General features: G+C 52.8%; 1 protein-coding gene across 3 annotated transcripts; it reads left to right on the forward strand.

Moving 5' to 3' along the window:
* Positions 1-27008: 27008 nt before the first annotated feature.
* On the forward strand, positions 27009-90745 carry ZBTB40 (zinc finger and BTB domain containing 40). Of its 3 annotated transcripts, XM_045858481.1 has the most exons (19): positions 27009-27159; positions 42870-42955; positions 54358-55114; positions 55498-55628; positions 63483-63675; positions 64284-64441; positions 68292-68484; positions 70270-70406; positions 70826-71027; positions 71397-71530; positions 73333-73501; positions 73816-74283; positions 75054-75260; positions 78441-78605; positions 81546-81760; positions 82899-83061; positions 83769-83855; positions 84867-85093; positions 86877-90745. In XM_045858481.1, the coding sequence occupies exons 3-19, from the start codon at positions 54430-54432 to the stop codon at positions 87072-87074; spliced, it is 3732 nt and encodes a 1243-aa protein (XP_045714437.1). In that variant the 5' UTR covers positions 27009-27159; positions 42870-42955; positions 54358-54429; the 3' UTR covers positions 87075-90745. The 3 variants fall into 3 exon arrangements, with proteins under 3 accessions (XP_045714437.1, XP_045714434.1, XP_045714436.1); XM_045858478.1 differs by having other exon boundaries at positions 84867-87019; XM_045858480.1 differs by lacking the exon at positions 42870-42955 and having other exon boundaries at positions 84867-87019.
* Positions 90746-112531: the final 21786 nt, after the last annotated feature.

Consider the following 112531-nt stretch of genomic DNA (forward strand, 5'->3'; position numbering starts at 1 on the left):
AGCTCTGGACTCAGACAGACCTGGGTTAAGTGTTGGCTTTGGCTCTTGTTATCTGGGGGGCTGGAGCAAGTCACCTCACCTTTCTGAGCCTCGGTTCTCTGATCTGTAAAATGGGCCAATGGAAGTGTCTGTCTCCTCGGGCTCATGGTCAGAATGAATGGTTGCAAGCAACGGAACCTGGTTCTGTCTCTCATGCATGCGGAGGGGATTTTCTTTGAAGGATGTTGGGAACCGATCATGTCGGCAGTAAGCGGGAAGACCAGGCCTGCAGAGTGGGCGGAAAACAAGGAAGGGTGGGGGGCAGGGCAGCAGAGAGAGACCAGAGCCGGTGGGAGCAGCGGACACCCCTGCTTCTGCCCCCGCGGTGACCGACCCAGACTCCACTGGTGCCCGGGCCTTCGGAGCAGTCGCTCCCTGTTCACGGCCCAGCCTACCTTATAGGCCTGTCCTCTGCCCATTTCTTCGGTTTCCATAGTGGGGACGGGGTGACCTCCCACCAGTCCACACTCGCTGGGGAGCCCCCAGGAGCAAGCAGGGTGCCCCTGACGAAGGGGTGTGGCGCGAACAAGGTGGGTCTGTGAGAGGGGTCTTGGAGAAGGCGGTAAGGTGACAGGCATCGGTCCCCTGTGCCTGTCACTGGGTAAGGCTCCTGAGCTGCAGCCGCTGGCTGTCTCGGCGGCCTCTCCCGGCACTGTCCCTTCCTGCAGAGACCCCTGAACTGAGAGGGGACCGGGCTATGCTGGGCGACCAGCCTGCAAAGCACCATCTGCTCACCAGGCAGCCGCGCCGGGCGTGGAGGAAGGAGCCCTGGACCAGGGGCCCAGCTCCGCTTCTAGCCCCCTCCCTCCGCAACCTGCTACCCGTGCGGGGCTGAGCTCCTGGGCGCTCGCTCGGCTGAGACACGGCCTCGGTGCCACCCGCCCGCCCACCCAGGTCGCCGGGAGGAGGCTGTGTGACCACACCTGGGGACATGGTTTTAAAGTTTGAATGTTCCCGAACAACTTTTAAATCTTTTAAAAGAACTCACATTCCACAAAATTCACCCCGTTGAAGTAGACGATCCAATGGTTTTCATTATAGTCACAAGGTTGTGCAACCGTCGCCACTTTCTAATTCCAGAACATTCCATCAGCCCCCGAAGAATTCCTGTCCTCCTCAGCAGTCATCCCTCCGTCCTCCTCTCCCTCAGCCCCTGGCAACTGCCGGTACACGTTCCGTCCCCACGGACCCGTCTTCCCGGACACTCCACAGAAGCGGAATCACACACGATGTGGTCTTTTGTGTGCGGATTCCTCTTTGTGGCACGGTGTTCTCAAGGGTCATCCATGTGGGAGCATGTGCCACACTTCAGTCCTTGTCACGGCTGAGTAACATCCCACTGGGTGGACACGCCACATTCTGTTCGCCCAGTCACACGGGATCACCGTCAGTTCCCGCAGGCCCCCGCTGGGGGGGCCGCAGGTGTTCTCAGAGGCGGAGGCCAGAGCAGAGCCGGGAGGGGCGGCGCGTCTGGACGGGGAGGTGCGTGCAGCCAGAGTGGATCCATCCCCTGCCCTGCGCACCCTAAGGCCGCCCGAAGGCATCCCAGAAATTCCCTGGACCCCGAGAACAGAGAGTTACTGCCGCCCACACTCCAGGTTTTCCGTCCCCTCTGCCTCAGACCCTGGGCTGGTGTGGGCACTGGCGGGGACGTCCTGGAGGGGGAGAGGTGGCAGCTGGCCCAGGCACACAGTGCTGGACAAGTACTCAGATGGATGGTAGATGGAGACAGAGAGCTGGATGGTTGGGTGGACGGATGCGAAGGAAGGGGGACGGAGGAGGGACGGACGGCTGGGAGGCTGGACGGCCGAGTGGGCTGGTGAGCGGAGCTGGCTCTGCATTCTCACCAGGACCTGCTTTATGCAGGAGACAGAGAAGCTTTTTCCCGTGAGAGAAATCCCAGCCCAAGGCATCCTGGGACCAAAGGACCCATCGTTTATCTGCTCCCTCCTGCTCAGAAGGAGCGAGGGCGGAATCTCAGATCTCTGGGATTTCGAACCACGTCGATCCGGGTGTGCCTGGCGTAGAGCTGGGGACGTGATCCGTCGTCAGAGACTGGGCGAGTGGCTGAAACAGCCGCGCAGACCTGTTCCCCGCCCACTTTACAAACTGGGGAAGTGGCCCTCGTTCAGAAAGGGGGAAGCGCCTCCCAGGTCACCCGGCAGACCTGGCGCGGAGGGAGTGTGGCGTGGAGTCCAAGCCAACCGGAGTCCCACGTTCTTTCGCCCGCACTGGGCGATTTCCTGGCCCCTGATCTCGCAGGGGACACCTCACGTAAACCAGACAAGCCATCTGTAAGTCTCGAACTGTGTGTTCCCCTACCTACGGCAAGGGGGTCACTGAACCGACTGCATGTCTGTTCAGTGTTTGGGGGGTATGCATGCGCATGCTCAAGAACGGGAAGGCAACTGTGTCTTGTCAGCAGCTCCCCGGTCCCCGTGTCCAGCTGCAGCGTATCAGGTGCATGGGGCACTGAAGATAAGCTGGTTTTGACACATTGCAGATGCCTGCCTACCTCCCAGGGAGGTTGTGACAGCCCCATGTGACAGGGACAATGACGTCCAACATCTGGGTAGCATGCACACGAGGCAATGACTCTGGCTGTCACATGGTAAATGCTCAATGAATGGTGGCCACATTCAATTCATTAAATAGTGACAGTCCCCATGCCCAGGCATTCTTAGCAGGCTTCGTGCTTTCCAGTGCCGTGGGGCTGGGTATCAGGAGGTCAGGTTCAGGTCCCAGCTCGGCCAGTTGCTCCCTGTGTGGCCCTGGACGTCTGGCTTCCTTGGGCCTCGGTCTTCTCATCTGCAGAATGGAGAGAACCACACCCTCGTCCCGGGGCTGCTGGGGAACCGGTAAGAGAGACGGGCTCTGCCGGTACTCTGCGTGCTGCGGACTGAGCAGAGGGCAGCTGACTACCACGGGCCAAATCTGTCCCGACACCTGTTTTTGTAAATAGCGTTTGATTGGAACACGGACACCCTCATTCAAGTGAGTGTCGTCTGTGGCTCCTCTCACACTGGAATAGCAGAGCTCAGCAGTGACAGAAGCCCTAAGGCCGACCAAGTCGGGAACGTTGACCGTCTATCCGGGTACAGGGAAAGCTGGCCAGCTCCCCCACTGAGCCGCGACTCCCAGGTCTCAGCGGCAAAGGCACCCACCCCTACCCTGGGAGCCTGTTAAATGTACTGCCCCAGTCACACCCCAAGGTTCCAATCCAGCAGGTCTGGGGAGAAGCCTGAGTATCTCCTTTTGATAGATGTTCCTAGTGTTTCCGCTAAGGTGAGGTTCCTAGTCCAGATTTTGAAACCCCCTAGGATAGACAGACCTAGGATCAAATCCGTGCTCCACCACTTCCTGTCTGTGTGACCTCGGGCAAGTCACGTAACCTCTCTGAGCCTCCGCGTCCTCATGTATGAAATGGGGACGCCACTGCCCGTCCCCGGGGCCGCTGGGAAGATTCCGTGAGAATCTCCATAAAGCGCTCCGTCAGGCTGGTGCTCAGTGACTGGCTGCGTTCTTTCCTCCCCACGTCCCTGGACATCCTCTTCTTTCCATCCCGGGCAAGCTGCCTCTCAGTTCTCGCAGCTTCTCGGGGGACCCACCCCCCATCTTTGCAGGCAGGTCCTGCTTCGCCAGCATTTGGCAGGAGGCAGCGCCAGAGGGCATGTCCGGCAGAGCCTGTTTCTGACACTGAAACTGCCACTAGCCCCGTGTTTGCACACTCACTCTCTCACAACATTTGCTCTCCGCGGCCACTGTTTGCCCAGGGGCTGACGTCAGGTGGAGGCAGTCAGCGTCCCGCTCTTGCTAGAGCTCTCAAAGAGCCAGGTCGGCCCCACCCCGCCTCCCCTGTCCCGGCCTTCTCCGCTTGTCTGAGCTCCCTGAACTAACCCCGCTCCAGGTGCCGCGTGACTTGGCAAAGCGTGTTGGTGTGAGACCAGGAGAACAGGTAGGTTCTGGCCCCGCCCTGTCACTGACCTTGGGCTGCCTTGGGCACGTCTGCTCCTCTCCAGGGGCCTCAGCTGCCTCATCTCTGCGCTGAGAGGCCTGCCCGGCCTGGTCTGCTGGGCTCCTCCGGACACCACGCTTCCACGGCTCAGGGACTCCTAGATCCCCCTCCCTGGGTGCGAGATTCCAGAATGTACCTGCTGTTCCCTCCAGCCTTCTCAGGCTGAGAAGGAGAACAGGAATTGTGGAAACTGCACCATGTTTCTATGTATCTGCAGCCAAGCAAAGAGGATCTTTCTCTCATCAAGACAGGAAACGAAACCAGAAAAACGGTCAGCCCTTCTGTTAGGCCATCTCCTGGAGGCGAGTTCCCCCACTGCAGGGGACGCCCCGCATCCCAGACGCCTTGGGGAGCCCGGGGATGGGCTGTGACTCGAGCTTCTCCCGCCTGTCTGCCTTACTACACTGACTTACCCTGAGAGCTCGGTCAAGTTTCAGGGAAAGCCACCTGCACCCAGGGCCAGCTCTGCCTCTCACGGGGGAGGGAGAATCATGCTCAAGTTCAAGGGAAGAGGAAACTGCAAAGCGCCCGACCCCACTGACATGTGCTTCCACACCAAGGACACGCAGGGCGGGGCAAGGGCAGGCTTACAGCGGTGAGCACACAAAACACGGTTGGTTCTTGTATTATTATTTATTAACTGTTGCATTGTTTTCTGTACAAACAACGGTAAGCCTGCTTGTGCCCCACCCTGTACTGGTTCATGGGAAAGCCTTTGGGAGGGGAGCCCATACCTGCAAAAGACTATACAAAGGGCACTCACCTGAGGTTGTAGCCGGAAAGACTTCAGGAAGGCATGTGGGGCCCCTCCCACCTCAGAAGGAGGCCGTGGGGGTGGGGTGTGGTCGGAGGCAAATCTGTGGAGTCAGATAGACCCAGGTTTGGGGTCATGAAGGCCGCCGACGGCCGGGTGACCCTGGGCCAGCCGTGTCACCTCTCTGGGCCTGGGCTCTGCCAGTGTGAAACGGAGGTGATGATAATCCGTGCCCTGTGGGCCCCCGTGGGAATGTGAAGGGCTGTGTGTGGGAAGTGCCTGACCAGCTGTAAGCTCTCCGTGGGCCCCCCCCACCCCGCCAGAGGCTACTCCCGTTCCTGGAAGTGCCACTGGACAGGTCTTTGAGGGCTCGAACCACAGACACACATCCACGTTCTTGGAAGCACTCACACGGGCGCTCGCTCCCCTTTGGAGCCTTTCTCACGACAGGCCCCGAGAGGCTGACGTCCTTGTCCCCGCTCTACAGCTGCAGAAACGCCCTGCTGGTCCCACGTGGCTGGAGTGGGCCCGGCTGTGTCCGGAGGCCTCCCGGGTGCTGGCCCCTGGCCTTGCAAGTGCTCTTCAGCCTCCAGTGGCCGTTCTGGGCTGTGTCCCGGGGAGGCTCAGTAGGAACTGTGAGGACACAGCGCCCCCCAGTGGCTTCTGTGCAGCAATGAAGGAGCCGAAGTCGGGGAACCAATTTCACAAGGGTGGCTGCAGCCCAGAGGAGGGGGTGCACAGTCCGGCTGCTTCCCTCCACAGCCCAGTTGAGGGCCAGGGTCACTGGCTCCTTGACACCCCAATATTCCCTCTGTCCCCTGGCTCTTATAATCACATCATTTTAGTCTGGGAAGAAACTTAAACACCACCTAAACTAACTCTCTGCAAAGAGGAAGCTACCAAACCCAGGGTAGAAAGGGCACAGCCACGGTCATGTGTGATGTGTCAGTGACCCTGCCACTCACAGGCCCCAGTCGCCTCTCTGTCCCTTCAGCCCCAACAGGAAGTTCGGGGAGGCTGTACCCACCAACCCTGCATCTGCCCCACCCCCACACACCCTCATTGCCCTTCCCACGCCTTCCCCTGTGCAGCCTGCTCAACCTCTCTGTGCCCGTTTCCTGCTCTGTGAGATGAAAATAGGGAGTACCTGTGTCCCAGGGCTGGTGTGAGGACCAATGAGGTGCGAGGGAGGGAAGGCTGGGGCACAACGCAGCCGGGGGGGTCGGAACCAGCCCCCAACATGGCGGCACTGGCTGCAGCTTCTGTTCTTACTGGCTTGGTGCTGCTCGTTCGCTGGTTCACTTCTGAGGGGCGCAGGCCTCCCCCCGCCCCTTCTCTCGCTCCATGTCTTTTCCCCAGACCCAACGTGAAGAGGCACTCCATCCGCGGCACCCACGTCTCACCCCATCCCATGCAAGACACTGCATGGGGGAGGCGACCTTGTCAAGAAGCCAAGGGCACTGCCCCCCTGCAGGCCAGCAGGCTGTTCTGGCCCAGGGCGAGCTTGGTCAAGGCTGAGTCTCAAAGAGGGGCTAAAACCCCAGAGAGTGCCTCTGGGGGCAAGAGAACAGGCTAAAGGGCATGGTCAATGTCTTCCTGGACTTCTGGAACGTGGCTGAGGGTCTTTCCAGCTCTAACGATTGGACACCACCAGGCTGGAAGCCAGAAAGATGTGGGTTCAAATCTCCACCCTGCTGCTCACAAGCTGTGCAATCCTGGGAAGGCACTTGTTGTCTCTGAACCTCAGTTTCTTCATCTGCAAAGTGGGGATGATGATATGTTGGGAACCACCTGCCTGGTTTCAGAAGCTGTAACCCCAAGGCTAAGGCTGAGGGAGTGGCCTTGGACCATAAGCCAGCAAGGAGACAAAAGCTTATGTCCCTGGCAGGGGCGCTGCTTCTGCTGCTTCATTCAGAACTGGCCCCCAATGCTTGGTCGGTTAGCCAATGATGGGTAAGGTTCCCCAAGGGGGGAACGATCTAAGACAGGCACGATCACGTGGGAGGCCCCCAAGGAAGGATTTTGGGGCTACAGCAAAAGGGGGTGATGGACCCTCACCCCTCGGCTTTGACAAAGCCTGAGTCCTCATTGTCTGCGAGAAATCTCCTAATCTCTTGGTTGCCTTGGTTCCCTTGCTCCACCTAAGCCTGAAACAATAACAGAGGGTGGTGCAGCCCTGTGCTGGAAAGGGCAGGTTCCCCAGGTGATCAGGCCTAAGAAAGAATATGTAAAATCCTCTGAAACCTGCTTTGTTTAGAATGCCCTCAATGAAATGATAAGGGTCCAAGCAAGGAGTAAGTTTGTTCCTCAGAGTTTTACAGCTCTTTAGCTATCTGACCCTGACTGAAAATAGGCCCTCAGAGTTCTTTGTTATCTGTTGTTTGATCCTCACTGCCTGATACTGATTAATGAGCTTTACCTGTATTCCTGTGCAAATGAACCCAATGAAAGCCCACTGAGGAAAAGGCTCCTGGCCCTTCTCCTTTGAGAGATCGGGCACCTTTCCTCCCCTAGCAGCTCGTGTCTTGGTAGACTTATTCTCATCCATGGTGGCCGGGGGATGGGGGGCCCTGCGGGTGGAGCCCCCCACAATGATAGGCTTGTGCAGAGCTGAGGGACTCAGAATGCGGTACACAGCGCCAGACCTCACTTGCTTGTTCAACAGCGACAAGTTCCAAATAAACTCACCAGCTCCCCACTCCCTGCTAAATTCTGCCTTTCCTCTGAATCCCTGTCCTGGTAGGTGGCAGCATCCACCCAGCCACCAAGGGAGGGGTGGCCCGTGTCCTCCCACCTGTGTCAACTCGGTGGGCAGGGAGGTCAATCCTGACACACTGTCCTTGCTCAGTTAACACTCTCCACCCTCTTGGGCCACTCGTCTTGTTCCAGGACGGGTGTTGGCTAATTCCTCCCAGCTGGTTTCTGCCTGCCCCCTCCACCCTGCTGCCATGCGGCCACCTCATCTCCTCTCCATTCCCACATCTCCCCTGGAGCCCGCACTGCCCCCACAGCCTGGGGTCCTCAGCAGAGCCGGGACACCCGAGGCCCCCGTGACCCGAGCCCCTCCTGCACCCACCACCCCAGCATCATCTATCCGCCCCTCTCCCAGCTCTAACCATCCCGAAGTGCTCGGGTCCCCTGAAGACCCCCTGTCACTTTGGGCCTCCGAGCCTCTGCCCACTGCCCCAACTCCCCAGAGCCTCACTCCCTAAACCCTCCTCTGCAAGCCCTTCCGCTGCCCCATCTCCCCGACATTCCCCCATGGAGTCAAGCACATACTCCCTGGGCCCCACTGGCCTCTTTGGACCTCGTGATGGCCTCTCTCACCTGCCCTTGGCATCCTTACCTGGCCAGCCAATTCCGGAAGACAGGGGAGGGCACTGGTTGAGACCAAGGCCTCTGGGGTCACGTCATAGGGCTTGGGCTTAAGTGCTGGGTCTTCACGAGGGTCACCGAGGGGACGTGTGGGGAGCACCGATACAGTGTGCGCAGCAGCTGTAGCAGCTGCTCAGTGAATGGACGTGATTCCTCTTGTTATTATTCTGGCACAGAACTGCATATCCCTGGAGGGCAAGACTCATGTCTCATGTATCTTTATATCCCTGGCAACTGGCGTGAGATCAGGCCCATAGAGGCAGTTTAACACAATAGATGTTTTTAAATAGACAGGTGAATGGATGTGGCTGAAAGAGGAGAAAGAAGTACGTAACAGCTGCCGTTCATCTGGTACCTGGGCCGTGACGGACACACACAGAGCACTTTCCCGAGTGGTGAGCGGTGTCAGGCGCTCCTCGCCCCAGCACGGAGAGAGGTTCTGAGCCCCTCCCTGGTTCCCGGGGGAGAAGCCCGGCTCAGGGAGGCACAGGCCCCTGTCAGAGTCCCGTGGCGATGGTGCTGGAGACAGGGCCGACATTCAAAGTCGCTTCCCTCTGGCTACGAATCCCACGCAGCGTCTGCTTCCTGCACTGCCTGCTCGCAGGCAGAGCAACAGCCAACCCAGGACGGGATCCGCACCCATGTTCACTGAGTTTGCTGAAGTTGTCAGGTGCCCCCCATGTATCACCTCATAGAATCCTCACCAGAAGGGACGCTGCTCCCTGTCGTCCCCGTCGTACAGGCAAGGAGACGGAGGCAGGTGCAGGCTCTTCACTGTCCCGGGAGCCGCTCTGCCGCCCAGATGCTGGCGGTCCCCAGTGCAGCACAGAAGGGCGAGCCTGGGGGGGCACGCCCTGCATCTTAAAGTCAGAGGCAAGGAGCTAAGGATGTCTCCCAGCAGCCGGGCTGGGGCATTAGGGTGCCCAGGAAATGTCGCTGTGTCACTGCTAGTAGTAACAGAGTCTCTTATCCTAGATGCGCTGTGATAACAGACCGTAAAATTTCTCACATCGTCCTGGCACTTCACAGTTTCCGGAACACGTCTGCACACGCAACCAGGTTTTCCTCACCAGAGTCTTCCCACATGGGCAAGGCAGAGATGATGGTCACGACCTCACAAAGAGCTGGCTTCAGAGGGGCTTGCTCGAATCCCCTCGAGGTCCTACAGTTAGTAAGTGGTGTTTCCCAGAGTCGCAACCCATGTTCCTGTGACTCCCAATCTGGGCGGTTTCTCACGCACCTGCAGCCTCTCTGGTGCAGTGCGATCAGTACAGGTGTCGCTCAGTAGGTTGGTGTGAGGGGCGATGGAGAGGCAGAGAGAGATGGCGGAGAGGAAAAAGAGCAAGCAGGATGACTGGGGGAACTGGGACAAGGGGCTCTGCAGGGAACAGTCGAGACAATCTAGGGCCAGGGGTGTCGGACTCATTTTCACCGGGGGCCACATCAGCCTCGCGGCTGCCTTCAAAGGGACGAATGTAATGTTAGGACCCTGTGAATGTAACTACTCCTTAACTAGGGGCAGGGAGCTCGGGTCTACAGCCGGGTAGAAACAGGGTGCCTGGCAGGACAAAACAAGGTGGAGGGCCAGAATTGACCCGAGGGCCTTGTGTTTGCCACCTGGGAAGGCCTTTCTGGGCCCCACCCGTTTTCCCGGTTTCTACTCATCCACACGCCAGGCTGCCGACCCAGATGCTGACACAAGAGGGCGCCCTTGGATAGGGAACCGATGGCAGTGAACCTGGCCAGGCTGCGGAGGGCCTGTTGGGACTGCTGATAAGGGACCTGCAGTTTCTGTCCTGCTTCTGGTGAAGAGGGTGTCTCTTCACATCAGCCTGCATTTCAGAAAGTCCCCACCAAGCCTCCTCAACTAAAATCCCAGGTCAGATCTCTCCAACCCAGACAATGGAGGCACGGGGTTCATCAGGAGTGCCCAGTCACCAGCCGGGTGCGTCCGAATACGGGCGAATGCGGGTTTGCAGCGCAGCCCAGGCCTCCTGAGTGGGTCCCCAGGAAACGCAGGCTGGTGGGCTTCAGCGGAGATGTGTCTAAAGCTTCCTGAGCCCTTCCAACGGGACACGCGTACAAGGTCAGAGAAGACACAGGACACCCAGTTACTTAAATTCCAGATAAACAAGGAATAGTCTATTAGCTATGTCCCACATGCCGCACAGGATTCACTTCTACTAGAAAATTATTCCTTGCTTGTGTGGAACTCAGACTGAACTGAGCAGCCTGTAGTTCTGTTCACTCAGCCTGGCGGCCCCATCTGTGTCATTCCATCCTCTCAGCCACCGAGGAGGGAGGCTCTGGAAGCGTCTGCATCTTCACAGACATCGCAACCGAGGTTCCCAGCGGCGAAGGAGTTGCCCAGTTGAGCAGTGGGGCCGTGGTTCCAGCTCGGTCTGCGCCCTCACATTTCCTCTCTATCAGCACGAGGGGCAGAAAAGAAAGGCCGAGAATTTCTGTTCTCTTGGGGAAGCGGCCAGTTAAAAGTGGGCTCTGAGGGCACCAGGGGTAAATATCCTCCCGGGGAGAACAGGTCCAGCTGTGACCCAGGAAAGGGGCTTGTTATGGATCCTCCAGCTGAGAGGCAGGTCCGCCGTGGGGTGAACAGGTGGGCTCCGGAAACGGATCGCTGGGGAGAAGCCCAGCCCTGTCTGTTACCAGCTGTGAGACTTCGAGCAAGGTGTTGAACCTTTCCGTGCCTCGGTTTCCCCCTTGAGAAGATAGGAGAGTGCCACCCATGCTGAAGGGCTGTGGTCAGGGTTCAGTGAGATAATACACATACGGCACTTGGGAGAGGGCCCGGCACTTGCACGCACCCCGGATTACACATACCAGCTCTGTGCATGCAGCCCGGCTGCTGCACCCCGTGAGGGAGCTGCCCTGCCCAGGGCCACCCAGCAGGTGCGCGGCTGAGCGGAGTCTCACCTCAGGTCTCCAGACTGAAGTCTGTGAGGCCAGAGTTGAAAGAAGAAGAGAGAGAAATTGGCCTCATACGGCAGGTAAGAGCCCACTTCCTGACCCTCCATCCTGATTCCCACTCTCCCACCCCACCCCCCGCCCCCATGGCTGGTAGAGAGGAATCCTACTGCTTCTGAGGTCACTGATGGAATTTAATTCTTTGGGCTCTTGTTGGGCAAAATACAATATTGTAAATGTATTTCATTCCTTCCACAAACACTTATTGGGGGCCACAGGCCAGATACTGGGTAGGCACCCAGGACAGAAAAGCAGGTAGGTACCAAGAGACCCCTGTGTGATCAGCGCCAGCCGTGGGGAGGCCAGGGCCCGGGGGGCGGCGCCAGAGCAGGGGTACCTGGCGAGCAGGTGGGACTGAGCATGAAGCACTGACAGAGGAAGTGACCACTGACCTGAGCCCTTCAGGACAAAGGCGGTTGGCCAGGTGCAGAAGGGACAGGAAAGGCCTTTCACGCCGAAGGAAGAGAAGACGCCAGAGCCTAGAGCCAGACAAAAACCGTGCTGTCCTCCCCGGGGTTCACGACATGGGGCGGAATCATGTCTGGGTGTACCAAGGGCTCCCCACAGTCACAGCCAGTTGTCCAAGTCAAAAGTATGGAGACCACGTCTGGTTCCCCCCTGTCCCTCGGCCCCCGCTCATCAGGTCCTGGAGCTGTCACCCTCCCGAGCCCCTGTCTGTCCATTCTCTTACCACCTCTCACTACCATCCTGGTCAAAGCCACCATCCTCTCAGGCTTGGGTACCACATTGGCCTCCCAGCAGCCTGCACAACAGCCTGCAAACTTACCCCGTCATGATCTATTTGCAATTCCACAACTAGAGTGATCGTTCTAAAATCAGAACATCATCTCCCTGCTTAAAACCCTCCCAGCCACTCATTCATTCATTCATTCATTCACCTAGTCTGTCAGTCACTTCTTCAACAAACAATGCTCGCCTACCACGTGCCACAGATGATTTGTTCTAGCAGTAGGAACACTCCAGACAGGCACAGTCCCTGCCCTCAGACAGCAGACACTGTGTTTAGCGCCAAGCCCCACGCACAGCTGGACCACATTCCCTCCCTTTTTCACACCCACGCCTCTCTACCGGCTGCCACGGAGCAGAGAAGTCAGGCCCTGGGATTCCATAAAGGGAGCCTTCCGACCTCTATGTGTTCAAGTTGGTGAAACCCGCACAGAGACACCCCCAGAGACCCCAACTAGATCAGAGGTGATCTGTAGCTTCCCAGGTGACCCCAAGGCGAGGTCCTCAGCTTTTGCAAAACGCTGTCCGAGGCCCAGAGAAGGCCTGACCACTCCGGCAGAGGTCAAGCAGGGTAGCCTGGAGGGAATCGGAGTGTATAAGGTGTGTCCTGGGCGAGGCCTGGTGCAGAACACAATACCTGGAATGCAGACCGTCATTGTTAACGTAAGACAATGTCCCACAGGAGACAATGTAACATTTTCTGAGTATATGAAGCTTAACCCAAGACAGCGGGCTGCTTGTCCTTATAAAAAGCTAGGAGGTGTTTAGAGAAGCACGTATTGGCTGTGCAACCTTCTGCGACAGGCTTGCCCACTCTGTTTTTTCATCCATAAAATGGAGATCCTGTCCTTACTCCCTGCTCGTCTGGTTGCTGGAAGGATGAAAGGAGCTGATGCACAGAAAGTGCTTAGCGTGGCTCCTGGCGCAGGTCAGCTCTGATTGGTGTCGTCATCGTCATCATCATCGCTCTGTAATGGGGACCACGGACCGCCTCAAGACGGATGGGAAGTGTGTACCAGCACGCACACACAACCCAGCACCCAGCTCTGGAGGTTCACGGAGTCCCCGAGGCTCATCCAGGAGGCCCCCAGTGATGCCGGTGGGGAGGGGGCCATGCGGGCAGAACTCAGAACCCCCAACTCCAGGTTCGAGAGAGAAGCTCCATGTTCACCTGCTTTGCCCCTCTGTGCTCTGTCTCTCCAGTGTCATGTCATTCTGGATGTCCCATCTTTTAAAATATGGAAGATGCTCATCCTTCCCCTCTCATTTTGCAGATGAGGAAACTGAGGCTAAGAGAAGACACTTGGCCCAAGGTCACACGGTAACTTCCGGGCAGAATCAGGACTGGAATCCGGACCTCCTACCTCGCCGGTCAGTGGCCCTGCCCTTGGGGAGAAGCGTGGAAGGCAGATGGGCAGAGGCCTCCGTGGGTGAGAGGGGTCCCGCTGGAGTGGGCACAGCTCAGTGGAGGCTCAGGTGGGCTTGGGAGGCAGACCCAGGTGTGAACCCTGAATCGGCCACTTACCTTGAGTAGGTTTCTTAGCTTCTCTGACCGTCAACTTCATCGTCTCTAAAATGAACTAGAAAATACCAAGGCGTCTCAAAGTCCTTTCCCGTGAAGGGGCAGTGCTGGCTGTGGGATGGCAAAGGTGGTCATGTGTCAACATGCTTGGCATCATGTTCAAACACGTGTGTGACCGTGTTCGTCTGCCTTTCTTTCAGATGAAAGTCATGAGGGGTAAGACGGTCACTAAACAAATCTGTGACATTGAGGCAAAGGTGCGCTTAGTCGGGAAAGGGCTTCGAGAGCCCCTGGGGGGCAGTGGCGGAGTCGGGGGGGGGCGTGTCTTTGCCGGGCTCTGCCCCTGTTCCGTGCAGCTGTGCCCTGTGTATGGCTCTCGGGAACCCTCTGTGAGGCTTCGACGGGTTCATTCTGTTGTTTTATCTATTTATCGCCCATAAACTTCGTGCTTGCGGGAGTGACATTTTGAGACACTCTAATAAGATGAACTTCATGGGGTCGCTGTGAGGTTCGAAAAGGGTAGTGGGTGTAACGAGATTCACTCGGTGCTCGGCACGAAGTCACCTTCTTCTGAATCATTGTTTGTTGTTATTCTGTTACAGTGGTCCCAAGTTTTCCCGCTTTGCCCTCCTCCGCTCACCCCACCCCCCGCTCCCACAGTCACCTCCCACACCACTGTCCATGTCTGTGGGTCGTTCATTCATGTTCTTTGTCTAGTCCCTCCCCTTCCTTCCACCGTTATCCCCCTCCCCTCTGCTCACTGTCGACCTGCTCCACGTTTCCATGCCTGTGGTTCTAGTTCGTTCGTTAGTTTATTTTGTTCACTGGGTTCCTCGTACAGGTGAGATCATATGGTATTTGTCTTTCACCGCCTGGCTTATTTCACTCAGCATAATGCTCTCCAGTTCCATCCACGCTGTTGCAAAGGGTAGGAGCTCCTTCTTTCTTTCTGCTGCATAGAATTCCGTTGTGTGAATGTACCACAGTTTTTTGATCCACTCATTTCCTGATGGGCACTTAGGCTGTTTCCAGCACTTGGCTATTGTAAATAGTGCTGCTATGAACATAGGGGAGCATAGGTTCTTTTGAACTGGCGAAGTCAACTTTTAACAAGTGTGTGCTGATTTTAGGAATGTGAGATCATTGTCATTGTTGAAAGCAAAACCAAAAAATTATGAGGCATGCCCTTTTTCATTCACCACAGAATCCCCTAGCACCTAGCGCAGTGCCTGGCACGTAATAGGAGTTCGATAAATACTGGGTGAAGAGTACTGTATAGACAGGGTGGAAAGATTGACAGCAAAAGGGATAAATGCTTATTGGGTTCACTGTAAGAAATGTACTGTACTGAACAGGAATGCAATGGAGGGACTTTCACAAAATCCAGCAGGAAAGTCCTCATTCGCACTGTTAATGCATGCTCAGTGAGCGCTTTCTCTGTTCTGGGAGCTTTGCCCAGCATGGGGGTAGGGCCGTGAGCAGAGGAGACCAGGTCTCTGTTCTCACTGAGTTCACATGCTAGTGTGGGGAGACAGATGAACACACAAACAGCGAATGGGATACAGTACTAAGTGCTGCAAAGAAAAAGCAAGTGGAATAAAGGAGGGAGGGAACAATGGAGATGCTGCTATAAGTAGGGAAACCTGCCCTGGCTGGCGTAGCTCAGTGGATAGAGCACGGGCTGCGAACCAAAGCATCACAGGTTCTATTCCCAGTCAGGGCACATGCCTGGGTTGCAGGCCATGACCCCCAGCAACCACACATTGATGTTTCTCTCTCTCTCTCTCCCTCCATTCCCTCTCTAAAAATAAATAAATAAAATCTTAAAAAAAAAATAAGTAGGGAAACCTCTCTCCAAAACGACCTTGGAACAGACACCTGAGCGAAGCCGTGTGGATTATCCGAAGGAAGAGGTTTCCACCCTTGGAAACAGCTGCAAAGAGGGGAAATTACATTTCATCCAGTCCCTCGGCCTCACTGTCAATCGACTAAAACAAAACAAAGCCTTTTTGCAGGCACATCATGTGAAAGGTGAACAGAAATACACTCAGCATGGAAAGCAAACCTTTAGTTAATCGGCCTCTGTTCTCATTGAAAACTTAAGTGCCTTCTTGATCACAGCTGGCTCAAACCTGCAGGGAGAGGGGCGCGTTAGAAACTCGGTGCCGGCTGAGAAACAAACAACCCACCCCCTGCGATGACGAGAGCCTCAGGAGAAATGACTTGAGATTGCGAGGCACCGCTTGACGGGATGAGACAGTGGCAGGCACGTGGTGCTGGCCCCGGAGAGGAAAATATTCCCGTGAGTCGTCCCACAGGCCCCCGGTTTCAGCACATCAGACTCGGCGCCTTTCTGTTCAGGGAATCGTCCGCAGGGCAGTCCAGTAACAGGGCGGGGCGCCCGATTATTTGTAAAACCAGGTGTTTTGTGGCTTGAAAGATGAATCAAGCCCAGGCCTACACTTTAAAGGAGCTTCCGTCTTGCCCTAGGTCGGCATACATTTATTATTTATTTTTATTTTCCGAATTTTTTTTTTCTGTTCATCTTCCACTGCTAGTCTCATTCCACTTTCCCCTTAGGTTCTCTGGCCATTTTATTTATACTTGTAACTTACATGCTTACACTTTAAATACATACGTACGCATTCATATGAACAGCATATGGTATTATATATATTTAATATTCCTAGGTGACAATTGCCATGGCTTGACTTGTTTTTTTCTGAGTAGTGTGTGAGAGGAGGCCACTTCACTTTCTCTGCACTGTGAGCCGATTCCCCCCCCGCCCCCCCGACTTGAATAATCTGTTCTTTCCTCGCTGAGTTGGACTGTCGTCTCTACCGTACGCTAGGTTCCCGGTGCTACACTGAACAGCAGTGGTGTTGGAAAGTGTACTTGTCTGGTTTCCATACTAATGGGAAATTTACATTTAAAAATTAAATATGATGTCTGTTGCAGGGTTTTACTAATTTTATCAGGTGAAGAAAATTACTTTAATCACAAATATATGGTTTTCCTGTACCTATTGAAATATTGTTTAAAAGATTTTATTTACTTTTTAGAGAGGGGGAAGGGAGGGAAAAAGAAGGGAGAGAAACATTAATGTGCGAGAGATACATTGATTGGTTGCCTCTCACATGCCCCCAGCTGGGGACCCTGGACCACAACCCAGCTATGTGCCCTGACCGGGAATCGAACCTGCAACCTTTTGGTTTGCAGGATGGCACTCAATCCACTGAGCCATACCAGCCAGGGCTCTATTGAAATATTATCGTTTTTAGATTTACTTTTTAACCCTTTAATAGATTTATCTAATGCTAAGGCATCTGTATATCCCTAAACTAAATGCTACTGGGGGTTTTTTGAATTAGGAATTTTTCATCTATAATTATAAGTAAAACTGGACTATAATGATCTTTTCTCACACTCTCCATAGCTGGTTACACTATCCAGGTTTAACTGGAATCATACATCCATTGGCCAGGCAGCTTTCCCTCCCCTCTTCTCTGGGGAAACCTGACTAGTATAGAACGAACTGTTCTTTAAACATTCCTTGGAATTTGCTCACCAAGCTGCCCTGGCCTGGTGACTTTTTCACTGGAAGACGGGGTGGGGGAGGGGCGACGGGGGTGGTGCTCATTGACCGTGTTTTCTCAGTGGTGCCTGGGCACTTCATTATTTCCTGAACGACTGGATGGATGACTGTTTTAAATATTTTTATTCTTATGCCAGTTTGGGCATTTCAGATTTTTGCAAGAACGTAGACATTTTTCTTTGGTTTTCAGTTGTTTTCCTACAAAGTTGTTCGTGACCACGGCAGACACTGTTGACTGCCTCCCTACCCATCATCTCCCCATTTCCCTCCCCTCGGCCGGGCACTGCACAAGGGTGCAGCCCGCCCCAGGCTTTGCGAGTGAGTTGCAGAGTGACCGGGCTTGGCCTAAGACAAGCACAGAGGTCTCCTTTTCCCTGTCGGCGATGGGCTTACATGGGAATGTATGGTGTGGAGAGGCAGGTGAGTGTATAGTAGGGAATGAGGGACTCTGGGGAGAGGTTTTTTTTTTCCTGACAAAATGGGAAACACAGAAAGAAACATGTTGCCTATGAAGGTAGTTGTGACAGTGGGAAGCCCGAGGCGCCTACAGCTTAGCTGCTCGGTGTCCAGGGGGGCAGATGGGCTGTGGATGAGGGTGACACACCGAGGGTGGGAAGGTAGGAAGATGCAAAGAAACTTGACTTTGGTGACTCACTGGCGGTGCAGTTAGGTGTTCCCACACTATCCTACTTTGGGGCTCCTCGTTTAAAAGATAATAAATTTCTCATTTTTTTTTCAAACTACATTTCTTTTTTTTTAATGATTTTTAAAAGATTTTATTTATTTATTTTTAGAGAGGGAAGGAAGGGAGAGAGAGAGAGAGAGAGAGAGAGAGAGAGAGAGAGAGAGAGAGAAACATTAATGTGTGGTCGCTGGGGGCTGTGGCCTGCCACCCAGGCATGTGCCCTGACTGGGAATCGAACCTGCCATGCTTTGGTTCACAGCCCATGCTCAATCCTCTGAGCTATGCCAGCCAGGGCAAATTTCTCATTCTTACAATTGGTTTCAACAGATTTATTTTTTATTATTTGCAGCCTAAAGCAAAACTCTTTTATAGGATTTTCTGTAGTTTTTTTTAGTTTTATTCTGATAGCTTGAAAATTAAATGAAGATTTCTATTTCTGCTATAGCTACAAAATACAACATATGACATGATTTTAACTTATAAAATTCTAGAACAGACAGAAGTCACCTATACTGAGACAAAGTGGATCTGTGGTTGATGGGTAGCTGGGTATGGAGGCAGGTGAACAGGGAAGGGACTTGGGAAAACTTTTTCAGGTGATGAAAATGTTCTGGGATAAGACTTCTGGTTTCTGGTCCTGCACATAAGATTAGAAGTCACTGCTCCATACTGACAAGTCAAAAGCTAAACAAACAAAAATCAACACCTCTTCTTAGATCTAACCGCGAAGTGAGACCACACTGCAAACTGCTGCCCCCCAAACTGAAGAGGCTCAGTGTGGACAAGTGTGAGGGGTAAAAACTCCGGAGGGACCCATCATCGGTGCTGCTGGGGGCACGCCTCTGTGAGTTTCAGCTCTTGGAGGTCCATATCCGAGTGCTTCTGGCAGAGGGAGGGGGGAGGAACCATTTCGAAATATACCAGCACATTCTGTCCTTAAGAATAAGGTCTGCCCTCAGGAGAAGCTAAGGAACAAGTCTGACCTGCTCCAGTCGGTTTTATCTTATCGCAGCAGCATGACTGACCTGGGGGGGAGAGAAGCGCCCAACCCCAGCCCCGTCTACCGGCCCTGTTTCACCTAAGGGCGTTGAGGGAATGAGAAGCATTTGTGAAGGTCACAGTTCGGAGACACAGCTCACTAAAAAGCTGAAACGTAATCATAGGACTATAAAAGCTTTCCTTCCCTCTGCACCTTACTGCCCATCACTAAAGGCATACTTTGCAGCAGTCCCTTTTATCCAGAACATCCTGTCCACCCTTCAACGAAAAATTGCAGGGCCTACTAAAAGGCAAAAAGCACAGCTTGAAGAGACAAGCAGGCATCCGACGCAGGTGTGGCAGGGATGTCGGAGTTGTCAGACCAGGAATCTCAAGCAACGATGACTGGCATGTGGGTTATGCGGCAGACGGCCTGCAGCAACAGGTGGGCAATGTACACGGGGGTGGAAACCATAAGCAAGAAATGCCGGAGATCAAAAACCCCGTGATGGGAATGAAGAATGCCGGTGAGGGCAGATCAGTAGACTGGAAGAGATTTGGGGAAAGGATTTCTGAACTGGAGGGTATCTCAACAGAAAGCTCTAAAACCGAAAAGCAAAGAGGAAAAAAAAGGCAACAACGAGACCCCAGGAACGTACCTAGGCATATCATATTTAAACACCAGAAATCAAAGGTAAAGAAAAAAATTTGAAGGGAATAAGGGGAGAGGGGACTACCTTCCTTGTAGAGGAGCAAAGATAAGAATTATATCTGACTTCTCAGAAACCATGCAAGCAAGAAAAGAGTGCGGTGAAATATTTAGAGTGTTAACAGAAAAAATAAATCAAGCTAGAATTATGTAGCCTGTAAAATTATCCTCTGAAAGTGAAGGAAAAATAGACTTTCTCAGACAAGTAAAAATGTAAGGAATTGGTTACCACTAGAACTGCCTTGCCAGAAACGTTAAAAGAAGTTTTTTAGAAAAAACAAAAATTATATAGGTCAGAAAATCGGGTCTACATAAAGAAAGGAAGAGCATTGGAGAAGGAATAAGTGAAGGTAAAAGAAAAACTTTGATTTTTCATCTTAATTGATTCAACAGATCATAGTTCATTCACAATACTAACAGCAACAAGGTATTGGTTATGTATATGCATATATATATTCTTACGCATAATTACGGATGAGGAAGCACGTGATAGCAGTGATGCAGGGACAATAGGGAGGACAGTTTGTTATTATAAGGGGCTCGCACTACCTGGGAAGTTGTAGAGTTTTATTTGAAAGTGGACTTGGATTTGCTGTCAATGTATATTGCAAAACCTAAGGCAACTGCTAAAAACGTGAGAAGTATGACTGGTATGCTAAGAACAGAGAGCGAATGCAGTCGTATCGCATGCTCACTGAAAACCACAGGGGGATGGAGAAGTGTGGCAGGTGAGGTCAGGAGCAAAGGGCGGCACACAGGAGACGGTGGTACACATAAAAGGTAGTCATCCAAGGGTATCAGTGATCACCTTGACTCTGTGTCTAAATGCACCGGTTGGGGGGAAAGAGAGGACACAGGGCATTCCTGCTGGAGATGAAGGCGGGGGCGTCACTGGATCCCCAGGACCACGGAGCACTCTGAACAACTTTACGCCCGCAAATCCAGTAACTTCGATGGAATGGACCAACCCCTTGAAAGTCCATCTGCCAAAATCCACACAAGGTTAGACTATCTGAATTGGCCCTGTATCTATGAAAGAAATTAATTCAATAATTAATGGCTTAAAATAGAAAGCACGAGGTCCAGATGATTTTGCTGATGAATTCTCCCAAATATTCAGGGAGGAAATTTGTATCAGGTATCTCCAATCTCTTCCAGACCGTAAAAGCAGAGGAACTGCTTCCTAACTTGTTCTTTGAGGCCAGCGTTACGCTGATACCAAAAACACCAAAGAAATTCCGAGAGAAGAAAACCACAAACCGATATCTCTCATGAACGTAGATACAAAAGCCTCTAAACGAAACATGAGCAAGTCAAATCCAACGATGCGTGAAAAGAATTGTGCACCGAGACATGTACAGGACCGGCTAATTTTCAAAAATCCGTACATGTAATCTGCCACTGAACTGAATCACCAAACTGAAGAAGAAAAACCACGTGATGATAACGAGAGATGCAGGAAATGCGTGTGCCACAGTCCAACACCCATCCACGATAAAAGCTCTCAGCAGCAAACTGGGAACAGAGGGAAAGTCCTCAAACGGATGAGGAACACCTGCAAAATGCAGCTGACGCTGTACTTCCCGACGAGAAACGTGAAACTCGCCCACTAGGATCAGGTTCGGGGCAAGGGTGTCACCTCTCCCCAGTGCTTGGCACCAGCAGAGTGGAATTCCTAGGTGAGGCAATAAGATAAGAAGAGGAAATAAAAGGTACACTGATTGGGAAGAAAAAATATTAAACTCTGTTTATTTTTTACAGGTGACGTGATTGTCCACTGAGAAATTCTGACTCAACAAAAAACTTCCTAATAAGGGATTACAGCAAGGTTGCGGGATCCAAGGTTAATATACAAAAGTCAAGCACTTGCCCACATATCACCAAAGACAAGTTTCGAAATTCAAAACACAATGTCATTTCCATCAGCAACGCCCCCAAACAAATACTTGAGTGAAACCTAACTGACTGTGTGCCAGATCCACGTGAGGAGAACTGTAAGCTCCGATGGAAGAAATGATCGAACTAAGTGACTGCAGGGACATTCCGGGTTCGTGGACAGGAAGGCGCCATATTGCCAAGATGTTGCTTCTTCCCAACTTGCCGCAGATTCAGTGCAATCCCAATGCAAATCCTAGCAAGTTAGTTCATGGGTTTTGACAAACTGATTTTAAAGTGTATTGGTAGAAGCAGAAGACCCAGGATAGGCAACACAATATTGAAGAACAGCTGGTGGGCGGATACCACTCAACTCTGAGATTTACCCCGAGGCCACTGCAGTCTGGACTGTGGTGCTGGCAAAAGAGCAGATCGTTCAAATGGAATATGGAGCCCGGAAACAGACCCACGCCAGTAAAGTCAACTGGTTTTTGACAAAAGGAGGAAAGGCCATACAATGGAGCAAAGGCAGCTTTTCAACAAATGGTTCTGGAGCAACTGGACATCCACACACAGAAAAAAAAAAATGAATATAGACACAGACCTTCCATCCTTCACAAAATTGACTCAAAATGAGCCACAGATCTAAATGTAAAGCACGAAGCTATACAACGCCTAGAAACTAATATAGAAGAAAATCTTGGTGATTTTGGGGTGTGGCAATGACTTTCTAGACACGACACCAAGGGCACATTCTGTGAAACACAGAATTGATAAGCTGGACTCATTAAAAGTAAAGTTTTCTTCCCTGCGAAAGACACTGTCCAGAGCACTGTGAGAAGACAAGCTACATGCCAGGAGAAAATATTTGCAGACACATATCTGATGAAGAACTATGATCCAAACTACACAAAGAACTCTTAAAATGCAACAACAGGAAAGCAAACAACCTGACTGAAAAATGAGCCAAAGACTTTAACAAACACCTTACCAAAGACACACAGATGGCGAGGAAGCGTATGAAAAGTTGTTCCACGTAATCTGCCATCAGGGAAATGCAAATTAAAATGACAATGAGATGCACCACAACATGCCTATTAGAACAGCCAAGATCCAAAACGCCGACAACATCAGCTACAGATGAAAATGTGCAGCAACAGGAGTCCCTATTTATTGCTGGTGAGAGAGCAGAGTAGCAGGGCACTTTGGAAGATAGTAACAGTTTCTTATAAAATAAACACACCCTTACCATACGATCCAGCAGTGGTGCTCCTTGGTTTTCGCCCAAGTGGACTGCAAACTCATGGCCATACAAAAACCTGCGTCCAGATGTTTATAGCAGCTCTCGGTATAATTGCCAAAATTTAAAAGCAACCAAAATATGCTTCAGGAGGTGAATAGATAAACTGCAGAATATTTTTTCAGCACTGAAAAGAAATGAGCCATAAAGCTATGAAAAGACATGGAGGAAACTTACATGCATATTCCTGCGTGAAACAGGCCAATCTGAAAAGGCTGCGTACTGTGTGATTGCAACTATGTGACACCAGAAAAAAGCAAAAACGATGGAGACAGTCAGAAGATCAATGGTTGCCTATGGCCGGGGGGAGGGAGGGATGAATAGGCAGAACACAGAGGATTTTAGAGCAGTGAAACATTCCGTATGGTGCTATGGGCGCGGATACATGCCATTACATGTGTGTCCAAACCCATAAACTGTACAACACCTAGAGTGCACCCGAATGTAAACAACGGATGTCGAATGATAATGATCTGTGAGTGGAGGTGCAGCAAGAGTAACAAATGTATCATTCTGATGGGCGAAGTTGATGGTAGGGGAGGCTATGCATGGGTAAGGCCTGGGGGCTATGAGAAATCTTTGTGCCTAACTCAGGTTCGCTGTGAAATTAATACTGCTCTAAAAAATAAAATGTTCTATATCTCCATATGCTATTCGTTACACAGGTATATAGAGTGGCCAAAACTCCACTTTTTAAATGAGTACATTTCCTCGTACGTGACGTTGTTACGCCTTCACAAAGTTGATTCTAAGAGAAATGAAAGACTGTGCTGGCGTGCGGTCTGCAGAACAAAGGAAAGGACAGCGAAAGAGGCGGCGCGAGGAGAACATCACAGGCGGTGGAAGGTAAAGGTCATGTGGACTTTGCCTGCGGAAATGGAAAGAGTATATTTAGAGGTAAAGTCCACAAGCCTTGGTGACTGGCTGAGCAACAGGAATGTCAGGGGCAACTTCCACATGTCTGACCTGGGCCACGAGGTAGAGAAAGGTGGGTGGGCCGCACTGACCTGGGGCCTGGAGAGGAGAGGCAGGCTTGGTGGAGTCTCCATCTCCGTGGAGATGTTGATTCCATCACTCTGAACGCAAGAGCGCCTTTGGTCTTGGGGGAAACTGAGGCAAGGGATTTATTCGCAATATATGATACGGGTAGAGGCAGACCCACAGGAGTGCTGCAGACTCCCACTGGCAGGCAGCCCTGTTGGACTGAGGAGGGCGATCTCCCTCCTGCTCTGTCTTTTTTCATCCCAGATGGATGAGCAAGCAGCTGACTTTTCTGACTCATTTGGCAAATTTCAACAGCATCCTCATCTGAGACGCTCTAGTCTCCACTGGGCAAGATCTGAAGACCACGCTTCAATTGGATTGGAGAAAAGGGCAGTGAAATTCTAACACTTAGAAAGCCAGGAAAAGGAATGCAAGGCCCAGATACCTACTGTAAGAAATAAAAAGCATGTGTCAAGCCTCTAGCAAAATTTACTTCTACAAATAACGCCGCAGCCCTGGGGAACAGCAGAGACATTTGACCAGGCAGCAGCTGCGCAGAGGATGCTATTTAAAGACTCTGCTTCTGCAGCCCAAGAACTCTGGGCTTCAGATTTGATTGGAAGGCAGAGAGAAGACAGCAAAGACTGAGAAAAGAGTCAGATTTGGGGAGAAAAACATCACCAGGTGGTTGGCTGCTGATGTGAACCCTGAACATATTAAATGAGCTCACTTTAATAAAATTGTGTCTGTTTAATTAAATGTGTTAGTTCATGGAAAGCACTCAGAAGTGTCCAGCACACAGCGCTTACTAGCGGGAAACTGGCATCGTTATCCTTAGTGTTTGTCCCTGTACCCACCTATATATATCTGCCCAGAGACGGAGAAATGTACATCTATAATGGCATGTTACTGCTAAGTGGTGATTCTGTTTTTAACTTTCTTATTTGCAGGGGTTTTTTTGTAATCTGTGAATTATATACAGTGAACATAGTTTGTAAAAACCACAAGGCATTCTGGGGGAACAAACTAAGGCTCTGGAGTCAGGCTTCCTAGGTTTAAACCCCTCTGCTGGAGTAGCTGTGTTACCTAGAGCAACTCATTTACTTTCTCTGAGTCTGTTTTCTCTTGCATGAAAGGGGGTAATGATGTTACCTACTTCGCTGGGTGGTTATGAGAATTAGATGAGATCATCGAGGTTCAGAGCTCGGCGTGGGACCTGGCAGAGAGTGCAAGCGAGATCAGTGGTGACTGGTGTTAGCAGCTGTAGGCGTGGCAGCAGCTGTTATTTCCTGCTAGGGGAGGGGCCATGTTCTCTTCACCCCAGTGTTCTTAGCGTGCAATAGTCACTCCAGAAAGGATGGTTTAGCTGGACCCACGTCAACCATTGTCCTGGGAACATTTTCTGTCAAGGTAGAAAAAGTGAAAAGTCTGCAAGTACCTTCCCCCTCAAGGTCAAGGATTGGGTCCTTCAGGTGATTGGGAAGCAATAGTTCTTTCTCTAAAAGCCTTGAAGATCTCCCAAGACATGAGGCTCTTAAAGGGTCCAGCCTCTGTTTCCTTATTCTCCCATACGCTGGCCAGCCTGAAGCCAGGGCCATTGCTGTCCAGGGCCCTATGCTGTTCTTCATGAACTGTAGGCAAGGCATTCCCATGGGAATTTGTAATAATGCAAAAACAATTACGGAGAAATTGTAGCCGTTGCCCCACTGACTGTGTGAGAGTGGGTGGGGGTGCACTGGGCGATAGCATTCTTTTCTACGTCTAAAACAATGCTTCAGAAGGAGGGAGTCCTTCCTGTGTTTTCTAAATGTTTTACAACACACATGGTTTTGTTTTAAAACATGAGATGCAATAAGAAATAAAAACTTTAAAAAAACCTATTCTGTGTGACCATGGTGCCAGGGACTCAGTGTAGGCACAGCGGCTGCCTCTCTTAGTCCTGACAGGATGCAGAGCCTGGGTACGTTAGAAGAGGGAGGGCAGACTGTGCCTCGAAGTCATTCATGTCGTTTGAGACTGATAAGCCTCAAACCATCCACAGCCATCTACAGTACATTAGAGTAATACTGTTTTTTCAATCTATTAATTTGACAAATATTTCTTGAGCACTTACTATGCGCCAAGAAACCTTGTAGATGTTGGGTTGTTTGCTAAATCTGGCGACCCTACATTGAGGGCTCTCACTAGAGGAGAATGCAGTGATAGTGGAAATAAATGACTAGGAGACACAACAGCTGTGTGTGACTCCAGTGACTACAAAAGTGACTGAATGTCAGCCACAGTAAATCTGCCCCTGAATGTGACAGTGATGTGTGAGCATAATAGTGAAAGTGACTAATTGGGCAGTAACAAGGACAGCTGCGTAACCCAGTGGGGCCCTGCTAACTATTGGTGGCAGTGAAAGTAGGTGAGTGGCAATGATGGTGAAGACAACCGAGAGGGTGACAGCTGGACACACAGTCCAAGTGCTATGTTGTACAGAACTGTTTGAAGTTTGTGGTCTTTGAAAGTGTTAGCGTTTCGGACAGTGACAGTAGAAATGATGGACCATTGGCAGCAACAATGAAGCAGTTCCTCTGGTGAATTGAATTTGTGACTAACAATGGTGATGGAGTGGGACTCAGGCTGACAGTGACAGCTCTCAGAACGACTGAATATTGACACTGTGGAGGTAATAGCTGTAACCACAGAGGGAACTCGGCATTGTACTGAGACAACTGGAACTGAGCGGCATGACTGGCAGTGACAGCAAAATTGGCTGCACGTCAGTGACAGAGTGACAGAGTGAAGTTCAGTGGGTCAGCGCGCTGATATGATTTAATTAGTCTGACACTGTCTGGGTCTCACTTCATCTGTTTACGTGAGGATGGCAAGAGGAGCTTCAACGTGGAACGCATAGTGTGCGACAAGGTAAGAAATTGACTAAACGAACAGGCTGTGAATACTTTCCCTTTGAAACCCCAAATACTAAAACTGGGAGGAGGGGGGGTGGGACCAAAATGCCTTCAAGACACCATGATTGGTCGATACGGGTCTGTCAGCGTATCACGTCTGAGCTGTGTCAAGCCTCTCTACCAATGAGAATACGTCTGGGTACGAGCCTCGGGTCACATCTCCGCATTGCATGTGAACGTGATGTTTTGGAAAAATGAAGAGAAATTTTTTGTGTCTACTTGCCTGCCATTCTTTGAAATAAGATCCTTACTCCAGAGCTACCTTAGAGAGAAACAGTGTAACTCGATTAGAACTTTCCTAAGGGAGCGTGGGGTGAGAAAAGGAGTGGAAACTAAGGGTCAGGTGTCAGAGGCGAGGCCAGCAGCCAGCTTGCCCCAGCGTCCTGGCATTGGCGGAGAGCTCGTGCGTGACGCAGGTCCCTCCCCCTAGAGGCCCGCCCCTAGCACGTGACTACGGTGCGCTGGGCAAGCCGGGCCTCTGTCTTACCACTTCTGTCCCTTCCGCGCTGGCCTCAAGATGGCCGCCTCGTGGCGTCTCTGGTGCTGTTGAATGGAGAAATCTTTATTGTTCCCTTCGGGCAGGAGTGTTCGTGTTCTCTATGGCGCTGTCAATAAAGAACGGCAGTTTGAATCGGTGCTGAACAGGTAACCATAGAAACGGGGCTGGGACTCCACGTGGAGACCCTTTTTATAGCTGAGGCCCTGGAGGCGCCCCAAATGAGGGGATCACAGAGACCCTTCCGCGTGGCGAACACCGCAGGGCTCTGCCCAGTTCCAGCCGTCCCTCGCCCTGGGACGCGGACTCCCAGGGGCGGCCTTCACTCGGAGCGCAGGCTAGGCGTTAGACCCCCTAGGAGAAAGGCTGCGGCTGGGATACTGCCCCCTGTGGGGCCTTCTCTTCGCCCGGGGCCTGCCCTAGCCCCGCACCTCCTGCTACTCAGCGTGGTGGGATCGTTGGCCTCTTGGCCTCTCGGCCTCTCGCTGCGGTTACTCGCAGTCTCATCCCCCTCTCCCGCCAAGTCCCTGCACTAGACAAGGCAGTCTGGCCTTGGGCCAAATCCATCCCCTCACCTCCCCCTCCCAATTTCGTCTGCGGGGAACTAAGAATGGTTTTTACATTTTTGAATTGCGATGGTTATATGCAGTCGAATTCCGGAGCCCATAAGTGGAGTTTTATTGGAACACAGCCGTGCTCATTGTTGATGTAGTCTGTGGCTGCTTCCCTGCTACTAGGACAGAGTAGGGTAGTTGAGTGTGTTGCTCGGCAATGATTGCTGGGCCCGGGAAGCTGAAAATAACGCCCTTCACAGAAAGAGTGCCGACTCCTCCCCTAGGCACAAGGAGACTGGGTCAGTGCGGTCCGGCGATTCCTCTGGTGCCTTCCCATGTAATGGGAAACTCCAGTCGCAACTGTCCTGTGCACCTGGGCTTTTTGACAAAACACTCTTGACTTCCATTACCTCCTGTGGTCTTAATGATTTGTTCAAAGTGGGAATTGTTTCCCCTACTTTAAATAACAATAATACCATCCATCCGGCTTCTACAAGAAGTCAGGTGGTTAATTTATTCATACGCAGCATTTTTGGGCTAACAACACTTTATGAGCAGGTGGCCATGTTTCTATTTAAGAGGAGGAATTCTTGATTCTGAGTGGTTAAACTGTTTCAGGGTGTGGCCCAGATCATTAGTCTGGCAAGTTGAGCTAGTCCCTGGAAGCCCCCTTCCTGGTGACCCTTGGCATACTTCTCACTGTCATCTTTCAGGTCTGTCAACCTGGGGCTGTTGGTTCTTCCTCAGAGTTGTATCCAATCTTTGTGTGGTTTATGGAGGTTTAATTATAACCCCAAAGTGAAATCGATCTCTACTTGGCGAAATCATCACACTTCTGCCACACTCCACTTTCTAATTTAGATGCCTTTCATGTCTGGCAGTAGTTCCCAAACCTAGCTATTCATCCCAAGTTTAACAAATGCTTTCAGAACCCTATGCTTGCATGCATGCATTCTTGAATCCTTCAGTATTTGTTGAGCACCTACTGTATACTAGGAATGATTCAAATCTCTGGAAGTGCAATGGTGAGAAAGGTCAATGTGATCTTTGTTCTTCCACGGAATTTTAATTCTATAGAGGCTGGACAGATGGTATACAAATAAACAAGGATAATTTCAAATACAGCTGTCACAGCATCATAATAATAAGTTAGTAGTTAATATTTATTGAGTGATTCCTGTGTGCCAAGAGAGCTCTTTGAGCCTGATTGACACTATGTGCTTGATTTGTATGGATCATCATGTAATCTTCACACCACCACTATGACATAGGTAGCACTGGTACTCTAATTTTAGAGATGAAGACTTTGAGACTCAGCGATGAGAGATGTCCAGGGTTACATAGCAAATGCATAAGAGAGCTGGATCTGAACCTAAACTGATCACACTCACCACCCTGTATCGTAACGTTTATTTATCTTTTCTACCAACTTGGGGCCTCAAGGGCAAGAGCCACACTTTGCCTGTTCTTGTATCACTGCTAGCCAGTACTCACAACCAGTCACCTGGTAAATACTAAATAAACAAATCCAGGCTGTTCTTGAGCAAATATTTGAGTGCCTGCTGTGAACCAGGCACCATTGTGCTTAGACCCTGTGCTTACCAAGTGAGCAAGGCGGACCTACAACATGGTGTCTGAGCCAGTAAAGAAATAGCAAAGTTTATTCCAAATTGTGGCAACTGCTGTTAAGGGGAGAAGACCATGCTAACCTGAGAGGACATCTTTTTATGAAGATGTCCTTGGAAGGCAAGAGAGGTGGTTTAAGCTGAAACTTGTTGAGTGACAAGAATCCAGTCCTGCAAGAAGGGGAAAGGGGGAGAATTGGGGAGGCAGAACTTTTCAGCAGGTTCGGAGCCTGGGAGGGGGCAAGAAGCTGGAGCGCTGGAAGAAGTGGGTGACTGTGCTGTGGTTCAGTCCTGTGTGCTGAGTCCCGGGCCCTGAACCAGGCTCAAGGGCCAGTTACAGATCAGTGGTCCAACCTGACAGATGTGGACAGTGGTACCTTTCAAAGAGCTATATTGTGTGGATTAGATTCTAGAAAATGTAACACATTAGGAGTTTTCTTGTTACATATGTTGCTGAATTCCAGTCAGAGGAAATTAACCAAGTTGGGTCCCAAATGGAAACTTATTTAAAATGCTTCATAATAACAAAAATCCAGAAGTGTGTTACAGACAAAATTGAAGGTAACCGTGTGTATTTCTGTCTTTGGGAAGCGGGAAGGGGAACAGATCTTATTTTTTCTTCATGTCTTTAAGAGTTGAACTTTTCTAGTGAGGATGTAATTTTTTTCCAACCAAATTGTACAACTTTCTATTCAGAGCATTAAAAAAATAATTTTAGTGTTTTAAGCTCAAAACTATTTGTGTTCCTCCATTACATGTATTTGCATTTTGTTAAGGCATTCTATGGAAATAATAGGCTTCAGATTCTAGTTTGTGGTCATTTCAAAATCTGTTTGCAAATGATTTGGGGTTTCCTCTAAAAGTTTCAAAATATCGTTGCATTATTTTTAATGTCCTGCCTAGTCAAAGCAGGACATTGAATGCTTTAAAGCAAGTAGCAGACTCTTTAAATAGGTGAAAATAATATGATGTTTGGGCTCATGAACGTGAAAAATTACAGAGGCAGTAATAAATCGAGCAAACTGTAAGATCAGCAATGTCAGGTTTTGCTTTAAAGTGTGTCCAGTAACCAGATGGCACATGTCGTCGGAAGATGTAATCCAGCCCAGCAAATGGCGCGCAGAACTGGACAGGGAGTGGCACGTCCATGCAATGTTAAACAACAAGCCCCGAACCAAACTGCTATTTTAGGTGTGGGTGGGCCCGGGCGTTTAAAGTATTGCAGTTTTGCTCTGTGATTTGTGTCTGTTGGGCTGCAGTAAAGAGTAGGTGGTAACACTAGCTTTGAAGGATAATGTAAAACTGCAGGCAGAGCGAGGGCATACTGATTTGTTTTTCGGTCTGTTTTATTTCAGCTCAAAGCATCACGGCAGACAGGCAGCACAGGGAAAAAGAGCCACACTTTGGCAATATTCAGCTACTTGTGGAGGTTGGGGGAAGACTAAGTATAGCCAAAGTGTGGCTTGTTTTCTTGGCCTATCTGTTGGCAACGGTGCTTTGAACGGAAATAAAATAGATTGAAAAACAAATTGGAATGCCCTGTTGCCTCATACTGAGTATTTACATTACCCTCCTGGAGCCCTGCCTGTACCGGCACCCCCGGGGCAGGCAGTGACCCCTCAGCCTCTTTCAGCTCTTCAAGAGAGTGAGCTCTTTGATTTCTACAGGGACATTGAATGGGTACATATGGTTTCTGGGTCTCCAATAGCTTGCCTTCTAAAGTCATCATCTTGATCATGTGGAGAAAGCAAGCTGTAACGACGTCAGGGAAAAGTAAATATTAAGGACATTTAAATTCAGAGAAGAGATTGTTACTTTTTAAGAAGCTGTGCGGAGGGTGCAGCATTTCATTTGCAGAGAGCACACAGTTCTGAGGCTCCTGCAGCCGTCGTGGGAGGGAAGGGTAAGGAAAGAAAGCTAGCGCACTACACTTCCCCAGTGTCGTTAGCCTCCAGATCGTGTTGTCAGGCCCTCAAAATCATGACACCAGGTGCTCCATTTCCTTAGATGAAGTCAGTGTGTCATAGCGGGTCCTAAAGCAGGGATCTAATCTGGGATCCATGAACCCTTGAACTTCCCCTGGAAATTTTGTGAATGTTATTTTTCTGGGGGGAGAGAGCCCATTGCGTTAATCAGATTTCGGTCCTTGACCCCTCAAAGGCTGCAGAGCCAACAATGAAACGTCACATCACCAAATCACAGTAATAGTGAGACTCCGCCTGAAAACAGTTTTCTACTGTTGCGTGGCCTTGATCTCAGAGTTTTGAAACTATCTTTCCAGGCCTCGTTTCCTGCCCAAAGCGGTTAAGCGTAGCTGAATGGTCGTCTGTAATAGAGACATTTGCCCAATGAGGTGCTTCAGAAATCCCTTCGAGGCCCTCGAGTGCCCCTGTTCTGCATGAGACTGGTGAAATGGGGGCGATCATTTTGGCAACCTTGTTAGGAGACACCGTATTTGTGTCTTCCGACAGGTGGAGGGAAGCGTCGTAGAAGCCTGATTCTTGGCTCTAGGCATCAGCTCCTGACAGATGGATTCAGTTCCTCGGAGTCTGGGGAGGGCCGTTAAGTGGGAAAGAGGAGGAGAGGGAGGGACGGACTCCAGGCGGCTGAGACAGAGGCGGGGGGGGGGGGGGGGGCTGCTCCACGTCTGTCCGGGGCCCCTCCAGGCGCCGGAGAGCAGAGGGCTTTCCTCTGAAAGCAAGCTTATCCCAGAACCTCCCTTCTACTGGGACCTCTCCGAAAGTCAATTCATAGATGTGATTTTTTTATTTTATTAGTACTTGCAGGGAAATAAAAGGCAGGAAATACCTTTTAAATTTTTCTTAGGCTATTTTGTAAAAATGGCACCTCAGGAGAAAACTCCTGTGGGGCAGAGTTTGTTGGCCCACACAATACTTAACAGTTAGTTGCGTACGTTTAAACATCGGAGGTTTGACGTCTGCCCGACGTCTGTGGGTGTTTGGATGCTTGGCCACTGCCAAAGGCCCAGAGTCTGGTTCTGGGACAAATAATAGAGATCCTGTGCTGACTCCGAGAGAGCACTGCAGGAGCAGTCGGAGCCCGCAGTTCCTTCTGTCTCTCCACTCTCTGGGCGAGCCGCCTGCCGGTCGGAGCCTCCTTCTGGACTCCTTCGGCTCCTTGGCCCCACTAACTCCGCAGGATGCCGCCGGGGGCTCTGGCAGCCCTGGACTCGCCATTCGTCCCCGTCTGGTACTTCTCCTCAGCCCCTGGTCTCCGTGAACGGCTCCGCAGAGTTGCCAAAGGCAGAAACCTGGGGGTCTTCCCATGTTCTTGCCCTTCTCTGGGCCCACCACCCTCCTTCCACCCCCCACCCACAGACAGCACACATTTCTGTAGGCTGTAAGCCTGCTGGGTGTCCCCTTTCTCTTTGGGTTCAAGCCACTGTAATCTCTTGTCCTGGGTCACTGCAGCAACCCCCTCGTTGGCCAGCTGGCTTCCAGCTTCGTTCCTCTCTGGTACGTCTCGTCCCTGCTGTCAGGGAGCTTCATGAAGCACCGGTCTGAGCGTGTTGGGCCCGCGCTGCAGGTCCAGGAAGGCTGCCCGCCCTCAGGGTAGCGCCGTCCCCGCTGGGCGTGCACTGCCCTCGAGCTCCTGGCTGTGCTGTTCTCCCGGCCCTGCTCGCCCTTCCGCTAGGGCTGTGGTCAGCACTCAGTGGGTCGCCCTTGTGGGACAAGTGGGCCACACTCTGGGGCTTTGAGGCTGCTGGTTCCCCGGCCATGTTACTGACCAGGCCAGTAGCGATGCCATTATCTGCACTGACCATTAGCTTTCTGAATGTTGCTTTAGTTCTGTGTGGTTCCTTTGCACTGAGACTGTGTGCTACTTGAGATGTACAGCCAGATACTGTCCTAAACTCACTCGTAACTATTTTCTCTGTGTGGCCATGCTGCCAACTTGATAAATGTGATAAACAGGTTCATTTGTTTTAAACTTTAAAAACTTGCTTTTAAAAATCTAATTTTGGTTTCTAATTATGTTAACCATTTACATGGTTCCCAAATCGAAGCAGTACAACAAGGTACATTCATGGAAGGATTTATTTCATGCCTCCCCCCCCCCCTTTTTCTCTCCTCTTGAGTCTTGCTGTCAGAGTTGCAGGCTTTTGCAACTCTGACAATCCGTTAGGTAAGAAGTAACGTGTCAACATAGTCTAAATGGATTTTCTCCTTTTTTGAGATACAGGATATCTGCCCAATGTCTGAAACATAAGTTGCAAAAATATTTTTCCAGTTTGTCATCTGCCTAACGTTGCATGTTTCATTGCTGTACAGAGGTTTCACACCTTTACATAGTTACGTCTATCAGTCTCACAGTGTAATCATTACTTCAGATTTTGAGTAAGAAAGATGGCCTCACTCTCAATTTATGAGGAATTCATTAATGTTTTCTTCTAGTACATATACAGTTTCACTTTTATATTTTATTTTGTTTTTTATTTTTACTTTTTAATCTTCAGCAGAGGACATTTTTTCATTGCTTTTAGAGGGAGAGGGAGAGGTGGGGGGAGAGAGAGAGAAACAGAAAAATAAACATCGACATGAGAGAGAAACATTGATTTGGCCACCTTATTGTACGTGCCCTAACTGAGGATTGAACTTGCAACCTGGGTATGTGCCCTGACCAGGAATCAAACTCGTGACCTTTCGGTCTACACGATGCTCAGGTGGCTCAGTTGGTGCTCCAACCAACTGAGCCACACTGGCCAGGGTGAGACTTCTATCTCAGTGACAGTCTAGAACAGTGAGTATAAGTGTAGTCTGACCCCTACGAATGACCCAGGCCACCTAACCTAGAACTGCCCACCCTGCTGCAGCGCCCACGTCGGTCTTGGGGGTCCGGTCGTGGGGGGCCGCGTGTGCTTGGGGGCAGGCCAGCACTGAGGCCCCATGTGAGCTGTCTCGGGCTGAGGGAGGAAGAGGGGAGCGGGCCCAGCTTGGCTGGTTTATTTTCCGGTGCTGTGAGCTTGGCCGTTGTTTTGAGTTCCCACCTTCTAAGGTGGTCTGAGGAACACAGCAGGACCTTACGGGTTTGAGTAACAGTGAGATTTGTTCTCTTCTGCGTTTAGCCCCTAGACCGCTGTGGCAGCGCTCTGGCTTCTGGGTGTTGCTCCAAAGCCCCGGCCGTTGTTAAGTTTGGCCGCCCAGATGCCAGCTGCCCCTGTAGCTGGCATGCTGCTCTCGGCTGCCCTCAGTTCCAGTCGGATTCAAACAGGGGCAGACCTTCTAAGGTCAAAGTCCAACATAGCAGACTAATTGGCTTCTAGAGCTCTGGATGTTTTTTCCCAGGCAGCAAATTGTCGAGGATGAAATTTTCCATGTCTTCCTTTGAACATTTTGTGAGCAAATACTATAGAATCCCATAGGCTCTTTCCCAAATTTAAAGACTTTGTTTTCAGTTTCTTGAGTTAACCCTCTTGTCACACTCCCTGGTGATGGATAACAGAAGGATAGAGATGAAGCCAAGTCCCGTGTCTTCAAAGACAAAAGACGCTTACGGCACTGGGAGGAGAGGAGACTGGAGTTCATCTGTGAAGTGTGCACAGAGGTGTCCTGGGGCTGGGTGAGCTGAGCGTGTAAAAGGGCAGTAATGCAGGGAGCTGGGGGTTCCCAGTCTCGTCAGTGTTCCCGCTCCCTGACTACAAAGGTACAGGAGAGGAAGGGTTTTAAGCTGAAAGTGGTCTCTTCTTTCTAGCTGTGGTATAAACTCCCCGAGAGCAGGGATCATGCGGAACTTCTGCTCTGTGCAGTGTCGAACCTCAGTGAAGGGCACTTGGCTGAGCTCGGCAGAGCTCTGCCGGACACACTGTCCACTGACGAGGCTGGGAGGTTGGGCCCGGGAGTCGTGCTGGGGCTGCGTGCCCTTCACACCCCCAGCGGCACTGTTCCCAGCTGTGTGGCCTTGGACAAGCCAAGGGCTTGAGAAGTGCCGCCTCCTGTAGCCCAGAAAATGTCATCTGCTCTTCCTTAAAAATCACTTCACTTACTGTGTGTCTGTGCAGTGCCTCTGAACAAAGAAGTTACTAAAAAAGGAGGAGAAAGACTCTAGGATCAAGAGCTTAACTGCTTTTTAAATTCTCAGGCCTGGGCAATGATAGTGGTAGAGGTTCCAGCTCCAGGGTAGACAGCGTGGGCTCATTTACTGACGCTGCTACTCACTGGCTTTGGGATTTGGGGCGCATCATTTAATCTCTCCAGGCCTCCACTTTGTCAGTTGAAAGTGGAGTTAATAATAGTAACTGCCTTACAGGTTTTATAAAAATTATATAAGACCACCCATGCAAAGTTCTTGACACGGTGTCTGGGATACAATAAATCTTAGTGAATGCTAGCTACACACTGTTCGGTTGCTACCGTAACCCTCCACATTGTCTGTCTTCCCCCCTTCCAGATGTCTTCCTCATTGCTTTCCACTTAGAATATGTAGCTCAGACGTGGGTAACAGGGGGAGTCTCATTTCTGTCATTAGCTAACAGGAAAGTCTTAAAAACACTTGACTTTTCAACACTTCAGTTTCTCCTCTACAAAATTTGGGAATCAGACCAGGTGATTTCAGAAGTTCTTTGTATCGCCTGCTAGTTTGCAGTGAGTTTAAGGCTTTGAATGAAATCGCTGATTATAGCCCAGAGACCTGCGTTACGTACGAGAGGCTCAGCCCTCTGTGCTCGCCCTCGCTTTCCCAGCCGGCTCCGTCCGGTCTGCTGCGGATGGGTGTTCGGAGCACAGGCAGCTCGGCGCGTGGGCGGGAGCGGCAGGAGGCTGCTCTTTGCATTCCCAGAGAAAGACTGAAAAATCAGCACTTAGTCACTGCCATTAGGTGCCTGCACAAGGTTACCCCAAGGACAAAGCTGAGTCCAACTGTACGGAGAGACGGGAGCCACAGAGGAGTCCAGCAGTTCGGTGATGGAGGTGACAAGACGGAGTGGCAGCTGGCGTTGCCTGTACAGGGTGCTGACCCCTCGGACTGCGTCTGCCGAGTCTGGGGGCCGGGCACTTATTTCCAGGGCCAGGACAGATGCACCAAGCTTCCAGCAAATGTAGCATACAGCCTCCTCTGTGGTTCTTTTTATAAAAATATTTTATTTATCTTTTTAGACAGAGGGGAAGGGAGGGGGAAGGAGAGGGAGAGAAACATCTGTGTGTGAGAGAATCATCCATCGGTTGCCTCTTGCACGTGCCGCATTAAGGACCTGGCCCACAACCCAGGCATGTGCCCTGACAGGGAATCAAACTGGCACCCAGTCCCCTGAGCCACACCAGCCAGGGCGCTTCTGTGATTCTTAAAAAGCTTCTTGATGATACTTGACCTCGCTGCTTGCTTGCTCACTTGATTATTTATTTATGTGTTTATTTATACAGATAACTGCAAGGAGTAGGCATATGCCACTAGTAAGTGAACTAATAAATTGACTTTCTGATTTCTACAATAGTTCTTATGAATTTAGACAGTATTGTCTAATCTCCCAAGTCCAGTTAACTGTGAGACTTCTGCAGGATAGGGTTTTTGTGTCTGCGAGGTCGACCACCAAACCAGACCCTAAACCCAGCCAGGAGGGAAGTCTCTCGGCGTCCAGCCGGTCTGCCGGCCTGTCCCACGAGCGCCCTTTCCCAGACACGCCTCTCCAGCCGCCTTCCAGGCGAGGCCAGCAGAAGAGACCAGGTGCCTCGGACACAGGTGCTCCCATCAGGCCGTCCAGTGGCATGTCTCTGTCTGGGAGTGGCGATGAGGAGTGGCGGCAGTGAGCCCGGGCATCCTGTCAAGGCTAAGGTGGTAATTAAGAGCCAGGCGGATCTGCAGCTGAGCTCTGCCCAATTCATTAGCAGTGAGTCTTGGGCAAGTTGCACAGCCTTGTTAGAAACTAGTTTCCGCACCTGCAAATTGGGAATGATAATCATATCTGCCTCATAGGGAGGGTGGGGGAATTGGATGGAAAGTGCAGGACTGAGATCAACACAGTGCTGGACATCATTGCCGTCACAGAGCGGTTGCCGACCGTACCAATGCAGTCAGGAGATTCCAGGGCACAAAAAAGCAGAGATCAGTAGACTGGGCAGAAAATGAGTTAAGGACCTCCTTTTCACCCCGTTGGTAAGGGAAGCATTCTCACCCCAGGTTATGGCTGAACACACAACACAGGACCGTGGACGGATGAGACTGACAGCTGTTTATTAGGCACACACACACCCGGCCCCAGAGGAGGGCAGCCCGCCGTGCCAGGCCGCGTGTGACTGCACTCAGGAGCCGCGGGCCAGGGGCTGTGGGAGGCAGGCTTTGCAGTACTAAGAGGATTGAGTGCCCTCTGGTTCCTGCCAGAGCATGTGACCATTTATTTATATTTCTTTATTATTTTTCTCTTATGGATTCCAGAGAGAGGGGAAGGGAGGGAGAACAAGAGGGAGAGAAACATCAATCAGCCAGCTCTCGCATGTGTCCCAACTGGGGACTAAACCCACAGCCCAGGCTTGTGCTCTGACCTCCAGGAATCAAACCTGCGACCTCTCGGCTTACAGAATGACGCCCAACCAACTGAGCCACACCAGCCAGGGCGGATGTGATTGGTTTATTTGAAAAATTGGGGGCCTGTGAGGGTACTAAATCCCAGTGCTCCAGGAAAAGCAGGAACTACGCTGGTCCCTTCGATAAGAGAGATTGTTTGGCCACAGGACCTCCTCCGTGGGAGCGGAGCAGGTGGTGGAGTTTGTGACGAAGCGCTCTGAGGCCTTCCTGATTTTACAGAATGTCAAGGCAACACATACTACAGATCCTTAATTTTAGACTTTGAACTAAGAATACAGGCCTTGAAGTGCTATTTAATACCGTTTGCAGGGGATCTGGGTAGGAGGCTGTGGAAGACGAGTGGAGACGTCTGGTTCTGTGGGGGAGGCTGGTGGCACAGTAGCTGAAAGAGGCTGTCACAGTGGGTCACATGCAGTGGCGTGAGCCAGGCTCTCTTCACTGTATCCGTTTCATACATTTACTGTTTGGCTGTACCACCCGGTGCCCTGCCAAGGCTTAGCCGGGCTCAGGGGACCACTTGACCCTGGATCAGGAGCATTTTGACCTCTGGTCTCATTGGCAGCAGCCAGGGAACCGAGGCTGGTCCCGGAAGACTGGGTTGCTGAAACTCATTTTACAGGAGTTTGGGTTGGTGCCAGGCCGTGGGGCCTGGTTGTTGGAACCCTCCATATTTTGTAGGTTTTATTCCCAAAGTTATTTCAGAGTTGGTTTTTCAGGCTAGAGCCAAGGGCAGGTGGAAAAGGAAAGATGTGAGGATGACTCATTACTTTTCAGAGGTGAACGGTTGCTTAACACATGATGTCATAATTAGATGAGAAAAACTGAGATTTGAGAACAGATAATGTCATAGTCCTTTGTGACTCAGAGACGGTTCCTTGAACCAACAGCGTTCACATCACCTGGAGTTTATTAGAAATGCAGAATTCAAGCCCCATCCCAGAACTCCTGGATCAGAGTCTTTTCCTTGGCAAGATCCCCAAGTGACTCTTAGAGTGCACATTACAGTTCGAGAAGGCGTTCCGGTGGATGGAGGGCATGCGCCTAAGGACCAGCCGGCGGGATCAGAATCTCAGTCCCCCCCTCGACGGGTTCGCTGTGTGGCCTTGTGCCTGTTCCTTAACCTCCTCACTGTCAGGACTTGGTTTAAATTGGGCTTGACTGTCTTGCCAGGTTGTTAGTGTTAAAGGAGGTGACATGTGAAAAGTTCTTAGAGACATAACAAGGCACTTAATTATTAGTAGCTTTTATTAGCGGTTATTTAGTATCCTAGTACGATTTGGTAGAAAATGAAGAGAGAGCAGAATGTCGTTAGGACTCACCCTGTGGTGAGACATGAATTAGTAATTGAGCAAATACGGTCTCCTGCGCCGGCAGGGCGCAGAATGTGGTCGGCTCTCTGACCAGTCCCCTCAGGGTGAGGCTGGAAGCACGCTTGTTAAGTGACCCAGAGTTGACAGCTCTATTCCTTAATGGCTGCTGAGCTCTTGGAAGGGAGAATTCTCTGCGGAAGTGGCAGCTAAGTCTTGGCCTCCACTGAGGCCTCGGCATTACAAAGGAAAGAACCATGGCTTGAGGGTTGAGACCTGGGCTTTTTTTTCTACTTCTTATTAACTCTGTGGCCCATAAGGCATTGGGCATCTCTGAGCCTTAGTCTTCTTCTGTAAAGTGAGAATAACTGGGATGGTGAACGCAAATCCCAGTGTGTAAGCGAGGCATTATCATCGTAGCATCGTCCCTCCTTGGCTTCTGCTCTAGCCACCCCCCTCCACAATCCCCAGAGGTGCATTTTATGCCTGACTCGGCCACTTGAGACTCTGCAGTAATGGAGTTCTTGAGCGCTGTCCTGGCTCCCTGGAGGTCCTAATGACCGGGATGTGCCTCAGGGGGGAGCACAGAGGTCATTCGGGTGCCGCCGCAGCTCCCAGGGGCTGGGACAGTGGCAGACCCGCATTTGGGACGGAATGGTAGTGGTAGCGATGATAGCATTAGAAATAACAATGACTGTACATATGTAAACCCAGGAGTATCTGACACAAAAATCTCCATCCCTTACACTATAAATTGCTGCCTTTCATGCCCTCAGTGTAAGAGAAGAGACCAGATGACAGCTGCTTTTGAACTTGAGAAATCTGGGCCTGCTAAAAGCTACAGTCACCCTTTTCTAACCTCGCCAATCTTCCTTGCGTTCTCAGAAATAATTGCTACTGGTTCTCTTTTAACTTAGCTGATTCCTTACATACCTTACATTTTAAATCATCTTTTTGTGTGTAGCAAATGCCTCATTTCTTGTCTCTGAATGTGTGATCTTTGGTCTAATTATGTTGCGAGTGCCTGTTATTTTACCTGACTCTGGTTGTTTGTGAGACGCTGAACAGCCACGGGGTTAAAGCTGACTCGGATCAAAGAGCCCGCTGCCTCTCAGGACCTCAGTTTCCTCCCTCACAAAGGGAGGGCGTGGGCTAAGGTCACTCGGTCATCAGAGGAGTACGTGATAGATAAAGTAATGAACTTGTGTTTGCTGAAAGCGATGAACAGGGCTCGGCCAGGTCCCTCCCAGCTTTCTGTTTCCAGCAGAGCCCAGGCATCAAGATGGATGTAAAAAATTTATTCAGCTGACAGGGACAGTACACAAACAAACAAACAACCTTTAAGCAGATGGGGCAGCATAAAGAGATGTCTTAGACCCTGAGGTAGACATTCCACAGGGAGAGTCAGGAATTGTTAAGGGGACCGGAAGAGAGGACCCTTGACCAAGTATTAGAATGGCTTTTATCTCCTGAATACTGGCATACAGAAATGCAGGCAGAGGTGGGGCCGGCCTCTGCTCCATGGGGCTCCAGTTCCTCTGCTCCATGGGGCTCCAGTTGTTCGGTGGTAGACAGTGCATGTAAGATGCCTGTTCTTCCTTCTCATTGCTGGTCACCTTCCCTCATTCGTCCACCCCGCCTGTCCCTGGTAGAGCTCTGCTTTAACTGTGCTGTTTCAGTTCCAGAAGCTCCTTCCTCTGCTCACTATCCGGCCTCCCTAACCTAGGCAGCCTTGTGCTCCACACTTCCTCGTTCCAAGAGAGTCTTTGGAGACCCACCCTAGCCAGCCCAGTGTCTGTAATGACAACAAGGCGAGCACTTCTCGGATGCCTTTCCAAGGCCGGGTGCAGCGCGGGTTCTGTGCACGTACACTGCTTTCAGCACGCCCGCCCGCCGAGTGTCCTCCTGTGGAACCCGGTTCTTGTTCTCCCTCTGCCTGTAGTTCTTCCCCTTTCCACCCTTGCCTGTTGAAATGGTCCCCAACTTCCACTGACCTGCTCCAGCCCTTTCTTTTCCTTGCCACTCCCGGGGATCGACTTGTCCCCACCCCCACTTTTCCTCTTCTTGTCTTTCATGGATGGAGTCTTTTAAGAGTTCTGTTTTTTGATCATTCCAGTGTAGGGTCAACTTGACTACAGCCTCTCTGTGGACAAGAGTCTTGTTTTATATGTCACTTGGCTTCCACCCGGCACCTAGCAACGTGCTGAGTAAATACCAGGCGGTCCACCCATGAGTAATTATTGGCTGACGTGTGTGTCGCTGACTTATGGGAAAGTAAGGACCCTGACTGGAGAATCGCAGACCCAGTTCCCGAGGCGCAGAAAAGGGCCTCTTCCTCTCCAGGAGTGGTGGCGGAGGCCGCTGCTAAGGACGTCGCCAGCAGTTGTGGATTTCAGAACATCTGTTTTATTTAGTTAAGCAGTCAATATCGAAACTGCAAGTTTTTATATTTCTTTTTGTTCATTAAAGGGATTCCGTATTTTCTACCAACTGTGACTTTTCTTACTTTTGCATTTTCTGGCTTTTCTTCTGTATGTGATTGTTGTTTCTTTATGACTTACAGAATCTTCAAACTTTGAGTCTGTTTTTGGAAGTAGACAGAATAAGATTATAGATAGATAGATAAGATAAGATAGACATTCTTCCTGCTCCTTTTAGAAAGCCGGCCTAGATTTCCTTTGTGTTGACGCCCCATTTGCGTTCGGGTCGCTATGCAGCACTTGGTTCAACCATTAAGTTCTTTCTCGTGAGTATCTTGATTCTACATCTGTGTAGTCTTTTCTTGAGGCTTTAATATTGTTCCTTTGAGGAACGTTCATCATTCTAGTGCTCTTTTGTTGCTTAAATGTTCTTCCCCTGGGAACTTTGACAATTTTCCCAAGCCTAGCAATTTCACTAAGTGCTTAATAACATGATTTAGGTTGCCTCTGTGTGAGAGTCTACAGGGTTCCCTTGGAGATTTCCAACACTCGGTGTTTACACTATAGTTTCTTAACTTCGAGAAGCACACTTTTGTGCCATTATATCTAGTGCTGTATTCTCTCTCCTCCATTTAACTTCCTTGCTAAGGAAGTGAGGGGTAAACTAAGTAAAATCCATGTTAGAGGCTTTTACATTTTAGTCGCGAGATCAGCAAAGTATAGTTTAGCCTCTATGGTATATTTCAGCAACCCATAAATCACTAGTGTATCCCTTATGATTGTATATTAGATTTATTTAATAACAGTAGTCTGTACCTGAAAGTGGTCTACAAAGATGATATAGTTTGTTTACAGATAGGTACTCAGCTGTCATATCAGATGGCTAGTTTCAACACTATTTAATGAGGATGATTCACAGCTTCTCTTGGTAGTAATAATAACAGCTAACACATGCAGCGTTTAAGACATATTAGGCACTGCTTTAAGTGTAAACACACCCACACACTAATTCTCTTATAAGCAACATAAAGCTGGATTTTCCCCCCTCATTTTCTAAAAAAATCCAGTCAGAGAATCTCTCTGCCTTTAACAAGAAAGTTGAATCTGCTTTTATAAAAATCTGTAATTACTAATACATTCAGACTTATTTCTACCCTCTTGTTTTCTATTTACCACACCTTTTTTTGCCTTCTTTTTTCCCTTTTCCTGCCTGCTATTGCTCGATCACATTTTCTTTATTCCCTTTTCTATCTCTTATTTGCAAATATTTATTTAGCTTCTATTCCCTTTTACCCTTACCTGTTAACATACATCACTTAACAGAGGTTAATGTTAATCGTTATTATCCCTTGACCCTGGATTACCCTAAGTCTAGTCTCCCTCCTTTTGTCTTCCATGTTGTTGATTTTTCATTTCAGGGAGGCAGTGGAGTCTTCAACACCTCAGAACCAGATTGCCTGAGTTTGGACCCTAACTCTGCCACACACAGGTTTTGTAACCCTGGGTAAGTGTAACCTCTCCGTGCCCCAGTTTTCTTACCTATAAAATGGGGGTAATAGGAGCTCCTGCTTCACAAAGCTGTTAAAATGAGCCCTGGCTGGTGTGGCTCAGTGGATTGAGTGCCAGACTGCAAAGCAAAGGGTCACTAGTTCGATTCCCAGTCAGGGCATATGCCTGGGTTGCAGGCCAGGTCCCTGGTGGGGGGCACGCAAGAGACAACAACACATTGATGTTTCTCTCCCTCTCTTTCTCCTTCCCTTCCCCTTTCTCTAAAAATAAATAAATAACATCTTTTTTTAAAAAAGGGGGTTAAATGAGTTAGTACAAGCGAAGCATTTAGAGCAGTGCACGCACGTGGCAGGCATTCAGCAAGTGGCAGGTGCTTGGGTCGTCGTTATTCTACACTGTTTCTAACCTCCGCTCCTCATACCCTTGTTTAAACAGTCAGTGCGTTTTAGGTGCTGACACGTTTCTTCATTTCCTTTTATTGAGATATAATTAACATGCTGTACATTGAGCTTAAGTTTTCTGTTTTAAGTTTTTGACAAATAATTGACTCTTTAATGACCACCCAAGGCAAGATGTAGAACAGTTTCCTTTCCCCAGAAAGGTCCTTTGCGTGTCTGTTCAGGTCCCTTCCCCGCATGACCCCAGCACCCTCCACAGCCACTGTCCAATTTTTTTCACCGCAGGTGAGTTTTGCCTGTGTTTCTATCACCGTAGTATGTGCTCTTTTGTGCCTGGCATTGCCTTAACATTGTACTTTTAAGATTTATCCATGTTGTTGCCTCTATCAGTAGTTCATTCTTTACTATAGGAAACCTTGTGTACTCCTACCGGCACTTGTGAGAGCTCTAGTCTCGCCCCTCCTCACCTACGTTCGGTGTCATCGGTCTTCCTGATTCTAACTGTTTCAGTGGGCGTGGCCAGCAGTTTCTTTGCTTGCTACTTGCTTTTATTTCTTTTACATTCTATTCCTTCTTTCTGATTTAGTTTCCTCCTTACAGTAACCCTTTCATTGGCAGTCTGTGGGTCTCTTATCTTTGTCTACAGATGATTTTATTTCAAACTGGATATAGATACTTGATTGATTGTTATTTTCTTTAATATTTGAAAACTTATTCCACCTTCTTCTGACATTTGTTTTTTTAATGAGAAGTTAGTCTAATTGTCATTCTCTGGTAAGTAAAGTATTGTTTCTTGGAGTTCTTACAATTTTTTCCCCTGTGTTGTTAATATTTTGAAGTGTTCATTTTAAAGACTCATGTCTGTCTTTAATTCTAGAAAATTCTCAGAAATTATATCTTTGAATTGCTTTTCCCACATGTTCTCCAGTGTCTCTGTCTGGAATGCCCATTAGATGCATGTGTAACCTTCTTGTTCTGTCTTCGATGTTGCCTAACCTCTCTTTAATATTTCTGCTTTTTCAACTCTGCTACCTTCCAAATAATTTTCTCAGGCTTCTCTTCCTAGCCACTAATTTTCTCTTTAGCTCCGTCTAACCTATTTATAGTTCATCAATGGATGGATTTTAGTGACATAACTTTTTATTCCTGAAAGTTTCTTTCACATCTATCTATTCTTTTTTCACATTATTTTGTTTTTCATGTGGCCTTCCTTTATTCTTCCTGTTTATTAAATTGAAGCAATTTTAGCACTTTTCACAGTATTTTGTAATTTTTATGATTTTCAGTTCTTGGGAATGCTCTTTTCTTCCTCGGTGATTCATTTCCTCATGTGACTTTTTATCTTTTGACATTTGGGGGCGGTGCAGGGAGCCTCCTTTATCTATCTGGGCAGGGTCCCTCCTGTTTGATTTTAATTTTTCTCCCTACCCCCGACCCCTACTCCTGTTTCTCCCCGCTATAGGCACCCAGTCCTATGTGTTTGATAAAGTGTCTTTGGCCACATATGTCACTTTATGCGCTAAGTGGCATTGTTTTGCATGTGTATTTTTGACTCACGTATGTAAATGATGTTATGCTCTAGGTCTCCTTCTCGTTCTCATGTTTTCGCGCAGCTCTGGGTGTCTTTTAAGATCTATCCATGTTTTGGTCTGAATAGCTACTCGTTGCTTCTTTGCAGTGCACTATATTCCATGACACACATCCTGCTCACCTCCTTACTTTCTTTTAGTGACGGGCGTCTCAGTCGCCTCTCATCTCCCTGCTACCACAGACAACGCCCCAGTGGTACTTCTGGCCATATTTCCTTATGCGAGAATTTTTCTAGGCTATATATCTAGGAGTGTGAGTCCTGGGTCTTAAAGCACATATGTGTGTGCACAGAAAATTTAACTAAATATTACCAGAATGCTTTTACAGTCCCGCTCTACCAAGTCGTACCCCCACCAGTGGTGCCCTGGATGCAAATCTGTGTCCACCAGATGTGACTGTGAGACCTTGGAGAAATCACTCAACCTCTCTAGGCCTTTGTCTCCCCACCAGTAAACAGGGGTAGTAACGGCCTCTGCCTGTCAGGTTCGTAAGAGGATAAAATGAGCTCCTGTATGTAAAGTGTATAGTGTACTTCCCGAATAGGACAAACATCACAATACGTGTTAGATGCCATCACAGCCACTACTGTTACCGTCGTCGTTACCAGTTAGGTGAGCTTCTCCTCCGAATCGCCCAGTTATGTCATTGCCCGATTCCCACCCCCAGCTTGGATTTCAGTTTTGTTCTTAACACTTGCAGGAACTCCTTCAGTATTCTAGATAACTGATTCCTTGTCGCCTTTGAACTTTGCAAATATGTTCTGCTAGTTGTACCATTTGCCCATTTGTCTGTTAATTATGTCTACAGAGTTCTTTTCACAGTAACCATTAGTAATCAATATAGTCAAATTTAGCCTTTTCCCTTTCTCTCTCTCTCTCTCTCTCTCTCACACAACTTCTGGTGTAAGAAGTTTCTCTGCCCCCGTTTCAAAGATCCACTCTGACATTTCCTACTGTCAGTTTTTGTGGATTTACTTTCACACTCACATTTCCTCATACGGTTGTAATACCAAGTTCTTCTCTATGTTTTTCTTTCTCTCTGTGTGAGTCCGTGCCTAGGGTTATGAAAGTAATCCTGATTTTTTTCTGTGGCATGCCAGAGACCAGTTTTTATATTAAATTTTCAGCTCAAGATTCCTGGATGATAGAGGGAGTAAATTTGGATTTTACACCTCTATGGCATAGGCCTTCACTTTAGATTTCTTTCAGGTGCCTTTTCCCCTACTCAAGGCCTGGATAATTTGCAATCTTTATTGCTGTTTGCTGAATCAGTGAGCAGAGAGTGTTCAGACTGAATTTCAAGGAGGGGTAGGCGATTGAGGCTCTTTGTGCGAGCATCTGGGTTCCAACTCCCCCACCTCCATCTGCTTGAAGCTGTGTTCCCAGTCTTCTTGAGGGCATCAGTGCTTTCTCCTCCAAGCCCAGGGCCTGGGTGGGGCTGGAAACCCCCAGGGACCAGCATGGTCTCAGCTTCCTTTTACTGTTTTGGCTTTGATTTTGATATCTCTTTCATTTCAGGTGCCTCCAGAGTTCTTTTTTTTTTTCTCTTTCTTTCTTTCTTTCTTTCTTTTTTTTTTTTAGCTTGACTGTGTATTTTTAAAGCATTTTTTTTGTTTTATTTTATCCACCATCTCTGTGGGAGAAAAGGTCCACTTAACATCAACTTGCTGTGCCATTTTGCCAAAAGTCTGTTCCTTAATTGGTATTCCTGTTAATCTCAGTACAATTTCAACTTTCAGCATTACCAACATACATTTTTAAGACGCTCTTGATCACCCTTGAATGTTCTCTGCCATAACTAACCCACTGTCCTTTTATTGATCAAATTTATAACCATGTTTTTAGTATCTATTAATTGGCAAACCACATAATTCTGTTCAGTTTTTTTTAACCTGGCTCAGTTGCTTATTCTGCTAAAATTATTCTATTTTCTCATCTAATTTAGTTGACAAAATATGAAATAGCTCTGACCACAAGGTCCTGTAGTTAATGTTCAAAATACCTCCCTTTGGATCATTGATGCATCTTATTGTTTAATCTGATGGAAGATGTGGACACTCCAGAAAACATGACCAAAATATGACTTTTGAAGTTTTAGTTTGTCCTGAAAATGTAATTCCAATCACTTCTTATTCATAAGAATGTTTAAAGGGATCTAATGTATGATAATTTAATTTTGAATTTTCAGAAGTATCTGCTTTTTTCTAAAGATAACCCTTCCTTTTGCCTGTGGTAAATATTACAAGATTTTTTTTTTTTTTTCTGTTTTCCACAAGTACCAGGAGATACAGATTCCAGTCTCGCTTCTGCTGCTGCTACTGTTGCAGCAAGTCACTCAGCTCCTTGGCCAGCTCCTTCATCTGTTTAAAAAAAAGTGTGCATTTTTATAGTGCGAATATTAAGACAAACTGTACTCAAAGAGTAGGGCTGGGTGTTCTTAGAGATGCTCGTTGAGCATACTAAAGTTTTTATGAATTTCATGAATACCCTACAATATTAGATACCATGGTATGTTAGATAGGGTTTGGGGTGATTAGAAGTGAAAAATTTACGTTCATTCTAGGAATTTCTGTGGAGAAGTGACCTTTATATTTTAGAGCAGTTCTAGGTGCCCAGCAAAGCTGAAAGCACCGAGTTCCCACACAACCCGGTCCCCACACGTGCTCAGCCCTCCCTGAGGTCTCGCAGCACAGCGACGCCTTTGTTGTCGTCACGAACCCACTCTGCATGCCAGCACCACCCGAGTCCAAAGTTTCCGCTGGGGGACAGTTTTGGTGTTGTGTGTCTTCTGGGTTTTGACAAGTCTGTAACACACGAATTTAGCATTGTAATATCACACAGAGCAGTTTCACTGCCCTGAAACCCTCTGAGCTCTGCCTCTTCACCCCTTCCTCCCCCCGGCCCCTGGCGACCGATCTTCTGTCCATCTCCACGGTTTGCCTTTCCCAGAGTGTCACGTGGGGGGTTCACATAGTATACAGCCTTCAGACTGGTTTCTTGTACAGTACTTTTCCTCCGTGTCTTTCCATGGCTAGATAGCTTTTTTTCTTTTCTTTTTTTTTTTTAGCTTTGAGTAATATGCCATTATGTGAATGTACCACAGTTCATTTATCCACTCCCCTGCTGAAGGATACCTTGGTTACTTCCAAGTCTTGGCAGCTATGTCTAGAGTTGACGTGTCTTGCACAAAAACATCTATATGCGGGTTTTTGTGTGGACATGGTTTTCAGTTCATCTGGGTAAATACCAAGGAGCACTATTGCTGGGTTATATTGTAAGGGTATGTTTGGTTTTGTAAGAAACTAATCTGTTTCCCAAAGAGGCTGTACCATTTCACCAGCCATGAATAGGAGTCCTTGTTGCCCCACACCCTCACCTGCACTTGGTGGTGTCGATGTTTTGGGTTTTGGCCATTCTGACAGGTGTATAGTGGTAATCACATTGTTGCTTTAATTTGCAATTCCCTTATGAAGTATGATTTTGAGCATTTTTTCATATGCTTACTTGTGGTCTGTGTATCTTCTTTGGTGAGATATCTATCAAGATCTTTGGTCAGTTTTTAATCAGGCTCTTTGTTTTCTTATTGTTGAGTATTAAGAATTCCTTGTGTATTTTGGATAATAGCTCTTTGTCAGGTGTGTCTTTTGCAAATACTTTCTCCCAGTCTGTGGCCTCTCTTCTAACAGTGTTTTTAACAGATCAGAAGTTTTTACGTTTTAGTTAAGTCCAGCTAATCAGTTACTTCTTCCAGGGATCCTGCCTTTGGTGTTGTACTTAAAAAGTCATTGCCATACCCAAGTTCATCTAGGTTTTTTCCTGTTATTTTCTCAGAATTTTAGCATTTTATGTTTTAGACTTAGGCCTGTGATTCATTCTGAGTTAAATTTGTGAGGGCTCTGAGCTCTGTGACAAAATTTTTTTTTACAAGTGGGTGTTTAGTTGTTCCATCCCATGTATTGCAAACACTGTCTTTGCGTCATTGTATTGTCATGGCTCCTTTGTCAGAGAATAGCTGACTGTATGCTTGTGGTTCTGTTTATCTGGTTTTCACGGCACCTCACCGTCTTGGTCACTGCAGAGTGGTGGCCAGTCCTGAAGCCGAGTGGTGCCCGCCCTGCTCTCCTGGGACGCCGCGCCGGCCACCCTGGGCCTTCAGCTCTCCACGTAGACTGTAGGGTGTGTCACCGTCCACACAGTGACTTTCTGGGGTTTGGGTTAGGATTGTGCTGAGTCCACAGATCAAGTTAGGAAATACTGAAATCTTGGCAGTACCGAGCCTTCCGGTCCATGAATATAAAACGTATCTCCATTTTTAGTGCTTCTCTGATATCTTTCATCAGTTTCGTAGTTTTTCTCACTTACATCTTGTACATATTTTGTTAACTTGTTCCTAAGCATTTCATTTTTTAATTTCTTTCTTGGGCACTACTAAACTGGTTATGTCTTAATTTCAAAGTCCACTTGTTCATTGCTGATGTATAAGAAAGCTATTAACTTTCGTATATTTACCTTGCTATCCTAGTTTATTGGTTTTTTTATTGATTCTTGCAGGTTTTCTACATAGACAAGCACATTGTCTGTGAACAAAGACTGTTTTACTCACACATTTGCTTTGCTCTCTTTGTCTGCCGGCGTTAGCAGGAGTTCCAGTTCGACGTCGGGAGGCGCCGGTGAGAGGGCGTGCCGAGCCCTCTTTCCAGTCCTAGCAGGCACCTTTGGGTGTCTCTCCCCACAGGGTAACATCAGCTGTGGGGTTTTAATAGAGTGTTCTTTATCAAGTTGAGGGAGTTCCCCTTTATGCCCAGGTTGCTGAGAGTTTGCATCATGAATGGATGTTGGATTTGTTCAGATGCTTTTTCTGCATCTATTGCTTTAATCATCAGTCTGTCATTGTTACAGTTTCTTTAGCCTGTTGACGTGGGATTACATTCATTGATTTTCGAATGTTGGACCAGCTTTGGATACCTGGGATAAACCCCACCCACTCATGGTGCATCGTTCCTTTTCTGTGTCGTTGGATCTGATTTGCTGATGTTTTGCTGTTCCTTTCTCTCTCTCTCCTCCTCTATATGTTCGCATTGCATGTATGCTTGGCCGTTTGGAGTTCTCTCCCAATTCTTGGATATTCTGCTCTGGGTGGTTTTTTAAATGCTTTTTTCACTTTGCTTTTTAATTTTGTCAGGACCTGTTACCGCGTTCTCCAGCTCTGAGATGCTGCCCTCGGCTGCACCCTGCCCGCTGATGAACACATCAAAGGCGTGCCTCCTTGCGTCAGGGTTTTTGATCGCTGGCGCTTCTGTTTCATTCTTTCTGAGACTTTCCATCTCTGTGTACAGTGTCCATCTGTTCTGGCGTGTGGTCTGCCTTTTCCCTCAGCACATTAATCACGGCTTTAAAAAAGCCCTGGTCTGATCATTCCTGACATATCTGACTGAGGCTCTGGTGCTTGCTCAGTCTCTCCAAACTGTTTTGTTTTTAAATTTTTTTTTGCCTTTAGTGCGCCTTATAATTCTGTATGGAAGGTAGACATCGATGTACTGGGTGAAAAGAACTGTGGTCAGTAGGCCTCCAGTGGCGTGTGGTGAGCTTGTGGGGGTGTGTCGGGGGGTGCTCTACAGACCTGGGGTCAGGCCTCTGTCTTCGGGGAGCACGGACTTCTCGACCGTGAACCTCACCAGTGCTTCCCAGTCACCCCCACTCCTGGGTGGTGCCGGCGTCCAGAACGGGCGGAAGTCGGGTGTTTCTCTGCTCCCCGTGAGGTTAGGCTCTGGTAATGCAGAGTCTCTGGGGGAGGCCTTGTTAAGAACAGAGTACTCTGGTATGTTTTTAAAAAAATGATTGCCTTTCCCCTTCCCCTCCCAGAAGAGGAGAGAATTTTTCTCCAATATTTGCTATGAGAACCCGGTAGAGCCCCTGAGGGTAAAACTCATAAAACTAGGACTCGGTGTCTCCGGAATGTTTACCGCCCAGGCTTGTCCTCGCTGAGCCCGCGGCGGTTGATCCGCGGGTCTCAGTGTCGGTCTCCTCGAGGCGCTGGTGCCCGTGGTGGCGTCCGTCGGGGGCGCCTGCCCTGAGAGGCAGTGATCCTCTGCCTCTGCCTCCCCGTCTCTCCAGTTTGGGGGGCAGCAGTTTTGCCCTGGGACCTCGCTCCTCTGACTGACCTAAGAAGAGTCGTTGACTTTTCACTTTGTTTAGGTTTTCACTTGTTGTCAGGACGAAATAGAGACTTCTGAACTCCTTACAAGACAGACTGGAAACTGGGACTTGGCAGTGCTTTATTTCTATTTTTACCTGTCGGTTCCGAACGTAGAAAATAAAGAAATGACGGTGGAGCAGACAGGGCAGTTCCCGTAATCCTGCTGAGAAGGCAGCCTGTGTCGTATTGACATATGTCTTTCTGCCAGGTTTTTTACTGTATTGGTGCTTTATTTTTAGTGAGATTATACAATTTTGTTGTCACCATAAGATCCTCAAACCCAAAACTTAACTAGAGGTCACCTTCCCTAAACTATCATTTTCTCGTATTATCTGGGTTGTTAGGGTGGTCGGTGAGGCGGGCTGTGAAAGAATTCGCAAAGAGAAGAAAGTGCAGCGAGTACAGGTTTTATTTTTACTTTCCCTGGGGAGGGGCAGGGCTGGGTGCAGAGATGGGCACCAGCCCCAGCCCTCAGGGGTCGGGGCTGCGAGTTTCACCGGGTGGCAGGCGGTGGTGGAGCAGGAGTTTTCAGCTGGGCCTCCGCTTGTTCCCCTGTTATCTTTGGGTGTGGGGGGCTGGTGGTCAGTTGTGGTCTGGTCCGTCCTGTTTGGCAAGTTCCTGGGCCTCTGGGCCTTCAGGGCGCTTCCAGGAATTTCCTAGTCCTGAGGACAAAGGCCCGTGAGACAATCAGGGTCCAGCCAGCTGGGAAAGAGAGCCTGAGAAAGGGGCTTCTGTCCCGCTGCGGATCACCTCACCACCCATCCCCACTCACCCCGGGAACCTGGGAGTCACATCCACTCAGACCCTAAATGACAACAGTTGTACTTTCTAAATACTTTTGGCTGTCTCTTTCTGTCTCTTCTGTTACCACTTTTCCTGGTCAAAACCCTCATTGATTTCCCCCATGAAGTCCTGCAATAACGGAGCCTGTCTTTAGCCCCATCCCCCTCAAACTCTGTACGGATCTTTGTTAGATGACGTGTTTAAAACGCATGTTCGGCCATGCGACTTTCCTGCGCAAAGCCCTCCAAGCCCTTCAGTGGCTGCTCATTGCCTTTAGGACCCAGTCAAGCTCCTGTGCACGGTGCGTGCTGCAGCTCTGGGTGGCCGGCGCCCCGCCTGCCTCTCCAGGTGCATCTTCTTCGTTCCCTGCCCCCTGCCTTTCCTCTCTCACCAGCTCCTCCCAGTCCCTCCCTGTGACCCTCCGCCCCCACTCCGCCTGGTTTCTTCCCTGTCTGTGTGCCTCATTCATGGCGGCTTCCCTGCTGGGAATGCCTTCTTCTCTTGCCCTTTCCACCGCCTCGGTACCCGTCTTTTACTGTCAGGTCAGCTGGAGCCCCTACTCAGAACTCCACTCCTGAACGTTCCCGTTCCCTAAACCGGGTTTCTAGGTACAGATCTGTGTCAGTGTGTTTTCTTCCATTCACTTACGCATTCTACAACTAACCAACAATATATGTGTTAGGCAGAATTTTAAGTACTGGGACATAGAAAATGAGAAAAAATTAAAAAGAGGTCCTTTCATAATGGAGCTTACCTAATGAACAGTAAAATGTGTCAGTGGGTGATAAATATTACCGTGAAAAAGTGAGTAAGGAGGGGGTGTCCTGAGGTTGGAGAGGAGGCCACTACTTCCAGGACACGGTCAGAGGAGGCCTCACTGACAACGTGGCCCGTGAGCAGAGCCCTAGAGGAGACGAGAGAGAGAGAGAGAGAGAGAGAGAGAGAGAGAGAGAGAGAGAGCGAGCGCAAGCGAGAGTGAGAGAGAGCGCCAGCCCGGTGCACGCATGAGGAAACCCGGAGGGGGAGCTTGCCCGGTGTGTTCCCAGACCAGCAAGGAAGCAGTGCGCTTAGAGCAGAGCTGGTGATGGCAACCAGACTTTGAGGGGATCTAGGCTTGGACTGTGAGACCTGAAACTACGGAGGCTTTTTGTAAAGAAATGAGAAGATATGGCTTTGGGCTAAAAAGATCACTCTGACTACTGGGTTGAAGATAGAGCAGGGTGGGGGTAAAGCTAGGAAGGGGCAGAGGTGTGGAGACCAGTGAGGGCATTGTTGCAGTAATCCATACACTACGGGATGGTGGCTTGGACTGACCGTGGCAGAGCCAGCGGAGGTGGTGACCGGTGATTGGATTCCGGATATATTTTAAAGGAATAGCCAACAGGGTTTATAAAGGATGGGATAAGGGGTATGAAAAGGAAACAGGAGACAACGTTGACTTCTAGGTTTTTAGCCTGAACAACTAGAAGGACAGAATTGCTGTGAAGTGGGGGGGATGGCAGTGAAGTTTTTGATACAAGTTTAGGAAACCCGTTAGGGCTCCAGGCGGAGATGCTGAGTGCGTGCGTGGTTGGAGGGGTGCGCCTGGGGTTCCGAGGAGAGGTCTGCAGTACAGACAGAAATCTGAAAGCTGTCAGCACTTAGAGATTTCACAGTTATTGCACTGGCTGAGAGAGAAGACAGGAGGCAAGAGAGTCACTGAGTCCCGCAGCACGCCAAACTTGAGAGGCCAGAGTGATACAGCGGCATCTGACTGAAGGAAGCTGGGAAGGCCAGTGAGGCAGTAGGAGAAGGAAAGAAAGCAGGGGCAAGTGGGAATGCATTTTAGTGGGGGCGGGGGAGGGTGACGGCTCGTGTACAGTGTTGCAGGTAGGTAGAGTAAAAAAGGACACTGTTCGAGTCTCTGTTTATAAATGTGTCTCCTTCAGCTGGCTGAGGACTACCACATGTAGCCATGTATAATATGCACCCACGTTTTGGTGCTACCCATGTATAATGTGCATTCTTATTACCCCCTTAAAAAATTGGGCAAAAAAAGTGTGCATTATACACAGCAAAATACAGTAATCGGGAGCAGGCATGCATACAGCAGCGTAGGTACTTACAGCATCGAAAGCAGTGAGCTACAGGCTTGCATTTCAGTCTCACCGGTAAAATGGGGAGGACGGTGTCTTTTCCTTAGAGTCGTCGTGAGGATTAAATGAAATTGTCCAGGCGAAGCACTAAGCACAGTCCTGTTCTAGTTAAACACGTGACGGTTATTATCAGCATTATTAATTTCATATACTTGGCACTCTGCCCCTTCATATTAAGCAAAATCTGTTAAATGAATGAGTGACTCGCCCTTTTTGTTGGTTTGTTTTAGTATTTTATCCGAAGCATTTCCCTGCATGTTGTGGAGTATTCACACAGCCTTTCTGGGTTTCTCTAGGATCCAGTGCTGGTCCTCAGAGTAGGTTCTGGAACTGGAGAGGAAGAGCAGCCCCAGGGCGGAGCTGGCGCCATGGAGCTCCCCAACTACAGCCGGCAGCTGCTGCAGCAGCTCTACACGCTGTGCAAGGAGCAGCAGTTCTGCGACTGCACCATTTCCATTGGCACCATTTACTTCAGGGCCCACAAACTCGTCCTGGCCGCCGCCAGCCTCCTGTTCAAAACCCTGCTGGACAACACCGACACCATCTCCATTGACGCATCCGTGGTGAGCCCCGAGGAGTTCGCCCTGCTGTTGGAGATGGTGTACACCGGCAGGCTGCCCGTGGGCAAGCACAACTTCTCCAAGATCATCTCCTTGGCCGACAGCCTGCAGATGTTCGACGTGGCCGTCAGTTGTAAGACCCTCCTGACCAGCCTCGTGAACTGCTCCGTGCAGGGTCAGGTGGTGAGGGACGTCTCCGCGCCACCCTCCGAGTCACTCAGGGAGGGGTCGGAGAAGCCGGAGGTGGAAATCCTTTCCTCGCAGGGGGCGGGGGAGCTTCACTCTTCCCCAGAGGGTTCTGTGCCTGTGAAGGTCGGGACCCAGGAAGCCGTCCACCTGGATGCCCCAGAGATGAGCGTGGATCCTCCCCCTGCCCAGGAGGTGCAGGGCGGTGCAGACGCCCCAGGGGAGCCTCCTCACACCACCGCAGTTTGTTCTCCCTCCCCGCTCGCACAAGCCTCTGGGGAGGCAAAGGCGGCCGGCGCAGAGCCAGGTAATGCTCGTGTACGGGCTGTTTTGTGATCTGTCCTCCTGTCATCGGTTACTGGATTCCGTGATCTTCATGGATGTTTTGTTTCATTGATAAATCTCCCCAAGACCGCTCTCAGATAGGATACCAAAGTCCAATGCGTGACTCCTACTGGAGCACCCTTCTTTTAGAACCATCTGTCTTTTTGTGTGCGGGAAGTCAGAAGCTGCCCTCCAGAGCAGAAGGGCGGTGTTGAGATAACAGCGTACCCGACTCGGAACTGCCGTGGGAGGCGCCAGTTACAAACGCCGTCTGCGGCTTAATGGTTCTCAGATAACTTAAACTTTGTAGAGTCATTTCAAGTAATGAATCACTGATTTTTAAATTTTGTTTTGTTTTACATTCAGAGGAAGAGAGGAAATACCAGCTGAATTTTCTTCTAGAAAATGAAAGCATCTTCTCAGAGGCACTCTCGGTTACCCAGGATGTTTTAACAAAACTAGAGGAGTGTTCAGAAATTCAAGGTGTACAGAAGGAGGTAGGTACCATGAGTTTTATTTGCTATCTTAGTGTTCCCGGGGTACCGGATCCGCTTCCCCGACGGGGCAGAAACAGGAAAGTGCAAAATCCCCCAGAGTCTCGGTTTTCTCGAACTTTTTTTTTTTTACATTTATGCTGTAAAGGGCAGTCTTGCAAAAGTACTAGGCAAGACTCTTTCAAAATGAAATTCTAATTTGATTACTGGGTGAATTCCAGCTTACAACCGGTTTTGATTCTTAAGTGACTATACATTCCCTCCAATTCATCAAGGTCAGACGAAACACCAACAAATACTTAACATATGGCACAAAGAGGATGGAATGTGAGCTCACATAACAAATCACGTCCGACGTTTGGGAATGCAGTGGCCATTGCAGGCGTCAGAACAGCCGCGGTGCCCGCTTACGCTTACCGAACGGTGCTGTGTTCAGAACACAGGTTACCTCGTTTCAGCCTCACGGAAGTCACTGAGGTGGATACTGTTTTACTATTTTTTAGCCCTGTTTTATGGATGTGAAAACTATCTCAAAGAAATGACATAACTTGGCCAAGGTCACAGAGCTAATAAGACTCTGAGCAAGAATTCAGACCTAAACATTGACTTTGAGCTGTTTTCTTCCAAATCGAGTTAACACTGCCTCCTAACAGGGTAAGAATGGTGTGTCTATCATGTATGTACAGATGCTTCAGAATTAACTGACAGAAAACTGCCAAGTGGTTATCATACCCTATTTTTTTAGCTGGCTTTTTTTCTTTAGTATCTCAGTGAGACATGGTCCCACCTGGGGGCTCCCTCACTGCCCGGTTCCTCATGGCCGTGCCGGGCTGACTCCGGGGCCACGTGGGGCTCCCCTGGCCTCCCCTCTCTCCCAGTGCGGAGTGAGAGGGCACTGTCCCCGCCCCCGCAGGCTTCCTCCTCTGATTGGCGGGGCAGTGTTGGGACGTCGCCCATGTTGCTATAGGCATTTCGTTTTTGTTAGTTACTATTAATCCAATAAATAAATGCCTTCTAATACTTAAATGTGTTCCTGATACATAGCAAATTACTTTTTAAAAAAACAAAGTCAAAGTCAAGTATTTATTTTAACCATAGTTAATATAACCATTGGCTATAGATTGTTTTCTTAAGAGACAAGCTATTTACAAGACTAACGAACCCTGCTGACTCTCTTAGGGGCATTTCAAGTTGTAAATCCTTGCTCTTTTTTTCTCCCGGTTATGCTGGAAGATGTTACGGTTTTATGTTTTTGCACGTGGATGTTCCCTTACTGTTCGATCCATCAGGCACACCTCTTTATTTTCTTTCCTAAGACTTCCTTTCCACTGAAGTTCGGACGCAGAGGGCAACACCGTGCCCAAGGTCAGCTGCACTGAGGTCATTGTGGCACCTCTGCACTCACCTTGAACTGGGTCTCACGCACTTTTTTCCCTAACACTGGTACCTAAAAGTATCTGGCATATAACAGGTACTCAAAAATATTTACAGACACAGATTCATTTGACATTGTTTTCCTCCCAATTCGTGTCCTAATCCTTCGATGGTGGGAACATTAACGGTGCTTTGAAAAAGTATAGGGTCACGGTTGGCGATTGTTGCAGGCTTCTGTCATTTCTCCCGGTTTTAGAGGTCAGAGGAGGAGTTCTACGGACCACATGGCGGCTGTGTTTGAAACTGATGGTTGTATTCCATAACAAACGTTCCCACAGCAGAGAGAGAAAGGAAAAAGACACTTTCAGAACGTAAGATTAAATTAAATTATAGAAATAGAGAGGCAGGGAGGTACTGCTTTGTACTTAGGCCCTGCACTTCTCTCTCTTTTGACTTGCGTTTAGACAGCTTTACTGAAGTGTGACTGACACACAGTGAGCTGTGAGCAGAACAGCAGCGAGCAGACCCCACCGAACAACCGTACCCCTGTGGCTGAACTGTAGAGGGGTGCAGGGTGGTTCTCAAAGACACCGAATGCTGAAGTCTTGGGCGATTCCTATAGTCTGGTGCCTTCTGAGTCACACGTGTGGCGGGATTCCTTTGCTGCTGGACATTCTGTGAGGACAGGGATCCAGTCTTAGGTCTTCCTAGCAACCAGCTCACTGCCTGGCACATGCCCGTTGCTCAGTAAATATTTGCCGAATCAAGGGGTAAGCAAATAGTAACACTCGGGGAAAATGGATTTTCAGTGACCCCTCAAAAGTTTGAGAGATGTCAGCAGAGACACTGTGGCATCCACCGTCAGACTTGAAGAGTTTCGTAAGCTGTTAATTTACCGGCAGTGCTTCACAGAGTGTGGTTTGGGGAGATGAAAACCAGCAGCCCATGGGGAACTTGTTAAAGATGGAGATTTCCGAGTTCTGTCACAGCCTAAGAATCAGTCTCTGAAAGTGTAACTGGAGGTGTGCGTTTTAACAAGCACACCTGATGAGTTTTGATACGCTGCACAGTTGGTCTCATAACTGATGGCTTTGTACGAGACACCGCACTTGCAGTTCAGGGAGCTACTTCCGAGAGGGGATGGAACCTATCTGAAGACGAGACTTGCAAATTATGCCGCAAGTAACAGCACACCAGCTCATGTGTAGGAGTAGATGACCGTGGCGCTAGGATATTGACCGGCATTGGTTGAAAAAGGGGTTTCAAGGTCAACTTAAGTCTAAAAATGCTGTGTTAATGCATAACAAACAATAGTAGTCACCACCTCCTGAGCTTCTTCTCTGTGCCTGGCATTTTAGTAGGAGTTTTATATAAATAACCTTCATTTCACAGCAGTTCTACAATACAGGGGATGACATTCCCATTTTACAGATTGGGGCATGAAGGCTGACAGAGAAGAAGTTGCTCAAGGTCAAGAGGCTCGTAGAGCTGGATAAATTGTATGAGCGGGGACCCCCAAAACGGAATTTATTTATAAAAAATTGTGTATTCTTACATGTTTCAACTTCAGTCGCCTTCAAAGTGCTCTCCTATGGAGACATTTTTCCTACTGCTCAAAACAGTTTTTGAACTCATCGATTTTGATGCCTTTTATTGCTTCTGCCATTTTTTGTTTCATCTCTTCCACATCAACAAAATGTTTCCCCTTGAGGACTTTTTTCATTTGGGGAAACAAAAAAAAGTCACTTGGGATGAGATTGGGTGACTAGGGAGGGTAGGGCACAGGGGGGTCATGCTGTTTTGGGTCAAAAACGGCTGAAAACTCAGCTCCATGTGGGCAGGTGCACTAGTAAATCACCCATCACGAAATGGGCAAAGGTGTTGAGTCTTCAAAAAAAATTCATGGAAGCTGAACACAGCCTCTCACAAGAACGCCAGGTGGTGCGCTGATACAGGTGGGTCCCTAGAACCCTGGCCTGGCGTGGGAAGCCTGTAGTAAGTACAAGGGGCCCGCCCTCCAGAAGATAATTCTGGTTGTTTTTTTTTCAGGTTCCCCCTTGTGTTTTTAGTCCCCAAAGAACTTTGAGTACTTTTTGTTGTTGTCAGTGGTTGTTATTTGGTTAATTGTCATAATTTAAGAGAGCTTAACATGAAAAATAATCTGTCCTTAGGTGTGTAATTTTGAGACTTGATTTAAGGCTTGTGAGTGATGTCCTGGTTGACGTGGACCAGCCTGTCGTTTTTCTGAAAAACAGGTAGAGGGTGTGCCCGCTGGTCTGGGCCGAGCTGGGGAGAGCGCCGGGAACCAGGGTCCTAACAGCTTTATTTCCTGGGGTAAATGATGAAAGGCGGCAGCGCCGTTCCCTAGACAGTGATTGCGGCGGCGTGAGAAGAGGCTGGGCTGCTCGAACCGAGTGAAGCTGAAGCCAGAGCTGATTACGGAGGAGTCTCCTGGGTGTGGGGGTGGGGCCGTGTCTCCTGCCCACCTGCGTCTCAGTGTCATGTGCCCTGCCCACTAGGAGAAACAGGTGCTGACCTAGGAGGCTTTCTGGCTGAGCTTAGTAAAACCTCTATTGAAAGACAAACTCAGACTTTTTCCAACTTTTACACTAGACCTTTTACTTGTCTTCTTTATTCCTAGCCATATCCCTGCTTTTAATCAATTGTGTACATAACGAAGTGAGTCTTTCACTAGAATAAGGTGATAACTTTTTCTACTCTTGACTTCCTTGCTGTTTGATCCACTTTTACCTAAAGTTCTAGAAAGACTCCCAAGCTAAAGGTGTAGCAGCATTTTTTTTTCTTCAACTTTGTTTCAAAGGCAAACAAGTCTCGTCTTCCACATGAATCAAATGTTTTCACCTGTGTCACTGCTTTGGCGGTTTGTTGGAAGTGCAGGTGGGTGGTCTGTGGACCGAGCGCGCTGACAGGCTGGCCTGGCCCCCTTGAGAAGTGAGTTACTGAGGTTCATTCTGCAGGTCTGTAAGGGAGGGAATAAGCTGTTTTCCCAAACCTCCTGCATGCTGATTATCAAGTCTAAGGTACGCTGCATAAATAGAAGGCCTAGTGGTTTTGTGGCAAGGGAATTCCATTCAGTTAGACATTAATTAAGCACCTACTATGTACCAGCCTCTACTAACCATTGAGACCCAGAGGAATGCTGCAGGCTGTCTGGGTGTTCAGAGCGATGTTGATTCTAGTCAGCCCAGCAGGATCCAGTGTAAATGGAGTTGGTTACACTCCACGTCTGGGAGACGGAGCTGGGTGAAAGGGCACCAGGCTGCTGGAGCGAGCGCAGTGTCCCCTCCAGGCTACTCAGCTCGCTCGCCCTGTGGCTCCAGGCAGGTTCCTTCACCCCCCCGACTCCCATTTAGCCAGTTATGGCGAGGCCTCCCGGAGCTGATGCGGGGGCGGGGGGGGGGTAAAGGCGACGGCACGTGCGCCGGTGTCTGGGATGGCCCGAGCCGTGACCTTGTCACTGTGTCCTTGTCTGTGTCCTTGTCACTGGTAGCGTTTAGGGGAGTGTGAGCAATCAGGACCGGAGTGTGACCGCCCACACCTGAAGGGGGTGTGCAGACAGCTGGGAATCAAGGGAAGTCAGAAGACCTGAGTGTAAGGGGAAGATTGAATGCTTCTCTCACATCTAATCGAGGGAAAGGAAGCTGTCCCATCTTTAAATATTTTACTCAGATAAAAAGGCTTTGATGACACATGTGACTATGGATTGGCATGAGTTTACTGATATGAATGTCTTTAACTCTGAGAATCAAAGGAGTTCCAAATGTGTGGCTAAAGAACAGAGCTCTGTTTTGGTTCGTGTCTTCGGGTTCCGTCACAGGAGCAGCCAGTGAGCGCCAGCCTGTGGCAGCACGTGACGCCCTTCTGTTTAGGCGGATACACGCAGGTTCGGAAAGAGCTCACCCCACTGTCGAGCCGTGGGGCAGGCGGGGAGGTGGGGTGACAGTCACGGCTGCTGGCTCCGGTGTGGGGCCCCCCATAGGCTCTGGAGGAGAGAGCAGAGAGCAGGGCCATCCAGACCACGGACTGCCCCCTTCCGGCCCCTTCCGGCCCCTTGCGCAGCGCACCCCTGCCTCCCTCCCCAGATGGTCGCCCTAGCGTCACCGCTGAGCAACAAAGTTAACAAATGTTTTAATTTCACTGCTGAGTAGTTCTGCAGAGGAGGAAACAGCAGAGAGGGTAATGAGAAGCACATCAGATGCCACCACTGATGAAAGCTTCTCTCCCCCAGTGGCTCAAATGGTGATGCCAGACAAATTGGATGCTGAGAAAGGTGGATGTGGGATGTTCGGAGAGCTTCGGGTGAGCAAAGCTGGCCAAGTATCGGGGGAATAGCTATGTGCTGTATCGATTATAATGCACTCAAGAAAGGAAGGCAAGGAAAATAAAGGGAAAGAGACATGTTTACTAAGGGCATTAGCAATGAGTGAGTCTCTGTTAGTTATCGATTACTGTGTAACAAATTAAAGTTTAGTGGCTTAAAAAAACAAACCTCTATTACCTCATGCTTTCTGTGGGTCAGGAGTCCAGGCCTAGCTTAGCTGAGTCCCTGGCTCGGGGTCTCGTAGGCCGGCCCTCAAGGTGTCAGTCAGGGCTGCAGACCTCGAGGCTCGGCTGGGAGAGTGTCTCTTTCCAAGCTCGCTTCCGTGACTTCTGGCAGACTTCGGAAGAGCCACTTCCAAGTTCACTCACTGACTCTTGGCCACTCTGCAGGGCGTCTCACAGTATGGCCTCTTGCGTCTGGGGCAGAGACAGACACGGTGCGCATATAGGCGAGACCGGAGTCACAGGGACCTAATCTTGGGAGTGGCGTCTCGTTTCCTTTGTCATATTATTTTCCTTCACTAGTAGGTTCAGCCCAAGGGCAGGAGTGCGTGGGGCAGGAATGCTGGGAGCCATTTGAGAGACTGCCTGCCCAGGTCCCTGCTGCTCCCCCGGCCATTCTAAAGGGATTGTAGGCCAGCTGACCGGAGAGAGAGGGGGTGGATGAATGTAATTAAAGGGGAGTAAGCGTTCAATTGGTGTCTTTATCTTATGTGTTACTTTTTTTTTAAAGATTTTATTTACTTATTTTTAGAGAGGGAAGGGAAGGAGAAAGAGAGAGAGCGAGAGAGAGAGAGAGAGAGAGAGAGAGAGAGAGAGAGAGAGAGAAACATCATTGTGCGGTTGCTGGGGGGCGTGGCCTGCAACCTAGGCATGTGCCCTGACTGGGAATCGAACCTGTGATGCCTGGTTCACAGCCTGCACTCAATCCATTGAGCTACACCAGCCAGGGCTCATGTGTTACTTTTAAAATAGGGGTGAGTTCAGGTAGTTACTTACTCTACTAACAATGTGGATGACTAAACTGTGTTTTATCTGTTTACTTTGGAGATGACCAAAAAACATAGGGACCTTTCAAAAAAAAGTTTAATTGAGCTCTACACAGTCATTCTGCAATCAGGAAACAAGCTAAAGCAAAACCTAGAATGCAGAGTCTAACTCATTTATAATTCCTATTTATCTGGGATAAAGGGAAATAGACAAAGTCTCTCTAAACAAAAATTTTAAAACACATAATTACTACCAGAATTTATAACTGACTAGCTTAACTTCGCAAGTGTAGATATTGATGAGATCCTATCGCGTGCTGGGTTGCGGGGGGGCGGGGGGGAAGGGTAGAAAACCTTTAGTTTTGCTCTTTGAAGACTCTCATGAGAAAACTGGTTTCTTTCATACTATCAGCAGTAACAAAACATCAAAGGTAGGTTGTTGTTTTGCCAAGTAGAAATGTAAAGGCTATGTACATTAAATTGTACATGTGAAATTAAGTTTTGGTTATGAGATTTTTTTCCAAATGAATTCGTTATTGCTAAAGTAGAAGTGTTCATCCCACCTTCCAGTTAGCCTTCCTCCCATGTGTGTGAGGGGTGCTCCGTCCGACCAGAGAAAGGGAAGGCAGTCGCTTTCTTCTGTCCCGGAGCTGCTGGCGGTTTTGGTACTCTGGGTTTAGTCGGGCCAGGGCGGCGAGTTTGGTTTCAGACACGTGGTGCCGAGACCTCCGGGGGATGAGGCATACCCAGCAGAAACTGTGCGGCTCTGGATTCAAACGCAGAGCTCAGTATCAGAGAGCTGTTTTCTGGGTTAGCTGCACCAAAGTGATGGTTGAGAGCCTTTCAAAAGGGCGAGAATAACGAGAAAAAAAACAAGAGTTGAGACCAGTCTGAAGCATTGTTTCTGGCCATGGATTTGGAAGAACCAACGAGCGAGGCCAGGAAGGAGTGGTCAGGAAACGCTCACTCTGAATGTCTCAGTACGGTGCAGTTAGAGGACAGTTGTCACACGGATGCAGTAGCAGTGCCAGACGTCACTGAAAAGTCAAGTGGCGGGGGGATCACATTGTCGAGGACCTTACTTGACAAATTCAAGGGGTGTGGGGTTCTTGTGTCCAGCTGATCTCTCCTTCTGGGTACTTGTGCTCCACAGACCATCATGGGATGTCTGACGGGCGAAGAAGGACATTCAGCGTTCCGGAGAATCCTGGACAAAGTAAGAGATGAGAGCCTGGATGTTCGGTCCGTCGTGTCCCTTTTGCAGCTGTGCCAAGACTCTAACCCTGCGGTCAAGGCAGCACTGTTGGGCAGAAAGCCGGAAGATGTGGCAGTGGTGCAGCCAAAAGGTAGGAGCAGACCCGTCCACCCGAGTCACCGAGTTCCTTCCCCGGCAGAGGCCGTGAAGTTTGCTCCAGTGATTCATTTCTTCAGTGGCTTAGTTATTGTTAAGTGATTTTCACGTGCATTGTGCATGTAATTCTGGGAGCTGGAAGTTAAATATATACAAGCTAAATTTGAGTCTCCATTTCTATCCCCTAGTTAACTAAGCTGTCTGACACCTTGAAGTTGGAGAATGCCACCAGTGTTCTTCTGCCCTTCAGAAAGCCACACGCCCAGATCAGTGTTTTGAGCCCAGGGCGAGCTGGTTCGCTGACAGCACTTTTAAAGGCTGAGGTTTCCTCTTATTTGGGTTCTGCACAAAGCGGTGGCCTCGCCAACCAGAAGTTAACCTCTGGCTGGCTCTGCAGCGTGGTGTTTCAACAGATAAATGAGACATTTTCCCTTTCATGCAATTTAAACAGAATAATAAAGTATTTTCCTCTCCGAAAAGAGAGATTCTGCATTTGTGTCCTCAGTATAGGCTGAGAAGTACTTTGCAATTCTGTTAGATCTCTCTTGACAAACCACGCTGTCGTGGTCTTCAAACCGGCTCGCTCCTCTCTTGCTTCTGCAGCTCTTCCTGCCCCGGGGAGCACGGAGGAGGGAAGGACCTTGTCCGCCCTGCTGCTGGAGCACAAGGCGGACCTGATCCGGTGCGTGACGCAGCTGAGACCCATCCTGGAGTTCCTGGAAACGGCCAAGGAGGGGTTCCTGCCCGGCACCGAGAAGAGGGTAACCGTGTCCAGTGTCTCTCCCGCCCTTCTGAGTTTGGATAGCACTTTCCTTAAAACATTTTTTGTGACACATAGGACTTTTCACCTTGTGGAATTTTTGTACATACTGCATAGTGAGCACCTTGAGGTTCAGCCCCTTTATTTGTGCCTCCTTAGCCTTGCAGCAGCTTGCTGAGGCCTCGCACACGGCGGTTGTACCTTAAATGGTGAGGTGGATGGATGGGTGGATACTCCTGTTCCAGTGAGTTTTATGATAAAACAGCTGTCCCGAGAACTGAAGTAGATTGGTATGTTTGTAACTATTATGCCACTTTCCCTTTTTACAAAAACAATACACTGTTCATCTGTGGAAAATTGGGAAAACAAACAGAAAGGAAAAAATTAAAATATTCCACCATCTCAACACCCAGAGATGATTGCTCAGAGACAATCACTGCTAACATTTCTGAGTGTGTGCTCCCACTTTTTTTTATTTGAATCATCCCTGGGATGGGATTACCATACGGTTCTTTAACTTTTTGAATTTAATATATTGTGAATGCGTTCCCATACTTACCTCATGGACTTTGGTAGCTGTGTTGTATTGCCCAGCGGACAATCCACAATTCATTAGTTCTTCATTGCTGGACATCTGTTCCTGGTGTTTTGCTGTTGTGAGCGATGCTGCAGAGGGCATCCTGGTGCACAGTCCTTGCTGCATACTGATGAAATCGTTTCCTTAGAGTGGTTTTTAAGACGTGGGATATTGAAATAAGGAGTGTAAAATTTTCCAAGTGCTTGCTTGATCTATATTGCCAAATTGCCCTTCAGGAAGGTTATACCAATTTACTCTCCCACCAGCTAGCTACTAAAATCATCATAAAACTGCTGGCATGACCTCTCTAGTCCACTAGATAACTGTGTTTGTTGGTGTTACTGATTTCAACTTGGTGCTAAAAAATGTATTTTTATATCTGGGAGGAAGACATAGGGACGGAGCACTTCCGTGGCATCAGTTCTTAGAACTGTGGGGAGTGGCTTAAGTGTCCGGGGAGAAAATATGCAGAAGCCACCAGTGTAATGGTGAAATACTGGCTAGTCGTGAGACTGGCTTCCTTTTTTTTTTTTTTAAAGATTTTATTTATTTGTTTTTTTAGAGAGGGAAGGGAGGAAGAAAGAGAGAGAGCGAAAGAGAAACATCAATATGCGGTTGCTGGGGGTCATGGCCTGCAACCCAGGCATGTGCTCTGACTGGGAATCGAACCTGCGACACTTCAGTTCGCAGCCCGCGCTCAATCCACTGAGCTACGCCAATCAGGGCCTGAGACTGGCTTTTTGATTTTCTTTTTCTCAGCATTCTTGTCTTGCTTTGTTTTCATATAAAATGGGAATAACCTTTAATCTCAAAATTGTATTTTGAAAATTAATTATATTTTAAACCTTTAACTCCTTTGAACTTCTTAGAGAAAGGTAATGCACAAAATAAGATTGAGATTAAACCCCTGTTTTATCCTTAGACTTCATAGTAAGTGTAATTTCAGTCACTCAGTTGAAGTAAGTTGCTTATAGATCTAGAAGCACCTGAGTCCCTCAGTGATTTCAATCGATTACTCATTCAGACCTTTTCCTTATGAGCTGGATTGAATGCGTCCTTTAAACTGTTTCATTATCTGGTAAAACAGCATTTATAGGTAGAGCCCAGACTCAGCCTCGTTCTCTGCAGCAAGACGGACCACACTGTCATTTTCTTCTGTCGCTTTCAGTTAACTTGACAGAAAGGGCTGAAGCAGAAGAACTTAAATTAGTTATAAATCACACACACAAGAAAACACTTCTTAGGACTGGGGTTCCACCAGAGCCTCATTAAACTGCTTCTTCTCGTGAAAATTGAAGCAAAACAGCCAAGCAGGAGTGTCGGAGTGAATGCCGGTTGAACAGCTGCAGTGTCGTGACATCAAGGCGCATGCGTCCGGGCCTTTAGACCCTCTCCCGGTGACGGAGCGGTGCTGATCACAGGCACCGTGGCCCTTGTCTCCAGATGTTCTGGCTGCTGTAAGAAACAGTAAATAGGAATGTCTTCTGGATTGCAAACATACAAAAACAGCAATTACCGTAGCTGCCATTTACTTAGTGCTCACTGTGTGCCAGAAAGCATGCAGAGGACACTTTAGGCATACAAACTCTACCCTCACGGCAACTTTATAAAGTCATGGACATCACCCCAATTTGAAAGGTGAAGAAACAGACACTTAGGGAGGTTAAGCAGCTCACCCTGAGACACAGCTGCTCATGGCCGGTGCTGGAGTCCTGGCTTCCAAACGGAGCGCCTTCTCTTAGCCACCATGCACACGGCTTTCCCGGAACCCCAGTGACCATGGCCCTTCACTCACAGTCTCCTGTGTCCCGGGAGTTCCGCTAGGCTCCACAAATAGCAACTTCATTTTGTGGAATCCTCCTGAGAACTGTGCAAGAGGTGGTACCATTATCTTCTTTTGCAGATGAGGACAGTGGGTTTCGAAGAATTAAACATCTTGCCCAAACTCACATGGGCAATACGCTTTGGAACTGGGATTCAAACGAGGCCCGTCTGGCTGTAAAACCCGTTCCTACTCTTAGCAGGAACTGGCCACCTCGTTGTGTGCCAGGTTATTGCTTAGGAACAGAGAGACGACACTGAAATCAGTGTGGTTTTTAGATACAAGCTCTTACATTTTAAATCATGGTCCATTTAGGAGAAATCTAATACATATTAGACCTTGAAGAGAACGACTGTGTTCCGTACTGACAAGCAGTATGACAACTTGGTTTATAATACATACAGTCCTTTCATATATGTAATATAGATATTCCTTTCATATATATAAAACCAACTTGGTCTTATAGCACAATTCATTATTTTAAAATGAGAGTTAACTTGGTAATAGCATCCTCCGGCGTGCTGTCGTGACTGGTCTACCTGGCTGTTTCTCCCAAGAGCCGGTAGTTTCCCAAAGGAAGTCTCAAAATTCAGGTACTGTGAATCTGTAGATTATGTGTGTTGAAATAATCCCCTGCATTGTCAGTTCCGTCAGAGCCCAGTTATGCATATTGAGTGTAACCCACTAGGAAACAATTCTATTGTAACAGGACAATATCTGTAAAATAGCTGTCACCTGTTTGATTTTCCACCCTTCTGCTTGAGCCCCATGCGTTCTTGATGCAGAACAGCCTTTCGCACACGCAGGAGCACGGAGTGGAGCTGGGGGTGGCGCCTGGAGCTGACGCATGTGGCCGTGAGAACGGGAAGGATAGGCAGTAAAGAATCTGCGAGGAAAGGGACCCAGAAATGTGCTTTAAACCTGTTATTTTGGAGCGCCCAGACAATGTATAAACTATCTGGGTATTCACATTGCTATACAAATAAAATAAAAGGAAGTAAAATAATAGAATTGCTTTGAAATTGCAACCTATACTTTACTGAACAGAAATTGAAAAACACTCTAACTGTATTAATTAATTGCCAGTCTGTTTCTTAGTCCTAGTGTCTGAACAAACCCAGTCTAAAGAATCAGGTTAGATGTAAGCTACTTGCTCCGCCATACAGGCCTGGTATAAGACTGCTGTCACTGAGTGCGGACTCTTGGAGGCAAAGAGTATATACAGCCCTGCAATTGAGAAAGATCGATTTTCGTAGAGCTATTTGGAGAATGTTTTGGATTTTTATTGAAACAAAGTAAGGAAGAGACCATGAAAAAACACTGGAGACCAGCAGAGGGAGGCTGTGGAGACAGAGCCTCTTGTCAAACCGTCTTGCTGGGTTTTCCAGTGGTGTGTCAGATGCATTTGCAATTGCCAGTAACTGGTGTCTGGTTGATTGCTTGCCGCCGCAGGTGATTCTGAATTGCTGCGAGGGCGGAACACCCAAGGAGACAATAGAAAATTTGTTGAACAGAATGTCTGAGGAGAGGACCCTGACTGCTGAGAGTTTGGTAAAACTCCTCCAGGCTGTGAAGATGATGTTCCCGAACTTGGCCCTTCTGCTGGAGAATTTGCAGAAACTAGCCGCTTTGCCGGGCACCGCAGGTATCAGTTAATTGTTGGCTCTCTGGACCAGAACCACTCCCGCAGAAAATTATAGCTTAAAACACCCTTTTAGCTCCATGCTGGGGAGCAAGATTATGTTAAGAAGTGTCCTTGTGAAACAGAGACCACCTGTCACAAATCAGCGACTCTAGTGTTTCTGGAGTTAAGACCTGAGCCCTGAGAATGACTCTTCTCTATTAAGCCCCCTCATCAGGTTCCAGTGGCGCAGGGTTTGTTGGAGTGTGGCTTTCTCAGGACTGTCCCCTGTCACCTCAGGAGCCAAGCGGGCTCATAGGGCTCACGATTTTGACACGTTATATTGACATGTGAGCAAAAAAACCCCCCAAAACCCGCAGATCTTGACTTCCCCATTCCCACTTGAGTGCTGTCTGGGTCCAGCAGTCCCACCCACCCACTCAGTTTGGGGCAGTGAGTCCCCGTCCCACTCCTCAGAAAAACAACAACTCCAGCCAGTTCTCCCCTGGCTTAGGGCATTGGAAACCGGGTGGTTTTCAGGAAAAGCATATTTGGGAGATGAGAGAACTTTTTTCTAGCTTATACAAGTAATGTATACTTAGACAGACTTGAACAGTTTTAAAAATGAAGAAAACCTAAACCCTACTACCTGATCGTATCAGTATTCACACATTGACACATTTTGTCTGTCACATTGTCTCTACAATGTTGAGATGCTCTACCATACTTATAATTTTATAACTTGTCCCATTTAACAGTAGAACATAAATATACCCCCCGTTACAAAAAAAATCCTCCCTACACACCCGATCTGAAGGCTCTGCTCCACCATCACGAGGAGGGTGTCGGGTGCACAGGTAGCGTAATGGTGAAGACGGTCAGCGCCGCCTGGCTTTGCACCCTGACTCATTTTGTGGCCGTGTGACCCTGAGCAAGTGGCCTAAGTGAACCTTATTCTCTCCTCTGTGAGAAAAAGAGAAGAAAGGCACCTGTCACGTTCGTTTTTGTGAGATTACATATACAAAACATTCAGCTCAGTGCCTAGCACGCGATGGGCACTCAGTAAATGTTAGTTGTTATTTATTATCTTCGTCGTCACCACCACCATCACCATCACCACAAGTTGCATAGTGACAGACACCTTGGTACACAGACCGCATTTTTTTGCTTCAAAATATTTCTCAACGTCAGATGCCCAGAAGCAGAGTTATTGGGCCAAAGGGGAAAATACATTTTTAAATATCTGCAAAACTATGGGAGGTGCTTGATGGTGTTGATTTTTTTTACTTTCGAATAAATCTGACCTCTTAAGAGAGGATCCAGCAGACTGGCTCAGAGGGGGTGTCAGCCCAAGAGCAGTGGGCTGGCTTCACTAGCACAGTCCGACTCGTGCCTGCCGGCTTCCTGGAGCGGCACCTGGACCCTGTGCTTCAGCCGTGATGACTAACTGCCCCCCCCCCCCCCGCCCCGAATCTGTACATCTGAAGCTTATACAGGCGCAGCCTTCTAATCACCTCCTTGCCCTGCTGAGCGATCACTAGCTCCTGCCACCGGGCACTAGCCTTCAAAGGCTCTGTGGTGGTGGCCCCCGAAGCACCGAGTGATCCCGTGCAGGTTGAAGGAGCCCTGGGCACACGTGTGCGTGTGAGGCCCCGAGCCCGAGCCGCACTCTGCTCTCTCCAGAGGAGACAGAGCTCGCATTCGGCTCTCTCTCTCCCTCTCATCTGTCACCCCCCGGACTTCTGTAGCAGGAGCCCTTGAGGAAGGGGTGTCCTGTCGAGCGTTATTGTTCTGCTAATGTCCTTACAGTCCAGGCGAGCCCTGACGACTACGGGGCTGAGCTGCTGAGGCGGTACCACGAAAACCTCTCTGAGATTTTCACAGACAACCAGGCGTTACTAAAAACGATTCCACACGTGAAGAGTTTAGCCCCCGGAGAAAGAGAGGTAAGAGGGAGCTGGGCGGGGAGTGAAATAAGGAAGTAGGAAAAAAGATGAATATCTATATACTTTTAAAACATTTATATTTAATATAAATAAACACACACAGCTATGTTGGGAAATGCTGAGGAGTTCATAGAGGAGAAATAGAAGGTGATTCCATTTCTGAGGCTGCGTGACAGTAGGTAGCTGCAATTTCTGCAGTAATAAGGAAAGGAATGCAACAGGGGAATGACGAACGTAGTTACATATGAAGATCTCTCAGGCTGAGAGAGGTGAAGGATGCTAAGAAACCCCCCCACCCCCCCACTCCCCACCCCCTCCAGGAATCCATTCCCGGGGACCCAGTGCTCAGACTCGCGGCGCTGTGGCTGGGCCAGTGGCCGGAAAGCCCCTTACATGTGTGTTTGTGCTGCATCTTGAAGGTCATGGAGAAGCTTGTGAAACGTGACTCTGGTTCAGGTGGTTTCACCTCTCTGATGTCAGCAGTTCTAGAAAAGCAGACCCTCTCTGCAACAGCCGTCTGGCAGCTGCTGCTGCTGGTGCAGGAGACAAAGACCTGCCCACCGAACCGGCTCATGGAGGAAATACGGAGGGAGCCTGGTGCCGAGGCTTTCTTCCGGGCAGGTGGGTTGCCGACCCCGTTCGTGCCTTTGTGCCCGCCAGAGGGTGTTGTCAGTCTCGTCGGGAGACAAAAAGAACTCTCTTATGGTAATCTCCCACGTCTTTACCATTAGGAGCAGGGACTAGTGATTTTGACCCCGGATGTAAACCTTTTTAAATAAAATGTGCAGTAAGTACTCTAAGCTTGTATTAGTGGTTATACACTGAGTGCAGTGCTGTGTGCCGCTTTCCTTGCTCCCAACCCCAGGCAGGAGACAGGTGCCGTGGGTTCTCATTATGAAGAGTTGAGTTGAGGAAAGGTGGAGAGAATTCCCCGAGCCAAAAACGGTGCTCGTAGTGTTACTCATGAATTTTCCACTCCCTTCCTTCCAGTGGCCACCCCGGAGAGCGCTGCCTTCGAAACCGTCCTGAGGCATCGCAGACTGGTCCTGGAGGCCGTCCAGCACAGGCAGGAAGACCAGGGCCTCACCTCCGAGGAAGAGCGCCTGGTGGAGACTGTGAAGGAGGTGTGGTGGGAATGAAACACCCCTGGCGGGGAGGTGGTCGGGGTTACCGCCGGGACCGCCTCGCTCCGCAGGAGGAGCCCACTGCCGCGGAGCGCCTGCCGTGTGTGGAGCCCTCCACCCGTGCAGCACGTCTGCCGCTTGCCCCTCCCAACGAAGTGGTAGATGCTGTCGTCCGCATTTTGCAGGCAAGGGGACTGAGGCTCCCAGGGCTCGATCACTGGTCCAGGATGCTCCACTGGTCACAGGTGGAGCCAGAGCATAAACCAGCTTCTTGGGACTCAAAACTAGATTTATTCCATTCATCTGAACCTCCAAGAACTCAAAGGGAACCCTAATACTGTTCTCTGACATGTTTTCGGAAGCAACTTCTTTGAGAGGAAGGAAAGTAAAATGGTCTTATTACATGCTCCATTTTGGCTTCTAGAAAGAGCCAAGATAAACATGGATAGAACAAAGCTTTTGCCCATATGGGGTAACAAATAGTGCCAACTCCTCTTCTGTAAGGCTTCTCGCAGTGTGGCCAGCATCCCAGAAAAACCAGGTGGGACGGCGGGAGAATTCCTGGACGTCCAGTTCAGGATCCTGTGTATCCTGCGTGGGGAAGAATTCTAAAGGAGCATAAAATGAAACCACAGCTTCACCTGCAGTGCCTTTTATCCAAGTAGGCATGGGAGGTGTACAGAAGGGCTGGTTTCTTTCTAAGATTTTATTTATTTTTAGAGAGAGGAGGGAGAAAGAGAGGGAGAGAAACATCATTGTGTGGTTGCCTCAAGCATGGTCCTCCACTGGGGACCTGGCCTGCAACCCAGGCATGTGCCCTGACTGGGAATCGAACTGGCGACCCTTTGATTCGCAGTTGGTTGTTCAATCCACTGAGCCACACCAGCCAGGGCCAAAGGGCTGGTTTCTCATAGTCCACACAGGTGACGGCCTCACCGCAGTCTGATTCTCAGACGGGACAAAGACAGCACACGTCTCTGCGGGCCTCCGAGGAGGGACGCATCTGCTGGACCCTGTCCCAGGGCGCCAGTGCTTCAGGGATGGGGCTTCCACCGCTGATCAGTTTCAGCCTCGCTAATTAGTCTTGTGCCTACCTCCAGGGACGTCAGGTTTATTTAGATAGACTTGAAAAGAGCAGGAATAAAATATCTTCCAGAGTGAAAATTCCATTTGGCCATCTGTGGATGGTTTTGCTTTATTTTCTCAGTGTGCTGAGTCTTTCTGCTGATAGCGCTAGCATTCTGAGAGAGGGCGGCTTTGAAATAATATTCTCGGCCTCTTTAAAAGGCCCTTTCTTTAGAAAGCTGAGTTTCTTTATGAAAGAAAATGATGTTTAAGAGGGTGCATCTGAGTATCTAAAAATGTGAAGCCACTGATCATGCAAAATTACTTCCAGACATTGAGACAATTATATATTATGAAAAATTATTTTGATCTTCAAGGCAGAAATACCAACAACAAAATCCTACAGTTTTCCAAGCTTTTAGTATTAAGATCTAGGAAGGTTCTTTGGGAGATTCCTGGTTGCTAGGAGGGTGTTTTTCATTGGAAATGCTTAATGCTTCCTTGCTTGCACCTTCTTTGTATTTGCACATGTGTCTCCCCATGTGCCGCCTTTTTGTCGATTTCTCTGTTCTTTGGAAAATAGGGCTGTCCACTACATTTATATCACAAGCCAAGTAAACTTGTTACAGATGGGGCGGTGTCTTCCTGAAATTAGCTTTTATTTTTTTAAAGTTGAAAACCATGCAGAAAATCTGCTGATATTGACCACAAACCTTTGTCTCGTGGTGTTCATTCAGATTCTGAGCATTTCCTCTGAGACAGCCAGCCCTGAAGTGTCCCCAAGAGCAGCGCTGGGCAGAGCCATGGAGAAGTCCACCTCAGCCGCAGAAATATGTCAGCTCCTCTGCAGCATCCACAGGTCTTTCCCGGGCCTGCAGCCCGTCATGCAGGAGCTAGCACGCACTGGTAAGCAGCAGGCGGGGTGTGGGTCCTGGCGGGCCCCCAGGTCGCTTCCTTACTGGGGAGAAGAGGCAGCAGCTCGTGTGAGAGTTCATCCCCAGCTACCTTATTTGTTTTACGTGCCCTCAATACTCAGGGAAGTCACAGACATAGATGTAAAATGACGCTGTTTGTGTTCATCAAGTAAAGATGACAGTGATCTTGCTTCAGTGTTTTCTGAGGGTCTCCAGCAGTCAGCATTCTTATCTAAGAAGAAAAGGTAGAAAGCAAAGTAGGAACTGAGAGAATCCCCAGGGCCGTGTGCTTTCTCTCCCACGCAGGTTTCCTTACTCGGGAAGATGGAGAGGAGGAAAGGTGGAAGGTGAGTGATAAGTTTCACCTGGAAGCCAGTGACAAAGCCGATGAGCAGGCAGCCGAGCCAGGCAAAGAAGACTGCCCGTCTGGGAAACAGAGCGACCAAGGAGAGACTGGCTCCTTGGCGGAACAGCAGGAGAAAGACACTTCTTCCTCCCCAGACTCGGCCAAGAAGAGCTTCATCTGCAAGGCCTGTGACAAAAGCTTCCACTTCTACTGCCGCCTGAAGGTGCACGTGAAGCGCTGCCGGGCGGCCAAGAGCAAACAGGTGCAGTGCAAGGAGTGCAGTGAGACCAAGGACTCCAAGCGAGAGCTGGAGAAGCACCAGCTGGAGGCTCACGGTGCAGGCGGAGAGCCCGACGTCCCCAAGAAGAAGAAGAAGAGGCTTCCGGTGACGTGTGACCTCTGCGGGAGAGAGTTTGCCCATGCCTCAGGTACGCTCGAGAGTGTGGAGTGACCGAGGGTGGCGCCTCTGCATGCCGTGGTCTGGGTTCCAGCACCACTTCCAGCTGTGCACCGCGGGCGCCTTGGAAAGCAGAGCGGGCTCCTGCAGAGGCCGGTGGTGGTTTGAGAAGAGCGTGAGCTTCGGAGGCGGTTCTCTGAACTTTAATTTCCCCATCCGTAGGCACCTGGTGCCACGTACTTTCTGGATTGTTATGATGATTTGAGATGATAGAGCTAAACATGTAGTGTGGTGCCTGCAGTAGAGTTAGCACTCGGCACCTGGGGCCTGTCGTCATTCGTAACGACAACCAGCCATTTCACACCTGTCGGTCGGGCTTTTCCGCATCGCTTGTCTCTTGATGATAAAGGAGAGTCCCGGAAATCACGGGACGCGCAGTCAGCATTGTTCTCCCTTGCCCCAGATGTTGGGCAAAACTAATGAAACATAAAAGTGAGTTCCCTTTCACTCTTTCTGGGTGACTGGGTCCTATTTAAGAGAAAGAGAGAGAGGGGGAGAGATAGGAAAGAAACCCCTAGGACACTTCATGCCTGATTAGACCGTGAGTGAGACCGAGGTGACTCTGGAGTGCGGGTGGCGGGCGGACAGGCAGCGGGGACACGTGATGAGCAGCATGGCTGTTGGGGGGCGAAGCGGGCAGTACCCGCCCTGGAGCAGGGCTGTCAGGGTGTGTCCTGGGGCTGGATGTGGTGCAGCTTCGTGACACCGACCACGAGCACCTCTCCGGCATGGCCTCCCTAGGCATGCAGTACCACAAGCTGACTGAGCACTTTGACGAGAAGCCCTTCTCCTGTGAAGAGTGTGGGGCGAAGTTTGCAGCCAACTCCACGCTGAAGAACCACCTGCGCCTTCACACGGGGGACCGCCCGTTCATGTGCAAGCACTGCCTCATGACCTTCACCCAGGCCTCGGCCCTGGCCTACCACACCAAGAAGAAGCACTCGGAAGGTAAGGCGTGGAGGATGTCTTCATTTCTCCTACAGACTTTGCATGAGCTGCCTGAAAACCACGCGAACTAGGTGTGGCATGGATCTCAAGGAGATTAAAAACAAAACAGGATGTAGAATCTAGGCGCACGGAGGACTGGGAGCACACAGGTGCACGGGCATGTCAGACACTCGTGGTGAGAATTTCTGAATCGAGGCTGACTCACGGAGTGTTACAACTCTATAGTTACCGAATTTACATAAAGCCAGGAATTCCTGGGGCTTTCCGGCAGCCTTCGAGCATGAGACAGACCTTGGTGGAGCACCCGCGGATCGGGCAGTGATGGGTGCTGGCGACTAGGCTGGTCCTGTGCGCACAGAGCTGGTGGCATGCAGTGTGTCTAGTGTAGGACAGCGGCAGGCAGCGTCCTCAGCGGTGTCGTGTGCAGCAGCGCTGGGCAGGCAGGGTTTCCGGTCCAGTCGGGGGAGCAGCCGTCCCGAGGGCTCCGTGTGCAGCTCGGAGTGTCGTGTGTAAGTGAGAACGCTGCCTCGTCTCCCGGGGACTGGCGGCGTGGCCGCCCAGCTGTGTGCTGTCCCTCCCCTCTCCCTGGTCAGTGTTCTCGGGACACAGCCCCAGGGGTCCTTCTGAAGCTGAACCGTGTCCTGTCTCTCCTCTGCTTCAAACCCTGCAGAGGCTTTCGCCTCACTCTCTGCTGACACCGTGTGCGAAGTCCCGGTGGCCCAGCCCCAGGTCCCCTGCACTGGTTTTCCCCATCGGCTCGCCTCGTGCTGTGTTACCTGCTCTGTGAGTCTGTTTATAGTCAGTCTCCCCCGTTAGAATGGAAGCTTTATGGGGGCACAACTGTTAGACTTTTTTTAAATTGCTGTATCTGTGGAGTGCAGAATGGTCCTTGGCAATAGTAGGCCCTCAATAAATATTTACTGAGTAAATGAATTTCTTGAGGCCTGTGGCAGGCACTGGGGATAGGGTCACGATACCCGCCCCGCTCTCATGGAGCCAACATCCCAGTGGGGAAAGCAGACCGTAGACAAACGTGTAACGTAAATCCAGATGGTGGTTATTGCTGTAGAGAAAAATAGGGCGGGGTAGCCAGCGAGAGGATGGCAGGGTTGGGGTGGGACACTGTTTGTACCATCAGGAAGGGCCTCTCAGGGCCGAGGTGTGAGTAGAAACCTGGTGAAGTGGAGGTGGGACCCGCGGAAGCTCTAGGAGAGAAGCCTCCCGAGCGGGAGTGAGCGGGAGTGAGCGGGAGTGAGCGGGAGCCCAGAGACACCGGGAGGGGCCGAAGCGGAGTGGGGGAGCAGGTGTTGAGAGGTGAGGTCAGAGCGGTCACCAAGGCCGGATCTTACAAGCCAAGGTAAGGGCTCCGGTTTGCTGTGAACTGTGTATCATAAGCTGTGGCTTAAAGCAACACAAATGTATATAATCTTACCACTTTGGAGGCTAAAAGTCCAAAACGGCCTTAACGAGACTAAAGTTCTGGCCGAGTGCGTTCCTTCTGGAGGCTCTGGGGGGAATTCACTCCCTGCCTCCCCAACCGGTACAGGCTGCCCACACGCCTCGGCCCGTGGCCGCGTCACTGCAGTTTCTGCCTCTGCCACCCTGCCTCCTCCTCCGACTCTCCTTCCTCTGTTTCACAAGGACCCTGGTGACCACTGGGGCCTGCTTGTCCAATCCACGGTAATCTCCCTGTCTCAGATCCTTAATTTTCACATCTACAGAGTCCCATTTGCTGTGTAAGCTGACAATCTTTACAAGTTTTCAGGGCTGGGATATGACATCTTTGGGGCATTATGCTGTCTACCACAGGAATCCATAGGAGAGTGTTGAGCCACGGAGTGATGGGATCTGACATACAGATTTAGAGATAATGCTGGACAGTAAGCTGTAATAGGGCAAGAGGAGAGGATGAACGGGGGGCAGGAGGCATGGCCATGTCCAGTGCAGAGGTTCTAGCGTTGTCAGCTCGAGGGGTGCTGGGAGCAGAGCGGTGTGAAAGGTTCCAGTTTGGGAACACACTGTTAAAAGCGGAAGTGGTGGGACCAGTGATGGACTGGATGGGGATGTGTGGGGAGGAGAGGAAGTAAGGATTCCTATGGGATTTTTGACATAAGCAACTGAGTGAATGGTGCTCCCATTTACTGAAGTGGGGGACATTGGTGTGTTGGGGGTGGGTAGAGAATCAGGAGCTTTGTTTTGGACATTACGAACTTGAGATACCTGTCAGACTTCCAGACAGAGGCGGAGAGGGGTAGGCAGTTGGATACAGAGGTCTGGAGTTCTGGGGAGAGCTGGGGGCTGGAGACAGGGATGTGGGTGCTGCCCGTCTGCAGAGGGGACCCATGGCTCTGAGACGAGATTGTCTAGAAAGTTGGGGCAAAGAAGAGGCTGAGTCTGAGGCTTCTCAGTGCCTTGAACTCTTGGCTTAAGACAACCCTTTTTTTGTAACAGAAACTTATTTCAAAGCCCAGTGTGGGAAAATGAAAACGAGATTGGTTGCAGTAGTGTGAGTAGGCCTAGGATTTGGGGGGTCTGGACCCTCACCGATTGTCCTTCTCTGTTGGCCCCTAAGGGTGGTTGGAGGTACAGTGGGTCTGGTGTTTTCAACAAATGCTGGTTCTCTACTTGCTCTTCACCTGTATTTTGTAGCAGTCTTTGTCAGTCTGGTCATTATATTCTTACCACGTGAATGAGAAAATAGAGAAGCCAAGTGGTTGATAGTAACTACACAAGTCATGGAGAGGAGGCTCTGGCTCTTCTCCGAGTCCGCCTCTCATCTTTACATGCTGCTGCATTTTTGTTCTGAACGTATGTCAAGTGCTCCAGACGCGGGTGGTTCCAGGCACGAGGACGTAGCTCTGTTTCCTGGGAGTGGAACGAGCCCTTTCATACGTGTGATGGCCTGGGTCAGAGATGGATGCTCTCGTGTGGTGAGAACGCTGCCTTGTCCCTCAGGGTAGGGAGACCGCACCGACACCGCCGCTGTTCGGTCGGCCGTGTTCGAGAGGCACGGCCTGACGGGGTGGCGCAGACCTCTCCCCCAGGGTCTGCAAACTGCCTGGCGTTGCACCCTCATCTTGCAGGCTGTATTTCCCCGGCACATGCCTTAGAATATGACTGTCTTTCAGGAATGCCATAAAGGGTGGGTGCTGGCTCTGACATGTTCTTGTATGTTTCCAGGAAAAATGTACGCGTGTCAGTACTGTGACGCTGTGTTTGCCCAGTCCATCGAGCTGTCCCGCCACGTGCGGACCCACACCGGGGACAAGCCGTACGTCTGCAGGGACTGCGGCAAGGGCTTCCGACAAGCCAACGGCCTCTCCATCCACCTGCACACCTTTCACAGTATGTACCGAGATTGGGGCTGGTGGCACTCCGCGCAGACCCCTCCCTGAGTGGACAGGCAGCAGCCGCAGCAGAATTGTCACTCTCCCGGAGCTGGGCTGCGCTCATTGCCTTCCCCTCCCCTGCTCTCTTGCAAAACCTGGAGCCCCTCAGTTCCGTCTCGAGGGGAATCCCACTTGACGGGTCACCCGGTGGCACCTGTTCCGCTGGGCGGGCTTTATCCCCCCCTCCCTCTGTAGCCTGCCCGGCCCGTTCGGCTGAAGGGAAGGGCTTCTGCAGCAGGCAGGCCCGCGAGCACCGGGGTGTTCGCATTCGTCCCCTGGGCATCTGGGTCCTACCCGCACCCGCCTTCCCACTCTCATGTCACGGTCAGGCCCGCCTGTCCCTGTGGGAACGACCGTGGGGAGATGGTTTGAGTGCACGCACACCATCACGAGTGGTCCCTGGTCACGCTGGCTTAAAAGCCTTCTGCCAACATCCTCTCAAATGCCATTGCAGCCACTCAGTTGCCCCCAGCTTTCTCCCCTTCTGCCAGACTGACACCGACAAAACACGCTCGTACTGAATGCACGCACAGGAAGGCGGGGGGACCGTGACTCCCGTCACAGCATCGGGAAGCCGCCGTGTGGCCCCGGCAGCCGCATCACACCGCCTGCTGTCGCTGCAGCAGGTGTGTCGGCACAGCCCAGCAGGGGCTTAAGAGCGCGGTCCTGAAATCACACGGGCCTGGGCTTGAGTCTCGACCCTGCTGTTCACCTCCTTGAGGCCTTAAACAGATTCCTTTATCTTTCTAGGACTCTTGGGCCCTTTCTGTGAACTAAAGAAAATAATGACGCTAGCACCTTAAATTGCCCTGAGAGTGAAGTGAGCTGTCACGTTTAAAGCATGGAGCCCCAGTCCTAACACACAAAGAGGCTCAGTGGATGCCAGCAAGGGGTACTGGTGACAAGGGCAGCCCTCTCGGGGGCCGCCTGTCACCATCAGAGCCTGTCTGTTGTGCGCCACGCCCCGTGCACTCTGACCTGCCCTTCTCCCGTCCCTGCCCCCGTTCCCCGCCCCGTTCCCCACACACCGGTTTCTAGCCGTCCACAAGCACGGCGCCTCACAAAGCCTGGGCTTCGTGTCCGCGCGGCCAAGTCTGTCGTCAGCCCGCCGGCAAAGGACCTTGCCAGAGCTCCCGTGTGCCCAGCCCGGGGCTGGGAATTGGGAGTGCAGGAGGGATACAAAGCACACCGCCCCCCAGAGAGTTTACAAGCCTGTGCAAAGCATCCGGTTCCAGTAGACTTCCAGCCGAGTGAGACTGGCTTGGGTCCAGCGCCTCAAGTTTGATCTCCTGTCGACCTTTTCTTTTTTCTTTTCTTTTATTGTTATTCAATCACAGTTATCCCCATTTTTCCCCCATCGCTCTCCTCTGCCCTGCCACACACCCCCATATTCAGTCGTCCCCCCCCCCGTTGTCCTTGTCCTTGGGTCCTTTATACGTGTTCCTTGACTTGACCCCCCTCCCTCCTCGTTGTCCCCTCACACACCTCCATCCCGCTCCCCTCTGGTCACTGTCGGTTTGTTCTTTATTTCCGTGTCTCTGGTTCCATTTGCTCACTTGTTTGTTTTGTTGATTAGGTTCCGCTTAGAGGTGAGATCGGGTGGTGCTTGTCTTCCACCGCCTGGCTCATTTCACTTGGCAGGACACTCCCCAGCTCTCAGCCTTTCTGAGTGATGCCATGCTTCAGCCTCCCTTTCCCGTGCCCTGACGTGGGGGACAGGAGAGGGGCGGGGGGGCGCTCTCAGTTTCCACACTGGCGAGGACCCGAAATGCTCTGCCGCGCCTTGGAGGCTGTCAGAGGTAGCAGGCCCAGCATCCGGTCCTTCTCTTTGTTCCCCACCTGTTTCTCGGGCCCACGTCACTCACTCCCTGTGGAGAACCGCTTCAGAGCGTCTGAAAGACGAAGCGGAACCGAGATCTCAGGAGCGCATGTCTACAGGGAAGCAGTTAATGGCACTGAGCGCCGCCGCCGCGCGTCCGAGTTTCCCAGCCGGTCTGAGCCAGTGCGCGTGGGAGACTGGCTCGTGGGCTGCTCCTCCCTTGTGGGCAGAGGGCTCTGTCATCAAAGCATTTCACTTTCTGTGCCTTTCAGAAAAAGACTGAAGTTTCCTGCCATAAGGATGGCAAATGCATTCTTCATCCCGCTAGTCCTTACTTTTGAGATGCCACCCAAGAGCCGGCATGTCTAATTAAGCATATGGCTCGGAGCACGGCCTTGGGAACGAAGGCTGGGCTTGTTACCCCCTTCAGCCGCCACCCCCTTGTGCCACGGGCCACCCCTCTGAGCCTTGACCTTCCTCGTGCACAGAACAGGACCCATAACAGAGCCTGCCCGAGGGTGGTCCTGCCCACAGGGTTGTGGAAAGGATCGAGTGGCTAACGTGCGTAAGGCACGGCGAACGTGCCTTCCGCGTGGTGCTCATTACACTTGACCCGTGAGAGTGTCTTTATTAAGTCTGAAGTGGGGAGCAGGGGAGCCTTCCTCCTGTCATTCACACACACGACCGGCCGCAAAGGAAGCAGTGGTGCTCTGGGAGCGTGGCGGACATCTCCGGGGAGAGTTAGAACACAGAATGCCCCCTGCAAGCAGGGGAGGAGCAAGAGCAGCACGCCCTGGAAAGCCGTAGGATGGAATTTAACTTGTAAGGTGTACAGTGAGGAATTGAAGGGGACTACTTGATGCGCACAGGTGATTGGGTTAATCCAGAAGCCTCAGAGGAACCCGACCTCCCGTGGTGAAGACAGGGTAGTCAGGTACTGACCTCTGGTCCTTAGAGCCTGTGACTTTGCATGACCTCTAAGCAGAGCCCTGTGTCTGGAGCTGTGCCCAGCCTCCCACACAGGGCTGACGCTGCCTGTGGTGTTTTTTCCTCCTCCCCTTCCTCTGGCGGAACCAGACATAGAAGACCCCTACGACTGCAAGAAGTGCAGGATGAGCTTCCCCACGCTGCAGGACCACCGCAAGCACATCCACGAGGTGCACTCCAAGGAGTACCACCCCTGCCCCACGTGCGGGAAGATCTTCAGCGCCCCTTCCATGCTGGAGCGGCACATGGTGACCCACGTCGGAGGGAAGCCCTTCAGCTGCGGGATCTGCAACAAGGCCTACCAGGTGACCTCACCTCCCCCGGGAGCTCTTGCCCCGCCCCCGAATGACGCGCCCTTTGGCCTTCCCATTTGGTGGCTCGAGGGGCATCTCTCGTCTACAGAGATGACGGCTTGGCTGGTTCTCATGACGGTGTAGCTTGTCATAGCTCAGACTCCCTGAGGGGTCTGGTCCGGGGGGCGTGGCGGGGGGCAGGGGGGTTCTGATTGGGGCAGTCCTCACACCTCTGAACTGAGAGCTCTTCCCCCGTGGGAACTCACATTCTTCAGAACCTGCTGGCCCCATGTGTCCAGGGACGTGAGAATGACAGTAGGGTGTGTAACACTGCCTAGAGTTCTCTTCTTTAGCACAGTTATTTTTTTTTAACTCCCAGGGAAGGGCTCTGCTTTTTTACCTTAGAATTTGGTGTATAATTTAAGTGGAATCCCATATAGAGCTAATTAAAAATGCATCTTTGAGAAACTCTAAGACCACAGAGAACAGACTGGTCATCGCTGACATCTGTAGGATCTGGGTTAGAGAGCGAAACACAGTGGCTAATTTCATTTCAACAAAGGTCGAGAGTTAACTTTGTCCCAAGCCTTGTGCTGCGACCTTAGAGTCACAGAGCTGAGGAAGACCTGGGCTTGTCTCTAGGAAAGCACAGGACCGTAGGGAGGTGTCCTGGTACTTCTCTGAGCCCGGGAAGGAGGGGACACTTGCCTATGGAGGAGGGACAGCGTGTGCGCCGCCACACCCTGGGCCTCTGGGCAGCAGGAGACAGAGCCCGGTGGTGAAGGGCAGGTGCCAGCATTTGAGTCCTGCTCCTGCTGCTCACTGGTCGTGTGACCCTGAGCAAGTCATTTTACCCCTCTGTGCCTCAGCCTCCACCTCCCTGGGAAGCTGTGATTCCTCCCTCTTGGGCTGGTTGTGAGCAGTGCGTTTCTCTGCTGGGCCCTGTCCTGTGGTGGCCTCTCGGGAAACGGGCAGGTGCCCTGTCCCCCCCGACACGGGGCTGTGTCACGTCAGCACTCAGTGTCACGGATGAGGCTGTGTCTCTGGACCCATGAGCTTGCCTGAGAACGTTTCCCTCTCATGAGGGCTCCGTGAGCTTCCCAGCTTGCTGGAACATTCTAAACCCTAACACTTGCCCAATCTCCTGCAGCAATTGTCTGGTTTGTGGTACCACAATCGGACCCACCACCCTGATGTGTTTGCTGCTCAAAACCATCGATCTTCCAAGTTCTCGTCACTCCAGTGCAGCTCGTGTGACAAAACCTTTCCCAACACCATTGAACACAAGAAGCACATCAAAACGGAACACGCAGGTGAGCCGGGAGCCGGGGGCGGGGGCGGGGGCAGGAGCGGGAGCCAGCGAGCAGGAGCGGGTCAGCACGTGGCACCCTGGGTTCTGACCCAGAATCCCAGTGGCCAGTGCTGGAGTGCGGCGTCTTGCGGCAGTGACCTTTTTTCTGACCCAGCACCCCTGAAGGGGGCTCCCTGGCCCACCAGTGACAGTAGCTTGAGTGGCAGTGTTGTCAAACCCAGACACCTGGGGCAGGAAAGCTCCTGCCAGCCCCCAAGTGATGACTGGCCACAGCATTTAGAAGAGGGCAGCTTTGGTGGCAGACAGGTTCTCAGTGGAAACCCTGACTGTGGCCCTGACAGCTGCATGACCTTGACAAGTGACTTCTCTGAGCCTGTTTCCCCTTCCTCTGTTATTAATCCCTGCCTGGCAGATGAATCTGGGGATAATCGCCACAGCCAGCAGTGAGGAGGAGCTTCCTAAAGCCAGAGCCCAATGCTAAGCACTCCACATGTGCTTTGTCATGTAATCCTCACAACACCCTGTTTGCACCCCAGACCTGGAGCCTTTACCACTAGAGCGCACTAGTGCGTTGTAGGTGTAGGTCCTGGCACTCGGTAGATGCTGCTCAGTGTGAGCCATCGCCCCGGCCCGGCCCTGGCACCGTCCAGCCTCGGAGAGCCCTCCTTTTGCTCTTTCCCACCACCTCTTCCCTCGTGTGCTCCGCAGACATGAAGTTCCATGAGTGCGACCAGTGCAAGGAGCTCTTCCCCACGCCAGCTTTGCTTCAAGTTCACATCAAGTGCCAGCATTCAGGTCAGTGCCCCTGGGGATGCTGTTGAGCTGCAGTGCCCGGTGGTGACTCTCCCCTCCACTCTCCACAGCTGTGCAGCCCAGCTTAGTAGCTACGCATGCCTCAGTTTCCTCATCTGTAAAACAGGACAGCTGTCATTCTCACCTCACCCTTTAACCGTGAGGATTGAACGTGTTAGCAGACAGAAAGCACACAGTGGCCTGGCACCAGGGAGCGTCCCGTGTTTTCCGTGATTATCATGGACACTGCTGTGTCTCATCAAACCCAAAGGGCCAGTGATAGGATGATGTGGACCCCGGCCCGTGGATGAGGCACAGGAAATTCACACGGACTACCGAGTCCTGTGGAGGAAAAGGGACAACATGGCTTTTCTCTCAAGAGGAGAAAAGGCCTCAGCTCTTGCCATGACCTGCCTTTATTTTTCTGGGCCCATTACATGATGGTCCTCATTTACTACGCACAGGTTCGCCTTAGGTGGTTACCTTTTACAGAAAACAAAGAAGCCAATGCCGCTAATCACCTCACATAGGAAGGATATTTGCAAATGCAAAGGGAAAAGTGGTTGAACCAGTTACACTCCATACTGGGGAGGTTTAACATGGATTCTAGGAAGTTACAGTAAGCACTTGCTGCCTCAATTCAGGGTGAGGGAGTTTAGTAAAAGCAAGTCTCGTAGCAGTCTAGGTACATTGCAGGCCTGATTCCCCACAGGAGAAACCTATCGCGTGGGTGTGGGTCCTGTGCATCTTCCAATGGGAGCTGGGCCCACGCCACGCAGAATGGTCTCCTATAATAATACGCACCCTTTTTTAATGAGCCAGTGAAACTACGTTTCCTTGTCCCTTAGAGTTTATAGGCTATTCTGAGAGCTGTTTTGGACTTACTTTGACATAGATTTTTATGCACCCTTGTGTGCATACGCAAAAAGGAAAACAAGAAATGAAGTAAGGCAAGGATCCAGCTTCTCAGAGTCACTTTCAGTTCAGATTGTCCCTCCTGTCTCCCTCCTCCAGGGTCGCAGCCATTCAGGTGCTTGTACTGTGCGGCCACTTTCCGCTTCCCCGGGGCCCTGCAGCACCACGTCACCACGGAGCACTTCAAGCAGTCGGAGAGCACCTTCCCCTGCGAGCTCTGTGGGGAGCTCTTCACCTCCCAGGCCCAGCTGGAGGGCCACTTGGAGTCCGAACACCCGAAGGTGATGGGGCCCGAAACCCAAGCAGCAACCTCGCAGGTGGTGCAGGTGAGTCTGGGGCCGGCGGGCGGGAGGCTGCTGACATGCTTCCCAAGGCTTCTCGAGGTCTCCCCCTCACAACACCGGCCCTGGCCTCTGGGGCTCCCCGAGGGTCCTGTAAGCAGTACATTCGCCACAGGCAGACCTGTGCGAGAGTCTCTCAGGGTCTCTTACCAGAGGGATGAGAAAGTTCTAGTGTCCTCGTGGCCACAATTGGAATGTCCTCTGAGCAGTGGGAGCCCGAACCAGAATTTCCAAAAGCAGAACCGCCGTGCCTTCTCTCCCTGCTCATGCACCTCCACCTCCTGCGGCGCACTGTGGGGTCTGGCGGGAGCTGCGGGAAACCTCGGGGACGGGCCCAGGAGCTCCTTGTTGGGAACACCTTCGGCTGATGCCCTGGTAGCTCCTCTGGGCTGGGCACAGGACACCCATGGACATGGGGAACGTCGTGTTTCCCAGTGGAAAGCTGCCGCTCCTAATGTCTCCAAGCTAAGCTTGCTCCAGCCCCTCCCCGTGTCCCTGCTCCTCCTTCGTTCCTCCTGTCTTCTCCAGAGAGAGTGGGCAGAAAAGGAGAAGCCATTGGCAGGCGTTTGTGGGTGGACTGGAGAGGGATGCAGGTGAACTGCATGTCCCCGTCCAGCCTCCTGCAGCAGTCACTTCTAAACTGTGTGCCGCGGCCCCCTCTGCCGGGGAGCAGAGGGCAAGGCAGCGGGCAGGCCTCTGGGTGCTTCTGCCACACTGACCAGCAGCTCACACTGAAAGCTTTTAGCTTTCTCTCGACTAGGCTTCTTGGTGCGACGTCCTTTGGGGGAAAGAAAGGTCCCATTGGTAAAGGAGAAGGAGAGCACTTTGGAAACTACTCTCCCAGGCGATTTTTGACTGAGCGTCCCAGCTGGTCTCTTGACTCCCAGTGGCGCAGAGACACGGCTGAGCTCGGCTTCCCTGCCACTGCCCACTCCTGTCTGGTGCCCCGCTGCCCACTCCGGGCCAGTCCGCAGGAGCCAGGGCGCCCGTGCCTGCCCCCTGCAGGCACTCTAGTTTGGGAGTATCGGGGGCATCAAGCTGCCTGAGCTCCACACTTCAGGAACATCACTTGGAGGTGCAGGCAGGAAGTGGGGGTACTTAAGCACAGACCAGTTCTCCCTGAGAGGGGAGGGTCCCCTTTAACAGAGCGGATTTGGAAGGGGCCTGTGTGGCCTGTGGAAGAGAGGAGGGGGCAGCCTTTCCCACCACCCCGGTGAGACGAGTAAGCAAGTCGACGCAAGTCACATTTTGTCCCCCTGATCCCCCTCCTGTAACCTTCTCTCCGTGCCCATGTAGCCACCAGAGAAGGCTCTTAACCTGACTGAGGTCCAGAGACACCACTTGTGGCAAGCCAGGGCTTCCGGTCCATCATTCCGGTGTCCGTGGCTCTAGCGTGAGGCCGACCCTCTGCAGTAGGCACTCCCTTCACACGGCCCTACCTCTGCAGTGCAGTCCCTGGGTCAGGAAAGCCGGTGAGGGAGACAGAGCCCGCGTGCACTGGCGGGTAATCACAGAGTCTGAGCGCCCGGAGGTGGCGTGCTGTGCCAAATTACAGCGGTGTGGCGCACGGCTATTTAGATTGTTTGCCTGCCTTCTCTTTTGCATCACCGGTGTGTTGGGTTTGCCTCTTCCCATTAGGCACATGTAATTGCTCTCCTCAGGTGAACACATAAATATCATCATCACAGCAGGAGATGAAAGCCAGGTAGATTCTGGGGCGCTGGCTGTGGACACTGCCCAGAGCAGCCTCGTGCTCTTTCCCGTTCAGGTGATCCAAACCCCAGAGCCACCGGTGGCTGCAGCCGAGCAGGTGATCACTTTGGAGGAGACCCAGCTTGCTGGCTCACAGGTGTTCGTGGCGCTGCCAGATTCGCAGACCTCTCAGGCCAGCTCGGAGCTCGTGGCGGTGACCGTGGAGGATCTGCTGGACGGCACTGTGACCCTGATCTGCGGGGAGGCCAAGTGAGTGCCTGCTGATCCAGTGACGGTCCTGCCTTCGCAGCAGAGAGAAGGCTCCACAGCCTGCCTGTTGCCCTCTGCCCGTGGCTGTCCTGAATGGCGAGCATCTTAGCCTGCCACCAACCAAGCTAGTCTCACTTGGAAAACAGACGGAAGACGTGTGCGTGTCCTCATAGAACCCCCAATGTCTGAGACGTCAGCGCCGACACGGCCACTCTCCGCAGCAGGCAGGCCAGCCTCCCCGCAGGCCTCTGTGACACTTCATCCCCAGGTGGAGGACAGCTCCTGAAACAGAGTCTGGGGGAGCTGTGGGGCACCCGAGGGGTGCGGTGTGCCGGCAGCCCTCTGTGCAGAACTGGAGACGTGGGCCCGGGGCCATGGCCCACACAGTGGGGCTGCATGTCAGTGCCTCCGGGCCGCTTCCAGTCTAGGGAAAAGCACCCCAGACCATCTGGGGACCGTCCCCCCCGCAGCCTGGAGAACACACGGCCCTTTCCTCACTTCTCCCACTCTCCCAGCCGCTTGGGCTGCCCAGCCTCGTCATGGTGGTAATGGGACAGGTAGCAGCATGTCACCACCGGATGCCTGTTTACCTGGGGAGTCCCACCTGGTCAGCACAGTCAGCCCTTCCAGAAACGAGGCCTTTGGAGCGTTCCGCTGGGCACGTCCGCTCTGAGGCCGTCCGGGATGTTCTGAACGGTGTTCTGCACCTGAAGGCCGGCTCCTGTGGCCTTTCCACATTGTCCTCATCTGCTTCCCCCAACCCCTGCAACCCCTGCCCGGCCTGGAGGCCTGCCCCTCCCGCCGGCGCATGTCATGGGGCTAGGGAGCCAGTGCCAGGTGGAGCGGCGCCCGTGACCGCCCCTGGCTATGCCTCCTGCCACCGTCTCCCGTGCTGTGCGAGGGGCCCGCTGTCCGCGCTCTTCCAGGCCGGCACTGCCGCCGCAGGTCAGTGACCCTTCGGAGTCTGAATTTCACAAAGCCCTTTTATCTTCAGTTCCTAACACATAATCTGATAATTAATGGTTTGTGGAATCCATTATGAAGTGCAATTAGATGGATGTAGGTTCCCGCCGTTTGCAGGGAAAGACTAGCATTTATCTTCCTCTCCTCCACACCAGAAGGTGGGGGTCTGCCTGTGGAGCGTGCATGCGCAGGCAGGGCGCCTGGCCGCAGCGTGGGGCCTGCCCTCTGCGGAGGGTGGTGCCCACTTCGACACTGGCCTCCCGCTGCAGCTGGCCGAAGTCTAGCCCAGCCCTCCTTCCCAAGCGCGTTTCACGTCACCCGGGACAAGCAGGGGTAAAAGGTCGACTTTGGGTCATGGCGGGGACTGTTCCTGGCACCGCCGGAAAGGCAGAAGGCAGATCCTTGCCACCGCCCCGTGTGTTCGTGGCTGCCCAGCGGGCTGTGTGCAGGCAGCGGGCCAGCCTGGGCCGCTCGCCCTCGAGGCTCCTGCATCCGGAGTGCCCTCGTTTTGATGCGTAAATTGCTTGAGCGTGTCAGCCCAGGGATCTTTATTTTTGAAGTAAATGAAGTTTTCAAAGGCAAGTCAGCCTCAAAAGCCAAATACTGACCAGAAGATGGTGCTCAAACCTTTAAGACTTCACCTCTGCGGGAAGCCCTCACTGCTTCTGCCAAGTCGCCTCTCACTCCTTGAGGTTTCCAGTCCCGGGAGCTCTCAGACCAGGAGAGCTCTTGATGTGCAGGTGGCGCCATGGCACCGACTCTCCCCTCGACTGCAGACAAAGCCCACGGCAGGGGAGCGGGCCGGCCTGTGCTTCCGAGGATGAGAAGGCAGCTCGCTCCGCAGTGGCTGGGAACTGCAGCGCCATCACGACGTCTTCCAGCCGAAACACAGATACATAAAGTAATTGCTGAGGACCGAAAGAAAAAGTGATGTTTCTTTTTAAAAAGTCTTTGGAATAAAGGAAGCTATGTGATTTAAGCCAGGTTCCAGATCCTCAGACACACTGAGAAATGCTTTCCACTGCAGTGTCTGACGGGTCCAGCCTGTGACAGGACACGCGCTTTTTTCCGAATCCCCGGAGCAGCGGGTCACCGCCCTAGGCGCAGGCGCAGAAGCTGCACTGCTGCTGGTGGACTCCCCCCGCGGCACAGGCGGCAGGAGGCACAAACCCCATGCTCCGTCGGGTTGGAGAGAGAGGAAAGGCCATCCTGAATTTAGTCTTTGCTCAGAGTAGACCTTTGCCAGACTCTGCATTGGCAGTGATTTTCCAGTGTCACTCCCTGGAGACACCCAAGTGTGGATCTCACTGTAGAAAGGTTTTTTCTAGCTCTACTTAGCCATCTTACTCTTTTCCCCCACTTCTGCCTGGGAGACCTGAATCGCTGCCACAGAGGGCGTTGTTACCGTGCGCTCAGCCCACACCACCTACTTACTTTGTAGCAGTGGCGTTTGCGTTGCCTCGCCGCCATGGGTGCCGTCCTGCGGGCTCCTCACTGAACTGGGGGCCTCCGAGGAGGTGTGGGGGAGCGTGTGGGAGAGTCTGGCTCCCAGCGCTCATGAAACAGCTGGTGAGGAGGGAAAGGCAGGCAGATTCCCAGCCAGGGTCTAGTTCGGTGGGGATGGTGGGAACACTCACAGAGTAGGGCTTACCTAGGCCAGCGGGACAGCACACAGGTGACCCAAGAGCAAGTCTGTGAGCAGAACCTGGGGCCACAGGGGCAGCAAAGCGGCAGCGACAGAGGTGCTGACTTGCTAATCTCAGAAAGCCCACCTTCTCTGTCTCGGAAGCTTTGTGTTTGGAGAAACTGAGGCCAGGGCCTACCCTGTGTGAACCCTGGGTTCCCGGTGATCCCAGTTCCCTCTGAGCAAGTGTCCTGACGCCCCCCTACTGGCCATGGAGCACACCTCAGCCTCCTCCCCGGGAGAAGCTCCGACAGGCCGGCCCAGCAGGGTGAGTGGGGCACAAGGGCCCTGCTCTCTGCCCCTGGGCCAATCAGGAACGCTCCCAGGCCCGAGGGGAAGAGATGGGTCTGGAGAGCTTCTCTCTCGCGCCGGGGAACGGTCTGGTCGGCACGGGCTGATGGTGTGTTAGCGCGATGGGAGGGGTGTGCCTTGGAATCGAGTGTGTGCCTGAGGCCGGTGCACTGACCGGGGGAGGGAGGAACTGCTCTGCCGACACCGCAGTGTCCCTGTTCAGCCGGGGCTGGGAAGGGGGGCGGTGATGGAGGAGGTGCTGGCACGTCGTAACCGGTCCTCCCGAAGAAAACGCAGCAGCCCAGCCCTGTTCTCCCGGCCGGGTGCGTCCCAGGGACCCTTGGGAGGAAACAGAAGGAAAAGGAGTGAGAAGGCGAGCTGGTCATCGTCACGCTGCCTTGGAAAACCGGGGCTGGCAGGACTGGGGCCGAGAGCCCGGCGGCGCAGCCAGAACTCAGACGCTCGCCGCACCTGCGAGCTGGCCTGTGCAGGAGAGCAGCTGCTGTGCTTGGGGATTACGCTCTCGAGAAAAAGTGTCCCTGGGCTCGTTTAATTTAGACCGCTTCCAAGTCATCACAGCAGTGTTGATCGTCTCCCTTCCCAGGGCCAGCCCCGCCCACTGCCACCCGTGGTCAGGGCAACTGACCTTCACGGGACGCTGGATATATTGGGTTACACGCTCTTCTTTGTGCTCGCCTTGCACTGTTCCATGTAAATAAAATGTGTACTTTGAAAAACGTGATGCCGTGTGAGTTTCAAATGGGCTGTGGTGATGCAGGTGTTTTCTCTTCGGCTCTGGGCAGCGGTCAGGCCAGCTCAATAGGCCTGGGGTCCCAGGGGCTCTTGTGTTCCTCAGGCCTTGGTAGCCGGTGGGAGGGCGCTCTCCTGTGTATGGAATCTCATTTCCTGAACCCTCTTTCCCAGGGAGTGCATGTGGGGCAGTGTTTGGAGACCAGCCACGTGTCAGACCGGGGCATGTCCCAGCTGTGCCACTTTCTGACCATGATCTTGGATGGGATACTCCCCTTTCTGAGCTCCCTCCTCCGACTCCCGTCTATCAATGAGGGACATCATTATATCTGCCCCACAAAACTGTAGTGCAGAGTAAAAGCCTGTACTTAATGAACTTAGTCCTGAAAATTTTAGTTTCATTAATAAAGCCCTTCACATACAGATCAGCCATTCCCTGCAAATCCTAGCGTCGAGGAAGGAGAACGTTCATTCCTTCACGTTGATGTGTCTCTTCTTCCAATCTCTCTGCATCCTTAGGGATCTTTATAACACCCACCACATCTCATTTATCTCTAGAATCTCAACTGCCCCCAAAGCATAAAGCGCTGAGCAGATAAGTATAAAATAAGCAGAAACCTTTTGTGGTGAAAGCTGGAAATGTCACATTGCTGGCAGTCAAGGAGGAGACGAGAGAGGCAGATGCCCAGCCCGGCTGCACACGATTTCCGCAGCGAGAACCAGTGTGTGAGGCCGGAAGGCATCGGATCCCCCCGCCCCCAAGCTCAGGTCAGCGCTGCGGCTGGGGCAGGCGTGGGTGGGGGGGTGGGGGGGCGCTCTGCTGGCTTCTCCTGGGACAGTCCTGGCGCAGCCAGCCTGCACAGACTCCTGTCCAAAGCCCTCAGGGCCCTTCTGCCTGAACGGTGTCTTTGGAGAGAGAGGCCAGAGCTGTCGTTTTTAGAGCAGTGATCCCTAGAGTGTCCCGGGCAGCCGGGGGTAACGGCAACATGCGGCGGGGCCCCGGCCATGATGGTGACCGGTACGGAGGCCAAGTGCTGCTGCGGGTCAGGAGCGGCCGAGCAGAGGGAGAAACGGGCCGGGGGGTTCCCTGGTGGTCCAGTTATCGCAGGTCTGGACTCGGAACTTCCCAGCCCAGCTCTGACTAGACGATGACCTTGGGCAGGTCGTTCCTCACAGTGACTGTGAGGAGGAGAGTTAGTGTTCCATGTGGCGCTTAGCCGAGTGGAGATGCTCCAGAAAGGACAGGGGAGAAGGAAACCCAGCGCGTCCTGAGGCAGAGGGCCAGGCGTGCACCGCAGGGAGCCCAAGGCCAGGGCAGGGCCTGCCTCCGGGCTGCGCCGCCGCCGCAGGCCAGAGCCTCTGTCCCAGACCAGAGCGAGTGGGGGTAAGAGGAGGCTGGAGCAGGGACTCGGAGCCCTGAGGCACCCCAGCTATGGGGTCGTGTCTGAGCAAAGGCACGGACTGGAGGGCAGGCAGGAACACAGCCAGTGAGAGCGAGGGAACCGGGAGCACTGGCCTTCCCACCCTGCCCCTGGAGCTGTCGTATTCGCCGCCCATCTCACCCTCTGCGAGCGTGCACTCGGGTGTGTTTTGTGTGAAAAAGTAACTTGTCCTAGCTAGACAAGAGCCATCAGCCTCCGTTGGGAAATAACCCAGGTCTCAGGTTTCACTGGGAAGCAGGGGTCTAGGACACAGGCACAGAAAGCAAGTTCCTTTTCTTCTTGTGCACTTGGTCTGTCCTCTGCCCGGTCGCCTAGTGCTGCCCGATCACAGGTCCCAGTCCACGAAGACACCCGTCTCTCCCCCCGTGCCCCCACCCCCTACACACTTGGCCCCAGATGGCGACTCAGGTTGCTTAGATGCCGCTGCCCAACCTGGCCCAAGCAGCATGCCTCTCTCGTGCCCTCCCGGTCACTCAGGGCAAGCCTAGCTTCTCCACCTCACCTCTGCCAGCCACGCTGTTCCCCGGGTTACCCGTGGGCTGGCCCATCCGCACATCCTCCTTTCTCTGTCCTCCAAGGAGAGATTAGCAGGGGGCCAGGAGCTGCCAGCCAGGCCGGAGCTCCCCGGCAGCTCTGATCAAACACCCCTCCTGCCGGCTCTTTGTGCTCTGGCTCCCCCAGCGCAAGCCAGAAGCAGCTGATCAAACACGTCAGGACAAGTGACCTTGTCCAGGGGCTCACAGACCCCTCCAGGGGAGACTTCACAGACCTGTCGTCACGAGGGTCTGATAAGAACGGGCAGGGGGTGGGAAAGGCGGCCCCTGGGGCTGGCACCGGACCGAACAGCTTTTCATTCCATTTAGGGTTGGAACTCCTGTGCTCCACGCAGCTTCCAGGCCAGAGCCAGCATTTCCAGAGGGGCTGGGGCTGGAGCTGCCTCGGGCCCAGGGAACCGAGGCGGAACGAGGGGAAGGGCAGCTGTGCATGCCCACAGGACTGTGGGGTGAGAGACGGCGCATCGCAGCCGGAGTGGGGTCAGGAGCACAGATGATGAGATTGTCACAGGGCAGCTTCAGCTCCTTGCTGGGTCCACGGCGACCCTTCAAGGGCAAGGCCTGTGCATTACTATTTTTGTTAACATACACATGTGCACAGGTCGCCTGGCACATCAGGTGTCCCGGCCCCGAAGTCCCGGACTCTGCAGGCCTGTTAAGTGCTCGGTCCCGGGCCAGGTGCTGTGGGGGTCGGGGCCGTATCCAGCCACAGTGCTGCATGCCTCCTGCTGGGGTGGGGGGGGGGTGCAGGCTACCTGCAGCCAGGCAAGGGTCGTACCTGAGAAACAAGGACCAAAATCACCTGGGCGAGCCCTGGCTGAGGTCTGAGTACCTACAGATGCCATGTCTCTCTCTTTTTTTCCTTTGTCTTTTACATGAGGGTGGAGGATTAATAGTCTTTAGAAATATAATTAATAGTTACTGTTGTTAAGCACTTAGCACATGCTGGACACGGGGCAGAGCCTCACGGAATGCTTGTTTCACCAGCACCCAGATGTCGGTGGCAGCTGGCACCACAGGAGTCACTTGAACGACACGGCCAGTGAGCAGCACAGCTGAGAGCCGAACCCAGGCCACTGGCTCCAGAGCTTGCGCTCCAACCTCACACTGTGTGTTCAGGAGTTTCCTGCTGGACACCCAGCCATCCTTCCCAGTCCTTCGGCAGCCCGGTCTGTCCGTCTGGCCAGCCTGCACTGTTGCCACAGGACCTACCTACCAAGTCTCCCTGCCTGCTGCCTCCCTTTCTGCCTGTCCCACCCCGTCTGAGGCAGCAGCCTACAACTCTGCGCTCAGCCTACAACTCTGCGCTCATCAGCCAGAGACGTGCCGTCCAGAAGCAGCAAGCCGTGTGCTCTGCCTGTTGGGGACACGATCCGTCTGTGGCTCAGGACCCGCCCCGCAGTTTCATCTGTCCTTAGCTGGCGTGCTGGACAGCTCCGTGGGGCCCTCCCCCCGACTGGAGGATGGCGTGGGGGCAGCCGAGCCCCACGCAGGGCCTGGCACAGGTGCACAAGGGTGGTCCCCAAACCCAGGCGGCTCTGGGGAGCACCTCGGCCGATCTGACCCCCCCCCCGTCCCCCCTACTCCTGGGCTCCTAAAAGGAAACCGTGTTCCGGCACAGTGATCATCATCTTACTGGGGAGTGTCGGACCAGAAGACAACACGGATGAGTGCAGTGGCCCAGAGCCCGCCTTAGAGTGGCTCAGACCTGAGTCCAGGCTCCCACCCTGCCTTGTTCGATGAGCCACTGCAGGTGTGTTAACGTGCACGATCTTTTTGTCTGTAAGATGGAGGTAATAAAAACTCTTAGGGTACCTGTGAAGGTTACAAATACACATAAAAGACTACTGGATAACAGCATGTAGCAAGTGCTCAATAAAAATGATACCAGTCATACCACCAGGGACCCAAAGCTCTGGGGTCGTCCCTGCCCCAGTGCAGAGACCCCTCTGGGTGCCTCTGAGCTCAGGTGAGGAGGGCTTCCTGCTGGTGGTGGGGGAGGTGAAGAGGAAGAAGAAAAAGCACAGGCTGGACAGAGCCCCTGGAGAGCGGGTCTGGGGTTCACCATCTCTCTGTCCCCCGTTTCCTGGTGGCTGGTGCGCAGGGAATGCCTGTTGTGTGAGCAAAACCGGGAGGAGAGCCGGGGTCTGCGGACGCCCGTGCCCCTGCTCCCTGCCTCGCCACAGAGCTAGCTGCCTAGGAGAAGACCCTGCGGCCCAAAGGGTGTCCGATGTGAGCAAACTTCCTGCACGTGACCTATTCCAAGGTGTGGCCCTGTGGCCCCGGTAGAGTCAGGGTCCTGTTGCAGCATCAGCAGAACAGGTTTCATCCGTTTGGTGCCCTCGCCAAAGAGGCCCGGCCTGGGGGAGCACGGCTCTCAGGCGGGGGGGCAGAGAAAGGAGAGGGGTGGCAAGTGGGCAGCCTCCCTGGTTTGGGCATGGGTGATGGTAGCCCCATAGTGTCCTACTCTTGAGTGGCACTCGGCTATTTTCAGAGCACTCTCATCTGCATTATTGATCCTCACAGAAATACGAAAGTTCAGAGTAGAATCTTCACTGTTACCCCTTCTAGAGTGAAGGGACTCGGACGCGGCCTGCTCAGGGGACTTAAGGGTCCTTGGCCAGTGGGAGGTGGAGTTGCTGTCCCACCTTCTGACAGCCGCTGCGGGCTGTTCCCACCTCACCGCGCCATCCCTGCGTCTCTGTGGTCCCCACGTTTCAGAGCACTTGCCACCATGTACCTGCTTGACTCTGGCAGCAGTGTTCTGATTCTGGAGGAGCACGAATTACTGTTTCGCAAATGGAGAAATCAAGGTTCTGGGGGCAGCACCACTCAGCCATACGATGAGCCTGCAGGGGAACCACAGCCAGAGCAGCCGGCTCCGGCGTTTCCCCCGCTCTGCACGGAAAAGCGCCACCTTGGCCAGGTGAGCTCGGGGACTCGGGGCTCAGCCGGCGTCCGAGGGGCAGGGAGAGAGTGCCAAGCACTGCCGAGTGCTCCCTGAGGCCCTGGACCGGGCCCTGCGTCCACAGTCAGGTCTCCCAATTGATGATCGCTATGCAGTCGGGTTCCGTGACGAGGGTCGGCCTGTTCTGCGCTGTCCAACGTGGGAGCCCGCGATCAAGTGCAAGGTGGCCAGTGTGACTGAGGATCTGCGTTTAACTAGTCACGTGGGGCTGTCACACTGCATGAGGGTGTCGTGTCGGACCAGGCCCATACAGGAAGTGGCTGAGCTCGAGTTCAACCCAGGAGTGTCCGACTCCAAAGCCTGTGACGCTTCCACGGGTCCCGGTGTCAGGAGGGAAATGCCCTTGAGCGGCCACGCTGCTGCCAGGCCCCAAGTACTTACTTTCCCGCCCATGGCCACCCCTGCTTTGTGCTGGCCGCCAGCACCCTCACTCGTCCGGCCCCCCTTCGCCTTCACCCTCCTTGTTGTCAGTTCCGTTCATGGAGCCGAGGTCTCGACCTCCATCGCGACTGATAGCGATGCCACCTCGACCCTGACTCTGCGGTTCCCCCGTTTTACAGATGAGCACCCGAAGCTCAAAGGGGTCGAGACACTCATCCAAGGTCTCTCCAGGTTCGTCCGAGATCACCAGCGTTTTTGCTCCTGGTTCTCTCCAGCTCCAGACCAGAGCTAAGCTGCAGTCAGAAAGGGGCGGAGAGGCAGCCAGGAAGCCCTCTCCCACCTGTCCGTCGTCTCCGGGAAGACGCTGCGCTGAGAGTGCTGCCCAGGCCCCAGCACCACCCACACGGGGTGGGCGGCAGGGCCCCGGGGTGCTCTCAGGGGGCAGGCTCATTGTTGTGTGTGTGTGGCTTTCTAACACCTGTCACAGTAGGAGGCACTGACCTCAATCAAACACATCTTTTAAAAAGCATTCCATAATCTTAAATGTGATGTTTATCTTGGAACGAACAAAACATGTGGCAATAAGCCAGCGCGTTTGTAGTGGAAAACCATGGGAAACTGCGCGCATCACCACACATGGGCTGTGTGACCGTGGACAGGGCTCCTCAGCTGCAGCCCCGGCCGCGGACCGAGCGACCCCCAAGGGCCCTTTCCCAGTGCTCTGTGGCAGACAGTGCGCGCGGGCGGTGGAGAAGTCGGGACTCCGGGCCCACTCGGCCACTTGCACAGCGTGGGGCTGATCTCTGAGCCTCGGTTTCCTTGCCGGCCGGCCGCAGTGCCCTGGGAGGCTTGTGGGCAGGCCCTGCACCCCAGCAGGGCTTCGTCACTCAGGGGAGAAGCGTTGGAAGAACTCCCTGTCCTCGAGTGGGAGGGGGAGCGTGTCCACTCTGGGCCGAGACGCTGGCCCAGGTGCCAGTAGTGGCACCAGCGAGAGCCTCCCGTGGCTGTTTCCCTCTGGGCAGCCCTGCCTCCCCTACCCCTCAGTAGGGGCTGGGGCTCTGGGGGCTGTGCCCCCCGCTGGCCCAGCTGAGGGGAGCCGGCAGGGAAAGGTGACAGAAGCAGCCAGGCCTGGCAGAGGGGAGCTTCCCAGAGCTGGTGGGGAGAGGCTGCCCCGGAGGACAGTGGGGCCCGGGATAGTGGCCCTGCCGTGCTGGAGAGCCCCGGTCTGGAGCAAGTCTAGAGCCCAGGATAGCCCACAGGCTGAGAGCACTGTAGTGCCTCAGGGTCTGCCGTCAGCCGTGCTGCAGCCCCGCGCCCTGGCCGTGGGCACACCACACAGCTCTGAGCCCTGTGTCCTTATCTGTGAGATGCGGGGAGTACTGGTGTCTCTTGCCTCTGGATTAATAACTGTGACCCACGCAGGTCCCTACGGGGTGCCTGGCGGAGACGAGACGCAGCAAGTGCTTGCTGTTGGTTTCCCTGGGCCTGACCCCGGAAGCCCAGCTGCCGCGGGAGGAGGCGGTGCTCAGTCCGCATGTGGGAGCCCACGGGCAGTAGGAGGAGACAGTCTGTGGGAGGGCTCCGCTCCCGACCTGTGGAGGCCGTCGCCTCAGAGCGAAGCGGGGAGGCCTGAGGGTGGGGCCTCTGTGCCCCGAGTCGCCCAGGTCAGGCCTGGCTGGCTGGGTGACCAAGGCCAGGTTTGTGGGCACTTCCTCAGCCACCACTCAGGGGGCCAGAGGAGATAGGATCCCCTGGATACCACAGGGCTCCCCCTAACTTTCTGATCAGCAGCTTTGCCACAAGCTCTCCTGGGGGTGCAGACACAGGCTGCCAGGGAGGGAGGAGGGAGGTGATGAGGCTGAAAGGTCCCCAACGTGAGATCCTGGGCAGCCGGCCAATGCGCAGACTCTGGGGCCAAGCTCACCTGCCCTGGCCGTCCTGCACGCCCCCGCCCATCCTCCGCCTGTGCCCGCTGCCAGCCGCTCCCACCCAGCTGCTCCCCACCCTCCCCGGCCCAGCCCCAGGTCTCTCACTCCAGAAAGTTGCCGTGCTCTCTGACTCCCGTGGGTGCTATTTCCAGGCAGCGCACGTGCCGAGGAGGTGGGCTCGGGGGCAGCTGGAGGCCCTGGGGGCCCCGAGCTGGGAAGGGAAGGCCCCAGGGGCTCCGGAGCTGTCTTCACAGACCTTTCAGCTGTCAGAGGGGTCTGCCCAGGACTCGATCCAACCGCATCCTGTGGTGCCGGCTGCAACCCCCACCCCGGCCCCCCCACACAGCGCCCTCGCCTGCCGCCATCGACATGACGTCCAGACAGGGCCCTCCAAGATCTGCCCTCTGCCCCCTCCTCCGCCCCATCACCCCCTGCCTCAGATTCCGCTCTCCCGGGGCTCAGACCGCCCCCACGCTCCGCTGGCCCCAGCTCCGGGCCCAGAAGGAAGAGCAGAGCAGGGCCTGCTCCCCGAGCCTCTGGCGGGGCTGTCCCCAAGGCCGTCCTTCCTGTTTCCCGGACAACCCCTGCTTGTGCTTGAAGACATCCTGAGCTCCGACTCAGAGGACACCTTTTTCAGGGCGTCCTCCTTGGTGCTTGTGCTAAATTCCCCATCCTGGAATTCAGGGGCCCCGTAGCCGTGTGTGTGCACCTGCCTCGCCGCCAGCCCAGGGCGGGGGCACAGTCGGCACCCGTGGGGGACTGACCACCCGACGGGCCCCCGGGGCGGCCAGAGCGCCCCCCTGTATGCCATTATCCCCGTTACCCGAGTGGAGGAATGGGGTCTTGGAGAAATAACGGAACTTATGAAGGTTCTGCCAGGAGACGGAACGGGGCCAAAAGTGGGCCGTCCGACGCCGCCGGCACCTCAGCTGCACTGCGAGGGCCCGCAGGGGCGGGGCCACCAGGAGGCGGAGGACCGTGTGACGGTGGCCTTCGAGGCCTTCCCAACCCGGCGTTCTCCGATTCCATCGGCACTCCTGACACTTCAGATGCCACCTTCTCAGGGAGCCTCCCCTGCCCCCGCTGCCTAAAACAGTCCCGGTCACTGTCCGTCCTCTCCCTGCCCTCCGGTTTCTTCCTGGCTCTGCTCACCATCTGAGTAAGTCACTCACGGTCCGTCCCCTCGCCCGCTCCAGGAGCGCTGCAGGGCGGGGCCCGGCCCGTCCGGTTGGCTGTCGACTCCCAGGACCAGCAGCAAACGTTTGCTGAGCACATGACCCCTCCCCGTGTGCCCCCCCCCCCAGGACTGAGCTCTTCACATCTGTCACCCACCCACCCTCCCAGCAACCCCCCGAGTAGGAGTCGGGCCCGTTTTCCTGACGAGGGTGCGTGGCCCGAGACAGGTCAACTGGCTTGGGGTCGCCCACAAGCCGCAGAGCTGGGGGCTGGGTTCGTCTCATTCCAAAGTCCGCGCCCTTAGACCCCGGGCCGCAGGCGAGGAGCCGGCGCCCATAGAGGGCCGGCTGGCCCGGGGTCACCCAGCCAGCCCCAGCAGGAGACACAGGCTTTGTTCTCCCCGCAGCCCCCCGCCGGTTTCCCCTGAGAGCTGCGGGCGCAGAGCAGGTCGCATTTTCAGAATCTCATTCTGCCCTTCATTAGGCGCGTAAGGACTGCAGCCTTCGTTACTGCCCACGGCTTCGCTTTTTTTCCTTTTAAACGAGCACACTCCTTCGGCGGCTGCGGGTTCATTAGTTCTCCGGCCCCGTCGCTGTTGGGGGCTTCGGGCCGAGGTCAGGACCCTCCAGCGGCCCCCGTGGGAGCCTCTGCAAGCTCCTACCCCCCTCGCAGTTGTTAGAGCTCTCAGACGTGTGCCTCCTCGTCGCCCTGAGGAACCCGTGGCCTGGGCCACACCAGGGGACCCAGCGTGCATCCTCCCAACTCTGTCCCCGCGACCTGAGCTCCAGCACTCGGCCACTCTGCCTTCTGGCCCTGTGACCTGGGACACGTCCCTTCCCTCTGGGCCTCGGTCTCCCCGCCGGTACGGTACCAGGGAGGTTCCGAGTCCTGGGTGCCTAATGGCTCCTCCAGCTCGGATGTTCTGGAACAGTGAGGCCCAATTAGAAACATAATATGAGCCCCTGTGTAATTTCAAATTTTCTAATACCCACATTCAAAGGGTGAGAAGAAACAGGTGAAATTAATATAAATGGTGTACTTAATCCATTACATCCAAATTATTTTCCTTTTCACGTGTGATCAGCATAAAAACACTAATGAGACAGTCCCACGTTCTCATACTCGGTCATCTCAGTTCCGACTGCCTACACTTCAGGTGCCCGGGAGCCCCGCACTGTGCTGGGATCTGCCTTCCTCCTCCCCCAGGAGGGACCAAGTGGGGGGAAGGAGTGTTGGGGGGCAGACCTCAGAGCCCAGGTCCATTTTATCAAGTGTGTGTCCCCTCAGGTCAGACTCGACTGAGCCGGGCGCTGGGCTGAGCCCTTAACATAAATCTTCTCTTTTTACCTCCCAAGAGCCAGGTAGGTGTGTGCTACTCTGCTCCTGCCTTTTTACAGAAGAGGAGACTGGGGCTCAGGTGAAGTGGCTCTCCTCCCTGCTCCTGCGTCCCCCTTCCATTCTGTCTCCCCCTCCCTCTGCGTTCGTTGGGGGGGGAGCTCCATGGAGACGAGCCCCCTCCCACACCCTGCCCTGGGGCTGAGCACGAAGCCCCTGTCGCCGGGGGTCGGGGCGGCGGGCGGAGGGTCCGAGCCCCTCTGGGACAGCCACACCCGGGTGGGTGTGAGGAGCTGCGGGAGGGGGCGGGGGGCTGGAGACAGAGCCCCCCTCTCCCACCCCACGCAGTGCCCTGAGCCCAGGCCCCCTCCTCAGCCCCTGGACCTCGCCTGTCCTGTTCCTTGCTGGGGCCCCGGGCCCCACGCCCACCGGGCCCGGCACGAAGCCAGGAAGTTCAAACGGGTGGGACGAGCGTCTCCCTCGGGGTCTCCTGCCCCGTCTTCCTCGGCCTGCCTCTGTCTGTCCCCCAATCCATCCATCTTCTCCTGCCTCCCACTGTCTCCCCGTGTCTCCCTCTCCACCTCTGCCCTCCGCCGCTGGTGGTCCCTGCCACTGCCGACCCCTCCGCTGATCTGCCTTTGGCCTGTCAGTCTCTGTCTCTCCGTCTCCCTCTGTCTCGCCGTGTCCCCTCTGGGTCTTCTATTCAGTTCCCTTCCTGTGCCTGCTGTTCTCTGTGGCTCTGTCTCTCCCCAGGGCCCCTGGCCTCACCCTCGCTCCCGGACGGACGCTCTTTCCCTCTTTCTCTCCAGTCTCCTCCCGCTTCCCTCCCTCCGTTTCTTCTCTGTTCTGGGACCCCTCCCCCCCACCCCTCTCTCCCTGTCACTTGTTTATGCCTCTTCTCCCTGAGCTGCAGTGGAGCCGGGCTCCTCTCCGCCTCCCTCTCTCCTCCTCCTCCTCGGGAAGGCAGGGGGAAGGCAGGGGGAAGGCAGGGGGAAGGCAGGGGGAAGGCGGGCGGTGGCGGCGGCAGCCAGTGAGAGGCCCCACCGGATGACAGCCGAGCCCGAGCATCCCTCGGAGCTGTCACCGAGGAAATCACACACCAGCGCCTGAAATTCAAATTAGAGTTTTGCTGAAGCTGCTAAAACTCATCAAATACTATCTTTGAAGTTCCCGAGCAAGCTGGCCATTGCTCTTAAATGAGTCCCGGTTGGAAATGAGATGGTGGGCAGGGGGGTTGGGCAGGGCCACCATGCCAGGGCCTGGGAGTGGGACCCCTCACTGCACACTCCTCTCCCCCTGACGTGTCCAGCCCCCCGTGGTCATCAGGGGCTCCCTCTGAGCCTGCTCCCGGGGTCAGCCCCAGCCTCACCTAGTAGCGCACATCTGCTGCCTCCACCTCTCTCCAAGGGATCCCGAACTGTGGACAGTGTGTGCGGAACTGTGAACTTGGAAGCAGAGGCAGGAGCCCTGGTGGGCAGAAAGCCTGAGGGAGGCCCTGGCTCTGCATGTCCAGGTCAGACTGTCTGGGTCCTGTCCCCCTGTGGCTCCCTAGCTGTGTGATCAGGAGCACTGTCCCGGCCCCTCCCGGGCTCCTCCGTAGGTCCCAGTAAGGGCACCTACCCACGGAGTTGGTGGGGCAGAGGGGCGGATTAAATGGGCCACTACGTGAGTAGCACCAGCTCGCCGCTGCCGCTCCGCAAGCAATCGCCATTGCTGTAATGACGGCAACAGCACACGCCGGCGCGGCCCGTCGTCCTCCCTGCAGCCGGCGCCCACCAGGCTTTGCTCTGCGGCTGCGTCAGTGTCACGTCACTTCCTCCTGGGAACAGCCCTGTGGGGACGCTGCCAGCAGTGTCCCCTCCGTTCGCAGGTGAGGGAACGGGGCTGGAGAAGTTAAGTAGCTTGTTCACAGTCCCCCCTCCCCCCCCACCCCAGCAATAGTACCCCCATCCTCCCCTCCCGGCGCTTCACGGTATCCCCAAAACCAGGGTCTGGGGTTTGGCCCGAACCTGCCCTTTGCCACCTGCTTGCGCTTAAATTTCCCCCTGGCCACACTCTGCTCACCCTCCTGTCGGTCCGAGGCTGGGACGGACGTGGCTTGATGGACAGGGGCCCGAGGACCCGTCCCTGTGCCCTCTGCCTGCCCGACATTGCCAGCCCTTGCAGTCAGACCTGCCTGCCTTTTCCCAACACTGTCTGTCCCCTCCCCACCAGGGTCCCATCTGACCTTGTCCACCACAGATAACCCTTTGGGGTTTGGTCTTGTTGCATACCACCACCGGGCAGGCCCAGATGGTTTTCTGCTTGGGAACTTGAAAATAAAAGCCCGGGCGGGCATCCTGTTTTCCGTTGACTGTAGCAGATGACCCCTGGAAGAGGCAGAAGTAACTGAGCCCAGGATGGGAAGATGGAGCCCCGAGGCTCCAGGGAATGCCCGCTGTGTTTGGAAAAGGTGCCCAGGAGGGAAGGATGGCGTTTGTCGTGCTGGCCCTGTGCCTGGCGCTTTGGAAGGATGGTCCCCCGCTAAGCATGCCTGTGGCACAATACGAGATGCCCACTGCACGAGAGCAGCTGGCCCTGGGCCCTCCGGGACAGGCAGCCCAGTGGCGGGCCTGAGCCCAGGAGAGGCTGGCTACCTGCGGCAGGCCCTCCAGTGCCTGCAGAGCCAGGTGGGCGCTGAAATCATGAGGTGGGAGCCAGTGGGAGCCACAGGAGCTGGTGTCAGAACGTGCCAACCCCAAGCTGCCCTGGGACCATCCGTTCAGTAAGTCCTTGATGCTCCCCGCGCAGCGGGCCCAGCCCCAGAGAAGACGCTGAGTGGCCCTCTGAGCTCCCGGTGCCCAGAGAGGAGTTCTGTGATGGTAGGAGTCCGGGAGGCTGAGTGGCCTGAGGACACACCCAATGCCGACGACAGAACCAGGGACAGCTTTTTAGAGAACTGAAAGTTAAGTAAGTTGAACTGCAGTTCGCCGGGCGAAGGGACAGGGCAAGGGGAAGAGGAAGGTGCTGGCTGAGGGACGGGCTGGGGAAAGCCAGGGAGGCCGCCGCCGGCTGGGGAGACTGGAAGTGGAGAGCGGTTGCGGCTCCGAGTGGGGAGCAGGAATGGTGAGCCCCACGGCTGACACTGTACACAAGAGCCAGACACAGAACTCTCTTGGTGGGGAACTGACACAAGAGAAGGAACTTCTGAAAGTTTCCTGAAAACTCACACTTCCAGGGGCTGATGGTCAAGTTCCGACTAACAACCTTCCTGCTGCGTGAGCACCCACTGCGTGCCTGGTGCCGTGTGAACGAAAATGACAGCCCCCAGAGGCGGCACCCCTGGCAGGGCCTCGCAGCCCCGAGTGTCCCGCAGGCTCCAAGCTCCCACAGCTGCCGGGCCACCGTCGCTGGCCGGGCTGCGGGCACCACAGACCGGCCGACATGCACCTCCTGATTTGGACGGCCACCATGGGCTGCTCTGGTGACAAGGGCAGGACAGGGGCTTTTCAGAGGAGGAAACTGACACCAAAGCAGGGGAGGCCTTGCTCACACGGAGGTCAAGGTCACACAGGAGTCCGTGCCAAGGCCAGAACTCAGAGCCCAGGCTTCCCCAGCCAGGGAGCCTCAGACAAAGCGCAGGGTTCTCGGTCAGGAGTTACCCTGGCAGCCGGTGCAACAGAATGCATTCAGTGGACGTGTCTCTCCAATTCCCGAGGTGCAGCAGGGGCCGAACTGCATGTTTGAGGCTGTGCCGAGGGGCAGAGTGGGGCTGGGGGTGGGCATTCAATAGGACCTGCCCCTCATCAAAGCCATTTCGGAAGGATGCAGGGACAAGTGTGTGCTCTGCAAACGGAAAGGACAATCTGAACGATGGGGAGGCCACGGGGGGGTGCAGACTGGGAGGGCGCCTGGGCCCCCCACCCTGGGCCCCAGCCTCCCCATCCTTAGGCTAAGGGGACTGCTGGAGCCGTCTCCCGGGGTCCCCATCCTACCCTTCTGCACTGCTCGCTGAGCCTTTGTGAGTGTGCACGCGTTCACAGGCGTGTGCGGGTCCGGCACGCGCACATGTGATGAGCGGGAGCTGCTGACAAGCGCCCCAGGTGTATTTCAGGGGCCGTTAAAGCTCCGTGTTTAATGGCTGGAGCCACAGTGGTCACGGTTGTCATCGGGGATTTCACGGTCTCGTTTACATCTTTAGCTTCCTTCTTCGAAGACAGCTTCATCATCCCCAGCCCCCAAGCCCCTCCGCGGCGGTGGGAGGAGGAGGCAGGGCCAGAGCACTGAGCTCCCACATTGGGGTTCAAAGCTCCGGCTGGGGGACAGGCTGACAGAAGAAGCCCAAGCCCAGACTGAGGGCTGGGGCAGGGCCTCGGGTGGGGCTCGGGGCCCCAGCCACCACGTGGAACCGGCGAGCTGCAGGGGAGGTGGGGCCAAGAGCCCGATCTGAAGTGTGGAGATGGGGATCCAGGGACAAGCAGCAGGTGAGACCCAGAGGCAGGAGGTCAGGACTGGGAACAGTCAGGAACTCCAGGAGTCGCAGGCATGGGGGCGGGTGGCGGTGAACTCCTGGCCCCACTGGGCAGAGCAGTGCCTCCCAGCCTCCTCTGAGAAGCCTCCTGGAGCTGTCAGGGGCTCGGAGACTCGGGGCTCCTGGGAGGGCTGGCCTGGGCTGGAGTCTCACTGAGCAGGGCTGGCACGCAGCCGAACCCGAAGCAGCCCGCAGCAGCTGAGATATCGTGGCGGGATGTGGAGGCGGTGCAGGTAGTCAGGATACTTGGATTCCTCACCCATGCCAGCCACTCACCTGTCGGTGCCCTGGAGCACGGCACTCCCTTTATAAAGCAGGTGGCCAGAGGACATCCCCAGTGTGCTGGGTGAGGCGGAGAAATAGACACCACACTCTGCTCGGTGCCAGGACGGGAGGAGGCCATATGCCCCGACACTTAGCACACGTCCCACCCTCCTGGAGTCTGTCCCAGAGAACTGCGAGGGTGGGGGGCAATGGAGGGGCAAGTGTGAGGGCACTAGGGGGCCCCCGACACAGACGGCAGGGCTTCAGTTTAGCGAAGGCCTCAAGGAGGAGGTGATAACCAAGCAGAGACCAGAGGAAGTAGAACTGAGCCCCCGTCCCCTCTCCCGAGCCCCCTGAGGGTGAGGGGAGGGTGCCAGCGGCAGGAGTAGCCGGTGGGAAGGCCCACACAGAGAGGAGAGCACCGATGCACGCAGCCACAGAGAGGAGCAGAAGCCAGACCATGAAGGTCTTCCGTTCTCAGGCCAAGGAGCTGGGTGTTCTCCTAGGACAGCGGGTCGCTGCAGGGGGCAAGCAGGGGAGTGTTTTGCTTTAGAAAGACCCCCTGGCTGTGGTGAAAGCGGGGTTGGAGGTGGGGCCCTGGAGGCTGGGGGAGAGGGAGGTGATAGAGTTAACAAGGGGACGGGGTGGACTCCTCCGGCTGCTCTGCTGGGGGAGGCGCAGCGAAGCTGAGCCCCTGCCCATCCCCTGGTCCAGGCTGGGGCCGGGCTGTCTCCACCTCATCAGCACTCTCTCCATAGCCCCCGGCTGTCACCAGCAGCCCCAGGAAACGTCCCCTCTGAGAGGCAGAGGCGGAGGGCCTGATGGACCTGTCACCACGGTGCCATCCCGCCCCGCCAGCCCCCTCACCGGGTAATCTGCTTTCACCAGGAACACTGTCCTTCAGCCTCCCCAGCTCCCAGCTCTGAGCAGGGGGGCGGGGTGCGCAGGGCTGAGCGGCCGCCTTTCTTCCCCGAACAAATGACCTTGGGCCAGGCTGGAACGGCTTGGCTGGAATTCAAGCAGCCCGGTCCCCGGCAGCCCAGGCTCCCGATCCCTCGTCCACTCTCATCCCAGGGAGTAAATCTGCATTTGGGACGATTCCAAATTAAACTGGACTCCAGGGAGCTCCTTCTAGGTGACCCCGGGCCCCCGATGGGTCTCGAGCTTCCGAGGTACACTCTGTCTCTTCCCTGAGAAGCCTGCCTGGCCAAGGGGGGCACGCAGAGTCTGAGAGTCAGATACCCTCGGGCTCACGTCCCAGCTGCTTCCCAGCTGGGTGGCCGTGGGGAAGTCGCCTGCTCTCCCTGGGCTCGTGACTCCTCTCCTCCTCCTGCCCACGAGCACTAGCACGCCACCCCCACCCTTTGACCCTGCAGTGGCTCAGACGTGCCGCCCCGCTGCCGCGGAGTGATCTGTTCTAGGTCCGGCGGTACCATCAGACCAGAGGTCCTGGGGGCAGCCGATGTGCCCTCCGCCCCCATCCCGACACCGCCGGGGTAGCGTAGGATGGAGGTGAGAGGAGGCTTCATTTCTGACCACAGGACAGAGAGGCAAACGGGTCCAGAAGTCAGGACGGGGTGGGGGCGGTTGCGCACGTGGAACACAGGGGTGGCAGCCCTCGGTGTGCGGTGCAGGGACCGAGGCGGCTCCGTGCGCAGGATGGCCCCACCCGGGACCAGGCTGCCCCCGTGCTGCGGTGACTGCGAGGGTCGAGAGTCGTGGTGACGGGGCCTGGGAAGGCCGCAGCAGAGGTGCCGGTGGGCGTGGCCTCGGCACGGGTCGTGACCCGGCTCTGGCTCCTCCCATCCGCCCTTCCAGGCAGCGCCGGAGCCCTTGCCCTCCCGTCACACCCTCTGCTTCTGCTGTTTTAATGAAAGTCAGACAGGGATCTGTGGAGCTGCTTAGCATTTCAATACATTCAATATTGGACATTATCCAGTCACCCTCCTAAAACTTCTCCCTGCTCTGGAGAGGTGCCACTGCCATCCACCCACCCTCCAGTGCCACCCACACACTCACACCCACACGGGCCACCCCCAGCCAGCCGCTGTCACCAGCCATTCTGTTACACACCCACCCACAAGCACTGTCTCTCTGTCCCCACCCCCCTGCTTCTCTGTCTGTCTGTCTGTCTGTCTCCTGCAAACCCGGAGCTGCTCCCGTCTGTCAGAAGGCGGATGTGGGCTCCTCTCCTAACAAGGCAGAATGACGATAAAGTTATTTTTTCATATCAGGGATATTAATGCTCCTCTTTCTGATAATGAGCCACAGCCTGATCCCTCCTGCTCCCTGAGGAAGGGCATGGGGCTGGGCCGGGAGAGCTGTGATGTAGGAGGACCTACTAAGTGCCAGGCACCATTTTGATCATCGACGCCGTAAAGAACGGGAGATGCTGTCCCCACCTTACAGACCAGGCCCCAAGGCTCAGAGAGGTCGGGCGAGCTCCCCGAGACACACAGCACACAGGCAGTGCTCGATCTCAGACAGGAACCAGCTCTGCCCCTGAAGCCCAAGGTCCTTGCAGCCCTCCAACAAATCTAGAGACGTCCCCTCAGCGGCTGCCCAGAGGCCCTGTCCCCCTGACACTCCAGAGGGAGGCCCTGCTCTATCCCACGGTCAGGCAGGGCAGTCAGGCGCAGCTCTGACTCAATGAAACAGCCAGAGGCCAGACAAGGCCCTGAAGGTCCTGGACTGGCCAGAACCTCCCGGCCCCACCCCCTGCTGCTGCCCAGTGGTGGCCCGTCCTTGGGGCCATGAGCTCCTTCACCTTTCCCCCTAGAAGTCCGAGGGGCTCAGAGAAGGGCCGCACACCCCAGGGCTAACCCACAAACCAGTGGTCCCCTGGGGCACCTGCTCCCTCCGTCGCCTCCGGCCCCCTGACGTCCCAGGCTTCCCACTCTTCCGAGCCCTTAGCTCGCTCCCCACTCCCAGCCGCCACGGGGGCTCTGGAGCCACGGACCTGAGCATGACTCCCAGACAGGCCACTTTAGTAGCTGTGGCATCTGGGACAAACTAGGTCACCACATCTGATCCCCTCATTTATGAAGTGTGGATAATAACAGAACTTACCTCAAAAGGCTGTTAGGAAGATTAATAAGAACAGTGGGCATTCTGTCATATTGCCCTAGATGTTGAGAGCCTTCCCGCACGCTGGTCGGCATCCCAGACAGGTAACGAGGTGTGTCTGGAGTCTCGCAGGCAGGCTGTGGCCGAGAGAATCTAGCCCCGCTGCCAGGTCTGGGCCAGGACTCAGAGGGAGCCCGGGCGGAGGCAGAAGTCCTCACGCGGAGGGCCGCCCGTGCGTAGGTGCTGAAGACATGGTGCCAGCCAGGGCAGAGGCCGTCCGTGCTCTCTCAGGACGGCGGGATCCATGTGTGGGTCGGGTCATCACACGGGTGCAGGCAGGTGAGCCCACACTGAGCCCAGGGTGCAGAGAGCGGGGAGGTGGTGACTGGCGAGGGTGTGGACCACTGGGGCAGGGACTTGCAGCTTGATAAGGCTTTGGATCTTCATCTCGAGAGAAGAGCGGAGGGGTCTGGAAATCAGGAGGGGAGGGCACGGACAAGAGCGGACCACGAGCCTTGGCACTGAATGGGCTTTCTGGCTGCAGCGTGCTGTGTGACCCAGGGGCCCGAGTGTGCAGGAGGCCAGTGGCGTGGCCAGCGCAGGTGCCCCAGTGAGAGCCGACAGGGACTCAGACCAGCCCGGTGGCAGAGGCACGGAGCGGCTGCATGTAGGATGTGGTTTGGTGGTAAAATCCGAGGACTTGGGATGTGCTAGACACACAGCTGAAGGAGAGGGAGACAGAGGGACAGAGACAAAGTTCAGGTTCCTGGCTTGCATGGCTGGGTGGAGGGCGGCGCCAGAGGAGGACGAGGCCTGGGACAGAGAGTCGCGGGGTGGGGTCTGGGGCGGGTGGTGCGTCAGGGACCGTAGAGGCGGTAATGGAAGAGGGGAGATCGAGAGAGAAAGATGTCCATGAGGACGGACGTCTTCAAGAAGCCTGCTGAGACGGGAGGAGAGAGGGAGAGGGCAGTAGGCGAGGGGATGAGGATCTGAGGGAGGGCTAGTTTAATTCAGGACAGAAAAGACGTGAGCACAAGTGACGGCGCGGCAGCCAGACCTGTGAGGCCCGCGGCATCTCGTCGTACTTCCCGTCCGCTCTGCCACTTGCCATGGTTCCAAACCGGGGAAGCGATTGATTCTGTGTAAACAGGAGGACACAATTAGCCTGTGCGTGCCTGACCATTAATAAGCTTCTTATGTATTTATAACAACACCTCACTTACCCTCCAACCTGAGAACTAATATCCCGAGACCAGCCAGGAATAAGCGGAGGAGACCTCTGAGCAGCCACGGTCATTGGCACTAGACTCCCCTTCCTGACTCCTGGGGACGCTCCTCACTCAGAACCCACCCACTCTTACCCTACCCGCAACTCGAATAAGCGTGCAGGGCTTCTCAGTCCACCCGAGAGTGGAAGCCGCACCTTGGGAGGCAGCCAGAGGCTGTCAGAGGCAGGAGCCCCACAGTGGAGAGGCGGCAGCTGGCAGCTTCAGAGTGAGGACAGACCCGGAGACACTACGAACGCAGAGAACCAGGTCCTCGAGAGGACAAGGGCGGATAGGCCCACCCACCTCCACGGCCCCGAAGGCACCTCTGTCTCATGCTGTCCCGTCAGCAGCGGTTCGGGACAAACCACTCAGCACTAGGAGCTTTCCCACACCCAGATGCAACGGTTCTTTGTTCACGGGGACAACTCCAGGAGCTAAATTTTGTTTGGTATTTTCTGCTTACAGAGAACTTGACATTGAAAGATTATTTTAAATTGTAATTTTTACTTTAAGTTTTGGTGCTTACAGTCCCTGAAATGTTCCCTTATGGGGAAGGGGCCTCCTCACTGCCCGTGGAACGGCCTGCCTCCCGGCAGGCAGACTGGAGCGAGGCCGGGACTGCGCCCTTGGGGCCCACCTTCTCGTCCTGCACCTGGTGCCGCGCCACAGGGGGGCTCGATGTGGGGTTGTTGAGTGAGTGAATTGATTAACAAATTAATCTCACATACCAAGCAACAGCCACTCAGCAACTATATTATTCCATTTAATGTCACCTATTTCTGCTTTTTACAATGTGGCTATGAGTAAAAAACCTGACTTTTCTATGTGGCACGCACGGCATTTCTGACTGGCAGGGCTGCCGTAGGTGCTCCGGCCCTGCCTGGCGCTGGTGGTGATGTGCACGGTTTTCACATGTCCCTCCGGTCCGGGGGAGTCTCTCCCATGTGACATAAGCTACTTCCGTGCTCGTTTCTGGGGCCGCCTCCCCTCCAGCCTGGAAGGCTTCTTGGGCAGGGCCATATCTGACTACCTGGGAACCCCAGTGCCGGCCCAGGGGAGTGCCAGCCCCACGCTCCTTTCCTGCCGCTTAGAACTCGGGGAAGCAGGCAGAGGGGCCCTCTGCAGAGGGGAAATGGGGCCCCCGTCCAGGAAGCCACGTGGGCCTTGTGCTGGGAGCCTGGCTCTTGCAAAGACCTCCAGTGGCTCCATCGCCCAGCTGGAAAAGAAGGGGAGGTTTCTATGCAAACGTGGGGGCTGCCCTGCCCTCTAGTCCCCTCACAGAGCAGGCCAAGTAGAGAGGGGGAGAGGCTGGGGCCGGGGCTTTCCCTGGAGGCGCCTGGGTTCTGCTGAGACTAGCTTAGTGGGGCAGCTTCGGACAGTGCGGGGGTCCGAGCACCATCAGGGTGGCTCATGGACAAGTGGACTTCACCACTGCCCACCGCCCCCATCCCGCACACTCACACACACCCACCTCTCCTGTCGGAACCACCTCTTTTACCAAAGTGGCACCCTGCATGGTGTCCTCACCTGCACAATGGGCGAAACCCAGGTGTGGTCGGCTCCACCTCTACCTAGGGATACAGAACCCCAGCCCCCGCAAAGGCCTTCCCCTCCAACACATATTTCTGGGAGCCCTGGCCGGGGCAGGGGTTGCCCACGATTGCTCGTGATTGCGTCCTGACTCTGCGTTTTTCTGCCCTGCCTTTCGCGTGCCCCCAAAGCCCCAGGAGTGAGGTGCCAGCCGTGGCCTCTTCCCTCTGAGGACACCTGAAGGACAGTCTGGAGTCCTGTGGGCCGAGGCCACTCCAACCCGCGGGTTTGCCCACCCTGTAGTGTTGTTGCCCAGTTTGCGTTATCCGCCAACTTTAAATGTTAACAGACACCACATAGAAAGTCCAGATACACAACCTCTCCTGAAAACGCAGAAAACTGGGCTCGCGTGCCCGTGCCCGTGGCAAGGTTGGCTGGAGCTGGGAATGCTTTCCTGGCAGGGTCCACTAGGGTCCTGTCCTTCTCCTGCGGCCGTTCGTGTTTGCCCCTCTGGTCTAGTCCAACCCGATGCCCGTATCCCCTGCCCTCCACAGCAACCCGGACAGCCTCTCCCCAGTGTCCACCTGAGCGCCTCTGCTGACGGGGCTGGCTGTGTCTTTGAGGCCGCCGACCGGAGCTCTTGGCAGAGGGCTGCTGGTCTGGGCTGTCCCCCCGTCCTGTGACGCAGACGCACAGGGGAGAGTGAGCTTTAGAGCCGGTGGTCCTGGGCCCGAGCCCCTCTCCAGCACCCGACCCGCTGTCTGATCTGGCAGACGATGGCCTTGCCGCACTTCTGTTTCTTTAGCTGCACTCCCCACGGGGCTGCGTGACGCTTGAAGTAGAGCACGTCTGTGGAGCTCCTAAAGTAGGGTCTGGCCCGAGGTGCAAGCTCCCCACATAGCCTTCACCGTGCTACGGAACCCCCACCACGGCCCCACCCTGCCCCGGGAGCACGGCGGCTGGGAGTGCCATCAGAGGGCCCTGAGCGAGCGTCTGTGCCCGGCAGGGTGAGGACTCGGCCCCAGCGGGCCGCTCGCACCTGAGGGCCAGCTCCTGGGAGCTGGAGACCTGTTACCTCCTTGCGGGACAATGTGGGCCACCAGGGTCCCCAACTGGTGGGATCCCCCAGTCCCTGCCCTCCCCCCACAGCTTTCAAGGCAGGTAAAAGCAGGAAGTGTTAATCGCCGTCATCCAGGAACAGCTGCCATTACCAGCCACCTGGCTGCACGCCCAGCAGTGGGAGGGGCGCCCTACCTGAGTCCTTGGGTGTAATTGTCATCACAGCCCCGGGACATCAGTACTATTGTCCTTGTTTTACAGACAAGGAAGTTGAGGCTCAGACAGGTTAGGA

Source organism: Phyllostomus hastatus, unplaced genomic scaffold (assembly GCF_019186645.2).
Source record: "Phyllostomus hastatus isolate PE091 unplaced genomic scaffold, TTU_PhHast_1.1 phas_scaffold_182, whole genome shotgun sequence".
In the NCBI taxonomy this organism is placed as follows: Eukaryota; Metazoa; Chordata; class Mammalia; order Chiroptera; family Phyllostomidae; genus Phyllostomus; species Phyllostomus hastatus.

What these genes read in the sequence shown, in the direction of transcription:
- ZBTB40 (XM_045858478.1), top strand. Translation starts at nt 54,430, where the DNA reads ATGGAGCTCCCCAACTACAGCCGGCAGCTGCTGCAGCAGCTCTACACG. An exon ending in GGCAGTGGTGCAGCCAAAAG is followed by an intron (nt 63,676 to 64,283) that starts GTAGGAGCAGAC and finishes TTGCTTCTGCAG; the next exon opens with CTCTTCCTGCCCCGGGGAGC. An exon ending in CCACCTGCACACCTTTCACA is followed by an intron (nt 78,606 to 81,545) that starts GTATGTACCGAG and finishes TGGCGGAACCAG; the next exon opens with ACATAGAAGACCCCTACGAC.